Below are 144179 nucleotides of genomic sequence, written 5' to 3'. Positions count from 1 at the left end.
TACCTCTTCCTTAAATTGAAATACCAAGATTTTGTTTTTACAGTGGCGAAAGGTTACGCTCCCAACCAAGATCAGGCTCCATTTCTCCTCTCTAGGCTGTCCGCTTTTGGGGGTCCCTGTTTCATTGTCAGAGGGGACTTCAACGTAGCTCTCTCTCCAGACCTAGACACTTCCGCGGGTAAATCTTCTCTCTCCTTATCGGTCTTATCTCAGATTAAGTCGCGTTTGCATGACTTACATATAGTTGACGTTTGGCGCATCCAATATCCTTCGGACCGAGACTATAATTATTATTCTGCAGCTCATGCGTCATACAGTTTCATAGACTATTTCTTTGTTTCACATTCTTTTCTAGATTGTCCAACTTCATCCACTCTCCATCATTTCTTATGGTCAGACCACGCCCTAATCCATCTTCTGATTCAGGACCGACCATCGTCTTTGCGTCGCTTTTCGTGGTGCTTGAACGATACCCTACTCAAAAATTCTCTATGTATCGCGGAAGTCACGAAGACTATCCAGGACTTTATTCTGGACCATGCATTGGACACTACCAGCCCTCTCACTCAATGGGAGACCCTCAAATGTGTTCTCAGAGGGGTTCTTATTAAAAATAGCTCGTACGATAGAGATGCGTCGATTATTTTCAGTCATTGCACGCCTAGAATCAACCCACAAACATACGTTGGACCTGGTGCTCGCAGTGCACCTATCTAACGCTCATAGAGACTTACTCCAACTTTTAGATTCTTCCTCCCTTGTTGCACGAGACAAAGCACGCAACACTCATTACTCCCAAGCTAACAAATGTGGCCAACACCTGGTGCGTGTACTCCACCCTCGTCCGTCCTGTCGTCCAATCCAGCACATCAAGGCTCCTGACAATACTAAACTCTACCACAATAAGGGAATCTGTTCTGTATTTGAGCATTATTATTCTCAACTTTATAATCTATCCTTTTCGACTCCTGATGCTCTTCCCATTTCCTCCATGCCGGCTATGTCCCAAAATATTGCGGAGAAGGCGTTACCTGTTCTAGATGCCCAAGATGCATTGAATCTAGAAGATCCCTTCTCGATTATAGAAGTTCTTTGAGCAATTCAGGACCTGAAAACTGGTAAATGCCCGGGTCCTGACAGATTTACCCCGTGATTTTACAAAACATTCGCCGCCCAATTGGCCCCGCTTCTAGCCCAAGCTTTTAATGTTATCGATGATCTGAATGTACCTTCATCAGCTTTTTTGTCCGCCACTATTTTGGTTATCCCTAAGCTAGGTAAAGACCCTTCTCTTTGTGGTAGTTATCGCCCAATTTCTCTACCTAATCTGGACGTTAAGCTTTTTGCTAAACTTCTAGCAAACCTCCTTTCCCCTTTTCTACCAACCTTGATCCACCACGATCAGGTCGGCTTTGTTCCATGTCGCAAAGCTAGGGATAATACTTCTAAAATGATCCATCTTATCTCTTATATCAAGCAACATGGCTTAAAGGCTTGCCTACTCTCATTTGACGCAGAGAAGGCGTTTGATTGCATTGACTAGCGTTTTCTCCATCTCACCTTGGAACAGATTGGTTTGGGTTCGCGGTTTCTCGCTCAGATTATGTGCCTCTACTCTCATCTTTCGGCGTCTGTCCTGGTCAATGGTACAGTTCCTTCACCCTTCCCCATATCGAATGGGACCAGACAAGGATATCCCTTCTCGCCTCTTCTCTTTATTTTAGTAATGGAACATCTTGCAAGAGCCATGCGAGCAAATGACTCAATCTTGGGCATCCACACTCCCTCTGCACACCACAAATTATCCTTATACGCCGACGACCTTCTAGTTTATGTTCAACAGCCACTTATTTCCCTCCCCAGTCTTTTCCATGAATTTCATAGATTTGGTTCCTTCAGTAACTTTAAACTTAATATCTCTAAAACGGAGGCCCTAAATATTTCTTTACCTGCCCATGTGCTGGCGAATCTACACTCTAATTTTTCTTTTCAATGGCGACCAAAGGCTATCACGTACCTGGGTGTCATGATTTTGGCTGATCTTAATACTCTATATTCCCTTAATTATTTACTCTTACTTTCATGTATCCGAAAAGATCTGGCTTCATGGGGCGCTTCAGCCCTGCCCTGGTTTGGACGCATCAACACCCTCAAGATGGATACCTTACCTAAGTTACTATACGTTTTTCAGACTGTACCTATCACTGTCCTTAGGAGTTTTTTCCTCTCTCTATGCTCCCTTTCGATTCAATTTAGTTGGCAACGTGGGTTTTCAAGGTTAAAACACAGGTTACTTACTTACCCAAAACTTGGTGGCGAAGTGGGTTTACCGGAGCTTTATTACAGAGCCACGTTACTAGCTCGGATGCTTGATTGGTTTCCCAGACCTTCCGTAAAGCCTCTTGTATGATTGAACAAGATCTTTCTCAGGTTGATCTTCGGGCATTACCATAGGGGTATGACTGGGACTATCAGTGTTTTTCTAGCATGTCCCCTTTGACTTTAGTTGCGGTTGCTCGAGACTTTATCTGCCCCCAATCTGGTTTTCCGCTACTTCAAGGTGGGCCTAAGGATTGGTTGACCACTTTGCACCTATCCTCATTTTGCAAGCACTTACACTCTTCCTCCAACACTCATCGTCCACTCTCTGAGATTGAACGGCTGTGCTCCCTCTCTGAACCACCGAGATACATCCTACCTTCCCTTTATAAAGTGCTCCACAATGCTCTTCATTCTGAACTCCCTCCCTACAATAAGGCGTGGACTCGAGACCTAGGTAAAGACATATCGGCTGAGGATTTGTCCACGTTGTTCCACTTCACTCATAAATCGTCTGTTTCTTGCTATTCACAAGAAAAGAACTTTAAGCTTCTTTCTTGATGGTACAGGGACCCCCTCTCCCTACACAAAAATTTTCCTTCTACACCTGATCTTTGTTGGTGCTGTAATAGAGCTGTTGGTACACAGCTCCACATTTGGTGGGATTGTGATCAAATAAAACCATTCTGGCGACAAGTCTTTGCTGTATATAACAGGATCTTTGGTGAGTCTATATTACCGGACTCACTGGCAGAGCAGAAGAAAAGCCTGTTGCGTTTCTTTCTGTCTGCGAATCGCCAATTGATACCCCTTTTTTGGAAAACGGCCACTCCCCCACTCTTCCCGATGTGGGTTTCTGTGCTTAATGATACCATGTGTATGGAGGAAATGCTGGCACATGCCAATGATACCTATGAAAAACATAAGTTGCTGTGGTCGGTCTGGCTCCATTTCTCTTCCTCTTTGACTCTCCAAGATATGTGTTCTTCTGTTGCGCCCTAGTGGAATTGAGCCTTCCTCCCACGACTCATTTTCATATTGGCTTGTCTGCCAGTTGGGCCCTGTGCTCCATGCCAGGATGCGGGAGGCAGGGTCGCTCCAGTGGGATACAAGGGCGGAGCCACCTTGATTTTTCTGTCTGCTGCTTCCGTCTCCCAATCCCCTCTCTTCTCCTCCTTCGCTATCCTTACCACTGTGATCCCTCCTCTTTCTCAGTTTGGGTTTACACTCTTGGTTGTACGGAGTTCTCTCATCTTGTTACATACATCTCGCCCGGGGATACCCCCCCTGAAACTATGTCTTGTTATATCTCTGTAATATGGGTTATTGTTCCTTCCCTCTTGCTGTTGTATTGCATCATTTTCTTCCATCCACATGGATCATAGCCACACCTGTGATGTGATGTTTTTCTGTTTACTTACTTGTACATGTTCTTTTTACTTCTCGTGCTTTGCCTGTTAAATTTGTGCAAAAATAATAAAGACAAATTTGTCTTTAAAAAAGGCCTGGATTCTTTCCTAGATACACACAATATAACTGGATACTAGCATTTATAGGTAAAGTTGAGCCAGGTAATATCCGATTGCCTATTGGGGCATCAGGAAGGAATTTTTTTCCCTGCAGGAGAAAATTGGATCACGCTTTGCTGGGCTTTTTTTGCCTTCCTCTGGATCAACTGTGGGAATAGGATTATAACTTTTTTTTTTAACCTCCCTGGCGGTATTACCGAGTGTAGCTCGGGGTTAACTTTCAGTACCAAAAGTGGTAACCCCGAGCTATACTCGGGATTACCCTGCAGCATTGCTCAGGGATTCCCTCTTGCACTTACCTTGTCCTTCGCTCCCACGATGTCCCTCCTGTAGCGTCCCCGGCCATGTCCTTCGGCCGATGCCGGCATCTGTCTTCCGGGTTGTATTCCCTGCGAGCATCGGGACGTATGGGGACAGAACTGGTGGAAAAATTCTAAAATTTTAAAAGTGACATTCACTAAATACACTAAAATCACATAGTATAACATTACTGTATCAAACCATTTCACATACATTTTGTCCCGAGTGCTTTGTCCTGTGCTCTACCTACATTTTTACTGTTCTTTCTGCCTGGAAACTGAGAAAAGTCCATGGCGTCCAAAAAGCTTCCCTTTAGGTCAAAAGCAATTTTAGACCAGCTAGAGAACAGTGATAGTAAATTAGAACCACTTTCAGAATTGAGCGATAGTGATTTGTGGGGAAATTCATCATCAGACACTGAAAACGATTTTGCGACTGAGCTCAGTGATGTACGAACTTGGCGCTCTATTTCAAATTTCAGTGTTTTTGGTTTGATTACATTATTGAATTACATTTATTATTATTATTATATTATTATTTTTTATGATTATTTATTATATTATAATTTATGATTTTGTGTTTCAAATTTTATCCTACCCCGGATGTTTACTAGACTCTTGTTCGGACAGATTTCAGTGAGTTATTCCTAAAAATTACAGGCCTACAATAAAAAAAACAACATATTTCCCTGCAAAAAATGTATTGCTTTGAGCACAGAAAAACTGACATAATGAGACCGCTAGGAAGGTTAATGGTTGAACTGGATGGATTTTGTCTTTTTTCAGCCAGACTAACTATGTAACTATGTAACAGTGACAACAGTTATACCAAACACGAAGTGAGAGAAAAGAGATGGGTGCTCCATCCTGCCTCCTCCACCCATGCATTTCTCTAGTTTATGTAAGCTTTTAAATACTAGTGAAGAGCAATTACTCATATTAATAAGAATAAACTTGGAATTTCAGGGAATTAGATTCTGCAGCAAAATAAGTAATTGGATCCTGCAATTTTCACAAACATTGCCAGGTTGGATCCTAACTTTTCCCTGACATCCCCAGCAAGAAAGCTTTGTGCATTGGATAAAGCTTTCTTAAGTTTTCTTGCTCCTTGATGTGCCAGCTTTCTTACAATGAATGGATGTTTATTTTGTAAACATAGCCATGTTGTAGTGAGTCAGAAATGTCCTCAGTTAACTTATTCAGTTAGAATTTGTTAAATGGGGTTTTTTTTGCAATGAAATGGTATTTGTCAGATTTTTACAAATTTAATGAGTGCCACTTCTTTATAAATGAATTCAAAGCCCATTTAATAGATAATGAATGAGAATATAAAGGAAGGCATTGATGACTTACCAATGTATTATGGTAGGCCAAAGAGATCAAAGAAATCTTTAGTGTAATCAGAGGAGAAGTAACGGTATTTAAACACAGTGTTTTTTTTTCTTTATTACATACAGTATATACAGACATTGTTTATATAGTTACATACATAGTCCAGCCGAAAAAAGACAAAAATCCATCCAGTTCAACCAAAAAAAGTTATAATGCTACACCCACAGTTGATCCAAAGGAAGGCAAAAAAAACAACAAAGCATGATCCAATTTGTTCCTGCAGGGGAAAAATTCCTTCCTGATCCCCCCAGAGGCAATTGAATATTCCCTGGCTCAACTTTACCTATAAATGATAGTATCCAGTTATATTGTGTGCATCTAGGAAAGAATCCAGGCCTTTTTTAAAGCAATCCACTGAGCTGGCCAGAACCGACTCTTGAGGGAGTCTATTCCACATTTTCACAGCTCTCACTGTGAAGAAACCTTTCTGGAGATTACATCTCTTTTCTTCCAGATGTAAAGAGTGCCCCTTTGTCCTCTGTGATGACCTCAGGGTGAATAGCTGTACACCGAGTCACTATATGAACCACTGATGTATTTATACATGTTGATCATATCCCCCCTTAATCTCCTCTTCTCAAGAGAGAATAAATTCAGTTCCTCTAATCTTTCCTCATAGCTGAGCTCCTCCATGCCTCTTATCAGTTTGGTTGCCCTTCTCTGTACTTTCTTCAGTTCCCCAATATTCTTTTTGTGAATTGGTGCCCAAAACTGAACTGCATATTCCAGATGAGGTCTTACTAATGATTTGTATAGGAATAATATGATATCTCTCTCTCTGGAGTCTATACCTCTTTTAATACAGTAGAGGATTTTGCTCACTTTAGAAACCGCAGCTTGGCATTGCATGCCATTATTAAGCTTGTGATCTACCAGAACCCCCAGATCCTTCTCCACCATTGATTCCCCCAGTTGTACCCCCCCTAGTATGTATGCGGCATGCATATTCTTAGCCCCCAAGTGCAGAACCTTACATTTATCAACATTAAACCTCATTTACCACATAGTTGCCCAATTACACAGTGCATTGAGGTCGGCTTGTAAGTTGAAGACATCCTGTAAGGACGTTATTCCACTGCACAGCTTGGTGTCATCTTTATGTGTTACTGCTTTGCAATACAAAAAATAAAAATTGCACAAATATCAATGTTCTTTTAATTTAATGTTTTAAAGTTTTTTTAATATTAATTTTAGGTGATAATTACAAATATCTTCACAGTTTTACAAAACATGTGTTACCATTTACATAAATTTTGTTACAAAATCACCCTGGAAGAAAACACAAATACCAGTTACATTTTGATTGCCTATTATCATCCACTAGACAAATAAACAGATTCATTTTAACTTCGCCTTCCCCAGCAGCACATAGTTGCCTTCCTTTCATTCCTCTTTAGCCACCAGGAAAAAAGGAATGTCCTGTGGAAGGTACAAGTTGCTGGAGTCATAGCCTACACAGGGCTATGGATTCCCTGGGTGACATAGCCGATGGGCCCAGTAACATGGACTAAGTCACATGCTCCTTCATACTTGGAAGTACTTGGTATTTTCCTGGTTCTGAATGGAGTGGCAAAAGAGAGGAGTAAAAGTAAGTAAATGCTGGAGATGGGTGAAGGTGTAAAGCCAACCTGTTGATTTGTACTGAATGGGAAAAGCATAGCCTTGCTTTAAGGTTGACATCCTAATAAAAATGGAATTTTCATATTGAGCATTCGGGGCTATATAAACTGTATATAAACACAAAAGTATTATTACAATGTTTACATGTTATTCATGAATACGTAATAAAAACAGGTAAAGTAATTATCCATCATCATGTAATATATGTACACAAACTCTCCTTGTAGGTGTTCCAAATAGGAAGCTCACAAAGCAGATATCTAGTTATTTAGTTATATTGATCTTTCTGAAACCAATGTATACCTGGTGTGCTTTGAAAATGTTGCATTCTGCCAAAATGCTATCTGAGACATGTCTTTGCTAAAAAAACACCCAATATGTGTAAATTAATTGGTTTACGTGAAAGTTATAGCGTTTACAAATGGCGGGAAAGATACTGGGATTTTTAGGTTTTTTTTATACTAATGATGGCGGCGATCAGCGACTTATGGCGGTTATCAGTGACTTATGGTGGCAATCAGCGACTTATGGTGGGACTGCGGGACTGCGGGACTGCGGCGGACATTCTGACATTGGGGGGTACTGACTTGGGGTCACTGACATCCCCAGTGACACCAATACAGTGATCACTGCAAAAAAAAAAACACTGACACTGTACTAATGGCACTGGGGAGGAAGGGGTTAAGTTTATTATTCAGGGAAAGGGTTAACTGTGTGAGGGGAGTGTTTTACTAGGGAGCGGAGGTGTGTACTGCAGGGAACACCGCTGATCGGGAGAGAGAAACTCAGCGTGTCCTGGAGCTGTCAGGGAACTGACAGAAAGCACAGCTACTGCAGCTGTGCTCTCTGTCATCGATTGCCGCCGATCGCCGGGACATAGCCGGTAACGACCGGCTGTGACCCGGCGACTGATATCCGCGGCTGTGATCGGTGGGACAGGTAGGGCGGCGGCGCGCCTCACACGCGCCCCTACCTGTTTTCAAAACACACATTTTAAATTGTGCTTTTGCCCAGCCGTGCCGCCCTGCCGCCGTATTTCTACAGTAGCTGGGCGGCATGTGGTTAGCTGAACAAGCTGAATTTAGAAGCTGATTGGCTACCATGCACAGCTGCACCAGATTCTGAGTTACATATTTACATAGTTTGTCTGGCTGAAACAAGACGAAAGTGCATCCAGTTCAACCATTAAAAAAAAAATTACAATCCTATGAAAAAAAAAAGAAAAAAAAAATATAATTCTAGAATGAACCAGCTTTAGTAAATAAACCCCCAGGTGTCATGAGTGCATCACAGAAAGTCAATTAAACAGTGGGAAAATCAGTTAAAATTATACTATATCATAAATACAGGTTGAACTGCAATGTATTTTTTTTACAGTACATGGTTCTAAAAAGTTGTCCTATATGCATGTAATGCTGTTGCACCATGACATTAACATGCAGTTGGCTATTCCAAACCCTTGATAAATCTTTGATGTATGCTGATTTTTTTTCCCCATTAAAAAATCACTGTATTTTAAACGCTTCCTCACCGTCCTATAGCAGATATACTGCTACAGGGCGGCACAGGTGCGCAAAATCACACATATATAGGTGGTCTTGCATTTCCGGGTACCCACGCCGCCATTCATGGCCGCGGATGTCAATCACTGGGTCCTGGCCGGTGATTACTCGCCAGCACCCGGTGATTGCCGAGCATCTCTAACGGGGAAGAGAACTGTTTGTAAACAATGCAGTTCTCATCCCTGTCAGCTCGTGCACACTGCTTTGGATGGCTGTGCACAGCACAGACATCCAAAGCAGTGTGATTACAGTGAAGCACACACACAGAGCTTACTGTGAAACAGCACACAGTTAACACTTTGATCGTCCCTCATGTTAACCCCTTTCTGCCCAGTGCCATTAGTACAGTATCAGTGCTTTTTTCTAGCACTGATCACTGTATTGGTGTCAATGGAGATGTCAGTGACACCAAGTCATTTCCCCCCAGTGTCAGAATTCCTGACGCAGTCCCACAGTCCTGCTATAAGTAGCTGATCTCCACCATTACTAGTAAAAATAAAATAAAAAAGCCCAGTATCTATACTGCTATTTGTAAACGCTATAACTTTCATGTAAACCAATGAATTTACACGTATTGGGATTTTTTCTCAGCAAAGACATGTAGCAGAATACATTTTGGCCTAAATTTATGACAAAAGTTGATTTTTTAAATTTTTTTACTTGACATGTTTAATAGCAATAGTTTTTTTTTCTCAAAATGTTCGTTCTTTTTTATTTATAGCGCAAAAAATAACAAACACACAGGCAATCAAATACCACCAAAAGAAAGCTCAATTAGTGAGAAAAAAGGCTGTAAATTTCATTTGGGTGCAGCGTTACATGACCGCGCAATTGTCAGTTAAAAGTAATGCAGTGCCATAACACAAAAAATGACCTGGTCAGGAAGGGGGGGGGGGGTAAATCCTCAGGAGGGTAAGTGGTTAAAGAGTATGCAAAAGCAAACAATGAATTTCTCATCTTTTGTCACTTTTTTGTCTTTTAAATATAACACTGAAAGCGTCGTCTTATGTCTGTTCCATAAATGCAGAAATCTAGTGAGCTGATAACATCTTGTACATTCTGCTTCTGCTGTCATCAGTTAGTTGTGATATCAAGGTTACTAGGTGGACTACAGAACGAGGAGATGAAGGGGTCCTGCGCGGGTCTGAAACGTTGCATTTTTTTGCTACGATGTGATCTTTCTTAAATAAAAATTGTTTGAACGTTATCTGAAGATCTGTGGTGTGCTGGTACATACATACACATTTTTGTAGTCCTGACACACTTCCATCTTAGGCTGATAACACTGATCCTCCATAGATACATCACAGTAGGTGGATGAGCGTTTTTACCCCAGGACAGGAAGTATACTGGCTGGATCCCCAGGTAAAAACCAAGAAGGAAAAAAGACATAAAAAGAAAAAAAATGCAGCTACCACATCTAAAGACTGGTAAGCTACAATATATAAACATTTTTCCTTTAGAGATACTTTAAAAAAGAACTCTGGGCATAAGTATTTTATACTTAGTTACATTAGTCCATAGGTACTCAACCTGTGGCCCACCGGTTGTTGTGGAAGTACAAGTCCCATGGGGCATTGCAAAGCTGACAGTTACACTCATGACTCCCAAAGGCAAAGGCATGATGGGACTTGTAGTTCCGCACCAGCTGAAGGACCACAGGTTAAGCACCCATGCATTAGCCCAACTTGAAGCGATGCAACTGTATATGCCATACCTGGCTGATGCCCAAAAAGAAACCACTACGCCAGTGATCTCCACTTGCTTCTGGGTCTCGCTCCGAGTGGCTACTCTGCTGCATTCTGAACACAGGAGGTTGGTCACTCAGCACAGATGCCATTCAGAAAATTCTTTGCATTGTCTGAGTGAACTGAAAGTGTTCTCTGATTGAACGAGGTGGTAACGTATGGTGGAGTGGTCATGTCACAATCTCCACCTCATCCAATCAGAGAACGCTTTTCATTCATTCAGGTTATGGTTTTCTGTTTTCAGTTCCTCCCCTGTCCTTCTTACAGAATAGGAAAATGCTTTATTGTTTTTAGAAAATGACGTGACTTTTTTATGCTGCAGTGCAGAAGATCCATGCAGAACATCCATATTTCACATTCTGTCAATCTCTGAAAGGTCCCAGATGCCAGGAACCAGTGGTATTTGTATGCATGCATGAGAATATTCTCCCACATGCGCAGAAGTACATGCATGCAAAGCAAATCTAAAAATGTTGGTGCAAAAAAGGGGTTACTGGAGTCAAATATTCTAGGGGTTAAGTTCCTCTTTAAGGTTGTGCCAGCACACCAAATTTCACCAGCAGGATGTATTGCAGATGAAACAGTAACTTCCATCTTAAGAAGCCCACGATTTGCAGGGGAGTCAGAAAAAGCCCCAATTGAAATGAAGGCTTCAAGACATCTCAGCATACAATATTATAAATTCAAAGCAATTGGTAGACTGACTGCTCTGAAGTTTAAAGATGAATTATTGCCTACACGACTCCAAAAACAGGGCTTGCTCATCTAAAAGCCAAAAGAGGGTGGATAGCAGAGGAAGCTAATGTCAGGCAAGTAAAGGTCTCTAGGTGGTTAACTGATGGTTTATTGATTAGCAATCAACAAATGTTCTGCAAGGAGCTGACAATCTATAGATTTATTGAACATACACAGCGAGGATGAAGTTCAGCTCTACTCAGCTCAATAAAAGTGGAACCTCCATAGTGTATTGGGGAATTGATGCATGAGTTCCTGATTTCAAAGGCATATAGTATAGTTACACAGCCACATATGTGTTACCAGATGTACATAAATCTCTCAACAATGAGGAAACCGTTACAATTGTTTCCAATTCTCACTCCTTGATCTGTAATTAGTGAATTGGAGGGGATACGGGATAAATCTAGTCTCATGCAGTTAAGACTGTTTTCTGGCTAAAGATAAGCAAATATCTAAATAGTTTGTTCTGTCCTTATGTGAGAGGTCAGGGAAGATTTAAAACTGGTATGAATCGGTTCACATATTTTGGTTATTATTCAGCAAATAAAAAAAGCTAGCCTAGAAATTTACCAAGCTCATTCTGACAAAGAGTTTGTAAAAGTTTAAATAAAGTGTTACTAAACCCTGGACCCTGCATTCACTATATCTGGTCTCCCACACTACACAGAACATGGAAAGGCAATTATTTTAGTAAAATACCTTTTCTCATCAGTAGTTAGAGCAGTCTTGTGACATCTATCAGTGTTCAGCAGAGCACTGGCTAAAGCTTGTAGGAGGAGTTTTCTTTCTGCTCTAGAAGGATACAGAACCCCTGACTCTCTGTCTGGACAGTGTTTATTGGCCCTGTGCTGATCACATACACTCTCCCAAGAAAAAAGAAACTCTCTAGCAATACACACTAAATTGAGCATGTGCAGAGTGTCTCCACATGATGTTTTATCAGGAGATAAGAAAGGGACACTGGAAGAAGGGGAGGATCAGAGAAGTAAATCAATCAATCAATTTTTTTTACACAATGCAGAGGATTAATCTCTTAGGTTGCACAGTGAGTATAACAAGCATATACTGCATATACAGACTGATTTTACTGGTGTGGGTGTAGTAACACTTGAAGGGTAACTATGAGCAAAAAAACAAACATGCTGTATATGATTCAGTTTTCCAGTAGCATTAACATAGCACATTTTCTCTACTTAGTGTTAGTTTAAAAAAGGAGAAAAATAATATAAATGTTATTCTATAATTGTCCCTTTCAAAATGACACTAAAATTATTGTTCTGGGACAAAGCATTACAAAGTTATTGCAAAAAAACAAGAAAAAAACAAAAAGTAAAAATTTTATTGGTAATAAAAAAAAAGAAATAATAAAAACCAGCAGGAGAATAAATACTAGGAGAAAGGGAAAAGGAACTGAGTAGGGTAAACTATGGGTTAAATGGGTTAAAAGGGTTAAATAAGAACATATTTATTTAAAAAAATGTTTTAATTTTTTTTTACTTTATCAGGTTGTTATAACTGACATCATGTGCAGCTAGAGGATCATCCCTTCAATATGCAGCTGAATAATGCTATTTTGTATCTCTATTTGTTGCAATGGCAAGCACTGGAGTTTATTTACTAAAACTGGAGAGTGCAAAATCTGGTGCAGCTGTGTATGGTAGCCAATCGGCTTCCAACTTCAGCTTGTTCAATTAAGATTTGACAAAAAAACTGGAAGCTGATTGGTTCCTATGCAGATTTGCAGCAGATTTAGCACCCTCCAGTTTTACTAAATTAACCCCACTGTGTCAGAAGGTCCTTTTTTGACTGTAGCTATTGCTATAGCTTCTGCCTTTCTACTGCATCTACAGGCTATTATTTTGACTGCCACGAATTGCAGCCAAATGCAGGGAGGGGAACTGTGGCGGTGGAGAAGTACAGGACTAGCTACATATACCCTGTTTACTTTAACCGCTTTTGCACTGCCCTATAGTAAAAATACTGTTACAGGGCGGCACAGGTGCTCAAAATTACATATACTATATATACATGATTCATGCTCCCGTGGTTCCTCCCAGATAGCGTCAGATTGCCCGTTAGCACACCAGTAATCACATTTAACCCCTTGATTGCCAGGAACACACTCATACACAATAAACCTCCATTGCTAGTATAGTGTCTGAACGAATCAATATCTTTGATCAGATCAGCACTATACCAGCATTCACATTAATATAGTGTCCCCAAAAACACAGCCTTAGCGGGATCAACCCTGGCACCTGTCAGCAACCGCTTTTGCACTGCCCTATAGTAGAAATACTGTTACAGGGCGGCACAGGTGCTCAAAATTAGATATATATATATACATGATTCACGCTCCCGCAGTTCCTCCCAGATAGCGTCAGATTGCCTGTTAGCACACCAGTAATTACATTTAACCCCTTGATTGCCAGGAACACACTCATACACAGTAAACCTCCATTGCTAGTATAGTGTGTGAACGGATCAATATCTTTGATCAGATCAGCACTATACCAGCATTCACATTAGTATAGCGTCCCCAAAAACACAGCGTTAGCAGGATCAACCCTGCCACCTGTCAGCACCTGCGTTTAGCCCCTACGCTTACCCCCTCCCTTCTCCCCCAGCAAGTCAGTAGATCACTGTCACTTGATACATCGTACACAAAATCGCAGTGTTTGCAGAATCAGGCCTGATCTCTGTCAGCACTTACCGGTAATTTTTTTTGCAGCGGTTCAAGCAGTCCTTGACAGCCAGGTGCTCTTTTTCCCATAAATCGCACTAGATACCTAAAAATTTAGTAGGGCAAAATGTCAAACAAAAGGTACTCTACAGTAGTGAAGAGGCCTACAGGATTCTGAGCATGTCAGATGACAGCGAAGGGGAAGACTCACTGACACAATCAGCCTCAGAATACGAACCTGTAGACAGCAGCGACACCCTGACAGATAGCTCAGACGATGGAGAAGAGGTCCCTGCTAAGGTCAAGCGTACCTGAGCCCATTCCCATTTTGCTGAGATGGTACAATTGCATGATGACTCTCATATGCAGCAGAGTGCCAGTACTAGTGCCGCTCTACCTTTTGGTGAACTGGCGAGCACCAGTGGCCTAGTACATCCTGGTCTTTCACATACCAGCACTGCAGTATCACTTGGTGACGTGGTGAGTCCCATAAGTGCAGTACAAGCTGGTGCAGTGGCAAGCACAAATAGTGTCCCGCAGCCACCAAGAATTCGCACACAGGCCTGTAGAGCCTCTAGTATCCTTTTGGATGTGCTTGCAAATCCCGATTGGCAGCCCACAAATTCTGCAGCACCTGTACTTCCCCTATTCACTGCCCAACCCGGAATTCAGGTGGAAGCAGCAAATTTAAATACTCCCCTTGGTTTTATGGAGCTGTTTTTTCACAGAAGATCAGTATGCATTGCTTGTGGATCAAAGAAATTTATATGCACAACAGTTTATCGCACAGGCTGCTTAAAAAAAAAGAACAAAGCATACTGTATACACCCAACAAGGACCAGCGACGTACTGGTACATCACTGAACTTTGAGTGGTTATACCAGGATGATGCCTACAGCTGCAGGCATCATCCTGGTATCATTGTTTTCAGCAGGAGATTGGCTTTCATGTACAAGCAATCCTAGTGGCTAAATAGCTGCAGGATTGCTTTTACAAGCAGTGAGAGAAGATGTCCCCCCTTCCCCGCTGCCTTCCATGGCCTTCTCAGGCATTCCTGTGCCATCGGGGAACTTGATAATGCAGCTGGTGTTTCTGCCAGCTGACCACAGAGCTTATTTGAGACCAGAGCGGTGCCAATCATCTCTATAGTCTGAGAATTCGGAAGCTACGAGCCTTTCATCACTTCAGTTTCACAGGATATAAACAGCGCCATTTGTAAATTGGGAAAGCATCTGATCACACCGATTTTGGTGAGATTAGATAATGTAAGGGCAGAGGAGATATCTAGAGTTGAATAGACCCCAGATTTCTCAAAAAAGAATATATGACAATGCCAATTGAATTTATAGCATTAAAAGTGATAAAAAAGAAAAGCACTGTGTATAATCATTTACAAAATCAAAATAACTTTAAAAAAAAGCACCCTCGCCCCCCTGTATGCACACCTGCTTATGCAAGCGTTGATCCAGTGCCAGTATGTAAACAGCGGTTGCACGATGCATGTGAGGTATCGCCGTGAACTTCAGATCAAGGGCAGTAATTCTAGTACTAGACCTCCTCTGTAAATCTAAAATGGTAGCTTGTAAAGGGTTTTAAAGTGTTGCCTATGGATATTAAAAATGTATGCAGTTTGTCATCATTGCACGGGGCATGTGCAGTTTTAACTTCTTGCCGACCGCGCATAGCCGAATGACGGCTTCACCGCGGCCGGCCAGTTCTGAGTGGACGTCATATGACGTCCTCCCAGAACGCGCTCTCCTGCGCGCCCCAGGGGGCGCGCACCCGGCGATCTCCGTGATCGCTGTGTCCTACGGACACAGCTGATCACGTGATGTGGTGAAAGGCCGATCCCACCGGCCTTTTACCACGTGATCAGCGGTGTCCAATGACACGCTGATCACAGGGAAATGCAAGTGCCGGTTCTCGGCTGCACTTTCCTCACGCTGTCAGATCGTGAGGAAAGTACTGCCGAGAACCGGCAGTTGTCAGAGCGGGGATCGGCACCGATCATCAGGGCACTGATGATCAGTGCCCTGATGATCGGTGCCCAGCAGTGACACCCGCATGTTCCGCCCAGCAGTGCGCCCTCTAGCCCCGCCCACCCGTTCCCAGCAGTGCCCCCACCTGTGCCCAGCAGTGCCCCCACCTGTGCCACTCTGCAGTGCCACCTACCTGTGCCCAGAAGTGCCACCTACATGTGCCCAGCAGTGCCACCCACCTGTGCCCACCCACCAGTGCCACCCACCTGTGCCCACCAGTGCCACCCACCTGTGCCCACCCACCAGTGCTGCCCACCAGTGCCACCCACCAGTGCAGCCCAGCAGTGCTGCCAGTCAGTGCCACCAGTCAGTGCCCAGGGGTTGTGCCAGTCAGTGCCGCCAGTCAGTGCCCAAAAGTGATGCCAGTCAGTGCCGTCTATCAGTACCCATCATCAGTGTCACCTATCAGTGCCGCCTATCAGTGCTGCATATCAGTGCCACCTATCCGTGACCCCTAATTAGTGCTGTCTATCAGTGCTGCCTATCCGTGCCACCTCATTAGTACTGCCTATCAGTGCCCTTTAGTGCTGCCTATCAGTGCCCATCAGTGCCGCCTATCAGTGCCCATCAGTGCCGCCTCATCAACGCAAATCAGTGAAGGAGAAAAAATACCTGTTTGAAAAATTTTATAAAAGAAACAAATAAACTTTTTTTTTTTTTCAAATTTTTTGCACATTTTTAATTTATAGCGCAAAAAGTAAAGCGCCCAGTGGCGATTAAATACCACCAAAAGAAAGCTCTATTTGTGAGAAAAAAATGATCAAAATTTCATATGGGTACAATGTTGCATGACCGCGCAATTGTCAATCAAAGTGCGGCAGCGCTGAAAGCTGAAAATTGGCCTGGTAAGGAAGGGGGTATAAGTGCCTGGTAGGCAAGTGGTTAAAGCATGTCATGTTTGGTATCTATTTACTCGACATACCATCATCTTTTATATTTTACCAAATAATTGGCCAATATATTTTTGTGCATTAAAAGTAAAAATATTCATTTTTTTTGCGTGAGTACTATGTGATATAAAAAATTGCAGCATCCACCATTTTATTCACTAGGATATCTGCTTTAAAAAAAATATAATGTTTGGGGGTTCAAAGCAATTTCCTAGCAAAAAACACAAAGTGTCAGAAAAGGCTTTGTTTTCAGGTGGTTAGAAGAGTGAGTGATGCGTGGCATAAATGTCTTATGCTAGGAATAAAATGCCCCCACACCCCAAAATCACACCTTTTTGGAAAGTAGGCACCCCAAACTATTTGCTGAGAGGCATGTCGAGTCAATAGAAGAATTTATTTTTTTACAAGTTTTTGGAAAATGACAAGAAAAGCAACTTTTTTTTACACAAAATTGTCACTTAAATGATTTTTTGCTCACACATGCCATGGTTATATGTGGAATTACTCCTCAAAATACATTCTGCTACTTCTCCCAAGTATGGGGATACCACATGTGAGAGACTTTTTGGCTGTCTAGCCAAGTACAGGACCCCAAAATCCAATAAGCACCTTCAGGCTTTAAAATGGCTTTCCTCATTTCCACATTACACTTCCTGACTACCTATCACAGTTTTGGAGGCCCTGAAATGCCAGGATAGCACCAAACCCCCCCAAATGACCCCTTTTTGGAATGTAGACACCCCAAGAAATTTAAAAAGAGGCATAGTGAGTATTTTGCATATCTCATTTTTCTCACAAGGTTTTGAAATACAAAAGAAAAAATATGTTTTTGTTTTCTTTCTTCATTTTCCAAAAACTTGTGGCAACAAATGAGATCTGAAGAATACTCACCATGCTTCTTGTAAAATTCCTTGGGGTGTCTACATTCCAAAAAGTGGTCATTTGGGGGGGTTTGGTGCTATCCTGGCATTTCAGGGCCTCCAAAACTGTGATAGGTAGTGAGGAAGTGAAATGAGGAAGTTACGCACCTTCAGGCTTTCAAAGTGGTCATTGGATTTCAGGCTCCTGTATGGGGCTAGGCTCCCAAAAAGTCTCACATATGTGGTATCCCCATACTTGGTAGAATTAGCAAAATGTACTTTGGGGTGTAATTCCACATATACCCATGGCTTGTGTGAGCAATATATCATTTAAGTGTCAACTTTGTGTAAAAAAAAAATGTTTTTGTCATTTCCAAAAACTTGTGAAAAAAATAAATCTTCCATGGACTCAATATGCCTCTTAGCAGATAGCTTAGGGTGTCTACTTTATGAAAAGGGGTCACTTGGGGGTGTTTGTGCTGTTCTGGTATTTTAGCACCTCAAGAAATGTGATAGGCAGTCAGAAAGTAAAAGCTGTGTAAATTCCATTATCTATACTATAGTTTGCAGATGCTATAACTTTCACACAAAGCAATCAATATACACTTTTTGGATTTTTTTTTACCAAAAACATGTAGCAGAATACTTTTTGGCCTGAATTTATGATGAAATTTGAGTTTTTTTGGATATTTTTCATGACAGAAATGGGAAAATAAATGTATGACTAACTTTGGGTTTACTATATATTCTTTTATAGCCAAAAGTAAAAACATCTTTTTTTTTTTTACATTTTCAGCCTTTTTTTGTTTATAGCGCAAAAAATAACAAACACACAGGTGATCAAATACCACCAAAAGAAAGCTCTATTTGTGTGAAAAAAATGGACATAAATTTTGTTTGGGTACAGCATTGCATGACTACACAATTACCAGTTGAAATAGTGCAGCACTGTATAGCAAAAAAAGACCTGTCAGGAAGGGGGATAAATCCTCAGGAGAGCAAGTGGTTAATTATGTTTTTCTGAGTATGTTTAGAACACTCAGTGTCCACAACTCATCAAAGTGAAGCCCCAACCTTAGCTTCAGTCTTGCAAAATTGTGCAGGTCATTCTCCTGTACCGTAATTGCTTATTCTTATTTCACTGAACACGGAGCCTTTCACAGTGTGAATTAGGAGCTGCAGCAGGTTAGATAGAGCTCACCTCATTTCCTGGCTGAACGACGTCCAGCATCAACTAGCTCCTTTTTCCCCAACCTGACTGTCCCTGATGCACCCCTTTCATTCACTGGATTTAAGGTTTTTTTCAATAATGGAAAGAACTTTCACACAAAGCAATCAATATACACTTATTGGGATTTTTTTTTACCAAAAACATGTAGAAGAATACATGTTGGCCTAAATTTATGACTAACTTTGCGTTTACTATATATTTTTTATAGCCAAAAGTAAAAAATATCTTTTTTTTTTCAAAATGTTCGGTGGGTGGTCTCAAGCAAATGCAGTCTGCTTCAGGGTTGAGGGCTCTTGAAAGGTATAATGGGACGGGGGGCTGTGATGTTTTCCAGAAGCCAAGTACAGCACCCTGCACCTCCCACCAGCCATGATTTTCCTGTATTGCTTAGAGACAAACGAAACGCGTTGATCCACATAATCTATGCATGTTCTATCATACACTTTGGTGCTGTAATTATAACTGATGACAAACACTTTTTATATTGATTTTTTAATATGGAAATAATAAAAAGACATGTTTTTATTGACATTTTTGTGTTGTATGATATTGTGGCATATAAAACTCCCCACACTTCCGTTGCCCCTATTGGGACAACATGGTAACTTTGTATCCTTTCATTAGTTAACATTGGGGATACTGCCATTTGTTTGGATAACAAAGGATCCCCTTACATCATACAGACCCAATGATGACATCAAAAAGTCTAAAATGAGATATGTAAGGAAAATTTAAAAGTTTTATTAAAAAATATAGAATGTTGAGGGTCGGAGGAGGGGGGGACCACAGAAGAGAAAATATATGCAGATTTGACTTAAGTTACAGCAATGGTTATTTTATTTTTTTAGAAAAGGGTTTAAAGTGTAAATATGGCCCAAATTAAAAATTGCATACTGTATATTATACAGTCTATCATTAACATTACCACAGCAACAAGTATGTTGGTTTTTTTAACCTTCTTTAACAGACCACGCTGTCCAGCAAGGGTGAAAGTTAGAGGGATGAGACAAACCATTTAAAGTGTAACTAAAGTTGAAAAATAATAAAAATGATTAAAAAATTAACTAATTAAATAAATAAAAAATTGCAGATAGGCAGGCTCTTTATAATAGAGGTGTAGAGAGAGAATAGAAGGGATCCAAAGACAGAGCTTTGGGGGACCCCTACGGAAGGAGAAAGTGGAGAGGAGGAGGTAGATTTGTAGGTGACACGAAAGGGTAGGGGGAGAACCAGAAAGGAGAAGAGTCTTGGATGCCAAGGGGATGGAGTTTTTGAGAAGTGGATGGTCATATATATCAGAGGCAGCAGAATGACCCAACAGTACAAGTATGGAGTAATGGCCATTGGATTCAGCATTTAGTAAGTTGTTAGTGAGTTTTAGTAGGGCATTTTCTGTGGAATGTTGTGAGCGAACGCTGTGAGACAACAGGTTCCAAAAGACAGGTAGTTAGGTGGGTGTCTGAAAAGAGGTGACCTTCTCTGTAGTGACAGGGTCAAAAGAGAAAAGTATTGATTGTAACGGTAGACAGGGTATATTAGGTGGGGAAGCTATTCCTACAGTGAAGAAGTATCTAAAAATGACTATTGAAGTTACGCAAAGGTGTTAAAAATTCGATGAGATTTTAGTGATTTTTATTACGTATACTTTATTGTCTAATCAGATATGAATAAAATTATGGTCACACCCATTTGATGTCTCTCGCTCATATGGCGCTGTTAGGGACAGGCAGGCAAAAAGTAAGCAGTCCAGTATGCTCTGTAAATAAGGGATTAATAAAATACCCCATATTAGATTTTTTTTTTTTTTAAATCTTATGAAAAAAATGATAAAACAACATAAAAGATAAGTTTGTATAAGCGCAAACATTAAAAAGCATTTAAAGTGTAACTTCACTCTTTTTGAAAAATAACAAAACAATCCAGCTGGGTAATCTATATAGTACTTTGAAAAGATTTTAACAAATCATGTTGCAGATTCCTACCCTTTTTTCTGTTCTTAAAAATAAAGCTGTTTTACCAGGCCTTTTCCAGGCTGATTCTGAATGAGAGGATCTGGTTCATTATAACCGCATGGTAAAATTTCCATTCTCTGATGAGGAAATCTTCAGTGTCTCCATATTAGATTTTTTTTTTTTTGCAAAGATTTTATGAAAACAATTATAAAACTATATAAACAATCAGCTTGTACAAGTGCAAACAAAAAAGCATTTAAAGTGTAACTCCACTTTTTTTTTTAAACCAAAAAACAATCCCACTGGGTAATCTATATACACTGAAATGATTTTAACAAATCATGCTGCAGATTCTTTTTTTCTGTTCTGAAAAAACAAGCTGTTTGTTCCACCATGTCCTTTCCAAACGTCTGAATGGGGAGATGTGCTTCATTATAACCACCTGGTGAAATCTCAATGTTTTGATTGAGTATAACAGCAGTGTCTGCATCCCCTTAGAAGGAGTATCTCATAAAAAAATGACATTTCTATTGTAGGGGTGCAGAGGCAGGAATAACATTTTTAGCAGGTTTCTGTACAAGAATGGTGAACCAAACACCTCCAGATTGCCCAATTCATGTTTGACAGATTGAGAATATTACATCAATTGCAAATTGGAATTAAAAAGTTAATTTTACAGAAAACTAACCAAAACCAAAATATTTTCCCTTAAAATGGAAGCCAGATCATATACACCAGACAAGTTTTTCTTTTTATACAAATTTAGTATTGCGTACAAAATAAAGTTTCAACAAATGTCTGACTTGCAGGTTTTCTGCATTTAAAAAAAGTAAAAAAGCATAATTTTGGCATTTTTATCAAAACTACACCTTGACTGCAATAATAATGTTGTGCCCACATTTTAAACGTCCAGACAATCCAATTTGCTAAATAGCATATATATAACCGATGCCACGATAGCACCGAAATTATTTATAGCAGACCACAGCCAATCTTCTCAGTGAACATTCAAAATTTCTCGCCCTCAGAAGCCAAAAAATTACAGAAAACATTTATGTTTATCTTGCCATCTGTCAGTGAAACCTCATTTGCATTTGGACTGTAACCAACTTTTAAAACCAGATTTTTCTTGTCTGCTTTCGATCTATACTTTACACACCAAAGAGAACCTAATGCTCCCATGCTTCACTTTATGTTCTTTCCAGGTTTAGGAAAATAACAGAATTTTTTTCTCATATTTTGACATTGAAGAAAGTCAAGATGTGCTGGATAATTCTGAGAAATCATGCTGTTTCCTAAAATATAAACAAATGCAAACAGCCCATCAATATAAAGATGGGTAATAGAAATGGACAGCATGCAACAGGCTGAAAGCTTTATTCCTCCTATTCTTATTAAGTACTGTCCTTGTAAACAGCGTACCATATTTAGAACATTAGTTGCTGCATAAAAAGAATGACAGCAATCATTCAGTTGTATTATAAAATAATTGCCCTAAATTTTAAGACTCTTATTGACGTTTTGGTATTTTGTTAGTAAAATGTATGACATTTAAAGCAGAATGCTCAAAGACAGCTACATTAATTTAAAGGGTGACCAAAAGCAACTAATTGTGAAACTTCTGATTATTTGTAATCTACAGTTGTGTCCAAAATTATTCAACCCCCACTGAAATTGAGTGTTTTGGCCAGTTTGACATTGCTTTTGATCATTCAGTCATCTTGCTTACATTTACATTAAAGAGGCACTTGTAGGTCAGACAAATATAACATAACAGTTATAATGAAATAACCACAAATGTCTTTTCTGTGCTCACAGCATTATCAGTTTTATTCAACCCCCAAGTGACATTCAATCTTAGTACTTAGTACAGCATCCTTTTACAGTTATAACAGCTTTTAAACGTGAAGCATAGCTTGACACAAGTGTCTTGCAGCGATCTACGGGTATCTTCGCCCATTCTTCATGGGCAAAGGCCTCCAGTTCAGTCACATTCTTAGGCTTGCGCACTGCAACTGCTTTCTTTAAGTCCCACCAGAGGTTCTCAATCGGATTTAAGTCTGGTGACTGCGATGGCCACTCCAAAATGTTCCAGCCTTTCCTCTGCAACCATGCTCTAGTGGACTTGGAGGTATGCTTGGGATCATTGTCCTGTTGAAAGGTCCAACGTCTCCCAAGCCTCAGGTGTGTGACGGACTGCATCACGTTTCCATCCAATATCTCCTGGTACTGAAGAGAATTCATGGTACCTTGCACACGCTGAAGCTTCCCTGTACCTGCAGAAGCAAAACAGCCCCAAAGCATGATTGACCCTCCACCATGCTTCACAGTAGGCAAGGTGTTCTTTTCATCATAGGCCTTGTTCTTCCTCCTCCAAACATAGCGTTGATCCATGGGCCCAAACAGTTCTAATTTTGTTTCATCAGTCCACAGAACACTATCCCACAACTTTTGTGGTTTGTCCACATGGCTTTTGGCATACTGCAGTCGACTCTTCTTATTCTTTGGAGACAGCAAGGGGGTACGCCTGGGAGTTCTGGCACGGAGGCCTTCATTACGCAGTGTGCGTCTTATTGTCTGGGCTGAAACTTCTGTACCCACATCTGACAAATCTTTTCTCAGTTCCTCAGCAGTCACACGGGGACTTCTCTCCACTCTACGCTTCAGGTAGCGCACAGCAGTCGAAGTCAGCATCTTCTTTCTGCCACGACCAGGTAGCGTTTCAACAGTGCCCTTTGCCTTGAATTTGCGAATGATGCTTCCTAAGGTGTCTCTTGGTATGTTTAACATCTTTGCAATCTTCTTATAGCCATTGCCCTTCCTGTGAAGAGAAATCACCTCTTCTCTTGTCTTCCTGGACCATTCTCTTGCCTTCACCATGTTTGTAACCACACCAGTAAATGTCTAGAAGGAGCTGAGTATCACAGTCATTTTAAAGCTGCCTAATTGGTGCTTATTATGCTTGATTGCTGCTCGGTGACATCCACAGGTGTTTTCAATACCTGATGGAAAGCACCTGTATGAACCTCTGTTCTTCAGAGTGGTAGTCTTTAAGGGGTTGAATAATTGTGGCAATGAAGAAACCACATAAGAACCATTTACTACTGTATTACATAAACAATTGATGTCATTTTAGTTGCATTTGGGTAGTTACAACGTCCTTGTAGGATTTGATTCTGAATACAATTCCAAATGTACACTATAGTCCCTAAACCCCTTTACAGCATTGGGGGTTGAATAATTTTGGACACAACTGTACTTTAAAGTTTATTTAACTACTTCAAGTCCGGACACTTTCACCCCCTTTCTTTCCAGGCCAATTTACATCTTTCAGCGCTATCACACTTTGAATAATTGTGCGGTCATGCAACACTGTAGACATATGACTTTTTTGACATTTGTTTGAGACAGATAAAACTTTATTTTGGTGGCATTTATTCACCATTGGGATTTTTATTTTTTTGCTATATAAATGAAAAAGTCCAAACATTTTGAAAAAAAGTGTTATTCTTATAAAATTTTGCAAATAAATGATCTTTCTTGGCCAAATCTTGGCCAAAATGTATTCAGCTATCTTTTTAGTAAAAAATAAATATCCCAAATTAGTTTATAACCAAAAATGATAATTTTTCAAAATTTTGTTGTTTTTTTTTTAACATACTGTCACCCTAGCAGTACAGTGTCACCATAGTGACACTGTACTACTTGTGGGGTGTGATAAAGATTTTTATTTTTTTTTACACTGATTGCTTTACACCCACAAAGACTGTAAAAGCAATCATTTATCATTCTCTCTGACTGCATTCTTGTAGCCATTGAGAAATACTGTGAGAGCTGTGATTGGTCATAGCTTGTCACATGGTACAAGGCTGTTGTGCATAGCCTTGTACCATGTGACCTCTGTGATTATTCACAGATTTCAGAAGTAGTAAGCAATAATGTCAGGAAGTGACATCTTGCTTACTACTATTCATGTGATCACTGATTGGCCAATCAGTGATCACATCATCGGGACCTCACACAGAGGTCCTGTACAGCGATCGGTGTTCTGCTCTGTCCGGAGGACACAGTGGGCACCTGTTTTGTACCTGATGGGAGACTGAAATGACGAGGTCGGCCTCACTTGTGTCACTAGCCCTGACCCCACTGGGGTTGGAACAGAGGGATTCTAGGACCAGGGGGACAAGAGCGCCAGTAGTTGTTGTTTGCAGCTCCTGCAGATGATGACCTTGGAAGACTGATGATCTTCTGATTCAGGCACAGTAGTAACAAGCAGAGCAGGTCTTGTAGATTGCCAGGCGTGCACCAGAGCAAGGCAGGTAGTGAGGACAAGAGACAGGAGCAATGTCATAGGAATAGCCAGGGTCATCAACAGTCAGGCAGCACGGTACAGAATCAGAAGGAAAGCCAAAGTCAGGAGCAGAGCCGAAGTCAGGAACCAGTATCAATCAGGAGCGCAATCAGAGTCAGGTGAGGGACAAGCCGGGTTAGCAACAAAGGAATCACACAGGAACAAGCAGGACACGGGGGAGCTGAAGACCAGTCAGCATCTAACATGGGCAGAGGCACTCTTAAAATAGCCCGTCTGGCGCCAATCTTTGCCGTGCGTGTGCACGTGCGCATGTGTGTGCGCGATCACGCATTTCCACGTGCATGCGCACAGCTGACCACTCTTCTACGGACGTTCCTATGCGCATGCGCACTTGTATTCGCAATTCATCTTACCAGAAATCCCTTACAGCACCGGATTGCGGTGCCGCGTGCTCCCAGGGAGCGCACACAGGCAGGGAAGCGGGAGGACATTTATAAACAGCCACCCACTCTTGCACTGCTCCCGTCCAGCCATTTATATACATGGGACGGATGGGAAGTGGTTAAACATGAACACTTAAGCCAAACATGTTTTTGCACACATTCCTGTAATGCTAAAAACTATTGAAAGTGTTTGTTCATATATCTGCTTACAGTTAAATTAGTTATACTTGGTAAGCAAACCAGCAAAGTTGGCCTAAAAGCAGTAAATTTAACGTTCAACGGCTGGCAGATTGTGTACATGTCCATTGAAAGCTTGGATGAACTACATTTTCTTTTACTAGTGAATCCCAAGCTCTTATATGTTTTTTTTACCTGTTTTGTCATTTTATCCAACCTGCTTTTCGGTACTTTTCGGTGAGTACTACCATCTATTAGGGAAGAGATTAGATTAAATACTTCTGTTTTGGGTTGGTGGGGAAAGGTAACAGTAGACAGTAGAGAGTACCATGGGAGCAACAATGATGAACCCGAAAAAATATATCTATTATACAGAAATTTCAAGTCCTTAGCTACTAGCCAGGCCTTAAGAGTTACTCACCACCAGTTGCCCCACCCAACCCTGCCTGCTCCTAATTCCGCCGCTAAACACAGTTTCGTAAATTACCTCACTGATAATGTTACAGGGCACAGAGTAGGGTGCAGCGCACAGCAGGGTACACAGCAGGATACAGGGCACATAGCAGGGCACACAGCAGGGTACACAGCAGGATACAGGGCACATAGCAGGGCACACAGCAGGGTACACAGCAGGATACAGGGCACATAGCAGGGCACACAGCAGGGTACATGGCACATAGCAGGGCACACAGCAGGGTACATGGCACATAGCAGGGTACAGGGCACACAGCAGGGTACAGGGCACACAGAACACACAGCTGGGTACATGGCACACAGGACACACAGCAGGGTACAGGGCACACAGCAGGGTACAGGGCACACAGAACACACAGCAGGGTACAGGGCACACAGGACATACAGCAGGACACAAGGCACACAGCAGGGTACAGGGCACACAGGACACACAGCAGGGTACAAGGCACACTGAACACACAGCAAGGTACAGGGCACACAGGACACACAGCAGGGTACAGGGCACGCAGCAGGGTACAGGGCACACAGGACACACAGCAGGGTACAGGGGACACAGGACACACGGCAGGGTACAGGGCACACAGGACACATAGCAGGGTACAGGGGACACAGGACACACAGCAGGGTACAGGGCACACAGGACACACAGCAGGGTAAAGGGCACACAGCAGGGTACAGGGCACACAGGACACACAGCAGGGTACAGGGCACACAGCAGGGTACAGGGCACACAGGACACACAGCAGGGTACAGGGTACACAGCAGGGTACAGGGCACACAGGACACACAGCAGGGTACAGGGGACACAGGACACACGGCAGGGTACAGGGCACACAGGACACATAGCAGGGTACAGGGGACACAGGACACACAGCAGGGTACAGGGCACACAGGACACACAGCAGGGTACAGGGCACACAGCAGGGTACAGGGCACACAGGACACACAGCAGGGTACAGGGCACACAGCAGGGTACAGGGCACACAGGACACACAGCAGAGTACAGGGTACACAGCAGGGTACAGGGCACACAGAACACACAGCAGGGTACAGGGCACACAGAACACACAGCAGGGTACAGGGCACACAGGACACACAGCAGGGTACAGGGCACACAGCAGGGTACAGGGCACACAGGACACACAGCAGGGTACAGGGCACACAGCAGGGTACAGGGCACACAGGACACACAGCAGGGTACAAGGCACACTGAACACACAGCAAGGTACAGGGCACACAGGACACACAGCAGGGGACAGGACACACAACAGGGTACAGGGCACACAGGACACACAGCAGGGTACAGGGCACACAGGACACACAGCAGGGTACAGGGGGGACAGGACACACAACAGGGTACAGGGCACACAGGACACACAGCAGGGTACAGGGCACACAGCAGGGTACAGGACACACAGCAGGGTACAGGACACACAGCAGGGTACAGGGCACACAGGGCGCACAGCAGGGTACAGGGAAGACAGAACACACAGCAGGGTACAGGGCACACAGGACACACAGCAGGGTACAGGGCACACAGCAAGGTACAGGGCACACTGAACACAGAGCAGGGTACAGGGCACACAGGACACACAGCAAGGTACAGAGCACACAGGACACACAGCAGGGTACAGGGGACGCAGGACACACAGCAGGGTACAGGGCACACAGGACACACAGCAGGGTACAGGGCACACAGCAGGGTACAGGGCACACAGGACACACATCAGGGTATAAGGCACACTGAACACACAGCAAGGTACAGAGCACACAGGGCACACAGCAGGGTACAGGGCACACAGGACACACAGCAGGGTACAGGGGACACAGGACACACAGCAGGGTACAGGGGACACAGGGCACACAGCAGAGTACAGGGCACACAGGACACACAGCAGGGTACAGGGGACACAGGAAACACAGCAGGGTACAGGGGACACAGGAAACACAGCAGGGTGCAGAGGAAACACAGCAGGGTACAGGGCACACAGCAAGGTACAGGGCACACAGTAGGGTACAGAGCACACAGCAAGGTACAGGACACAGCAGGGCACAAAGCATGGTACATGGCACACAGCAGAGTACAGGGCACACAGCAAGGTACAGAGCACACAGCAGGGTACAGCGCACAAAGTATGGTACAGGGCACACAGCAGGGTACAGGGCACACAGCAGGGTACACGGCACACAGTAGGGTACAGGGCACACAGCAGGGTACACGGCACACAGTAGGGTACAGGGCACACAGCAGAGTACAGCACACACAGCAGGATACAGGGCACATAGCAGGGTATACAGCAGGGCACGGGACACAGAGCAGGGTACAGGGTGCACAGCAGGGTATGTGGCACCCTCCAGAGGAGGAGTGACCTCCAGCACTCCTAATACAGAGGGGGTGAGCTGTCCCAGTACTGGCATTAATCAGGTTGCCACATGACCTGTGTTGTGCTTTATGTACAGTGCTGCTATGGACAATATACAGGTCTCTGAGGCTTTGGAGAGCACTGGGGCTTTATTGGAAAAGGTTGTGAAAACCAGTACTGCCATACCTCAGACCCCGCTTCATATCTGACATTTATATCCTGTTATACCGGGAGAAATAAATATTCAGGGTGGGGGTGGGGTTTGGAAGCCCCCTATTTATTTTAGAATTATGTACTATCGGTCCCTAGAATTAGTATATCTAAGCTCTGACAATATTGGCCTTCTTAATGGCATCTTCACAATACGGTCTGCTACGAGCAAGTGTGTTCACTCACTCATCATTCATCAGCACATGCTCAGAACCATAAATTAACCAGCTTTTAGATACTAAACCTTGAGGAGGGCCTTGCCCAACCATATTATTAACCTTATAAATGTATGTTGAACTATATTAGCACACAAATCAACCCATTATCATAATATATACATGTATATGTTGACCCTATCATCATGATATGTTCCTATCAGTACATGACCCACCAAACTGAGCATCCCACGCCTAACCTCCTATAGCCCTGCACTGTATACACGGCTCAGGATTAGACAGGTCTGCTCCGTATGGCCTTCTCTATTGCAATTTCTGCATGCATCTGATAGTTCAGAGCTCCTAATCGGCAGCAAAGTTTCTACTTTGTACGAAGATACTTTACTGTCAATTTTTACCTCAACTCGCATAGACAGATGCGACACTTTCATATATAAATGTTGGGCCAAACAACACATGTAAACCTGAACCAATGACCAGACCACAGCAAAAATAAGCAATACCACAACGGGATGCATAAAACTATAGTAGCATTAGCTCTCTAACGCTTCAGTCTCCTCATAAGGTTTTCCTCCCTATCCCAATCTGTCAACCATTTCCGTATCTTCCTACCCATACCAAGATTCTGGGCTCCCAGATTAACAGGGTGGTTATAGTTCATATTTGCACACAGATTGGCAATATAGGGCTCCACATAATTCCATCCCTTTACCTGGACTTCAGAGACACTGCCCAGGGGACACCATGCACCTCTAGCTATTGTTAGGTTCAAGGAACACCCTAATTCCATGACTAACGTTAAGTTGGTATCCTTTAGGACAAAGAAGCAAACTCTTCTATATCCTAAATAATACACAGGTGCTTCCTTCCTGCCAATGACCTCCCCATCCAGCACATAGAGTGAAGCATTTTCCCAAACTTTCAAACTGTAATCCCTTGCTGAAAAACCCATAGTTCACATTCCTTGTTTTGAAGAATTGGATAGGTTATGTTGCTCTTCTAACCAACAACCCACTTCATTTGTATACATTATACAGTTGAGTACAAAACTGTCTAGAGAGACTCCGACGTGATGTTTTAGAAGTCCTGTTGATGGGCAGTCTTTCTGATGTTGAATTAGAATGAAATTATCCAAAAGGAAAAGAAACCTTTTATTGCCCATTATAATTTTAACTTTCCCTTTTATCCCTCTTTCCCTGAATGTTCATCAGAATAAATTTGTGATGTGGCAGGGCACAGACACACTGCCAACAAGATGACCATCTTTCATCCATGTTCCAGAGGCCTCGCCAATCTCTCGCTCCACTAGGACACCAGGCAGTAAGAATCCATAAATGCCTGATATAAAAACATGTTGCCTTCCAACACCAGGTGACATCCCTCTACTACGAAAGCCCTTGGAAAATTTAGGGTAAATCATCCCCGGCAGGCGTGAGTCTCTGCCCATTTCCTGATTCACAGCCAATAGGCATTGCATTAGGAACAAACCAACATTCTCAGTGCATCAGCTGGTCTGGCTGTTTGAGCCACTGCTGGCTAAGCGGACTGGTGTGATTGATTGTTGTGTAAGGGCCAGGCTGTGATTGGTTGTTCTGTACTGACTGCTGCACCCTCTGAAAGAAGCAGCCAGCCATTTCTGAAGTCAAGGCAAATGACTTGCCCCCTCGTTATGTCCACTCACAAAATGTGAGTGGAAATTTTGAGGCCTGAGGAGCAGTGAGCACAGAGCCCACTAGAGGACGTCGGTCTCTCAGGCCACCCTCATGAAGCCTGTTTCTGATTGTTTGTTCAGAGACATTCACACCAGTGGCCTGCTGGAGGCCATCTTGTAGGGCTCTAGCAGTGCTCATCCTGTTCCTCCTTGCACAAAGGAGCAGATACCGGTCCTGCTGATGGGTTATGGCCCTGTCCAGCTCTTCTATAGTAACTGCCTGTCTCCTGGAATCTTCTCCATGCTCTTGAGACTGTGCTGGGAGACACAGCAAACCTTCTGGTAATGGCAAATATTGATGTGCCATCCTGGAGGAGTTGGACTACCTGTGCAACCTCTGTAGGGTCCAGGTATCGCCTCATGCTACCAGTAGTGACACTGACCCTAGCCAAATGCAAAACTGGTGAAAAACAGAAAAGATGAGTAGGGAAAAAAAATGTCAGTGGCCTCCACCATTACAACCATTCCTGTTGTAGGGGTTGTCTCATTGTTGCCCATATAGTGCACCTGTTGTTAATTTCATTACCACCAAAGCAGCTGAAACTGATTAACAACCCCCCCGCTACTTAACTGATCAGATCAATATCCCAAGAGTTTAATTGACTATGCTCTGATTAAAAAGTGTTCTTTTCATTTTTTTGAGCAGTATATATATATATATATATATATATATATATATATATATATATATATATACGAGCCTTGTAAAAGTAATCATACCCCCTGAAATTTTCCCCTTTTTTGTCGCGTTGCAACCAAAAACGTAAATGTTTTTTATTGCCATTTTATGTGATAGACCAACACAAAGTGGCACATAATTGTGAAATGTACGTAAAATGATAAATGGATATCACCCTGAACTGTGAAACATAGTGGTGGCATCATCATGTTGTGGGAAAGCGTTTCTTCAGCAGGGAGAGGGGAAGCTGGTCAGAGTTTATGGGAAGATGGATGGAGCCAAAAGGGACAAGGGTTCGAATACCAAGAGTTGCCATTTAGTCTCTGGGGAGTCTTCCACCAAACTCAGCTTGGGGAACTACATAACTCCATAATGCAAAAGGTTCTGCTGAAACTTGTGGTCCGCCCTGAGAGACACTGACTAGTGGGACACCATCATCATGGACTCCTGCTATTCTGGACTTATGGACTCTACCTATACAGGTATGATGGGGCAGCCACAGTTAAGGTTAGCTAGGGAAAAGATTATTTGCCTGTTAAACTGTTATGCTGAGTTTTATCAGTAAAGCCTTTGAACCATTGTCATGCCTGGTCTGAAGTTATTCAAAAAGAGTGTATGTAAGTAACCATCACTCTACACATATTTTCCACTGCACATTGGTTGAAAAAGACTGATCAAGACAAACAGCATCATGAAGATGAAGGAGTTATCAGAAGGAAGTCTAGAAGAAAGTTCTTTAGATGCACCATTTGGGGTTGTATTATAAAAAATATAAATGTAAATTAAGTAAACAAACAAAACATTTTGAAGTGTATTTTGATTTTTGGAGTACCTGTGATAGTCCCTGTTTTCTTCTTTTGCTTTTTCTATCTCAGTCTAATCAGCTGGAATTGCTTTTCAGTAGCTCAGTTCTCTCCTACCAACTTTCCTTAAATACATATTTTCTCTGGGGCAATGAGTTATGTTCTCTGCTTGGAGACTAGCCTCAAATTAGTATTGCATACAGAGAACCCCTTTTGGGAAAGTACCAACAAAGTAGAAAGGCCCATCTGAAATCTGCACAGACCATTGACAGGAGATAACACCAGCTTGTTGCACTTTGTATAATTGTGCAGGTTCCTGACACTTTGCCTTTAAGAATCAAATGAAGAATATGTGCAGAGTAGCTAATCATTGCAAAAGAGTGGCAAACTAAACTGACTATAAACAAATAATGGGAAGAAGCATCAAGAAATGTAATAAATGCTGCATTAAACCCTTTGAGGACGAAGGGACGTATTTGTCCCATGTTTTTAATTGCGTGTATCATCTGATTAAGAACTTAAAACTCTTTTTTTTTTTTGGTTTGAGTCAAAATTTTAGTTCTTATCAACAAACAACAAATGGATCTAGCTTTTTGCCAATTATTTCATGAAATGGCTTAGTTACAGCAACTGAAGTGTACGAACGTTAAAAACAAAAAAATTGATTCTTTTGGCGTTCCAAAATCTTACGGTCCTCAAAGGGTTAAGGTGAGACCTCTGACCAGCATGGTTCTCAGCATTCAGGTTAGCACCAGACTTAAAGTGAATGTAATCCCACACCTTTTAAAACAACCCAGTTAGCTTAAAATAGAAAAGAAAGGCAAAACATTTGCAAATAGATATTTAAAAAAAACATTATAAATACCCTTTTCCACTTTTTATATACATGATCACATACCAATGTTGCCAACCAACCAGATTGAAATTTACTGACACAACACCCAAAATTTAATGGTACAGCCAAGGTTTTATTGCCATTTCCAAAAGTAAGATAATTACAGTTGTAAGTACAATAAGCAATTAGGAATGTGATTTAATGTAGATATTAGGGAAAAAAACATTTATTTTATTTTCAATAGAGCAAGTAAGTAGCTCAGGGGTAGGACTCAGGAGGGCAAGATATTAGAATGGGCAGGCACACACATGAAATTGACTCCCACAGTGTGCACCAGCACAGATGATGATGACAGCTCACTGACATGACGTGTCCCCTCCTGAGTCACAGTGGCAGTCTCTCTCCACACCAGGTGGTCCCTTTAGTCCACTCCAGTCCAAACAGCACTGACAGTACTGCTCCCGGCTTGCCTTGCTCCCATTCCGCAGACCCGCACATAAGGCTTTCACCGCTTGGCTCAGCTCCATGACATTACAGGACACACTCAGGCACTGCCTTTGCCAGGCCTGGCCCTCCTGCCAGCACCCCCTGAACGCACTGTAACAGGCACTCCATGACATCACACGACACGCTCAGACACCACTGCCAGGCCTGCTACCCGTTGGCACCCCCACCCCACCGCAAAACACTGTAGCAGGCACTCGGATGGTGGCTCCAGACCAGAACTGTGCATACTCAGTTCTGAGCCAAGCCATACTTTTACCTGGCAACCTCATGTCACTGGCATTTACTTGCAGGAGATAAGTGCCTGTTTTTTACTGGCTGCCAGTAAAAATACTGACAATTGGCAACACTGCTCTGTCCTCAGCTGCACTGAGAGGGGGGGGGAGGAAAACCAGCAGTACACTGATCTTCCCAGTGAAAGGCTGTGCAGGGAGTGGGAGTGTCACGACAAATATGATCATTGGAGGAGAGCAGGCTGCAAGAAAACTGAACATGCTGTGTTCTGCTTAGTGTGGTCAGTTCTTAATAGGAAATCAGAGTGACTGGTAGGAACACCAGGGAGTTCACACACAGGAAGCAATACAAAGAGAACAGGCTTCTTTTTCATACAAGTACTTGCTACAGAAGGCACATATCAGGAATATGAAATGTTGAGTTTACATATTGTTTAACTTTGAAGCCAAACATACTTACATAGGGGGGGATTTACTAAAACCAGTGCACTCAGAAACTGTTGCAGCAGTATATGGTAGCAAATCAGCCTTTAACTTTAGCTAGTTCAATTAAGCTTTGACAATAAAACCTGGAAGCTGATTGGTTTCTATGTGGAGCCCCATCAGGTTTTCACTCTCCAGTTTTAGTAAATAACCCCCATAGTGTCTTAGTTAATAAGGTTGAAAAATGACACAGATCCATCCAACTCAACCTATGTGTGTGTGATTTGTATTCTCTAACAAATCCCATAGCCTTGTTCTGCTTTCCGAAAATCTAAATGTTTTATCGGAGAAGAATGATAATGAAAGCTGCAGAGTTAAAACTATTGAAAATTACCTTTGAAATTACATTAATATTATGTTACAAATAATGACACTAATATTACAGATAAATGAGATTTAGCGATTGGGTTTGCGCTGACTTTAAATACCCGTATGGAAGAAAAATATATTTGAATTACTACAATTTTATATTATATTTCAAAATATATTCCTATATATATATATATATATATATATACTCACCGGCCACTTTCTAAGGTACACCTGTTCAATTGCTTGTAAACTAAACAAAAAAAAAAAATATATATATATATATATATATATATATATATATATACTGCATGTTGAAATGCATTTTTATTACAAAATTTATGAAAAATATTTTTAAAAATACATTTCAAATATACTGTATGTCTTTAAAAATACAAATCTCCATTTTTGTAATGCGTTTACAAATATATGTAAAAATATATGTTAAAAGTACTTTTTTATATGTTCAAAAAATCTGAAGAATATATTTAAACAAAATATTTATTTCATGTAATGTATTTTTTTAATTTTTTTTTCATATATTTTGTAATAAAAATGCATTTCAACATGCAGTATAAATATATATATATATATATTTTTTTTAGTTTACAAGCAATTGAACAGGTGTACCTTATAAAGTGGCCGGTGAATATATATATATATATATTGGAATATATTTTGAAATATAATATAAAGTTGTAGTATTTCAAATATATTTTTCTTCCATAGGGGTATTTAAAGTCAGTGCAAACCCAATCACTAAATCTCATTTATCTGTAATATTAGTGTCATTATTTGTATATGGCCAAAATAGTAGTATTTCAAATATATGGCAATATATTTGGGAAAAATATTTTTAAAATATATTTCAAATATATATTTTCTTCCATGTGGGTATGCACAATAAGAAGATTTTTTTTCTATATGGAAGTTGTTGTGAATGGGTAGGTTGTCCTATTTCAGCTTGCTAGTTTCCTGTGTTACCTGACTGCTTACTTGGCAACGAATCAGAATCATCATGCAGCTGACCTATTTTTCAGTGAGCACACAGGTGACAAAGGATGCTGTAAAGCCCAAAACTAAATATTGCTGTCACCTACCTGTCCATGCTGTACGTAGACGTTTATGAAAAGAATACAAATGCAGTTAATAAACCGCTCCTGTGTGTATTTCCACTGTTTATTTAGCTGTTTGCCTAAAGTTCTGCATTAAGTGGACCTCTGAAGTTGAACTTCACAAAACAGTAAAGAAAAGCAGCAGTTTCCATAGCTGTTTAAACTTTGTTGAACACATAGTGAAATGACTTAGTTATCGCTTGAATATAACAAAAACATTTCAGGTTAAATAAATTTCATACCGCTTAGCATAGGAAACTTACAAATCATGTTATGGGCTAAGCAACAGGATGGAAATCTGTGCCGAAATTGGATCACTTTGAAAGCATCGCAACACCGGAAAAAAACTTAAGGAGTGCTGTTTCCGAATCCGCCACATTTCATTTCTGCACTTTGAAGAATAATATAATTTACTGAACCAATTTATTCTTTCATAAAACGTTACTGATTATTGAAGAATGATGGCTTGCCAAGGCAGACTAGAGTTTAAAAACATAAAAAGAAAATTCCTATTATTTTAAGATCCATCAACCCAGCCAGATGAGCTTCCATGCCTGCAAAAATAAGTGACATTTTACAAGACAAGAAGATGCCTCCCTTATCTATTGCTTTATCTACATATGCTGCCCAGAGGCAGCAGTTATGCCGGTACACACCAATGAACAGTATTACACCTAAAGCACTGCTTGCTAAATCTATGACTTCTGCAAGTTAAACATAAATTATGGCATAGACAGAGATTGTACGGTTCTGTATACATCCCTGGAGAGGGAGGCAATATTTAGGATGTGGAAGCATATGCCTGTTAAAATATCAGTTTTAACATAGTATAACCTGCATACAAAAGTGGATATTACACAGCAAATGTTTAGTGATTTGAGTACATTGTTGTAAAGGTATTTTAGATTAAAGTATTATTAAACGCAAAACGTTTTTTAAATTTTGGCTAGAGTGGCTATGGATTAGAACACCTGCTAGGTTGTTATTGCTGTCTGTACCCTCGTTAGGAAGATTCACCCTCTCTATTTGTTCTGTTTACCTTTATAAGTAAAAGTAAAGAAAACCCCAAATTTTGGGATGTCCCCAGAAAAGTAACAGAGGGGAAATTTTCCAAAGGGGACCATATAGTAATTGTGGTGACCTAGGAGTCCCCAAAGAATTCCATTAATTTGCAGAGATTTCCTCTCACTTCCTGATTGGCTATGGGTCAGGAATTGAAAGTAAATCTCCTCAATAGGACACAGATGGCAAAAAATAAACTGACAGGGGTTATACCCCTCCCTTACTCTATCCAAAATGAGAAAAAAAGTTTTGCTTATAATGCTACTTTAAATCAAAAATCTTATTGTAAGGGTTGGTTGACTTTTACTAAAAAAACGAATTTGTTGGTACACTTCCACAAAAAAAAAAAAAGATCCCACAATTTTCACTGCTGTAATTTGAAACTGACCAAAGTCATTGGCATCCATCATTGTTTATTAAATATGTAAAAAAAAATCAGACAATGCCTATAAGTCAAAAGAGTATTTTAAATAATAAATCAAATTAATATGGCATAGACAAAAAACAAAACTACTGCAAACAAATGATTTCTGTAGCTCTCAATAAGACTTTGCACTTGCCAACAGGTAGGTTTGTTAGGAGATGGTGGGTTGCCTCGCGCATGGCCATAGCAAGCAGCCGGTTCACCCCTAACATAGCTTAATCTCTCGGGCATTTTCCTTATGACTCTCCCTGATGTGTGAGTGGCGGTCAGAGACTGGACCCTTGTCCACCCTCCTGATTGTGTGGCTCTCTACAGGATACAGGACCCCAACTCAGTTGGGGTCAGTATCCAGAGAGGTAGTTAATCTAAGCCCTGTGGGAAGCTGCTCACTCATACATTCAGCAGTGAGCTCACCATTCACTCTGTACAGCTTCCCTGCTCCACACCTTACATCCTGTTATGAGAGGAGGGAATCAAGAGGCACACCAACTTCCAAGACCTTACCTCAGGTCTGCAATACATAGCTTGACTCCCTCTCTCTTCAAGGGTTCTATAAAGGGGCTCCCAAGGCAGGGGTGCCAGCAGCACAGCAGCTTGCTCTTACTCCTTCTTTTTGCTCTCACCTAGATTACTCCTCTTTTCCCCCCTAGTCCTTACAAGAGCTTCCAACCTTCACCCAGGGATAGGAGGCACATTAAAAGGGACGTGCTCTGCCTAACTTGCCTAAATTTTGGCCCACTCATTTAGAGCACTCTGCTTGAGCTGCCGCAGGATGAAGAGTGCCTTCTCCAGACTGCATGTGTCAGCTCTTCATAGATGTTTGATAGGATTCAAATCAGAGCTCACAGAAGGCATCTTTACAATAGTCCAAGGTTTTGTTCTGATCCATTCTTGTAGTTATATGTTTTTGGTCATTATCCTGTTGGAAGACCCATGACCTGAGACAGGGCTCTCTGACACTGGGCAGTTGGTGTTGCTCCAGAATTCCTTGATAGTCGTTAGATTTCATCGTGTCCTGCACAAATTCAGTGTTTTCTGTGCTAGATCCAGCAAGGCAGGTCCAGAACATATCAGCCTCCTCTATGTTTCACAGTAGGTATGGTGTTCTTTTCTTTGAAAGCTTCATTTTTGTCTGTGAACATAGAGCTGATGTGACTTGCCAAAAAACTTGTTTTGTCTCCTCTGTTCAAAGGACATTCTACCAGAGGTGACAAGACAATATATGAATGTACTGTGTGCACAATTATGCTAAAAAATAAATACACAAAATGATAATCAGATCCACTAGCACTAAAATGTGATTTACTAAAACTGGTGCACTCAGAATCTGGTGCAGCTGTGCATGGTAGCCAATCAGATTTAACTTCAGCTTGTTCAATTAAGCTTTGGCAATAAAACCCGGAAGCTGATTGGTTTCTATGCAGAGTTAGCACTCTCCAGTTTTAGTAAATAACCCCCCCCCCCGAATGTCCATGTAATCATAAAGTGTCCATAATGCTTCACAAAACTAAACGACACAAAGGTGATATAATCCATGAAAAAAAGTGCAAAAGCCAACTAGATATTGTACTCCTCAACACTGATATTACGCATGTCCTCTGACTTGATCCTTACAGTGCTAATGCAGAAAATTGTTGCATCCGTTCCACCCAGTACTCCAATCCTGCTCATCTTTGGAAAGGACCTTTTAAACTATAGGAGGTTAAAAAATGCTTGATAGATACCACAAGGTTTGAAATCTCCAGCTCTTCCCCATATGTAACATAGCTCAGAAGAAAGAAGGAATACCATAGTGCTCACTGTATTATAAACATATAACCATATCCACTTTCTGCCCAGTGCTCAAAACTGCTCTCCTTTTTATATAAACCTCTTTGATTATAAGTGTCAATAGATGCTTGCTTAATACAGCAGGGTTAAAACTTCAGCTCCTCCACATACACAGCACAGCTCAAAGAGACAAAAATGCCATAGTGCTCACTGTAATATTTATTCAGCCTCCACACTGATAGAAAGATACTAAAGTTTTAAAGTTTTTCCCTTTGACATGCTGGTCTATCATTTTCTTTCTGATTTCCTTAGACAACACTTTCCTTTGCTTTCTCTCATCTATGTACAGTCGGCCGACTGATCACAAGATTGAAGATACGTGTCATACTAATTACAGAAAGTTGGAAATATCACTATGATCCAACTATTTATGTTCTTTTGTAGGCGGTACCAAAAATCTGTATAGGTAATTTTAGAATATTTTGTGTAGAATAAGAAATAATGTATCTATTTATCTTTTTTTACACTTTCTTTGCCTTATGACATACCACTGACATTTCCTCCCTTTGGGGAGCATAAAGCATTGCTTCAGTGAGCTGTAGGTCTCCTTCCTACCCTATGACTGGACAGTGACAGGAGACACGACAGACTGATAAACTCATCTCTCCTACTCTGCTCTCTCCTCCGATCAACATGCTTCTTGAACTAAAACACATCTAAATGGCTCTTTGTGCTGCACCCCCCCCCCCAATCTGAGCTATGCTGTACAGGGACTGTAAGAGGTCAATTCCAAGTTCAATTACTGTATAACACTGCTTGCATTTAAAAAAAAATACAATAAATGCATTGTGCTCTGGTTTGAGAATGACATAGCAGAGTGAGGGGGAAAGGAAAGTCACAACACCTGAACTAGTGTTGTCTATAGACACCATCCTGATGCGGCAGGGAACAAAAAAGCAGTTCACCACTGTACATATCAGAATCCCTCAGCAATGCACCTAACATAGAAAAAATTTGTGTCAATGCGACCACTAAACAGCAGTGCTGGGAGCTGAGCTTTAATAAATACAGAGCTACATTAGTTTGCGTTTTTGATGCAAACCTGGAGTTCAGAATTCTCTGAAACTCTCACAAATGTAGTATTTGATATATCGGTAGTTTTAGTGGATCTTTAGGTTCAATAGTCAATATGTGAAATGCTTAAAGGTCATAACGCAGGTAGTAAACTAAAACATACTGTACCACCATAGGTATTGGTGCTGTTATGACATCTTCTATTCCTCCTATCAGTTCATACCCCACAGTTATTACCTTTTGCACCACCAGCCCCTCCCTCTTAGATTGTAAGCTCCAAGGAGCAGGGCCCTCCTTTCCCTCTTGTATTAAACTGTATCGTTGCTGTATTGTCTCCCGTTATATTGTAAATCGCTGAGTAAACTGTTGGCGCTACATAAATGCTGTATAATAATAATAATAATAATCACACCAGCCACCATATTGTCAGTAGGATCCAGGCAGATGGAGAAAGTTTCTGGTGACCACATTCATAGCAAGTGTACTGGTCTTGTAACCATAATGTCAGTAGGATCCAGGCAGATGGAGAAAGTTTCTGGTGACCACATTCATAGCAGGTGTCACTGGTTTTGCAACCATATTGTCAGTAGGATCCAGGCAGATGGACAAAGTTTCTGGTGACCACATTCATAGCAGGTGTCACTGGTTTTGCAACCATAATGTCAGTAGGATCCAGGCAGATAGACAAAGTTTCTGGTGACCACATTCATAGCAGGTGTCACTGGTTTTGCAACCATAATGTCAGTAGGATCCAGGCAGATGGAGAAAGTTTCTGGTGACCACAATTATAACAGGTGTCACTGGTTTTGCAACCATAATGTCAGTAGGATCCAGGCAGATGGAGAAAGTTTCTGGTGACCACAATTATAACAGGTGTCACTGGTTTTGCAACCATAATGTCAGTAGGATCCAGGCAGATGGAGAAAGTTTCTGGTGACCACATTCATAGCAGGTGTCACTGGTTTTGCAACCATAATGTCAGTAGGATCCAGGCAGATGGAGAATGTTTCTGGTGACCACAATTATAGCAGGTGTCACTGGTTTTGCAACCATAATGTCAGTAGGATCCAGGTAGATGGAGAAAGTTTCTGGTGACCACATTCATAGCAAGTGTCACTGGTTTTGCAACCAAACTGTCAAGATAGGACTTTTGCATAGCCTAGGGAAGCAGGGTTGTCAAAGGTAGCAAATAGCCACACATAGAGAGTTATTTACTAAAACTGCATGGTGCAAAATCTGGTGCAGCTCTGCACAGAAACCAATCAGCTTCCAGATTTTATTGTCAAAGCCTATTTGAACATGCTGAAGTTAGAAGCTGATTGGCTACCATGCACAACTCCACCAGATTCTGAGTGCTCCAGCTTTAGTAAGTCTCCCTAATGTTGCTGTCAGTAACACATTCCTATGTTTAATAACCAGGTTTTATACTGCTGCTCTGCCTGTCAGTGTGATTTGGTGGGTTTCTCAGTATTAATGCCCCTCACAGTTTGTGTGTTGGTGGAAAAGTGTACGACATACCTACAGTTTACTCCCAGTTTGCCTTCCAAATAACTCAGAGTAGGCAAAGTGTTTCCTAAGCCTCTCTGTCCCCAGCCATGGGGGGGCATTGCCTGAGGTGACAGATTTTGCTACCAGCATTACACAATCCTGCCTGGTCTTCAAGGCAAATTAGAGGTCACCAGCTATGACCCTCTTAGCCACTGTTCAGAATTCAGTCATTTCCCTTTACTCCCAAAGTTGCTCCATTGATAAAATAGATCAACTGCAAATAATTTTGTAAGTATTTTATTTGTTTAGTATGTTTCTTTAAAATTGTTTATACGCTATGAAGGGTCTTACACACCAATATGCATGTAATTTCTCATTCTGTGGCAGTTACTGACAACCTTGCAATAGATAAATTCTGGTGTACTGTACAGTGTTCCCTCGCCACTTCGCGCTTCATGTTTTGCGGCTTCAGTACTTCGCGGGTCAGCAGCCACATTGTGGAAAGGAGCGTTGTTTCATGTTGATGCGCGAGAGAGAAGGATCCCTGCATGTCAACCAAAGAGATGAGTTGACTCAGAGTACTGTACATACCACGGGCTTTCATAAAGGCGCGTGATTGGTTTCCAGTGTGACATCGACCAATAAGAGTACGAGTGGATTTATCCCTGTGAGTTGATTGTCTGTGCATCATTGCAGCCTCACTTAGCATCTTCCCTTGTTGTATCTTGAGTCTCCGAGTCAAGTGAGAGCCTCTCCTCCGCCACCAACACAAGACTCTTCGCCTCTCTCAGAAAGCAATGTTGATTAATGTTTATTACTGTATAAGGTTTTGTAATTAACCCTATTGTAATTAGCACTGACGCGTTTAAGTAAATACGTATACTGTACAGTACTGTTGTAATTTTTGTCTTAAATGAGTAAAGTATGAATACTGTTTACATATTCAAAACATTCTTGTACAGTACCCGCATACACAAAAATTCCTAGGGGCAAATACTACTTCGCGGTTTTTCAGCTTTCGCGGAAGGTTCTGGTCCCCATTAACAGCGAAAAACGAGGGATCACTGTATATGCAAGTCTCTACTGAGTTTGCAAAAGTCACAGAGACCTGCCCCTGGAGCTGCCACTAAAAAAATACAATGTTACAAAGTGATCAAGGAGGAGAGTGGGTGGGAGAATACTTCCTCCAGCCTAATGTTACAGGCAGTGATATCTAAAGCAGGGAAGACTGAGGAGATGCTTCTTATAGCAACAGGATCATGACATCATTCTTTCAGATTTCCCTTTTCAGTATAGGCAGAGTCACTTTACTGGAGCTCATTGACTGCTTTGTAATGGTAAAATGAACATTAAAAAAAACATATATAGTTGCTTTATATCAGGGGTGTTCGACCCGTGACCATTCACATGTGGCCCTCAAGAGGCTTCTAAAGTGGACCTCGACCTCAAACTGAATGCAGAAGTTTAGGTGCGCTTTCAGAAAGTGCACTACACCTGCAAGATATAATAGAAGTCTTTGGCAAAGCGCAGCTAACCGGCAGGAAAGTCACAGAAGCACTGCGCTGCACCCACGGTTCGGGTAAACTGGAGTGCACCAGTATGAAAACAGCCTTTTATTGGGCTCAGGACAGTAAGGGCTCAATTACATTTGCAGTTTGGGGATGGTGCAGGGGCAGACTGACAACTCATGGGGCCCCCGGGCAATAGGGGATCATGGGGCCCCTGTGTCCTCACCCACACTCAAACCACACCCAAAAAAGCCTATAAAAGGTACCAAGGACATTTCATGGGGCCCCATACTGACCCCAGGCCCTCGGGCAGTGCCCGAGTACCCGAATGGTCATTCCACCCCTGGGATGGCGGTAAAACCCATAGTTGAAACGTATTTTTCCACACCCCCCAACCACTGGTGTAGTGTCAAGGCTTGCAACGGCGACCTGCCTCATGCTCCAGGGGGTCCATGCGGCCGCCCTATCACATTTTGTTCTAAACTTGGAAATGAGAGTCGGCAGGGGTGGCATATATAGGAACCGACCCTCTCCATTTTCCACCTACAACTGTTGAAAGCTGGCTTCTCCTCCTCTCCCTCCTGTCAGCATTTAGAGGAAATTGTTCATTATGCTATTCAAAGTAAAAAATCCCAAATTCTGAACATTTAATTTGATTGTGGCCTGTGACTGGTTACCAAATCACTTAAGTAGCAGTCACTCTTCAAAAGCTTGCGCACCCGTTTTATCTTGTGACATGGAGATACTTTATTTAGACTTACAAGTTTCTCCAAAACTTTCAAATTTGCTGCTGGGAGGGATGCCAGGAAAGGCAATGTAACATGAAAGCTGCTAATTAACTACAGTATTGCTTTCTCACTCTGCTCCCTCCATTTGCTTTTTACATTTCAGTGAAAGATGAATTCTCCATCTAAGAAAGACAATGTTGGAGACTCTCGTCTGTGTTCAAATTTCCAGATTCTCCTGAACTTAGCAGCAAGCACTTATTGATCACTCCAGCAGATGTCCCATTTATAAAATTTCTCAAAGTATATTTCTAAACATGTTCTTAAAAGGTAAAATACACTATATATTACAGAACAAATATGCTATCTGCCCAATACCAGAGCACCTTAAGCATCTCAATATGTGCAGAGTCTGTGAATTTGCCACATACTGTGTACTTAAAACTATGTTGGTCTAAATGCTTTCATGTCAGGTTTATCTGCAGCATCACTTGCTGATGAAAGCCCTGATTGCAGATGCATATAGAATATTATATATTCATATTATGTAACATGAGGTTGGACCTTAGTTAACTGAGTCAATGTAAGCAGTGGGACTAAAGCTGGCCATGCATGGATCATAATTTGGCCGGTTCAGCAGGAACCGGCCAAATTGTGATCCATCTGTGACCACTGTAGTTGAACAGAGGTCAATGTACCGATTGACTTCTGTTCAATCACCCTATCAGTATATTCTCACTCAGTTGGCACCACAAGCCATAGACTGCAGTGCTGATCTGTGTATTCTGATGGTAGATGAGTCTCCCCGCTGTCAGAATACAATGACACAGTGGGGAAGATTCCTCCATCCACACTGAATGTGACCTATGTATGGCCAGCTTTATATCTCAGGCAGTAAGTTTTTCCTGAGTGGTCCTGCAACAGAGCGGCGTTTCAGAAAAGCTAAAGATCCTCTAACACTTTAAAGTAAACAAAAAGTAGCTCTATGTCTTATACAGGAAGAAAAACAGGATTTTTGACTTACCATAAAATCTATTTCTTGGAGTGTATTAATGGACACATGGTCAGAAGAAGTTCTGAGATGTATGGGCTATACTGTCACCTACAAGGATATTGAACACTCACAACAAAAAACCTGTTAGCAAGTATAGCCCCTGCCACTCCCATCATGCTTCAGTTTTGTACAAAAGCAAAAGCAGGAGTCATTAAAAAAAGAGGGTGGGAACTGTGTGCCTTAATGAACTCCAAAAAAAGGGTTTTATGGTAAGTTAAAAATCCTGTTTTCATAATATTTCATTAAGGAACATGGGATCAGAAATAGTTCTAAAATGTATGGGGTATGCAAAATCAATCCAAGCAAGGGACTAACATGCCCATGAGCAACAAGGTAAAAACTGGGGCTGCTTGCAGCTCAAAGACCTGCCTGAAAAATCTTATGGCTGGAGTTTGCATCAGCAGATGCCTGAACATCCATCCAGAAAAACTTAGAGAATGTGTGTGCAGCACTACCTCTGAGGAGCCACTTGAGTATTTGGGTCCCTTGTTGCTTTTCCTCAACTCCAAGAACAACCTCTACCCCTCTGGCACACCAGATTAACCACTTGCCCTCCAGAGGATTTACCCCCCTTCCTGACCAGGCCATTTTTTGCATTTTGGTGCTGCGTTACTTTAACTGACAATTGCGAAGTCATGCAACACTCAAAGGGTTAACTGTGTGCTGTGTTCTCTTTTACTGTGGGCTGTATGTGTGCTTTCAACTGTAAGCACACTGCTTTGCATACCTCTGCTATGCAGAGCCATGCAAAGCAGTGTGCAGGAGCTGACAGGGGAGAGAACTGTATTGTCGGTAATGCTCTTCTATCACCAAGTTCTGGCGAGTAATCACCAGCCAGAACCTGGTGATTGACAGCCAAGGCCGTGAATAGCGTGGGTAGGGCGTGTGCAGCTAATGCATGCCCCCTACCCGGAGATGCAAATCACATATATATATATACGTGATTTTGTGCACCCCTGCCACCCTGTAGCAGTATATCTGCTATAGGGTGGCGGGAAAGCGGTTAAATAAGTCACTGCAGACACCAACACAGATACTAGAATTTTAGGAAATACTTTACTGGAAATATTAAGTCAATAAGGAAACAGGCCCTGAATCAACAAATATACTCTCGTGCTACAGAGATCAGTCTCAGATTTATAACAATACGTACTGATGAAGGAGAAGTCATTGCAAGCTTATATAACGATCATACTTAAAGAAGAGAAGGATAGCTCACAGTGTGCCAGTTATAGGCCCATATCCTTAATAAACATTGATACAAAACTGTACGCTAAGGTACTGGCAACTAGATGGAAGGAGCTGATGCCGGAGAGGACACACCTGGATCAGGTAGGATTCATTTCTTGAAAAGAAGGAAGGGACAGTGGCTTGAAATCATTGCTCCTTTTACAAAGAGTAAAAAGAGAGAAATTGCCGATAATATTCCTGTCGATTGACGCCGAAAAGGATTTCAACAGGGTCAACTAGGGATTTATGTTGGACACACTAGAGGCTTTAGGATTAGGACATAAAATGTTATAATGGATAAAAGGGCTTTATAATAGTCCGTCAGCAGCAGTTAAGATCAACGGATCCCTCTCTCAGTTCTTTAAAATGTACAGTATAATGGTACTAGACAAGGTTGTCCACTTTCTCCTTTGTTGTTTGTATTATCCCTGGAACCTGTCCTGGCGAGGGTAAGAAAGTGTGTAGATATAGCAGGAATAAAGATAGGGGAAGTAGAGCATAAGGAGGCAGCATACGCAGATGATATGTTATTCTCTATTAAAACAGTATGGCGAACTATCAAATCTGAAAATAAATCCTGCAAAGTTAAACATTAATATCCCAAAGCAAGAGAAACTGAGTTTACAAAAAGATTTTTCATTTGCTTGGAGGGAAAAAGAAATAGGCTACCTGGGAATAAAAAAAACTCCTTCTATAAAAGGCAAATTATATTCCATTAATAAATGAAGTGAAGGATGAGTTGGGGAGACTTTCTAAGGGAGGAGCCTCCTGGCTAAGTTGTATAAACCTGGTAAAGATGGTGATAGTACCAAAAATTCTTTATAAGTTTCACATGCTCCCAGTACACCTACCAGGGTCTTTCTTTGGGATATTAAAGAAAATTATACTTAGGTTTATATGGGCAAATACGAAACCGAGAATTAGGCATGACGTTTTGTGTAGGGCAAAAGGGAATGGGGGACTGGGTTTGCCTAATGTTAGGAATTGTTATTTATCAGTGATTCTATCACGAGTAGTAGATTGGACATTTAATTCACGAGGGAAAGGCTGGGTAAATATGGAAGGGATTTTAAGTAAGGCACAGTTATGGGAAATTGTTTGGATACCACATACATTTTGCACATTGGATGTGAATACCACTCCATTGACAAAGTTTTAAGTATTTGGGATAGAATGTATAAGCAAAAAGGATGGAAATATAATTCAGTATTGACTCCCTTGGTGGGAACAAAGTAATTCCCCCCAGGGAAGAATAATATCTCTGGGAAATGGATTAAAGATAAAAATGCACATTTGAAGGATATATTGAAAAAAGGGAAATTGCACGTTTCAAGATTTAAAGTAGAAAAAAAGATTTATTTTCACATTAGATGAGTGGCGGTATTGTCAATTAGGTCATTTTGTGTCAATGCTCCCACAACCACTGAGGACATCGGAAGATATGTATCCATTTGAAAATCTGTTGTACATAGTTACGGTTCCAAAACAAGTTACCTGCGGGATTTATAAGATCCTTATAGATATGGAACGAGCTGATACTTCCCAGTTCTGGGAAAAAGAAAAACTAACACATGAGGTATTGAATATGACCACAGTTGAAATGAACTATAAATGTTTGGCAAGATGGTATATTACACCGAGTGTGGCACATAAACAAGTAGATGTTTCACCTCTATGTTGGAGAGGTTGTGGGGAAAAGGGAACAATGGCACATATATGGTGGGATTGCCCGAAAATACAGGATTACTGGAAGGGAATAACCCAATATATTCAGGAAATATGTGGGAACACAGTACAGAAAGACTCAAGGACGTGTTTAATTTATAGCTTTGAGTGTTTAGTGAAACTACATAAAAATAGGGTTCTATATCATTTAACCACTTCCTGTCCGGACACTTTTACCCCTTCCTGTCCAGGGCAATTTTTAGCTTTCAGCGCTATCACACTTTGAATGACAATTGCGCGGTCATGCAATACTGTACCCATATGAATTTTTTACCATTTTTTTGAGACAGATAAAGCTTTATTTTGGTGGTATTTATTCACCGCTGGGATTTTTATTTTTTTTACTATGTAAATGAAAAAGTTCAAAAATTTTGAAAAAAAGTGTTTTTTTAAATAAAATTTTGCAAATAAATATTTCATCATAAATCTTAGCCAAAATTTATTCCGTTATTTTTTTAGTAAAAAAAAAAAAATCCAAATTAGTAATAACCAAAAATTATAATTTTTAAACATTTTTTTTTTACATTTTATTTTTTTATATTATTATTTTTTATTTTTACATACTGTCACCCTAGCAGTACACTGTCACCATGGTGACACTGTACTACTTGTGGAGGGTGATGAAGATTTTTTTTTTTTTTTTTACACTGATTGCTTTTACACCCATATAGGATGTAAAAGCAATCATTTCTCTTTCTCTCTGTCTGCATTCCTGCAGTCATTGAGAATTACTGAGTGAGCTGTGAGTGGTCACAGCTTGTCACATGGTACAAGGCTGTTGTGAATAGCCTTGTACCATGTGACCTCTGTGATCATTCACAGATTTCACACATAGTAAGCAATGATGTCACAAGTGACATCTTGCTTACTACTTTGCATGTGATCACTGATTCGCCAATCAGTGATCACATGATCGGGACCTCGTACAGAGGTCCCGTCCGACGATCGGTGTTTCACTGTGTCCGGAGGACACAGCGGGCACCGGATCGCGGTGGTGCGCGCTCCCAGGGAGCGCGCACAGCTAGAAAAGGCGGGTGCCGTTTATGGACGGCAACCCGACCCTGGACTGCCACCGCCCTGCCGTTTATAAACAGCAGGCGGACGGCAAGAGGTTAACCAGTGCGGCTTGATTCCCAAGCTCTGGCAAGTTCCGGAGCCACCAAGAATAAATGATTGGATAAACAGAGTGGAAAATATTTATAGGATGGAGAAGTTATATCACTTAGAGGATAAAATAGAAAAATTACGGAAAACGTGGAGTAGTTGGTTAAATTTTAAAACATCTAAAAGATATACGTAACTAGTGAGATCTAGGGGGAAAAGTCTAGAAAGAGCTTAACGGAGTACCTGAAAGAGAGAGTAGAGAGTGAGGGAAGGGATACAGATACAGATAGATAACCATGAGAGAGCATAGAGACTAGGCAATAGGATGTGGATAGGGGGTAATTGGATGGGGGGTGTGGGAGGGAGGAGGGGGTAGGGGATAAGGTGATGCAAAATTGAATTATGTACAATATCTCACAGAAGTGAGTACACCCCTCACATTTTTGTAAATATTTTATTATATCTTTTCATGTGACAACGCTGAAGAAATTACACTTTGCTACAATGTAAAGTAGTGTGTACAGCATGTATAACAGTGCAAATTTGCTGTCCCCTCAAAATAACTCAACACACAGATAAATAAATGTCTAAACCGCTGGCAACAAAAGTGAGTACACTCCTAAGTGAAAATGCCCAAAATGGGCCCAAAGTGTCAATATTTTGTGTGGCCACAGTTATTTTCCAGCACTGCCTTAACCCTCTTAAGCATGGAATTCACCAGAGCTTCACAAGTTGCCATTGGAGTACTCTTCCACTCCTCCTTGATGACATCACAGAGCTGGTGGATGTTAGAGACCTTGCGCTCCTCCACCTTCCATTTGAGGATGCCCTACAGATGCTTAATAGGGTTTAGGTATGTAGACATGCTTTGCCAGTCCATCACCTTTACTATCAGCTTTTTTAGCAAGGCAGTGTTCGTCTTGGAGGTGTGTATGGGGTCGTTATGTTGGAATACTGCCCTGCGGCCCAGTCTCCGAAATGAGGGGATCATGCTCTGCTTCAGTATGTCACATTACATGTTGGCATTCATGTTTGCCTCACCTGGTTGCCGCCACACACGCCTGACACCATCTGAACCAAATAAGTTTATCTTGGTCTCATCAGACCACAGGACATGGTTCCAGCAATCCATGTCCTTAGTCTGCTTGTCTTCAGCAAACTGTTTGCGGGCTTTCTTGTGCAACATCGTTAGAAGAGGCTTCCTTCTGGGACGACAGCCATGCAGACCAATTTGATGCAGTGTGCGGCGTATGGTCTGAACGCTGACAGGCTGACCCCGCACCCCTTCAACCTCTGCAGTAATGCTGGCAGCACTCATACGTCTATTTCCCAAAGACAACCTCTGAGCATATGCACTCAACATCTTTGGTGGACCATGGCGAGGCCTGTTCGTGGTGGAACCTGTCCTGTTAAACCGCTGTATAGTCTTGGCCACCGTGCTGCAGCTCAGTTTCAGAGTCTTGGCACTCTTCTTATAGCCTAGGACATCTTTATGTAAAGCAACAATTCTCTTTTTCAGATCCTCAGAGTTCTTTGCCATGAGGTGGCATGTTGAACTTTCAGTGACCAGTATGAGAGAGTGAGAGCGATAACACCAAATTTAACACACCTGCTCCCCATTCACACCTGAGACCTTGCATCACTAATGAGTCACATGACACCGGGGAGGGAAAATGGCTAATTGGGCCCAATTTGGACATTTTCACTTAGGGGTGTACTCACTTTTGTTGCCAACGGTTTAGACAGTAATGGCTGTGTGTTGAGTTATTTTTAGGGGACAGCAAATTTACACTGTTATACAAGCTGTACACTCACTACTTTACATTGTAGCAAAGTGTAATTTCTTCAGTGTTGTCACATGAAAAGATATAATAAAATATTTACAAAAATGTGAGGGGTGTACTCACTTCTGTGAAGTGTTTGTGTATTAGGTTTTCTTTTTGTAATGGAAAATTCAATAAAAGATATAATTAAAAAAATAAATAATACGTACGGAAATAGTAGCACCATTAAACCTTATTTTATAACAATATATATATTTAGACACCATCACATCTTCAGTAGATCTATGATCCCAGGGATAAGAGGGGGAAGAAGAGACCCTTGGTCTGTCAGCTCCCTCTAGATTCTGACTTCACAGGCAATAAACAACACAATATATTAACTGAGTAGGAGTTTCTCCTTTAAATGACTGAGCAGTATTTCAGAAATATTGATATACAGTCAGCAGCCTCCCCACAGATGGAGTCTCTAATTCCAGCCTGCTTGGGATGGAACACAGATTTATCACCGGGCAACAACAACCAGCCGTAGAAAGGGACTTTCTGACAGACAGCATTTCTCCACAGCAGATCCCAATTTGATGCAGGACAGGTTAACGGTGTCTTCATGCAATGTCTATACAAGTAGGATTGTTGGGCATATTCCCGCTCACCAAACTTCTAGAGAGTGGCACAAATGAAATCCACTGCGTGATGTCTTGCGCTTGGCAGTACAGGTTGCTGCTTGATGGCCTCCGGGCAACTGGTAAACCCACTGGTGAAGAGGCCTGCGTAATGTCCAATCTTCAGATAATGCCACGGTCCTTGCTTCTGAATGAAGCAAGGCTACAATGGGAGTGAAAATTTGAGGTGCAGGGGATAAACCAAAGAGAAGGGCATTGAACTGGAAGTGCTGCATGCTCACAGCAAATCACAAGTAGCACTGAAGTGTAAGAAAGATGGGGACATGCAGGCAGCCATCCTTTATGTCCACAGAAACAAGAGAATCTCCCTGGAGGAGGGAAGCAATGGCTGACTGGGTAAATTGCATACATGATGAATATCCCCTTTTGCTTTGGAAACAGTTTTGAGTAGAACCCTTTATAGCAGTACAGGATTCCTTCGGAGAGGAACTGTGCCAGGGCAGCATGGAGGTCTGCCAATTGTTGTGGGGGCATTGGTAAATGAGACAGCATAACATGGGGGAGGCAAAGTTCAAAATTCCAGCTTGTAGCCCCTGGACACTACATCCCTCACCCATGCATCTGATATGCTTTCGGAACAGGTACTTGCAAAAGCTAACCACTGTCCCTTCATTCAAAGGAGAATTTGTTCATAGGTTTGGAAGGGTTGTGGGAGTCACGGTGTTAGACTTAGAGGCCTGGGAGAAACGAAAGGAACTCTTTCTGGTGCCAGAAGTGGAACGTTTGCCAGTTGCCTTAGCTGTTGTTTTTTTTTTCTGGGTTAAGAGGGTACCAGAAAGTGTTTTTACACTGCTGTCCAGCAGCATAACATTTTAGCCGGAGTCCTACTACTTCTAAGTTAAGAGAGGAGACTCATTCTAGGGACTGGTTGCTGTCATGACAGTTCAATCACAGTGTTGGGAATACACAGTGAGTGCACTCTCAGCACAGACACTTACCATGGACGCCTATGTGCAGCATGTGAGTGTTAACTACTTCAAGACCAGACTGTTTCACCCCCTTCCTGCTTAGGCCATTTTTTCAGTTTTCAAAGCGGTCACATTTTGAATGATAATTGCGCGGTCATGCAATACTGTACCCATATGAATTTTTTACCATTTTTTTGAGACAGATAAAGCTTTATTTTGGTGGTATTTATTCACCGCTGGGATTTTTATTTTTTTTACTATGTAAATGAAAAAGTTCAAAAATTTTGAAAAAAAGTGTTTTTTTAAATAAAATTTTGCAAATAAATATTTCATCATAAATCTTAGCCAAAATTTATTCCGTTATTTTTTTAGTAAAAAAAAAAAAATCCAAATTAGTTTATAACCAAAAATTATAATTTTTAAACATTTTTTTTTTACATTTTATTTTTTTATATTATTATTTTTTATTTTTACATACTGTCACCCTAGCAGTACACTGTCACCATGGTGACACTGTACTACTTGTGGAGGGTGATGAAGATTTTTTTTTTTTTTTTTTACACTGATTGCTTTTACACCCATATAGGATGTAAAAGCAATCATTTCTCTTTCTCTCTGTCTGCATTCCTGCAGTCATTGAGAATTACTGAGTGAGCTGTGAGTGGTCACAGCTTGTCACATGGTACAAGGCTGTTGTGAATAGCCTTGTACCATGTGACCTCTGTGATCATTCACAGATTTCACACATAGTAAGCAATGATGTCACAAGTGACATCTTGCTTACTACTTTGCATGTGATCACTGATTCGCCAATCAGTGATCACATGATCGGGACCTCGTACAGAGGTCCCGTCCGACGATCGGTGTTTCACTGTGTCCGGAGGACACAGCGGGCACCGGATCGCGGTGGTGCGCGCTCCCAGGGAGCGCGCACAGCTAGAAAAGGCGGGTGCCGTTTATGGACGGCAACCCGACCCTGGACTGCCACCGCCCTGCCGTTTATAAACAGCAGGCGGACGGCAAGAGGTTAACCAGTGCGGCTTGATTCCCAAGCTCTGGCAAGTTCCGGAGCCACCAAGAATAAATGATTGGATAAACAGAGTGGAAAATATTTATAGGATGGAGAAGTTATATCACTTAGAGGATAAAATAGAAAAATTACGGAAAACGTGGAGTAGTTGGTTAAATTTTAAAACATCTAAAAGATATACGTAACTAGTGAGATCTAGGGGGAAAAGTCTAGAAAGAGCTTAACGGAGTACCTGAAAGAGAGAGTAGAGAGTGAGGGAAGGGATACAGATACAGATAGATAACCATGAGAGAGCATAGAGACTAGGCAATAGGATGTGGATAGGGGGTAATTGGATGGGGGGTGTGGGAGGGAGGAGGGGGTAGGGGATAAGGTGATGCAAAATTGAATTATGTACAATATCTCACAGAAGTGAGTACACCCCTCACATTTTTGTAAATATTTTATTATATCTTTTCATGTGACAACGCTGAAGAAATTACACTTTGCTACAATGTAAAGTAGTGAGTGTACAGCATGTATAACAGTGCAAATTTGCTGTCCCCTCAAAATAACTCAACACACAGATAAATAAATGTCTAAACCGCTGGCAACAAAAGTGAGTACACTCCTAAGTGAAAATGCCCAAAATGGGCACCAAACTTCTAGAGAGTGGCACAAATGAAATCCACTGCGTGATGTCTTGCGCTTGGCAGTACAGGTTGCTGCTTGATGGCCTCCGGGCAACTGGTAAACCCACTGGTGAAGAGGCCTGCGTAATGTCCAATCTTCAGATAATGCCACGGTCCTTGCTTCTGAATGAAGCAAGGCTACAATGGGAGTGAAAATTTGAGGTGCAGGGGATAAACCAAAGAGAAGGGCATTGAACTGGAAGTGCTGCATGCTCACAGCAAATCACAAGTAGCACTGAAGTGTAAGAAAGATGGGGACATGCAGGCAGCCATCCTTTATGTCCACAGAAACAAGAGAATCTCCCTGGAGGAGGGAAGCAATGGCTGACTGGGTAAATTGCATACATGATGAATATCCCCTTTTGCTTTGGAAACAGTTTTGAGTAGAACCCTTTATAGCAGTACAGGATTCCTTCGGAGAGGAACTGTGCCAGGGCAGCATGGAGGTCTGCCAATTGTTGTGGGGGCATTGGTAAATGAGACAGCATAACATGGGGGAGGCAAAGTTCAAAATTCCAGCTTGTAGCCCCTGGACACTACATCCCTCACCCATGCATCTGATATGCTTTCGGAACAGGTACTTGCAAAAGCTAACCACTGTCCCTTCATTCAAAGGAGAATTTGTTCATAGGTTTGGAAGGGTTGTGGGAGTCACGGTGTTAGACTTAGAGGCCTGGGAGAAACGAAAGGAACTCTTTCTGGTGCCAGAAGTGGAACGTTTGCCAGTTGCCTTAGCTGTTGTTTTTTTTTTCTGGGTTAAGAGGGTACCAGAAAGTGTTTTTACACTGCTGTCCAGCAGCATAACATTTTAGCCGGAGTCCTACTACTTCTAAGTTAAGAGAGGAGACTCATTCTAGGGACTGGTTGCTGTCATGACAGTTCAATCACAGTGTTGGGAATACACAGTGAGTGCACTCTCAGCACAGACACTTACCATGGACGCCTATGTGCAGCATGTGAGTGTTAACTACTTCAAGACCAGACTGTTTCACCCCCTTCCTGCTTAGGCCATTTTTTCAGTTTTCAAAGCGGTCACATTTTGAATGATAATTGCTCAGTCATAAAAAACTGTACACAAATGAGTTAATTTTTTTTTTTTTTTTAGACAGAGCTTTCTTTTGGTAGTGTTTATTTACCACTGGGTTTTTCTTTTTATATATATATATATATATATATATATATATATATATATATATATATATATATATATATATATAAGAATGACAAATGTTTGAAAATAAAAATGTTTTTCTTAGTTTTTGTTGTAAAATTTTGGAATAATCTTTCTTCAAAAATTTAGGTCAAATTTATTCTTGTTACATTTCTTTTGTAAAAACAACACAAATCAGTGTATATTATATAGTCTGTTTGAAAGTTATACAAACTATGGTATATTTATATATGAAAAATATATCTTTGAAAATTGATCAGTCCTGATGTCTTGACTGACTATTTCATTTCTTGAGGCCCTAAACTGCCAGGACAATACAAATACCCCCAAATGACCCGTTAGACAGTCCAAGGTATTTATAATGGTGAGGTTTTTTTAGTTATAATTTTTTGCAAAAGAAAAAAAAAAGTTTTTTTCACAAAGTTGTAATTTTAACAAGTTGTTTCTCACAAAGAACATAGGCATACTTACAATTATACTCCAAAACACATTCTGCTACTCCTCCCAAGTATGGGGATACCACATACTGTATGTGGGACTTTTTCACAGCCTAGATGCACAGAGAGGCCCAATATCTAAGGAGCATCTTTGGACTGTCAAGGAGCATAAATTACACGTCTAATTTCCTATCAATTTTCGTAAGTCCCTAAAGTGCCAGGACACGAGAAATACCCACAAAATGACCACATTTTTGAAAGCAAACACCCTAAGGTATTTTCTGAAAGGCATAGTGAGTCTTTTAAAAATGGCATTTAGGGACAGTGTGACTGATGTGGTGGTTATCATGGACACTGTCAGCACTGGTCTGGTGTGCAGGTCATCAGAAACAATGGCTGGGACACTGACATGCAGTGTTATAAGAGCAGTCAGCCATGGTCTCTGATCACTGCCACAGCAGTACTATACCACTAAAATGACACCGCACTTGCTCTGGTGAAAAAATGTGAAAAGAAAAAAAAAATTATTTTTTTTTACATACTGTCACCTGAGCAGTGTAGTGTCACAATAGTGACACTGTATTGCTTTGGGTGGGGTGATCAGGTTTTTTTTTTTACCCCGTGATTGTTTACAGTCATGATCACTGTATAAGCAATCACTTCTAAAACCATTCGGCTGCATTCATGCACTGTAGCATGCATTGGCCATGTACCATGTGATCGCTGTGACCAATACAGTGAACACAGTAGTGAACAACAGCTGCATTTCATCCTTCATTTACAGCTACCTTTTGTGATCTTTGTGATTGGTCAATTAAATTGGCCTTGTACCCTGATCTGTGATCTGCTGTATTCGAGAGACACAGCAATCACCGATCACACCACTGTGCACCCCAAAGGGCGAGTGCGAGGATGTATAGATACTCCCAGAATGGATCTTGTCATGGTAGGAACGTGGTTAAACCTAGGAGTTGTGTCAGCAGAAGTCTCCTCAGGCACCAGATCACCCAAAAGTGATAGTTGCATATGTAGAAGCAGCTGCAGAGATATCAGACACATTCTGGAGAAGACGTGGAAATAGGCTTGCAGCCCCTTCATTTTGAGTCAGCAATCATCAAAATGTTTTACATAAAATCTGATGTGCTTAGAGGGTGTAAGGGAAGACCCAGAGGAATGCTTAGACTTGAGCAGGGCAGAATGATCCAGGTTGTTGGTGTCAGGTCCAAAGGGGGGAACGCAGCCCTAAAGCTGCTCTTGGAACATGAACTGGAAAGGCCCAGATGATCAGCACACTTGTGCTTATGATCTACCACTGTTGTATGGAAAAGTGAGATATTCCCAAAGGGAACTCACAGAAACTGAGATTTCGGTGATCAGTAACTGTTGGTAGCAGCGAAGAGGACTGATCGTTGGAACCTCGGAGGGAGCTGGTGATGCTTCTACTCAGAAAAAATCTTAATGCATGCAGCTAACTCCCACAGGCAAGTAATTCTCAATACAATACTAGGGTATAAAATAAAATAGGTTTTCTTCATATATATTCAAGGGCACCAGGACGTCATGTGATTTATTTTTGATGATCTTATATGTACAGTATGTACTAACAAAAGGATGTATTAAATTTATTAATGTAGTTGTAATGATGTACCTAAAAAGTCCCACATTTTTTCTGCATATCATGAAAATTCCAAATGGGATATTGGCACATTTGATCTGAATTAAATAGTACTACAATTTTATGTAACATAGATCACCAAGTGCCTTGAAAGAGCCTTTAGCAGAGCCTAGTGCCACAACTTAGACCAACCCTGCATCTGGGAAGGGCCACCAAGGCAGTGCTGAGGATAACCTGGTTCGAAAAACTGCAAAGGACAATCTCTTGGCTCTACAATGAATGAAGAGGCTTGACTGAAGAAAGAGGTTGATAAAAGAGGAAAATATGTTTTTTGCTTTTCTCACAGAGGATGTCCCTTCTCTTGGGACACTAGCAAGAAATTAAAGCATGATGGGAGGTGAGTTTATGCTGGCTAAGTTTTTTTCCAGTATCCATTTCTACTGTAGAATTAACTATTTTTGGCACTAATGCGCAAAAGTACCTGTGCACGCATGTGCTTTGCAAAGTGGTCACAGTGGGGATGGCAGCCACTTCAAGCTCAGTGCAGCCACCCTGCCCCACCCCAACTTTTACCTAACTTTACAGTGTACATGTAAGATCTGCTGTTTTGTCCAGGGCAGTACAAAGCAACGCACAATATATGTCTTGTTTAGATGCTTTGAAAAACAGACAAGTACTTGACCAATGTGGATCTGCCACTCAGATTTAAATTAACCCTATAAGCAGTTGGCGGAGGTCTGTTCCAGCTATACTCGGCACAGCCGGACTCAGATGTGATTCAGATGGCCTCTAAAATGGCTGTATACACAAACCCCAATTACCACCTGATAACTGTCACAAAATCAAATGTCCCTTGTCCATGAAGAGAGTAAAAGGAGAAGTTGACTTTTTGAACGTTATGCGTTACACCTGTATTAAGGGTGTAACATGTTCAGCACCTCCCTTTCAGCCCCATGACATCAGGCAGGGGATTCTTCTCTCCTGCTGTCACATTTGAAATCGACGTGGCTGTGCAGGGCTCTGCCCACACAGCTGCTTCATTCATTCACTGTGATCTGTGAATGAAGAACATGTCCTATCTGTCACCAAGACATAGTCTTGCAGTTTCAAAGGACTGCAAGCGTACTGATCAGTTGTAGTCCATTCACACTCCCTCTCGCATTCCAACCTAAAACCTGTACAGAAATCTGGAGAAGTGTACAAGAGCCTGACATTGCATCCACAATCTTTTTTTTTTTATTAAAAGGTGAATTTAGCCTTTGACCTCTTCCATCCTCTGGAACTCCCTACCCCAGTATGTCCGGTCAGCCCCCACCTTGTCCGCTTTTAGCCTACTTCCCACCCTTACATTTAAGTACACATAGTTTTCTATGTTCAGTCACCTGACCAGCAGGTTCCTTTTTTCACAGAACTGTGCAGCAGTACTGTGAGCCCAGGTATGAGGATTCACCCCAGTGAGTAGTTCCATGTTGCCTTGGAATCATAGGAAGTGGCATTAATTATGCGGCCATCATTTAACCAGGAAGGGGACCAATGCTGGATTGAATATTTCAACAAAAGCTGTACCAACAGGCAGAAAGATTAACTACTTTGTCACTGTAGTTGGGTTTTCTGAAGTGGGAGGAAGAACATGAAGCAAAGTAACAATAGCATCAGGAAGGCAAAGATTTTATTTCCTAATCACGTCAAAGGCTGACTGTTTATTCAGTCAGGTTGTGTAGATTTTTACATAAACATACGCTGTAGCCCCATAACAAGGATTGAACATTGTTGAGAAGAAGCAAGTGCAAGACACTGTGAGAGTATCACAAACTTAATCATTTATATGAACTAAGTCCTTAAATAAAGATCTAGACTTCCAACACATATTAAAGGTTTAGGAGGACCCCTGATTCAAAGAGTGAGATGCAGCAATGCTGAGCCTGAGGCCTGACCATAGTGCAGACACATGATTACAGTAGATTACAGGCAGCACAGGAGGTATTTGCATCAGGGATGACAGTGGGACTTGGCTGACACGCTATACTGCTATAGGGAGAAGACCAAGGAAAATGTCCACAGCTAAAAGTGAAAAATGCCTAAACATAGCTCTAATTTTATTGCGATACATTTTTAAAAAAACATTTAAATATTAAAGCATTAATTCAGACCAGACTAGTAACTGGATTTGAGGAAGGAGAATTTATGATATCTTGCTTACTAACTTCTGAAAATGCTAGTTGTTTGACTGTCAAGCTGGTCTATTGGCTACAGTCATCCTTAAGACACAGAGCTGGACAAAACTTTGTAGCTTAGTTGTTGTGCCTTCCTTTTCTGCCAACTTGTTCCAGGTCTGAAACACTAAGGGGGTTATTTACGGAGACTGCACAATCTGGTGCAACTCCGCTTGGAAGCCAATCAGCTTCCAGGTGTTATTGCCCAAGATTAACTGAACAAGCTGAAGTTAGAAGCTGATTGGCTACGATGCACAGATGCACCAGATTCTGAGTGCTCCAGTTTTAGTAACTCTTCCCTTAAGTATTAATGATATAAAAGACAGTAATTTTTTTTAAATAATTGGAAGACTTTGTGTTTCTTTCAGCATGGGCTTCCTTAAACTCTTTTTCCCCATTCCAGTGATCCATTTATCTAACAAATTAGGCACAGAGTGCCCTGTGTCCTTTAGCTGCTTCTTGCTTGTTCCATATACAACAATGTTTAAAGAAAACACTGAAAGACCTGAAGGAGGAAATACTTGGGACAAACTATAAATGATAAATCATTCATTGGAGCGTGGAGATAAATTTGTACTTTTCAGCCCCTTTCACACTCTTCCTAAAAACCCTACTTCTGAATGTTTCATGTTTTCCAAATACAAGGCTATATGAAAAGGTGCATGTCCATTACAACAGCTGTGATGGAATACACAGTAAAATATCTATTAACAACCTCATGCAGTGTTTACCAGAGATTGAGAGGACTGGCATAATAAAGGTGGTTATGTGCTCAAAGGACTTGAGTAGAAAGCCACAGAAAAAGCCTAAGCACTGGCACTAATGGCTTAATTCCTACTGTTTAACTCTCACAAACCAATGTCCCCTCCTTTTGTGTAATAAGATGTTAGAAACCTTTTTTTTAATCTCAAACTAATATCACTGCAGGTAATACGATACATTTGTCCCCTCACTACACCAGTTAGTACACTGCTACATCTTTATAATATAAAGCAATTTATTCTCAACACCCTGAAGCTACAGAACTGGAATCTTAACATGTCCTTGTACTTTTGTGTAAGTTTATGGAATTGCATTCAGTTTCCCAATTGTCAGATAGGACAGTGGAATGGTATCAAGGCATAAAAATGGGGATCTGGAGGGTATTCATGCTTCTAACTTCACAGAGTCCAGCATGGCACGGGCATCTTTGTATTCTTCTGTCTCTTCCAATTCTTTTTCATTGTCCTAAAAACAAAAACAGCAGTACACTAGATCAGATAAAAGGTAATATTAGTACGGAACAGGCAGCACATCTTTTACTGCAAATATAGTTTTATAAACATTTGAGCAAATATTGTGCAACATAAATGAGTGTACCTTTTTATCCCATAGGTCCTCTGAAGTATAGATTTTTGGGGGTTCGTTACTAAAGTCCATAATTTACATTTTAGTACATATGTGGAAAATGAATCCAGCAGTGAAAGAGTCAATCAATCTGCAACACAAGCCCTTTTGATGGCCTTAAGAATAAGAAAAGACAGCAATGACTGTGCCTGTACTGCCAATAGCAATTACATTGCTTCCTTTTATTTTTCTCTTTCACTACAAAAATTACAGTATCCTAACAAAAAGCACAGAGGGGAGTTGAGAGGTGATATAGGACAATGTTCCCATTTAGCTACAGATTCGTGCAAGTTCTCTTTGAAACTTTAACCACTTGCCTACTGCCCCCCTCCTCTCCTGCCCAGGCCAATTTTCAGCTTTCAACGCTGTCACACTTTGAATGCCAATTGCGCGGTCATGCAACACTGTACCCATATGAAATTTTTATAATGTTTTTCACACAAATGAAGCTTTCTTCTAGTGGTATTTAATCATCGCTGGGTGCTTTATTTTTTGCACTGTGAACAAAAAAATAGCAAAAAAATTGGAACAAAAAACGTTTTTCTTTGTTTCTATTATAAAATTTTGCAAACAGGTCATTTTTCTCCTTCACTGATGTGCGTTGATGAGGCTGCACTGATGGGCACTTTTAGGCGCCACTGATGAGGTGGCAAACATAGGCAGCCCTGATGAACACTGATGAGGTGGCACGGATAGGCAGCACTGATGGGCACTGATGAGGTGGCACGGATAGGCAGCACTGATAGGAGGCACTATTAGGCGGCATTGATGAGCTGGCACTGATGATGTTGCACTGATAGGCGGCACTGATAAGCAGCACTGATGGGTGGCACTGACCGCACTGCTGGGCACTGACTGGCAGCAATGATGGGCAGCATGCATTGCTGGGCACAAGTGGGTGGCTCAGGTGGGTGGCACTGCTGGGCACTGATCATTAGTGCCTTGATGATCAGTGCTGATCCCTTTGCTGACAACTGCTGGTTCACAGCAGTGCAGTCGATAACCGGCAACTGTATTTACGTGATTCACGTGATTCGGTAAAAGGCCAATCACAGCAGCCTTTTACCACTTGATCAGCTGTGTCCGTAGCGATAACTGGTGGTGCCGGGTGCGTGAAGCTGGGGGTGTGTTCTGGGAGGATGTCCATGGACGTCCTCCCTGAACTAGACCTGTGCTGTAGCTGTCCTTTGGCTATAGCACGGTTAGGAAGTGGTTAAGAGATACAATCTAAAACAGTGATTCAGGTTTGAATTGTCACCCTAAAAAAGCCACTCCTAAGATCAACACGTTAAGGTAATGCCTGATACATGCTATGAGTTCAGGAGGAGCTTGCTGTACTAACTGCAATGTTAGCACAGCGATCTCCCTGCTGAGCTATTGTGTTCTAATAGGGGGGGACTGCTGATAGGCAGATGTTTTTCCAGCATGCCCATTTTACAGAAGCCAGATGTTCGGCTAGCTTCCGTGGGACAGGCTGCTGTACACATGGGCCAAATGTCATCCCATTTCTGTTGAACTGACCCATACTAGGCCCGAGCTTACCAGGCTTAGATTTTGAACATATGCAAATATGGAATATCATACTGATTGTTCATAGACCCATTTCCTTTTTCTCTGAGAACATAAACAGCTAAAAACTGGCCAAAACATATACTGTGTAAAATTGTAGTTTGCTGTGGCCTCTTACCAATTGTCAGGAGGGACTTTTACTACTTCAGAATATCTTATGCAGCAGGATTTAGGAAGTGACAGGTTCTTATAAATTAATTCAGCCAAAAATTACAAACTACTGTGTAAAATATGGCCCTTATGTACTCTCCAAAAAAACCAGAGGTTATAAGTTACCATTCCCCTAAAGTCACAATTCATGATGAACTTGTTGCCACCAATTAGGGCTCATGCACACTGGTTCCAGCTACATTACATAGGTAAGTAGCTCTAACAGTGTGTGACCCAATTAAAGAAGAAGGTAGGTTGTCGTGCATGGGCTGGAACTTTGTTTCAGGAGACACATTATTGCAGCAGCATTTGTTTATTAGATAATGAAAATCTGTGGACAGCAGCATACATACGCTGACCTAGCTGTAAAATGATAGTATCTTCTATTCCATCTAAATGATAAACCCACAGGTATCTGGTGGGAAGGGTGTAGCCTGACTACACACATGCTGATTATGAGATATTAAAAAAAACAAAAGTGTTCTCTGCAGACAATCTGTACATTGCATTGGTTGCCTTGATAAAGAAAATACATGAAAAGCAAATGTATTAAGGGCAAGCATATCAAAGCTTCATTTAAGGGCAGCACAGTGGCTAAATGGTGAGCACGTCTGGTTCACATCCCAACCATGGTACCACCTGCCTGGAATTTGCATGTTCTCCCTGTGCCTGCGCGTTTTCCTCCGGGTACTCTGGTTTTCCAAAGATGTACATATGCGTATGTATGAATGTGAGTTAGGGACGTCAGATTGTCAGCTATGGTGCTCCACTTCTCATAGTGATAAAATCAAAATGTGAATATAAATACAGTACTGTGCAAACGTTACAGGCAGTTGTAAAAAAAAAAAAAAAAAAGTAAAAGAACAGAACTAAAATCTAAATCTAACCCCCCCCCCCATTTTTTTTCTTTTCTTTCTTTTCATTTCCTTATTCTTTAGATGTGGGTGCTGGTGTTACCCTTCTCATGCCACAGTTGTGGCAGGCTTTCCAATATGCCAAGCCAACTATTCTTCATGTCCTATAGAACGCATAATTTCTACATAGTATAGATATTTTGCCCTTTCTTTCTTTTTTTTTTTCTTATAAGCTCATACTGTTGCTTGGCATCTCTGGATGCCTTGTTATAGACTTAACTTAGAGCTATAGTGCCAGCAATGGTTCCAACCTTCTTCTTTTAGTGACCCTACACTAAGTGCTCTTCATATGTTAGCAAATTACAGATTGTCATACATTGCTGTGCTGTCAGTGAGCAAACAATGCCTACAATGACTATTTCTGAGGGCTGTTAGTCTTTTGTTGCCCACCCGCTCGTTGCCCTCCCTGTGAATTTGATAGACGTTATTAAGTATTATGTGGTACTAGATGGAAATGTCACCACCACCACTCTTTGAATTGTTTTGCTTTTGCTGTTTCTACCCTGTTATTCCCTATGTTTGAAAAACCTTAATAAAAAAGACTGTGGAACTTTAAAAAAAAAAAAAAAAGGAAGGCACAACAATGATTTCTATATTCTCCTGACAATATGCTCACAGCAAGCACATGAAAAATGGATGAAATGGATGCACCTGGATTATCAGTGTAATAAAATCGTATGACTCAAATACCACACCGTGAGAAAGGAAACTTTGGTCTAGAATAACAGAGGCCTTCGTGCAAAAACAGAAAGATCGGCCTTGGTTGGATTCCCCCCTTTATGTTTCTTACAAATAGACAGATGGAACCAATGGAATGCTGTAGAATCTGTCCAGAAAGCCTAGCTCATTATTAACACTTACTAGGATTTGTGCAAGATCTGTGTATGCTGCTTCGAGCCTACGGCAGCAGTCTGGTATCATCATACGAGATTCCTGTAATATTTCAGTCTGAAAAGGAAAAGAAAAAAATCAAATATTCTACAAATACAGGGCATAAAATCCAATATTTGTGGTTGAAGTAGGACCCTAGGTTACATTTTGATAGGTCTACAAATCATGAGCCACTAAGATGATCAAGTCATGACCAATCCTGCAATACTGTAGAGGGGATTTACTAAATTTGGAGCACACAGACTCAGGTGTAGCCAGTCAGCTTCTACGTTTTGTCAAAGCCTAACCAAAATGTTTGTTTAATAAGCCTGTGTGACGGTGATCGTGAATACAATAGTCTTGGAGTACAGGACACAGGACTTGTACTCATAGACCATGAGTTATATGAAGACTACATTCAGTAGATTGGACACTAGCAAAAAGAAAAAGTTTAAGGGCCACCCCTAGAGGGTATCCATATAACACTGTGTTAGACACAATTTTTTTTTAGCAAACAATAAACAGTAATAAAGATACAGAGGGTAAAGGTCCTGTACTCCAAGGTAATGAATTTACAGATAAGTCAAAATTCCTATTATCCCAGTCATACAGAACAGGACACAGGACTTGTAAGACCATGGGATGTACCAAAGCAATAAACTGATGGTGGCCAACAACAAGGCAAACAGAATTCTTAACTGACCTACAAGATCAAAAAGGGTTAGAGATCCCAAACAAAACTCAGAAAACAGCTTTATGCATTTAATAGCCAAAGTTTACATCAGCCGAAGCCTGATTATCCACCTGGTAGAACTTAGAGACTGTGTGAACAAGGAACCAGGTTGTGGCTTTGCAATCTAAGGAGGAGTTGCTTGATGCTGATGCTGAAAAGCCCAAGATATACGAAAAGCCCTGGTGGAATGGGCTCTGATAGGGAAAGGAGGAATTCAGTCCCTAAGGTCGTAGGCCTAAGAAACAGGTTGCCTGGTTCACCTGGCAATGTTGGAATGGGAAAGTAAATTTCCTTTACCAGGGCCCAGAGGCAGAAAAAAAAAATACCCAGTCTTGCAAACAGAAGGTGTGGCTGCCAGGTAGCGCTAACATAGAGGCAATGTAGGGCAATTACCTTGTCCTGTTTTGGGACAGGACAAAAAGGACAGGAGGGCAATGTCCTCAAAGAGGTGTAAAGTAAAGGCCACCTTAGGTAGAAAAGAAGGTTCTGGTCTCAAAACCACCTTATCCTTGTGCAAAAAAAGAAAGGACATTTACCAGAAAGATCTGCCAACTCAGAATTGCAAATAACAGTTTTAATCGTCACCAGAAAGGCAAATGTAAGTGAGGTCTTCCAATGAGGAATATAAAGTCATTGTAAAGGTTGTAATTTTTTTTTTTTGATAGTAAACATGTTATACTTACCTGTTCTGTACAATGGTTTTACAGAGAGCAGCCCCGATCATCTTCATTTTGGGTTCCCCACCGACAGGCCTGGCTCCCCCCCCCAGAGACATGCACCCAATAGCAAGCCTCTTGCTATGTGATCACAAGGCGTGGCCCCGTCCCCTACTCTTTCCTCAATGCCTCACAGGCTGTGCTTGACAGCAGAAGGATCCAATGGCTCTCGCAGCTATGTGAGCCAATGAGAAAATACAGAAACATGGGGCTGAGATGGGGCTCAGATAAGTATAAGTGGGGCTAGGAAAGGAGCTGCACCAATAAAGTTTTTTACCTTTTGTCTGTAGAACCACTTTAAGATCCCAAGTTGAGACGGGGATGAACTGGGGGATTTAAGCCACTACCTAAAGAAAAGTCCTGATTAGGGATTGTGAGGCAATACGTTTCTGGAATACCTGTCCTCGGTCAAGACCAGGATGACAAAAGAACAAAATATGAGCGACAGAGAATTCCCTAGGACTCAATTTCCCGTCTTCACACCAGGAAAGTAAGCTTTTCAAGTGCAATGGCAAATCTTGCAGAAGCTGGATTTTCCTGTAAGGTGGGAAAAAATGGTAGAACGTGCCTCATTATGCTCATGATGGGATCCATAGTGAATACAACCAGGAAAGACAGGTAAACACATACTACTCTCTGCTTCCGCTCTCGCTATTTCTCTCAAAATATCTGAGATAGTTACTTTTTTACTGTTTTTCAGTGCATTCTGGGCATCTTGGAAGGTCTCCTGATGTTATCTTTAAAAAACGCTTCTAAACGCAAACGCGCATAAATGCGGTATGCAAGCGTGCCTCAACAGATGTTTTTTAACCTACGTTTTTCAGCATTCAGAAGTGTTTTCCAAACGTCCCGTGTACATGAGCCCTAAGAGTCTGAAAGGCTTTAGCGCTTAGGTTTCAACAGCAATGTCATTAAAGGCAGTGACTGAGACGCAGGATGAAAAATGTGGCACTGAACCAGTAACTCTAGTCTGTTTGGACCTGGCCAAGTTTCTTCCACTAGAAGTCTGGGTAAGTCTGTGTGCCGATTTTTAGAATGAGAATTACTGGAACCCTTTTCTCCTCTATCGTGTGTAACAGTCCACTGTTCAACAGGTAAAAAGTTTTGGGCATAAAATTAGCTAATCTTACATAATTTTGGGGTGCTGAAAACGAAAATGACCCTAAAAAATGTTGATTGGCTCTAGTTTCCATGATATATTCACCCATCTAATGACGTAAGCCATTCAAAATTATGATGCAACTTCAGCTGCATATTGCGCAATTGATACTGGTGACCAATAGAAAATTGCATGTATACCGAGATGATGCAATATTAGCCTTTAATTGCATCACTTCACTGCATAAAAGCTGCAGTATCTGTAGCTGATTGTAGTTCGACAGCGTCTTTACATTTCGTTTTATGCTTATATAGGCTACTCAGTAATGCCTCGAACTTGTGTGAATAAAGCAGATAATTTCTGCTATATCTGCGGTGAAATAACTTTTATCTCACAAAAAAGGAGGATAACAGGAATGATTAAGAAAGCCTACAACTTGTATTTTGGCTGCAAGATAGGAGACCAGGACAAGAGCTGGGCACCACATATATGCTGCAATTCTTGTGGGACGGCACTGGAGCAATGGTTGAATGGAAAAAAGGCATCTATGGCTTTCGCTGTGCCAATGATTTGGAGAGAGCCAACAGATCATGTTAGTAATTGTTACTTTTGTATGGTGCCTCCAATTGTAAAAGGGCTAAATAAGAAGAAAAAGTTATCTGTGCACTATCCAAATATTCCATCGGCAATACATCCAGTTCCTCATGGAGAGGGGCTACCAATTCCTAAAGCACCAGAATCCTTCGTGGTTGAGTCAAGTGAGGAAGAACCTGAAGCGTGTAGTCACGTGCAGTTGTAAGAGATAGCCCTTTCCTCGAATACAAGAGAAAAGCCAAGAGAAGCAAAACCGACACAAACTGAAGACAAAACTAGTGAGAATCCTAAGTATTAAAATGATTCAACTTAGCTTATGGCTACAATTTTTCTTGGTAATCCTTTGCAATATATTATGCCATTTAGGCTTTGTTATGTAGTCAATATCACTTGCTTTATATTTGTGGAAAGACATCTATCTATATAATTATTATGCATTATGTAGTCATTACGCCTATAGTAGAAAACTTTCCGTTTACAGAAAAACTAGAGCCAATTGACAAATTTCATTGTTATATTTGAACTCAGAATGTGAAATTCATTAAGAAATGGATCCTTTTGTTTCCAAAACTGGCAAAAAATAAAAATTTGTTGAACAGTGAGTCAAGAGAGGATCTTCATTGAAGGGAAGGCATAATTAAGCTTGAATTGCATTGAAGGACTCACCAGAGCAACTACTGTGAAGGCTAGAGGACTGTTGGTCTTGGCCACAAATTTTTTTAGCTTATTGATGTCCTCATCTGGTTTTTCCCACCTTTGACAGATATTTTGAAAGACCTCTGGGTGTAAAGACCCCTCCTTTGGGTCCAGGCATTGATGAGAGGTTCAAAACGCTTTGTGCAAGAGAAACATTTTGGAGCTTTAAGTTGGGCTCTTTATTTCCGGAAGGATTGAATGAGAAACTAGTCCAGTGTTTCACAACCTTTTTTTCAGTCAAGGCAACCTTTGAAAGTATATTCAGTCTTGAGGCACCCCAGTCTAAGACTAGGTTCACACTAATACTGGGTCTACTAAGGGTCCAGGCTTCGTCCGTCACAGTGGGCATACCCCCAAAGGGGTATTCTGGGTCTGGGAACCACAGAAATGGACTACAGCCCTGAACCTGTATAGAACCCTGCAGCTAACATGTTGTGCTCTGTGCCAAGGTGAGAGCCCAACATAGAATCCAGGGCCCAAAGCAAACATTACAGGCTGGCCCCATGTAGTGTAGTCCAGGTATGATCCCAAATGTTTACACAGAGATCAACCAACCTGGAAATTGATAGGTAGCCATAAACAGTCAGATCTTGTTAGAGGTTTTAGAGAAAAAAAGAAAAATACTTCTCCAGAAGAGAACAAGTCCATCAATTAAGGACACTAATAAAAAAGTGAAAGTAGACTGCATATAACCTATTGTCTATTAGTACAAGAAGTCCTGTACTTTACAATTAAGAAATACAGCGTGGGTGTGTACTGTAGTACATACGTACATATGCACACACTTAAGTTTGAACTAAGAGACCATAATGGGACTAGAGGATATGGAGAGGGTAGTAAGCAGCCTATATGACTCAGGGACATAAATGAATTTGCTAGGCAATGCATGAATAACAGCACATACATTTTATAAATTAAAAAAAAAAAAAAAAACTTATTCACCTATTATAAAATAAGCATTGTGTTTTATTACACATACTGCATGTCATTGCAACCACACTTTAAAAGATCTTTTAATGAGAGCACCATTGGGTGGGCTCCCATGGGAACCTATGCACATAGCACTTGTCTTTGTGTCTATCTGTGCAGTGGTTGCTGAGCTGTGGTGTTGAGTAGCTAGCTCCACCCATCTGCCTAGCTATCCAACAACACAGAACGAGAAAGTGACAACATTTTGGTCAAAACTAGCAAAATTTTAGCAGTGACAAGGTTTTTGATCTGCTATAGGTATGTTCAGGTAACTCTGGGTAATGTTTCCACATACCTGTACTGTATACCAGCAGTCCTTTTATTTTTAAGCAACAGGCAGTTAGTTTAAGGGTTAGAACCTGAGCTTTAAAAGTCAAAAAGTAATGCAGTTCTGTAATCATCAATATTAAATGCAAGCAGTATATTGTTTAGATTGGTATCAGCTTTTGCAGCCTTTATATAGCAGCACTAGAGTGTGACAGGAAGAAACAGAACAAAGAACCAATCAGGTCATTTTCTGACAAGAATCATGCTGATAGGAGTGGAGTACAGAGTGACAGAACGATGAACTCATCACCCTGCTGCTTCTCTTTCTTTCGCTGTCCAGTCACAGGCTGGGACAGATCTAAGAAAACCTGGGCTCAGAGGAGGTTGAATGATGCTGGCCATCAGACTGAGGACATTGAGCGGCACTATAAAGTACTATAAAGGAAAATCCCTGGACTGAAGTGGAATATTTCATCAAAAGCTGGTTTCATTATTTTATCTTATTTGGACTATTAATATTTATCATGTTATGAGTTCTGCATTTATTTTTTAAATGTTTTTTTCTTTTTAAACGATTAGAATATATTCAGCACATTGTTAAAAACAGATTTTAGAGCGCACGTGATAAAATCACACAGTAAAGGTGTTCGTTTTGTCAGGCGCCAAAAAATCTGCCTGTGCTCTGAAAAGTTTACTTAAAATAAATGTTTTCCGCTGTTTTACCATGGAGCAGCTCCATCCGGAATGGGATCAGCTGGCTGTATACAAATCACCCGCATCTTTCAGTTAATAAAGAAATACTGTGCTGAGATAATATCACATTGAGATAATTACCGCATGAAAAAAAAATGTTATTGAGTATATTGATCATGTTGTGAGACCCCGGCAGGAGGCTTTAAGCAAAGGAAAAAGAGAAAGAAAATGAAAAGCAGGAAAACAGCGGGTTTGTATTTGGATGCTTATCATGCATAAAAAGTTATTACTTATCACTGCATTTCATTTTAGAAGAGATGATGTTCTCACCATGTGGCTGGGAGAAAAATTACTAAACTGGAACCCCACTGAATGTGAACATTTTTCCTGCCTACATACTCTTAAATGATGTTTTGTGCAAATCCTTATGTAAAGGACAAAAGGAAAAATATGCTTGCTGTTCTCCATCACCTACAACCAGAGATGCCGCAAGCTACATGCACTTGTATCCCTCTACATAAACTTAGGAAAAACCCAGTGTGGATTATATTACCGACAAACATAACGACCATATTATTAACAAGAATGGTTACATTTCTATAGCTCTCAGGAGCCAGCAGATACTTTTAAAGAAGGGTTAAGTACCAATAACATTCAAACAACAATAACCAAATGGACATATAATTCTGTTCTGGAGTGCAGTTTTTTTAAACAGCACTTTAGAAATCACAAACGAATGGTTAGTACACCCTTGAATAGCTGTGATCTGAGTTATCAGATGACTCAGATCACAGACCCAATGTATAGAGCCAATGCAAGTGGCTCTGTACCTCGTAATAGCTGTGATGACCAATCACAACAGTTACAAATGTAAACTAAAATAAAACTAAAAGCAATACTAATTTGCATACAGTGTTGAATTAGCGAGTAACTGTCAGTCAAATTAGCAAAGCGCTGAAAACTGGAAAATGGCCTGGTAATGAAGGGGTATTACAGGCTGGTACTCAACTGGTTAAAACCCTAGTCTGGGCTGCTATAAAAGGCACCCATGGTTTGCCTTTTTACTGCATGGGTTAAATGCTTGTTTAATCTAGGGCAATGGTCTCCAATCAGTGGCCCGCAGGCCAAATGGTTCCCTATGCTTGCCTTTCTCCAGCCCTTGGGGCACTATTCCTCCCACTGATACTAACAATGGAGTACAATTCCTCCCACTGATACTAACAATGGAGTACAATTCCTCCCACTAACACCAACAATGGTGCATAATTCCTCCAACTGAAACCAATCGTGGGACATTATTCCTCCTGCACTAAAGATGGGGTACTGTTCCTCCCACTAATACCAATAATTGAGAACTATTTGCCCCATTAATAGCAATGATGGGGCACTATTTCTCCTTCTACTGACCAAAGGCACTATGTAATTTTTTTTTACTCCCACTGACCACTAATTAGTTTATTATTCTCACTTTAACAGATGCAAATAAATAAGCGAGATAGGAAAATTTTCATTTAGTTGCATAATAATTCTGCACACTAATAGTTGTCCAATAATTGTGCACACATAGATATTCTAAGAAAGCCAAAGCCTCGCTTTTACTTTCTTAAATATTCAGGTTTTATTATTATTATTATTATTATTATTATACAGTATTTATAAAGCACCAATAGTTCACTCAGCGCTGTACATTACAAAGGGGGACAGAACATGTGACAGAACAATACCAATACAATGCAAAACATGAGGGGATGGAGGGCCCTGCTCTTTCGAGCTTACAATCTAGGAGGGAGGGGATAGTGGTACAGGAGGAGATAGCTGTGGGGGATGGAGTGGTAGGAAGAGTGGAGGAGGTCAGCAAGTTAGCAGGGGGTGAGGTAGGCTTCCCTGAAGAGATGGGTTTTCAGGGTGCGCCTAAAGGAGAGGAGAGTAGGTGATAATCTGATGGGTTGGGGAAGGGAGTTCCAGAGGATGGGTGACACCCTGGAGAAGTCCTGGAGGCGGGCATGGGAGGAGGAGACCAGGGAACTAGAGAGAAGGAGGTCTTGTGAGGAGCGGAGTGTGCGTGCTGGGCGGTACTTGGATATTAGGTCAGTGATGTAGTTCGGGGCAGTATGGTGGACAGCTTTGCACGTCAGTGTTAGGATTTTAAATTTGATCCGTTGCGCAATCGGAAGCCAGTGGAGGGATTGGCAGAGGAGGGTGGCGGAAATGGAGCGGTTGGAAAGGTGAATGAGTCTGGCAGCCGTATTCAGGATCGACTGAAGCGGGGATAGCCAGCGGCGAGGCAGGCCAGTGAGGAGGGAGTTGCAGTAATAGAGTCGTGATATGATGAGGGAGTGGATGAGCTGCTTCGTGGTTTCTGGGGTTAGGAACGTGCGAATTTTGGCGATGTTGCGGAGGTGGAGTCTGCACGAGTTTGTTAAAGATTGGACTTGGGGCTGGAAGGATAGGTTGGAGTCCAGAATGACACCAAGTACTCTGGCCTGCAGAGCGGGTTTGATATTGGCGTTGTTGGATGTGATGTAGAAGTCAATGGGGGGTGGGGTTCGGGCTGGGGGGAAGACAAGGAGCTCGGTTTTGGAGAGATTCAGTTTAAGGAAGTGGAGCGACATCCAATCTGATATGTCGCTCAGTAGGTGTGTGATTTGGGCAGAGACCGAGGGGGTGAGGTGGGGGGTTGAGAGATAGATTTGTGTGTCGTCGGCATAGAGGTGGTAGTTGAAGCCGTGAGAGTGTATGAGTTGGCCAAGGGAGGAGGTGTAGATGGAGAAGAGAAGGGGCCCAAGGACAGAGCCTTGAGGGACCCCAACAGAGAGGGGGAGTGAGGGGGAGGTGGTAGCATTATAGGTAACGCTGAAAGAGCGTTGTGACAGGTAGGATGAGAGCCAGGAGAGAGCAGAATCTCTGAGGCCGAGGGAGTGTAGTATTTTGAGGAGGAGGGGGTGGTCAACTGTGTCGAAGGCCGCAGTGAGGTCAAGGAGTAGGAGCACTGAATAGTGGCCATTAGCTTTGGCGGTTAGCAGGTCGTTGGAGAGTTTGAGTAAGGCAGTTTCGGTGGAGTGTAGGGGGCGGAAGCTGGACTGTAGGGGATCGAGGAGGTTGTTGTTGTTGAGGTGAGAGCATAGGCGGGTGTAGACGAGGCGCTCGAGGAGTTTAGATGTAAGTGGGAGCAGGGAGATGGGTCTGAGGTTGTTCGGGTCATTGGGGTCCAGGGAGGGCTTTTTAAGTATGGGGGTGATGTGTGCATGCTTCAGTGGGGAGGGGAAAGTGCCGGAGGAGAGATTAAAGATGTGGGTGAGGGAGCGTAGGATGGAGGGGGAGGGAGGTCGTAGGAATTATGAGGGGATAGGGTCGAGGGGGCAGGTGGTGAGGCGGGCATCAGAGAGGATCTTGGAGACTTCCTCGATGGTAGTAAGGTCAAAGGTGTGGAGTGTTGGGGGAGCTTCAGTATGAGGAATGTAGGGTGGGGTGGGAGTGGAGGTCAGAGCAGTGGTGGGGTCGTGGGAGAGGGGTGATGAGGGGGTAGCTGAGTGAGGGGGAACGGGGTTGGAGGGAGTTTGAGCAGTGACGAAGTCCCTGCGGGTAATGTCGAGGGGGAGGGGGGATGAGGGGGTAGCTGTGTGAGAGGGGACGGGTTGAGAGGGGGGTGTGAGTTGCGGCAATGTCCTTGCGAATTGTGTCAATCTTGTTTTTGAAGTGATTGGCAATCTCAAGGGCGGTGAGTGAGGTGCTGGGTGGAGGTGGGGGTGGAGAGAGTAGAGTTTTGAAGGTGGAGAAGAGTCGGCGAGGATTGGAGGAGAGGGCCTTGATGAGGGTCAGGAAGTAGGCTTGTTTGGCTGCGTGGAGGGAGGAGGTGTAGGTTTGAGGTTTATTAACATTTTGGATTGAGAGAGAGCCTGTAGTTGTTCAATAGTGAAATTAATCCTCAAAAATACAACTTGCCTAATAATTGTGCACACAGTGTAGAGCAGGCACAAGAGTCTGCTGCCCTGGACAGGAAACCAGAACGTGAAAGCCTCTGAAGGATGGCTTCTTTGGATTACAAGAAGAGAACGCAGCTGCTAATAGGGAAATGTAACACAAGAAAAAAAAACACCTATTTGCCTACAAGACTACGAAATAGAGATTTTGCCAAGAGCTGACCTGTAAAGTTTCTAAAGCAAAAACATATTTATTAGTTTTCTTATTGCTGTCTGTGTCCTTACTAGGAAGATTCACTCTAGTTGTGCTGTTGACCCTTTTCACTGGAAGTGAAAGTGAGGGAAAATCCAAAACGTTGAAATGTCACCTCTACAGGACAGGGAGTGAAAGAAACGCTCTGAATGAAACATGGATACCTTATTAACCACTTCCTACGCTAGGCAAAAAACGTTTTGGCTTTAGAAACACTAAGTCTCAGCTAGAAGTTTGAAGACCTGCTGCATCCTCTCAATTACTTTTTGATCATTGTGCACAATTAAACAGACTGTCCCTAGATACAAGTTAAACACTCACCTGCCCATATGGCACCTGAGGACCAACAAGTACCCTTTTCCCTCAGTAAAGAGCTCTGATACAAACTACTGCTATTAGCCTACAGTGTATATGGACTGTGCTCTGGGACCCATTGGAAAGCTCATACAGGTTTAGGGCCATTTCACACTACATGCATTTCAGTTGCTTTTTTTCTGCATCCAAAATGCACATAAAGTAGGTTATATGGTTGTCAATGTCATAGTTCAAATCAGTGCTTGCAGTTCCAGTGCCTTCCAGATGCAGAAAAAAAAAAAAAAAAAAAGAATAGATTGCATTTTTCCTGCACAAAACTGTAACGTGATGTGGTAAAACACATCAAAAAAGCACTGAAACACGCCAAAAATGCACTGGAATGCACATGTCCCTATTTAAATTGAAAAAGAGAGAAGGAAAAAAAATGAACTGGAACGCATCAAAAACACATCGGAACACATCAAAAACACACCGAAACGTGCCAAAAACACGCATTCAGAAATGCAGCCGGAACGCATCTGGACTGCATTTCTATAGTGTGAACCAGCCCTGAAGGTTCATATTTTCTAACAACACAGGAATCTAGTTCTGTCATCTTATGTAAACCTGCCATTACTCACTGTGTGGATGCAAAGGGAACTACCTATTATTCATTAGGCAATGGATGCAGAAGCAGATCTAGCACCTATGTAAAAAAAAAACAAAAAAACCCAACACTGTTAAAGGGGACCTGTCCTTGGAAGCAACCATAATGAACAGCAACTGCAGTGTCAGCACCCACAGACTTTGCAGCCTGCATTTACTGTAACACAGCATGAAGCAAAATTGATGCCTCTGTGATAGCTTGTATGTATTGAGCCATTTGGCAGTGTAAACCCTATCCTAAAAGCAATGTCCTTGCTGCACGTTGCCAAGAACCCCCACACCCCCCTCCTCCCTAGACAAATAATCACACACCTGTATATAGAGAACCTAATAAATATTTTTCTTTTACTAATCTGCTGATGTCCATACAAAATAAATACAAAGGTAGGGCCTTTGTACTGAGAAACTATATATAATTACCAGCATTCAATAGCTTGGTATGATTTAGGATTCATTTTTACTTCTGGGCCTGAAAATACAGGATTAGGGATAAAGTCTACTACAAAAAAGACTGCATACAGTGGGGAAAATAATTATTTGATCTCCTGCAGATTTTGTAAGTTTGCCCAAAGAAATGAAGGGTCTATAATTTTTATCATAGCTGTATTTTAAATGGTAGAGACATAATATCAACCAAAAATCCAGAAAAACCACATGGTACAATGTTATAAATTGAGTTGCAGTTCAGTGAGTAAAATAAGAATTTGATCCCCTACCAACCAAGAATAATTCTGGCTCCCACAGACTGGCTATATGCTCACGTGGTACACTGATTAGTTCTGACAATGTAAGAAGGTGCTCCTAACGACAACTCTTCCAATCAAACCTCACCACCATGGGCAAGACCAAAGAGATGTCAAAAGCCATCAGGGACAAGACTGTAGACCTGCACAAGGCTGGAATGGGCTACTAGACCATCAGCAAGAAGCTTGGTGAGAAGGAGACAACTGTTGGAGCAATTATTCGCAAATGGAAGAAATACAAAATAACCATCAATAGCTCTCGGTCTAGAGCTCCATGCAAGACTTAGCCTCATGTGGCAAGGATGATCATGAAAATAGTGAGGGGTCAGTTCAGAACTACACAGGAGAAGCTTGTTAATGATCTTAAGGCAGTTGGGACCACATTCACCAAACAAACCATTGGTAACACAATACGCTGCCATGGATTGAAATCCTACAGTGCCAGCAAACATCTCCCTCCTCAAGAAGTCACATGTACAGGCCTGTCTGAAGTTTGTCAATGAGCATCTAAATGATTCAGAGAAGGATTGGGAGAAAGTGCTGTGGTCACGAGACCAAATTTGAGCTCTTTGTCATTAACTCGACTCGCCGTGTTTGGAAGAAAAATGCTGACTATGACCCTAAGAACTTCATCCCTACAATCAAGCATGGAGGTGGAAACGTTATGCTTTGAGGCTGCTTCTCTGCTAAAAGTAAAGGTCGACTTTGCCGCATTGAGGAGCCAATGTACAGGGCAATGTACTGTAAAATCTTGGAGGAGAACCTTCTTCCCTCAGCCAGAACACCAAAGATAAATCAGGGATGGGTCTTCCAGCATCACCATGACCACAAACATACCGCCAAGGTAACAAAGGAGTGGCTCAGGAAAAAGCATATTAAGGTCATGGAGAGGCCTAGCTAGTCTCTAGACCTTATTCCTATAGAAAATTTATTGAGCTGAAACTTCAAGTTGCCAAGTGACAGCCAAGAAACCTTAAAGTGGTTGTAAAGGTTGAAGATTTTTTTTACCTTCATGCATGAAGGTAAAAACCTTCTGTGTGCAGCAGATCCCCCAGCCCCCTCAATACTTACCTGAGCCTTATCGCAACCCAGCAATGTGAATGACAGCCTCGGCTGTCCCAGGTCTCTGCCTCCTCTTTGGCTGAGACAGCAAGCGGGGCCAAGCAACAGATCCGTGTGAGAATGGATGCTAGCTGCTTGATGTGGGGGCATCCAACAGACAGGAGGAGTCAGGAGAGACTGCAGGGGACCCGAGAAGAGGAGGATCCAGGCTGCTCTGTGCAAAACCACTGCACACAGTAGGTAAGTATAGCATGTTTTTTTTTAAATAACAAAAGAACCTTTAGAATCACTTTAAGGATTTACAGAAGATCTATAAAGAGTGGACCAAAATCCCTCCTGAGATGTGTGCAAACCTCGTAACCAACTACAAGAAACGTCTTACCTCTGTGCTTTTTAACAAGGGTTTCTCCACCAAGTACTAAGTCATGTTTTGCTTGGGTATCGTATAGTTATTTTACTCACTGAACTGCAACTCAAGTTAAACCATTTGTATCATGTGTTTTTTCTGGATTTTTGGTTGATATTCAGTCTTTATCATTTAAAATACACCTATGATAAAAATTATAGACCCTTGACTTCTTTGTAAGCGGGCAAACTTACAAAATCTGCAGGGGATCAAATAATTATTTTACCCACTGTTCCTGGGAACCCTTTCAGTCTTTTTTTTTATAACAAAACCTCAACATGTAGACAATAAAAAAACTCCATGTCATACTATTGGTTTAGCCACTTAATATGTCATAAATTGTTGTTCTGTCTTGAATAGCTAAGCTTGTATCAATATGAAAAAAGCTGTGAGAGTAAAAGGGCAAATTAATCTCTGTTGCACTGATTTATGCTTTGATGAAACAAGACTCTTTGAAGTTATAATAATAATAATTCAAGTTTTATACACCCAGTATAAAAAAGTGCAAATATGTTTACAATTACAAATCCTATATAAATATGTTCACAATGACATATCCGAGTATGAATAAAATAAAGAACTGAAACAATGACAGTCTCTCGTGTGCTTTTTTTTTTTTACATACATTCTAAAACATTTTGCCAAGAAGTTCACAAATATATTGAGGCAGTTATATCTGCCCACACTGCCCACCGAGAAATTGTAATTGCAGCTGGGAAGCGGTGCCATGCAGTTTTACAACGCAAAGCATTGTATCTTGCTTTTATTTTTCTAAACTTTAATGGAATGTCACAATTTGACATTCCATTAATTTCTATGTACGGCAGCTCAGGGATACAGACAGCCACATGGCAGTGTGGAAAAATGCAACGTGTGTATTTTTCCACATCACTATGCCCCACAGTGTAGAAGCGTGAACAGGGCATAAAGGAAACCATTGTTTTCTACGTGGCCTTGCGGAGAGCTGCGTTTTTCTTCTACAGAAGACCTGCCGTAAGGATGGGGAGGTCATCCCGAACTTAACCTGAGAGTAGAATTATAGGTCCCAAATTTTAGGGGACAATTCCTATTCTTTTATATATACACATTTTTCATAAGGGGTAATCTGGTCAACCATTGATTTACACCGGGCTACAGTAAGGGAGGATGAACTCCTTTATTTAGTAGCAAAGAGCCATGAAGTTTCTCACACTAGTATAGTGTGGCCATATTCTTCATCTAGTATACCGAACACTTGCCTGCTTTTTAATGACATATTCATCTGCTGCTTCAGTCTTCATCCGTTCTATCTTTTGTTCTTGCTCTTTGGCTTCTTTTTCATACATAACTTTTTCTTTGGATAACCTGTAAATGACAGGTGCAGTTATTACATTTTATGTAAAGAACACTGTATGGAGATACATTTGCCCATGTAAGGCCCATCTTTCTCAACACTGAAAATGTAACGGTAAATTTACAAGGTAAGGTTGAAATACTATCTTAGAAGAGCAAATTTAGCAAAAAGTAACAGTAACAAAGAAGGAAAGGCTATCTACTAAGTTATACATGGATGCAACATTTAAAGCCTGTTTAATACACAGCCTTTCCTTCTTGAACTATGAGTCTTGGCTCTCTGTTTCAGGAGCATTTTGCAAAATACCTATTCTGTAGGTTCTGCCAGTAGAACCTTTGAATTGGAACACTTCCTTAGACAAGGTGACAACATTCTTTCTTCTGCAATTAAAGGATAAGTTTACTCTTGTAAAAAATATAAATTGCGTTTTTTTTTGCAGGTAAAAAAAATAAGTTCATTTATAATTTTTTTCCTAGGAGCCTGCAGAGCATTACACCAGAATCATCACGGGTGAAAGGTCAGGCTCCTGCAGACTTCTCAGTACAGCTGTCTGCCTCTACCTCGTACATCCTACAACCTAAAAACAGGTATAACATATTGTCTCTGTAAAATCAATTACTAAATGAAATCAATACATATCCCATCTAAAATCAGATGATGAATATAATCAACAAGTTCCGATGTAAAACATATATAAAATAAAGTGACCCTCGTGCTCTGGTGACTCTGGGCGCGGTATCAGTGCAGTAGTGGTAAAGGTAATGCGCACTCACCAGACGCGCATAATAATTGCGCCTTATGTTATTAATCCAGATGTCATCAGATAGGAAATGGCTGGATGGTCTTTCCTCTCAGGGATGGTGGGTCATCAGATTAGATGCTATGGGGTTGGTACAGGTGGTCCTCATCCTCTAGGGCTCCCCCTTTCCAAACCAAATTCATGGGTATAGTAATCCGTCCTGGAGTGATGGGTCTGTAGGTTTAGAGAGCCCCCCCAGGGGGTAGAAACAAGGATACTCCCATAGTGTAGTAGGTAATTAAACAACTTTATTGTGATGCATCAAAAAGTAAAACAACAGACAGGACTAACCATCTGATTTTAAAGATGGCCGCCGGAGCTCCACGTTGCTCCGGCGGCGTGACGTCACGGCGTGATGTGGCTCCTTCTGACGCATATCGTGCTCAAACACATCCTCAGAGGGGGGTCGCCAATCACACCGCTTTGTCTGCCGTAGGTATTTATAGGAAAATCAGCACATGCGCATTAAGCCGCGGCCATATTGGCGAAGCGCAAAACATACTGCACAGGCGCGAACATTCGGGCGCCATTTTTTGTTAGTTTCCCTAAATGTAAAGACAGGACAGACAAACACCTGAGTGTCTGGAGCCTACATTACTAATGCGCACGCATGGAGGCTTCGGCGCCATTTTCTGTTAGTTTATCTGATATCTATAGACAGAGCAGATGATTGTTGGGCATGTGGGCCTATTACCTCAAACCTCATTACCTAAGTGCACAAGATGTTTTTCACGTCTGTAACATATAATGTCCAGATATCCAGATGTTCGTCTGCTCTGTCTATAGATATCAGATATCTATAGACAGAGCAGAATCAGATGGTTAGTCCTGTCTGTTGTTTTACTTTTTGATGCATCACAATAAAGTTGTTTAATTACCTACTACACTATGGGAGTATCCTTGTTCCTACCCCCTGGGGGAGCTCTCTAAACCTACAGACCCATCACTCCAGGACGGATTACTATACCCATGAGTGGTTATCTGCATACCCAGAGAGTAACCTCAGGTTTGGAAAGGGGGAGCCCTAGAGGATGAGAACCACCTGTACCAACCCCATAGCATCTAATCTGATGACCCACCATCCCTGAGAGGGAAGACCATTCAGCCATTTCCTATCTGATAACATCTGGATTAATAACATAATGCGCAATTATTATGCGCGTCCAGTGAGTGCGCATTACCTTTACCACTACTGCACTGATACCGCGCCCAGAGTCACCAGAGCACGAGGGTCACTTTATTTTATATGTTGTTTACATCGCAACTTGTTGATTATATTCATCATCTGATTTTAGATGGGATATGTATTGATTTCATTTAGTAATTGATTTTACAGAGACATTTGGATATCATATTTATTTCAGAGCTGCACTTTGTATACTATTTATTTTCTAGGGTGATATTGGTTACCTTTTTGTGCTTAGCAGCTTTTCTGGTCTATATTCAAGGCGCTCGCACTTTTTGGGTATAGCATATTGTTAAGGGTGAACTTAGCCTTTAAATTATTATTATTATACAGTATTTATATAGTGCCAAAAGTTTGCTCAGCGCTGTACATTACAATGGGAGACAATACATGAGACAGTACAATAACAATACAATACACGAGGGGTTCGAGGGCCCCTCTCCTTAGAGCTTACAATCTAGGAGGGAAAATCAAAACAGTGGTCACATAACTGGAATGCCTGCCTCCTAGCAGTTTGATTCAGTTTAAGGGCTGGGAGGTGGTGGCTGAGAGCGGTTAAATGGACTTTAAACTACCTGTAAGGGCCCTTCCACAAGAGCTTTCAGTCTGGATCTATCAGTTTTTCAGATGGATGCAGAGTGAAGCACAGTGTATATCTATGGGTGGGCGGACGTAACAACATTCAAAAAACCCAACATGTCAGTCCCCTATGTACTACATAATATAGAACATCTAATCCCTTAAGTATGTGGCATTGTGAGGCCACTCCAGGCCTAATGTTGCAAATCTTTTGGTACCTTCCTAAACTACAACCATCCTGGACAATGATAATAGACACAGTAATGTAGTAATGCCACTTATCATGGTAGATTTGAGTCAGAACCCTGTGGCTTGACATTTAATGAACAGACCCCCCCGCCACCTAAATACAAGGCATAGTTAACTGTCCACCGTAGCAACAGCCTGTATTAATCTCTTAGGCCATGTTTAAACTTGTGGCTGTGCCAACTTTTTACCAACCCACCAATCATCCCCCCCTAAGTGGCAACGACAGCAGATGTGGGTCTTCACCAGACAAAAATGATACCCGCTGTCAACTGAATGGGGCTGTGACATGGTGGTGCAGATACTTAGGGGGTAAAAGAGGCAGTAAAGTGGTGACAACACGGCTCCTCACTGCCTGTCAAATGCCCTCTGATGAGTGATGCACCATGGATAGCTCTTTAGAGGGCCAACACTTGTGTAAATGAGCCCCTACGGAAGCAGAGCTCCTATTCCTCTAATTGGAGAGCATAACCTCAACATTTCACAACACAAAAGAAAAATTAAAAACAATGTGACTGCCCTGATCATAATTTTAAAATCCTCAACCCCTACCTACAAAGAATGTCACAAAGCACCCTTTCTCAGACCCGAGGGACACAGCCCAATAGCTAAGTTAAAATTCCTCAGACCCTCTCACACAGCCTAGCGTCTCTGGAACCATTATAATTTATAGAGGCTTACCCCTTGGGGAGCAGTATATTTCTGGCCCTCTCCCTGGAAGGGATCAACTCACAGGCACTATTCCCTCCCCCCAAGCCTTACCTATATTGAGGCCTTCCTCAACCATTTCTAAGTTTAGGACTTCATCTTCTCTTATACTTAATGGTTGGTCATGCTGGGTCATTATTTGTTTATCTGGATCCCACAATACAAAAATGGATGTATACTGAAGCCTGGATGCACAAATTGATATAAAATTTCCATTTGCATACTATTTTTTTTTCTAATCAGTATTTGTGATGAAACTGACAACACTCATGTGAAAGGATCCTAACTGTTACAAATACAGAGAGGAAAGTTGGATGGAACGAGTATTTTCATCAAGTGATGAAACTCAACTCCGACTATCCAGCCCACTGGCTCAAGCGAAGGCACCCAACCTGAGATGAAGCTCTTTTCTTTCTCACAAGGTCAACATCAAATGAACATGATATGTCTGAATGCACAAAACTAAAGCTGACAAGGCTTCATTGTTATTATCACATCTCTACTCCAAAATAAAACAAATAAGAACAAAAATAAATACAAAACCAGATTATTCCTGCTTATAAGATCACAAAGAAATGATATCTGGCAGACAGAATGACCTGACACAACTGGAAGACCATTTGAGAAAAAATTATTTTACGCCCTGTTAAATCAGTCAAGTTTCTTCCATTAGAGTTCGATCACTGGCAATGGAAGTTTATGCCTCCTCAAATCTGAGAAAGACATGCAGGAGATTGTGGAGAGAATTCACAATGATAGACTGACACTTAACTATTGAAAATCTTTAGGGACCTCTGTCATGTAACCAAAAAGCCCAGCTAAAATACAAAAATTACACACTATGCAAATCATTTTGACCAAAGTTTGTTCTACAATTTTTGTTGTATTTATCACTTTGACTGGAAATTACAGAGACTGAAAATTGACAATGAAGACGTGATCATTAACCCAAAAGTCAATCAGGAAAAAAATGTCAAGGAAATACAAGATAATATTTAATATTTATTGAGTCTACAACTGAATCAGAATTTCAGTAATACAATGAATTAGTCCATGAAAAGATGTAGTAAGAGTAAGCTTCTGGTGCTATACTCACCTTCAGTTCGGAGCTGTCCCCCACAGTACTTCTATTCTGCCACTAGATGCCTGTAACTGGACAGTCAGGAAAAGCAGCCCATTGGTGAGCTTACCTCTCTGTCAATCTGGTCTCTCATCCTATCAGCACATACATATATAGACTCCTTGTGCTGATTGTTCCCCTCCAACTCTGAGCTCTCCTGTACAGGGACTGTAAGAGGCTAATGCCAAAACAATGTCAGATGCGGATTAGGGTTAAGAAAAGGTGTATTAGAAATACCTTTTTTAATAAAAATTAACCTGTGAAGTCTCTTTAAGTGATGCCCTATACCAGTGGTCGGCAAGCCGCGGCTCGCGAGCCACATGCGGCTCTTTACCCACTCGAATGCGGCTCTTCTGTGTGCCGGGCGCCCGCTCCCCTCCCTCCTCTCGGTCGGCCGCTCCCCTGCCTCCTCTCGGTTGGCCGCCCCAAAAGTCCGCGTGGACCTTTTAATCCGGCCCGCGGATGTGGCTGTCAGGATGTGTGTAGGCGGGGCAGCGTGCCGAACGTGAGGGGAGGGGAGCTAGGCTCCTCTCACAGTCCGCCCTGAAGACCCGAACGGCGCGGGAAGACAGCGAGAGGAACGCGCGGAACAAAGGTAAGTGAATTGACACGGGGGACTTGGCTTACTAGAAGGGGGGGGGGGGGGGAATAGTACTGTGGGGGATGAAATACTATATGAGGGATGAAATACTATATGAGGGATGAATTACTATATGAGGGATGAATTACTATATGAGGGATGAATTACTATATGAGGGATGAAATACTATATGAGGGATGAATTACTATATGGGGGGATGAATTACTATATGAGGGATGAATTACTATATGGGGGGATGAATTACTATATGGGGGGATGAATTACTATATGGGGGGATGAAATACTATATGGGGGGATGAAATACTATATGGGGGGATGAAATACTATATGAGGGATGAATTACTATATGAGGGATGAAATACTATATGGGGGGATGAAATACTATATGAGGGATGAAATACTATATGAGGGATGAATTACTATATGAGGGATGAAATACTATATGGGGGGATGAAATACTATATGAGGGATGAAATACCATATGAGGGATGAATTACCATATGAGGGATGAAATACCATATGAGGGATGAATTACTATATGAGGGATGAATTACTATATGAGGGATGAAATACTATATGAGGGATGAAATACTATATGAGGGATGAATTACTATATGAGGGATGAATTACTATATGAGGGATGAAATACTATATGAGGGATGAAATACTATATGAGGGATGAATTACTATATGAGGGATGAATTACTATATGAGGGATGAATTACTATATGAGGGATGAATTACTATATGAGGGATGAAATACTATATGAGGGATGAATTACTATATGAGGGATGAATTACTATATGGGGGGATGAAATACTATATGAGGGATGAAATACTATATGGGGGGATGAAATACTATATGAGGGATGAAATACTATATGAGGGATGAATTACTATATGAGGGATGAATTACTATATGAGGGATGAAATACTATATGGGGGGATGAAATACTATATGAGGGATGAAATACTATATGAGGGATGAAATACTATATGGGGGGATGAAATACTATATGAGGGATGAAATACTATATGAGGGATGAATTACTATATGAGGGATGAATTACTATATGAGGGATGAATTACTATATGGGGGATGAAATACTATACGGGGGATGAAATACTATACGGGGGATGAAATACTATACGGGGGATGAAATACTATACGGGGGATGAATTACTATACGGGGGATGAATTACTATACGGGGGATGAATTACTATACGGGGGATGAATTACTATACGGGGGATGAATTACTATACGGGGGATGAATTACTATATGGGGGATGAATTACTATGGGGGATGAATTACTATATGGGGGATGAATTACTATGGGGGATGAAATACACTATGGGGGATGAATTACTATATGGGGGATGAATTACTATGGGGGATGAATTACTATATGGGAGATGTATTTTCAGTTTTAAAAATGTGGCTCTCAAAATAAATTTCAATCATGGTTTTGGCGAGATTTGGCTCAGTTGAAAAAAAAGGTTGCCCACCACTGAATTACTATATGGGGGATGAATTACTATATGGGGGATGAATTACTATGGGGGATGAATTACGATGGGGGATGAATTACACTATGGGGGATGAATTACTATATGGGGGATGAATTACACTATGGGGGATGAATTACTATATGGGGGATGAATTACTATGGGGGATGAATTACTATATGGGAGATGTATTTTCAGTTTTAAAAATGTGGCTCTCAAAATAAATTTCAATCATGGTTTTGGCGAGATTTGGCTCAGTTGAAAAAAAAGGTTGCCCACCACTGCCCTATACAAATAAAAGGTCACACCTTTGATCTACATATCAACAAAATAATCAATACACGTAAAACCGTCTGGAGCTCAAGCAGTTAAAGAATACATTAATTCACTGCATTTACTCAATGACACTTGCAGACTTTCTGCAAGTGTCATTTTACACACGAAATGCTACATTTTGACAGCAGCTTTAGCTGTGCTCTACAAAGCAATTACTAGATTTTGGTAATAGCGGAGGGAGGGGGTGAGGAGCTGGACACATAAGAGATACCCTTTTAAAAAACAGAAAAAAAAAAGTTTTTTTTAGGCCATCTCTTCAACTGGTTAAATTTAGTGGTGCACCGAAATGAAAATTCTGGTGCCAAAACTGAAAATTCAAAATGCACTTGGCCGAAAACGGAAATGCGCAGTTTTAAAAATGAACATATATTTTGGAAAAAAATACACTTTGATTAATAAAAAAAACCCCCCACAATATATACCCCAATTATTTTTATAAAAAATGAAAGAGGATGTTACGGCGAATAAATAGATACCAAACATGTTACGCTTTCAAATTGCACACGCTCGTGGAATGGCGTGAAACTACGGTACTTAAAAATCTCCATGGGTGATGCTTTAAAAATTTCTACAGGTTAGCAGTGTAAAGTTACAGAGGAGGTCTAGTGCGAGAATTATTGCTCTTGCTCTGACATTTGTGGCGATACCTCACGTGTATGGTTTGAACACAGTTTACATATGTGTGCGTTTACCACTATGCGCGAGCACGGGGGGGACAGGGGCACTTTAAACATTTTATTTATTTATTTAAATTTTTTTTTCTGCACTGTCCCTCCCTTTAAAAAAAATTTGAATCACTTTTACTCTTATCACAAAGAATGCATGCATCCCTTGTGATAGAAATAATTAGTGACAGGTCCTCTTTATGGAGAGATGCATTAGATCAAAAAAGCATTGATCTAGTGCTTTAAAAAAAAAAAAAATGCCCGGAACTGGAAGTGACATCGCTCCAGTCCTCTAAGGGCACAGAGATGAGTGGAGGCCATCTTTTCTTCATTAATCTCTATGCTCAGCGCCGGGATCGTTCTATGGTTTCTCAGGTATGGCTGACCGTTTATTAAAACATATAAAAGAAACGAAGAACACACTTCATCAGGATCACGAGGTTACGTGACGCAACGCGTCGACGGCTTGACGTGGTGACGCACTTCCGGCGTGGCGCCATCTTTGAACACCCTTGAGGTCTATGCCTACACCCAGCATATGGGGAAAACGCTAGATGTTACTCTGCCCATGTGAGTGTGTTCTTCGTTTCTTTTATATGTTTTAATAAACGGTCTGCACTATGGAGGATATTTCTTTTTGTCTTATGGGGATCTGAGCTGGGATTTATCTGGCTCACTGGCCCGCAAGGATATCAGAGGAGAGGTGGAAGCTGTGTCCTGTAGAAACATCTTCAAGTTACACTATCGAGAGGAGCTCATCCTAGGCCTTGTGGTGGCATTTTATAAAAAGCGCTGTGGCCCTGCAGGGTCGCAGGCTGGAGGTGAGAGGCCATTTTAGCCATTCCTGGATCACATTCGAGGGTGTGTGGGTCTATACACATTCCTCTGTCTTGCATGCTTAAGAGGAATGTGACACGGATCACTGGACTTTCCCGTGTGTACTGTTTGCAGGGTTTGTGTGTATAAAGGACTTTATATTTGTTCGTGCACATGCTGATTACTTCACTATTCAAAGGCTTATGCCAGGAATGAGGATTTAGTTACCCCACTTGGTGATCACTTTATTATACTGTGTTTATGCTTAAGCGCTACATCATCTATTTATATGTATGTGATTATCTGCCTGGTATAGGATTGGATGTTAGCAGCTGTAGAATATTTGGTGTACGCCAGATATAATTGTTTCTATCATTGCCTTACATAAGAGCGCAAGAGGATTTTTGTATTACATCGTAGTCAAGTAACTCTGCCATAATGTGATGTGCATATGTCCACATTATGACTAGAAGCTCCAGGGGCTCAGTTTCATTTTTTTTTATTTTTGCGTAGGTTTATTTTCACTTTATGTAGTCCATCAAAAATATATTTTTAGAGGGTCATGACAAAGAAAAAAAAAAAACTTGGGAAAATCTTTTATATTTACAAAACATGTGTCGTCCTAGCTAGCATCTAAAGCACCGGTCCTTAACCCATTGGTGCCGGCACCTCCAGGTCCTTTAAGGGGTTTGTGACACCGGGAAGCGGGGCGGAGTTTAGAGTCATGTGAGCACCATGATTGGCTGTCACATGATCGGAAAGGTCCCAATCGCAAGTAGTGATCGGGACCTTTCTGTGAGGTTTGTTTACTTTTGGTACGCCGTCAAGACCCAACCGCCAAGAGGCCGCATATTTGAGTACTATCGGCGTGAACAAGTTAAAGGATAAGCTCACCTTTAGTAACATGTTACATCCATATTCAGGGTGTAACATGTAATTAAAGCACTTGCCCGCACCCAGACCCCAAACCCCCATTGTGACAGCACGTGGGCAATCCTCTCTCTGCACTCACTGTTACAGTTTAACAATAGCTCAGCTGTGCTGGGCTCCACCCACACAGTCCCATCATACATTCACAGAGTCCTGTGAATGAATGAACTACAAGTAACATCGGTCACTTCGGCAGACAGCTTGTAGTCCTCAATGAACTGCAAGGTTGCTGGTGCCCTCTCTCGTAGTTCACTTCAGGACTTCAGTAACCATCCTTCCATATGGGAAGTATGGGCCATCAGCTCTACTGACAGTCTGCAAAAGTCTCGCATTGCACCCTCTGATCTGCTGATGACAAGAGAAATGCTTTACAGACTCCTAAGGAAAAAAAATAATAAATGCCAATTTTTTTAACCTGCAAAAAATTTTGCATTTATTTTTTTTTTAAAGTGAACTTATCCTTTAACCTAAGACCTCAAGTACCCCTAACAGGTAAAGTTTTCAGCATGTCATCCAATTGCACAGATGCTTTAAATTAATGTCAATGGCTTGGTATTTATGACAGCTATGTTATCTAAGAGGGGTAATTGATGACTGAGGTTGGGGATCACTGATTTAAAATGATAAAAAAGGAGCAAATAAAGTTGCAATACATTTTTCTGGTCCACAGCAGAATATTACCATCCTATCACCATTCATTTTTTTAAACATCACTAGATTATGCTGAATAGTCCTTTTATCTGTTGCACCATTTGAGAAAAGACAGGTAGGGAGCACATACATAGGTTGTCTTGCTTGTGGCCAGCTTTACATTATTAGTACATATTATTATATTGAATGCATACCATTGTATTGAATGCATAAAGTACCAGGCCTACCTTTGCCAAACATACCTATTCATTCCTTGGTTTTAAGCTCGACCTGTGGCTGGAAAGCATGTACTGCATTTTAGGTATATATATTTTTATGTGATATGACAGTAGAACAATATAGCACAATTTTTGCAGGAAAAGACAGAAGAGTAGAATGATAATAACAGCTCAGTCTCCTTTATTACTACAAAGAGATTGCTTGCAGCAATCACAACCTTATATTTAGCATCTGTCATATCTAAAGGCAATCGCAGTTCATTGTAGCTGCTGGGAACCTTTTTCTCGGATGGATCTGGATACTCAATTCTCTTATTTCCAGCAAATGGAGAATAGAATCCATTAGCCTATCACTTTGTCTTATGTGTCAGAGCATTTTCCACAAGAATCAAAACACTAGCACAGTAAGAAGCCTATAAGAAAGGCACATTCACTATGACAGAAGGGAATAAATGAATAGAGTGCTCCATTCAAAACATGACATGATCTTTCATAATAAGGAGATCAGTAATCAACAGTGAGGAAAAGCACAAAAAAGCAAATACAACTTAAACTTCAAAAGGTAGCATCAAGCATAATTGACAGAAATATTTTATATCAGCAATGCAGCATGTAACAAACATGTATGGCAAGGAAGTTTAAATTCCACAATGTCCCTATAGAAAAGTTGTGAACACAGAGAGAAAATTAACACTTTTTATTTTTAGTACACTGCAAAAAAGAAAAAAAATATATATATACCATGCAAACCAGATTTATTGGCACGCGTGGATAAAGTATTTCCACTAGGAATGCCCCAATACTGTTTTTTTTTATTGGCGAGTACCGATACTTTCGGTCAAGTACTCGCCGATACAGAGTACCGATTCTTTGTGGTGCGATTTGCGTCAATGTGATTCCTGTCCAAATCGCACGCGGTTTCCCCACCGCTTCTGTGGGGACCCAGGCTTGGCATAGTCTGAGCTCACACAGGAGTGGTGTGGGAAACCTCCCTGCAGGCATCCCATGCCGAGTGTCAGTGGAAGGAGAGGAGAGAAAGCGGCGGGGATTCTTTGAGAAAGCGGACTGGGGTGCAACACGACCTCATCCCGCTGGGTGAAGCTTAGATGCCATTTTGGAAAGTCAAGTATGCCAACAGCCTGTGACATGCCTCTACAAACTTTTTAACATGTGAGTAGAATTTTAACTTTCTTATGGAAATAAACCAGCAGTCTGCACTATTGGATGTTTTTTTGCTTCCTTTTAATATATCTATTCTTGGGAGATCACTAATGACCAGGTGAATCCTGAAGAACATTGTGGTCTCTAATATAAAATCACAACTGACCCTCCTTTTGCTGTTGGGTCTATGATATAAGGTGAGGAGGGCACGATGGTGTTTTTTTCATGATGAAGTCATATTGTTGTTCTGACAAGAATTAATATATCAATTGAAGATTGCACAAAGATTGGTTGGTGTATGGGATTCTCACATTGGACTATACTCTTTTTTTTTTGCACATTCACAAAAAGATACTGAATACTGGGGGGATCGGTTTATGATACCAGATACTCAGGTGGCCTCATTTCCCCGACTTGCCTTTCCTGTCTACATCCTATTTAGATTGATGCCAGCATAACACACTTTCATCGACTGCTTATGCTGAAAGTGATAATCTGCAATCCGCAAAGAGATTAGGTTTACCAATTATTTTGATACCTACCAGTAAAACACTGTTTCAGCCACTGCTTGGGTTCCAGGTACCATTTTAATTCCTACCCCTTTACTTTATGATACCCTACTTTCTTGGTTCACTCTATCATCCCACAACTACAAGTGCAAATGAAACTAGACCCAGAGATTGAGTTGGAAAGTGATGAGTGGACTCAACTTTGGGATATGAGTAAATCATACTCACATAATGCACTAGCTGCACAGACTAACAACAAAGTATTCAGATGGTACACCATTTAGCCCATGCAAAATCAGCTTGCCCATATACATGTTTTTGCGGCTGTTCAGAACTGAGCACATTCTAGCATTCTTTTCCAATGACCACTCCCTATGAAACAAGCAAGGAACTCTTAGATTTTAAACATGGTATGCCCAAGCCTTAATTTTTGCTCATGGTCCACACTTTGGCAGTCACAAAGCAGACAAACTATGGTTTGCCTCTCTGATTCTCTGTTCCTATTGATGGTTAAAGTTAGGATTCCATGGACCTCGCTTAATGAAAAATTAGCAGCAGAACCACAAAACATTTCAAAAAGTTGGTCTTAAGGATTCCTGTCAAACAGCTTTGACAAATTGGCTATTAGATCTCAGATTAACCATTATAGCCTAAAGGCTACACACAGTCATTGGGAATCCTCTCCAGCAAATGTCCCCCTGCCTTCCCCAGACCCTTGCATGTTCTATGTTCATATCCACTAACTTATCTTTTTTTCTCAATTCACTACACTCTTAGCAATACCATCTTCATTGCCTACTTCACAATGTTTCTAATCCAAGCTACTATGTTACGTGACTTTTGTGCCTAAGATTTTGTAACCATTGTACCTTTGTTAAACTCTGAATAACTGAATTGAGCATAAAAGCCCCATCCTTGAAGCAGAACTTCATCCAAAAAGGAAAGTCCTATTCTTCCCTCCACATCCCCCACTACACTTTATCTTTTGGCAAATTTTTTTTTGGGGGTGGGGGGAGTGGGTACCCAGTTTTGACAGGTACCCGCTCCTTGGCCCTTCCCTGCCTATATTTTACTCTTCTCTTTTCCCCTATTTATTACCTTTATTGCACTGCACCAATGCTATGAGAAAGCATGTTACAGCCCAAATGTGTTAGCTTGTTACCAGTGTGTTTCAGTATGTAGCCAATAAAGATTTGGATTTTACAGGCTATACTGAGTTGCCAGCTTGAATTTACTACATATTCAATATAACTGATTGTTTTGCATCGACTTGCAGCAATGAGATACTTTGCTCTTGAATAAAATCGAAATTTGATTAATCAAATTATGATATTACATAGTAACAACAGAAATACAAATGATAACTTATGATCGAAAGTTATGGTTGTATCGAAATTCACTTCCCTGTGTGTGTCATATTGAATGAATGGGTTGTCGACTATCGATTGATTATTCCTATCAGAAAAGACAGATCGGAAAATAAAGCGATCATTTATCGGAGCGTATATGGCCACTACTGCATGGCAGAAACGTGAGCTATTCGAAGGAAACTTGTGCTGAGATAAGTCAGCATTGCTGATGTTCACTTGTAGAAATGAGTTTTTTTTGTCTTCCATGTTGATATAGTGTTTTCAAAAACTTCTAATTAAAGCATATCTAAATCAAATAACAAAAATGTTATATTGCAGCTTTAAATATGATGGCTGCACTATTTTTTCCCCTTTACATGCTGGCAATTCTGTGAATAACATGTTTCCCATCCCAGAGTGGGTATACGCACTCTCTTGTGTCAACGGAGGCCTTTTTTCAACTCTGTTACATGGGGACAGCTGTGATTTGTATTTTACAAAAAAAAGATGATATCTGCTTTTAGGTCATCTGACAAAAGTGATAAAGAACACTGCTTTTCTGGTAAGGTCAACATGTATTTTCTGTACAAACTGAAAACGTTCTTAGAATGAAAAATTAAAACTAATACAGCCACCACATCAATGGATGGGTAAACCGTAATATATTACATTTTTGTTAATGAGTTTAGTTATCCTTTAACTGAACCACAAGTCTGCAGGCATGCTTTGCTACTTGTCCAAATAGCTTTCTCAGAACAAGTCAAGTTGAATAAACTAACTACTATTACTAGATATACCTAGACCTGGATAAATGAGAATGAAGAGTGCCAATTATCTAGCTGCATGCTTGTTTCATATCAGTGACTTGGAAAGTAAAGAGACCCAAGGCCAGAAAGTCAGCAATTCAGGAGTCTACCTATTACTCTCAACGCAATGCAAAGGCAGGCTACTTATTGCTCTTAATGCAAACCTAATGAAATGTTGTTTTTCTAAGCTTTAAATGGAGGGAAGATATGTTAAAACCTGTCATAGGCCGATTCCCCCTCTAAATTTATTCTGGTGGACATTGGGGACAATGGGGATACCTGTTCAGGGCATAGCATTCCTAGATTGTAAGCTCGAAAGAGTAGGGCCCTCTAACCCCTCGTGTACTGTTGTTGTTGCTGTTCTGTTTCTTGTATTGTCCACCCCCCTCTATTGTACAGCGCTGAGTAAACCCTTTGGCGCTATATAAACTCGATGTAATAATAATAATAATAATAATAATAGCAGTCTAAAAAAATGTTTTACACACACTTTAAAGTGGAAATTTAGGAAGAAAATTAAGTCCCGCAAGATCACTCCAGACTGGCCCTTTTTGCAGGTATAGCTATATAAAAGCTTAAAAATAAGTACCTATGCTGTTTAAGAATCAGTAATACACTGTCTCACCCTGCTTTGCATACAGTGAGGAACAGAAGTATTTGAACACCCTGCGATTTTGCAAGTTCTCCCACTTAGAAGTCATGAAGGGGTCTGAAATTCACATTGTAGGTGCATTCCCACTCTGAGAGACAGAATTAAAAACAAAATTCAGGAAATCACATTGTATGATTTTTAAAGAATTTATTTGTCTTGCACTGCTGAACATAAGTATTCGAACACCTAAGAAACAGCAAGAATTCTGGCTCTCAAAGATCTGTTACTGTGCCTTTAAAAAGTCCACCTCTACTCCACTCAATCTAACTTAGTAGCACCTGTCTGAGCTCTTTAAAGACACCTGTCCACCCCACAGTCAGTCAGACACCAATTATTACCATGGGCAAGACCAAAGAGCTGTCAAAAGACACCAGAGAAAAAATTGTGGACCTCCACAAGACTGGAAAGGGCTACGGGGCAATTGCCAAGCAGCTTGGTGAAAATAGATCAACTGTTGGAGCAATTGTTAGAAAATGGAAGAGGCTAAAGATGACTGTCAGTCTCCCTTGGGCTGGGGCTCCATGCAAGATCTCACCTCGTGGGGTATTACTGATAATAAGAAAGGTAAGGAATCAGCCCAGAACTACAAGGGAGGAGCTAGTCAATGACATGAAGAAAGCTGGGACCACAGTTTCAAAGGTCACTGTCAGTAGAACACTACGCCGTCATGGTTTCAAATCATGCATTGCACGGAAGGTTCCCCTGCTCAAGTCATCACATGTCCAGGCCCGTCTGAAGTTTGCCAAAGACGATCTGGATGATCCAGAGGAGGCATGGGAGAAAGTCATGTGGTCAGATGAGACCAAAGTAGAACTTTTTGGTCTAAACTTCACTCGTCGTGTTTAGAGGAAAAAGGATGAGTTGCATCTCAAGAACACCATCCCTACAGTAAAGCATGGGGGTGGTATCATGCTTTGGGGGTGCTTTTCTGCGAAGGGCACAGGACGACTGCACTGTATTAAGGAGAGGATGAATTGGGCCATTTATTATGAGATTTTGAGCAACAACCTCCTTCCCTCAGTCAGATCATTTAAGATGGGTCGTGGCTGGGTCTTCCAACATGACAACGACCCGAAGCACACAGCCAGGATAACCAAGGAGTGGCTCCGTAAGAAGCATATCAAGGTTCTGGAGTGGCCTAGCCAGTCTCCAGACCTAAATCCAATAGAACATCTTTGGAGGGAGCTGAAACTCCGTGTTGCTCAGCGACAGCCCCGAAACCTGACAGATCTAGAGGAGATCTGTGTGGAGGAGTGGGCCAAAATCCCTGTTGCAGTGTGTGCAAACCTGGACAAGAACTACAGGAAACGTTTGACCTCTGTAATTGCAAACAAAGGCTTCTGTACCAAATATTAACACTGATTTTCTCAGGTGTTCAAATACTTATGTTCAGCAGTGCAAGACAAATAAATTCTTTAAAAATCATACAATGTGATTTCCTGAATTTTTTTTTTAATTCTGTCTCTCAGAGTGGGAATGCACCTACAATGTGAATTTCAGACCCCTCCATGATTTCTAAGTGGGAGAACTTGCAAAATCGCAGGGTGTTCAAATACTTCTGTTCCTCACTGTATGCTCAGTTGCTCTCTATTTTTCAGCACTGTGCCTAAAATCAGTCACTAGAGGCCAATCTGTCAGCCTAAAGATTTACTGCTGCTCAGGGGCTCTGGGCTTCAGCAAAATGGCAGCCTCCAGCAAGAAGAAACAGGAACAATCCAAGGCAACTTACAGCACACACTAATTTTGGTAGCATAATTATTAATGTGGAATGTAGGTTTCTTGCTAAAGAACATTATTTTTTATCAAGTTGTTATGGGTAAAGGTCCACTTTAAAAAACAGCATGGTAATCTTATTGTTTTGGTAGCAATGGACTTAAACTGGGTTCCAGCAACCACTGAACTTGGGAATTAATCCAGCACTTACATTAGCAAACTTTATCTCTGTATTATCAACATACAAACAAGCAAAGATTTTTATTAAATCAGGAGCCATAAAGAAACTATTGTTCTCATCACCAAGCTTGTAAACCTTCTGCAGGGGCAGCTCTGTTCCTTTTGATGTAGGCACACCCTCAGAACTACATCTCCCAAAATCCCTTTCCCTACATACACTATGTAGGCAGGCTCTTGGGCGTCAAGGTAGAAGCACTGCTTTCCTGGGAAATAAATCAATGCATGTTATGTGCAGAGGAAATAGGCAGAATGCACAGGGCTAAAAATGTTGGCTGGTGTTTTAGAGCAGCCAAGGAACTGTATGGTCAGCCGACAAAAGTTAGGAACCCATTGCATTTCTAGCAGATCAGCAGATGTTTCTCTGTACCTGTAGTATATTTAAAGGGATAAACAAATGGTGAATTCCAGATACACACCAACTTTTTTATTTTGTTATTTTCACATAAACTTTGATGGTGATCCAAGAGCAGCATACTATAGGACACTGAGTAGCATGGGGCCAAAAAATATATTTCAAGTGGGAACTCACTTTGAGAGTAAAGGGAATGCCTTGAAAAAAGTCAACAGCATGAAGGCAAGAGGATGCTACTTTAAAACCATCCAATAGGCCAAAAACAACAAATTAGAATTTAAAAAGTGAAACAATACAACTACACTAGGTAATTATAATTTTTGTACAAAATGCAGTGCATACCAAAGCCGAAAACAATGTTTCAATCTGCACACAGTTTTTTTTTTAATTGCATAAAATAACCAAGCTACAAAAAGCCTGCACTGTAAACACTTTATTTTTGAACCAACACTCTAAAAATCAACTATTTGTAATCCAGCTGCGTGCCTATTAGCTGTGAACCATAGCAGCTCGGCTCATTCCACTAATCTTCCGTCTTAACTCCATTTGCTTTTTCTTTTTTTTTTTTTGCCTCTGCTCCTTTACAAAATACAACACTGCCCCTTCTAAGATTAATTGATCATCAATTTAATCCTAATTTGGACCAAGTCAGGTGGTAAATGGACCATTTTTGCTTGATTGTTAGTGAAATGTGTGCAAGCACATTGATAAATTTTGATTATTTATCAATTACCACCAAATGAACTAAATCTATTGCATAAATTCTACACTGATTGCTATAATAGAGTTTGAAAATATTGCTATTGATAATGATTTTCGCTAATAGTCTTTTTCCGGCTGCAGTTCCCGGCTTGTCGGCAAGACAACAAAGAATTCATTTTTCATAACATCAGCGGCGTATGCCTGAGCAATCCTTCATTAATCAGTTACATTATGGGGCTGCTCCTCTGTAATGTGTGTTTCTTTGCTCAGAAAGCCTAAAACACTTTGTCATATTTTATGTCAATTACCAGTAATTTTAATATCCTTCCATCAAGGCATCTTGTAATAGTTAACATATGCTACAGTAAGTGTCTTAAGACTCCTTGAGATGAGTTATACGGCAGCTTTGGTTTGCAAGTCACAATGCCACTGCGTGAATGCAAATAAAAAAAATAAATAAATAAAAAAAGACAGCCTAATGAGAAAAATGTCCCTTGATCTTAATTTCTGACTGCACAGGCTAAGTCACTTAGAGCCAGGGTGGAGCTGAGATGCTCTTAAACGAATCTGCCAGTGTGTTTTCCCAAAGTTAATGGAAAAGCCGCTCTCTGGAAAATGGAAAAAAGAATTAGACCCGACACACATTCAGCAACCCTAATACTGTATTTTTGAGGCATGTAGCCGGTGCCAGTTCAAATGACAAAACCAAATTACTGTTGTCATTTTATTAAGGGTATCCGCTGTGCAAGGAGCTAACTCAAATGTGCAAAACTGTATAAAAGCCATGCACAGTGTTTTTAACTTCCAGAGAGGAGGAAAAGCCTGGGGTATGATGCTTCATTTTCCTTTAGTCTCTGACTGCAGGTCTTGCCCAAGGTCACACTTTGGTAAATGTGCACCCGGTACTGTTGCAGAATTATAAATGATACAGAATGGAGGCCACTGTTCACTGAATTTCTATTTCGGTAACAGAATATGCTGCCACTGACTCAAACGGATTTCTTTATTACAGGAGAGAAATTAATCATAATCTGGCTTTTCAGGTTTGAATAGGCAGGTAGTTAAGCTGTAAACGGATTGTGTAAAACCAAAAGATCAATGTGTAGCATAGGAGTTAATGAAGATTCTCTCATTTTCATTAGATGAAATGACCTCATCTGAGGGCTTGAGAAAAAAAATAAATTTGATTGAAATATCTGGAGCTTTTGTAATAACCTAGGTTCTAAACAGTTTTCAAAAGTTATTTTTTTCATTTTGAAATTCCAACATTAACGTACATGGCCATTTACTAACTTATGCATTTATACCAAAAGAAAACTCTCCAAGAACAGCTTTGGAAATGCACTTACCTTCTTACACTGCATTTTGGAAACTTAAATTAATAGTTTGACAGGTTGTTCTCAGCAACGCATGGCTAATGCATACCTGTGTGCCAATAAGAACAGGTCCTGCTGCTCATAACAACCAATAGGAATCCTGATTTCATTTTCAACTCTCTTTCAAAAGCCATTTGGAAGCTGATTGGGTGCTATGAGCAACAAAGCCCACAGTTCTTATGTTTTTAAGTCCCAGCTATAAGCAGCTTACATTTCAATTTCCATACAAAAGACAAATTCTGAAGTTAGAACTTTACGCATAACAGCTTGATAAAAAATAATGTTCTTTAGCAAGGAACATATAATCCACATTATTATTATGCTACCAAAATCAGCGAGTGCTGTAAATTGCCTCACACTGTTCCAGTTTCTGCTTGCCGGAGGCTGCCATTTTCTGGAAGCCCAAAGCCCCTGAGCAGCAGTAAATCTTTAGGCTGTCAGCAGACTGATCTCTACGTTTTCGTCACAGTGCTGAAAAATAGAGAGCAAATGAGAATGTGCAGAGCAGGGTGTGACAACATATATATTTACATAGCTATACCTGCAAAATAGGCCAACCTGAAGTCATTTCGGAGGACTTAATTTTCTGACTATTGTTCTCAAAGATCTGTTACTGTGCCTCAAAGATCTGTTACTGTGCCTTTAAAAAGTCCACCTCTACTCCACTCATTAATCTAACTTAGTAGCACCTGTTTGAGCTCTTTAAAGACACCTGTCCATTCCACAATCAGTCAGACGCCAATTACTACCATGGGCAAGACAAAAGAGCTGTCAAAAGACACCAGAGACAAAATCGTGGACCTCCACAAGGTTGGAAAGGGCTACGGGGCAATTGCCAAGCAGCTTGGTAAAAATAGATCAACTGTTGGAGCAATTGTTAGAAAATGGAAGAGGCTAAAGAGGACTATCAATCTCCCTCGGACTGGGGCTCCATGCAAGATCTCACCTCGTGGGGTATCACTGATGATAAGAAAGGTGAGGAATCAGCCCAGAACTACAAGGGAGGAGCTGGTCAATGACATGCAGAGAGCTGGGACCACAGTTTCAAAGGTCACTGTCGGTAGAACACTACGCCGTCATGGTTTCAAATCATGCATTGCACAGAAGGTTCCCCTGCTCAAGTCATCACATGTCCAGGCCCGTCTGAAGTTTCCCAATGACCATCTGGATGATCCAGAGGAGGCTTCCAACATGACAACGACCCGAAGCACACAGTCAGGATAACCAAGGAGTGGCTCCGTAAGAAGCATATCAATGTTCTGGAGTGGCCTAGCCAGTCTCCAGATCTAAATCCAATAGAACATCTTTGGAGAGAGCTGAAACTCCGTGTTGCTCAGCGACAGCCCCGAAACCTGACAGATCTAGAGGAGATCTGTGTGGAGGAGTGGGCCAAAATCCCTGTTGCAGTGTGTGCAAACCTGGTCAAGAACTACAGGAAACGTTTGACCTCTGTAATTGCAAACAAAGGCTTCTGTACCAAATATTAACACTGATTTTCTCAGGTGTTCAAATACTTATGTTCAGCAGTGCAAGACAAATACATTCTTTAAAAATCATACAATGTGATTTCCTGAATTTTTTTTTAATTCTGTCTCTCAGAGTGGGAATGCACCTACAATGTGAATTTCAGACCCCTCCATGATTTCTAAGTGGGAGAACTTGCAAAATCGCAGGGTGTTCAAATACTTCTGTTCCTCACTGTATATGTAAAGCGCTGCGTAAATTGAAGACGCTATATAAGTACCTGAAATAAATAAATATCAGGAAAGTTGAGCTACCAAGCAAGTATATTTTTAAACAAACAAGGTTGTATAAGACACTTGCACACCTCAAGACCCCATCAGGCAAATTAAAGAGGAGCTCCACTCAAAAGGGGAAGTTCCGCTTTACGGACTGCTCCCCGCACTCCATTAAGGATTGGCACCTTTGTGGAGCGGGTACCCGAATTTGACAGGTACCCGCTCCCACTTCTGGGGAAGCAGAAGGTGTCCTCCCTCCCTCCCTGTAGTCTTTTGGGACATGCGACAGGTCCCAGAAGACTACAAGACCATTCACGAAGCGCAGCGCTACTCACGCATGCGCAGTGGGTACCCAGCTGTGAAGAGGCAAACTATCACAGCCGGGTGCCCACACTGAACATGCCGGCCTGCTGGAATACAGGATGGCCGGTGAAACGGGCTGCGGGGGACACACCGCGGGACAGAGGGACAGGTAAGTGGCTGTTTTTGTAGCTGCTGACTTTTATTTTTTGAGTGGAACTCCGCTTTAAATAGTTAAGATATGTGACCATTTGACACTGAAGTAACTTAATATACCAACACTTCATACAGGCTGATTTTCATAAAACTATACTAGGGGTTAAAAATAAATAAATAAGAAGGGAACAGATAAAAAGCCTTGTGCAGTTCACTATTCAAACCTAGCATTACTTGACACTTTAAAAAGTAGGTAAATAGGAAAGTGAAGTGCATCCAATTTGCATTTATAGAATCATGGTTTTAAATGTACACTTTACAAGAGTAATTCTTTTTATTTTTCTTACAAAGTTGATGGCATCTTCATCATCGAGAAGCCTGCTGGCTTTCCCAGGTTGAGATGGTGCACCTCCCCATGATGCGGGGCACTAGGCACACCTCCCTCTTCCTTTCTGAATGAAATGCGAGGAAAGTGAATATCATTCACCTAGGTGAATGACGTGCAAGGGAGGGCAGAGCACAACATTATCTTAAAGAAAAAGATAGCCCTATTCATGTAGTGGGAAAAGGGGTGGATAAGAACTCTTTTCAAAGGGAGAAAAGGAAGGACACCAACGCCTTGGCATGAACTAAGTGCAGTCTGTTCTACCTAGTAGGGGGTAGAGGTCCTAAACATCTTCAACAAATGCCAGGGGATCAAACGAAGCCATACTTCAGTTAAAACCAAACCAAAATACTGTTTGGCTAAGAAAACATTGTGGATTGTGAATAAAAATTAAGTGTGATACATAATCTTCAATGTATAGCTCAACCAACAGTGGCAGCACTTATCATACTCTTGGATTCAGTGTTCCTTTCTGGAATTAAAATTGGAATGTTAAGTCACACGGCTACACAAAATAGTCCATAAAGTCAAAGCAGGATAAAATAGTTTTCTAAATTATTTACAAAAAGTTTCAAGCGCATACGTTTTGCTGTGGAATCTGTATACACTCTCTGTTGCAACCAATTCCCTTCATGAGATAGATAATTAGTTGAAAGGAGTCAATCCATGTGCACAAAAACTGTTTCTGGAAATGTCCCACAATTTATTCCACAAACTGCATCAGGAAAACCAAGGAGCTATAAAAACAAAACTGTAATAAAATTCTGAAGATGAAAAATCTAGATTGGGCTATAAAAAGCATCCTAAAACATGATTAGAGAACAATATGGCACCCCTCCTGAGTAAGGAGGCTATTACAGAAGCAACCAAGAAGCCAATAATATCTGTGAATATATGAGAACGGACAGCTACAACCTGACTTTATGGAAATCTAACTGGTAGAAGCCATATTAAATCCTGGTTCGAGCTTTCCAAAATGCACGTAGAAGACACAGCAAACACGTAGTATAAGGCTTCCCGTTCCAATGAAACCAAAATAAAACTTTCTGGCTATGTGTGGTAAAAAGTCAACGTCCATCACTCTGAAAACATCATCCACACGGTGAAGTGCATTAGTGGTGATGCTTTTGCTCAGTGGGACCTTGTAAAATGCTTGCAAATGTGTAAAGATGAATGGAGCCTGACTGATTGTGACCAAAAGACCAAAAACTGGGATAGAAATCTCATCTTATAGCAGGACAACAACCTTCACACAGCCACAACTACAACTGAGGGTTACAAATCCAGATAATGAATGCCTTACAATAGTCCAGTAAAAGCACACACGTCACAACCCCCCCAAAAAAAAACCCATAATAATCTGTGACAAGACTTTAAAAAAAAATTGCAGTTCACCTTCACCAAGCCCCATCTTTAAATACAACATGATAGCCGGGCATTACCGACTCTCAAAAGCAGTGAGGGGAAAGTGGCAGCAGAGGTCAAGGATAGGGCGTGCTGCGTATACCCTGTGCACTTGGAGTTGTTTTTTTGTTTTTGTTTTTTTTAGGTGTACATAGCATACCCAATGTCCACAACTGGTTGAAAACTTTAAGGCTCAGTTTACACTGAGATAGATGGATGGATGGATGGATGGACAGATAGATAGATAGATAAATAGAATCTTCATTATATGGCCATTTGGACACCGTAATCATAAAGATTCAAGTTGTCATTTTGACAGCCAAGTCCCGCTCTGTTTCTCATGAGCTGCTGGTGGTCCCAGGTTGCCATCACTGCACTGGATCAGCGGTCCCCTGCACCAGAATTGGTGGCAGTGAGGGACCTGGGCAGAAGACTCAGCCAAACATATCTGCCCTCGCCATGCAAGAGAAAGAAGGGGGGGGGGGATTTGGGGCAGGGGAGACTAGGAAAGATTAAAGCCCTGGTGCCCAATCTTCAGTCTGAGGGCCACATGTAGCCCTTTTGTATATGATGTGGGGCTCTTGGACCTTAGCAGTCTTTAGTGGGAACACTGTTAAGGGTAATAGCATTGATCTCTGCTAACCTCACAAAAAGTATCCTAGTTTCGCACTGTATTCCGCAACATATCCCCAGCCAAAAATGCAGCATGTCCACACTCTCTGACCCTCATTTCCTCTACTAGATCTGCAGTTTCTGACAGTCGTCTCAAGCATTTCATATATTGAACAATATGTGTGGACCCTATGGTGATGCGGTAACAGCTCATCCCCCACAAGGTCAAGTGTATAGCTTGACCCTCCCCTTTTAGATTGTAAGCTCTAATGAGCAGGGCACTCTGATCCCCCCAGTATTAAATTGTATTGTAACTTTACTGTTTGCCCTCTTGTTGTAAAGCGCTGCCCTAGGGTTTTAAAGCAGCCTCAAAAGTAAAAAAAATAAATATATATATATATATAGATATATATATCTATATATATCCATATAGATATCTATCTATCTATATATATATATCTATATATATCTATATATATATATATATATATATATATATATATATATATATATATTTTCCTTTAGGTAACCTTAACTTTAATCAGCTCTAATTCATTCCTTTCTCTTCTCTACATCTCTACACAAGGGGGGAGATTTACTAAAACTGGTTCACTCAGAATCTGATGCAGCTGTGCACGGTAGCCAATCAGCTTCTAACCTCAGCTTGTTCAGCTTTGGTAATAAAACCTGGAAGCCGACTGGTTTCTATGCAGAAGTGCACCTGATTTTGCACTCTCCAGCTTTAGTAAATACACCAAATGGTGTTCCATGTACAAGGCCAATTGCATGGTGACCATGTGTCTGTCTAGATATGTTTGATAAGATTTTATAAGGTTTGAAAAAGGTTTTGAGTTTATAATTTAGACACAAGCTTTAGAAGAGAGAATAAGTTCAGTAACATGGACCAAGGCTTGCAATACCACTTGCCCTATAAAACACAAATATATTTTCATTAAATCAATAAACAGTACCATTTTCTTCAGTAATACTCTCCCAAGTGTATACAATCCAAACTGACACTGTGTGAAAACGATCCTTATTGGAGCACTAGTGTACTTATAACTCATTGCTCTTGTAAATGTTCAAATCCTAAAACATTAAAACTGCAAAACCTTTATTTTTTTAGTTTGCCAATGGGGTTTCTAACCATCCCTTAGCCATTCTTTTGGTTGCCCGTTTCCAGTTGTGGAGATTACTCTTCATTTCCTGTTGCAGAGACTCAGTAAGAAGAGGTAGTCTTTGAAAGCGAGGGAATAGGAAGAAGGGTCAGCTGCACACCGGAGGATAGATGAATATAGTGTGTATGTGTTGATCCATAGGACACACAAAACACCAGGACATGAATACAGGACTAGTTAACGCGTTTCACACGATCTCATGCTTAATCATGGTTATGATTAAGCACGAGATCGTGTGAAACGCGTTAACTAGTCCTGTATTTATGTTCTGGTGTTTTGTGTGTCCTATGGATCAATAAATACACACTATATTCATCTATCCTCCGGTGTGCAGCTGACCCTTCTTCCTATTGCATCGTGTGTGGTGGCGAGCCAGAGCCTGCACCTGTTGTGGATTGATCTGATTTGTTTGCCTGAGCGGTATATCTTTTGTTCTTTGAAAGCGAGGGGATAGCCCCTCTTAAGACAGTTGTCATGAAAACAGGTTTCTCCATTGGAAGATTTCGCCTCGCCCTCCTTTGACAACTCAAAAATATTGCATTTCCCATATTTCCTATACTACAGACAATGGATAAAAAGAAAGTGAATCTACCTAGCTGAAATACTGACAGCAATAAAACACTAACAGAGGCTTTATTATCCTTGTTCTACTGACCTCACAGTGCACCATAAGTAGCCACCAGTCATATATGCCCCACACACTGGGACTCACTTTTTCCAAAGTGGATTTATAAAAGATGCAAATGTACTTCCATAACAAACAGCGGGCTCGACAAATCCCAGGTGCCAGGTTGCCATGGCGACTATAAACTGAGTTTGGGTGCCTGGCTTTTGTCAGCTCATTCACTGTTGGCATCAGGCACCATTAAGACCCTTCCAAAAGCCTCCTTACTGCCGTCGTCCCCTGTAAACTTATATGTCTTGTGTAACATCATCTGCTGTCGCACCACCACGGTCTCCGGTGTGCCCACTCTTCTCTCATGGCCTCTCTGGAGCCATGAAAGAAGAGTGTTGTCTCTGACTTCCTTCCACTCTCTTTGGAAGCTGTGCCCAGACACCTGTTCCATTCCAGGAAGGGGGGATTTGTGAAAATTAGTGAGAGGGCAATGAGCATAATAAGGAGTTTCCCTCTTCTAAAAGGTTTTTATTGTTATCCTTTCTGACCAGCCTATAACCCTGATGTCAGTGTTGTTGGTTGGCCGCTCTGCTGTAAGTTAGGGTTAGGGGACACCTTAACACAGGCGCTGACAACCTACGCTAAAAAAAATGGCTCCTAACTTTTTTAGCTGGCTCCTAGATTCGAACCAAATTTGTCAAGCCCTGGTGCAAACTATTCATCTATTTGCACATTTATCTATTCAAGGAATAATACAGACTACATGCACACAATAACCTACAGTCCTTTCTCTCAGCTGGCTTATTGATAGAAGAAAAAAACAGTTTTCTAGGCATGTCCAACTTTCTGCACAGTGCCTCTATTTTGTCATTTTTGTTACGGAAAACACATCTGAGTATTCCTGTGCTCAGTTTCTACTTGCTTTCGTATAGATATAATTACACAATTTGGTCCAAATTGGTGATTATGCTAGTTTAAACTCCATAGTTCCTGTGGAGAAATACAGACCGTTAGACGTTTGGGGTTAAAAACAAACACAAACATACTCACTTAGGTGGATGCAGTATCAATCCGAGAACTGAATGATCAAAGACTGATAATCGCTCCGTCTTCAGTGAGCAGAGAGCCAGTGACACTCAGTCACTGACTCTCTGCTCTGCCCCTCCAGAGCTCACTGGAGCACTGGGCTGTGGAGGGGGAGGGAGTGGATAGCTCAGACTCAGAGGCTGAGCCAGCTGCCAGTCAGGAATCTGGGTGGATCCTGACGTTAAAGTTGGAATCACTCCACAGCCTGGACTGGCTAAGTAACGTCAGCTGACAGCGGACTTTAGCCAGCTGTCAGCTGAACACAGGTCATAGGAGTGCAGAAAGAAGTGCACTCCTGTGATCCACAGTAAAAAGTAGGGCCAAAAGAGCTTTGGCCCTACTTCTCCTTTAAATTCATAAGACTACGAGTAAAAGCACTATAAATCCTTCATATTTTACACCCACACTTCAAAGCTGTAGAAATACTGCCACACTTGGAGATTATCAAAACAACATTCTTCAGCGTGGGTTCATGAAAGACAAACAAATCTAATTTCTTTTTATAAGGAGGCAAGCAAAAACTTAGACAAAAGGTGTGGGTGTGGTATATGTGCATTTTACAAAAGAGTTTTACACAGTTCCCAACATATGTCTAATATGTAAGGTAAACCTTGGACAGAGGAGTGGCGGTGGACGTGGTATATTTCGATTTTACAAAAGCGTTTGACACAGTTCCCCACACACAGCTAATGTGTAAGGTAAAGTCTACAGGCTTGGGAAAAATCAGCTTGCAAATGGATAGAAAACTGGCTAAAAGATTGTATTCAGAGAGTAGTGGTTAATGATTCATACTCTGAAAGGTCTAGGGTTGTCAGTAATGTACCCCAAGGTTCAGTGTTGGGACCCTTACTTTTTAATATATTTATAAACAATATAGGGTCTGGGATTAAAAATACTGTCTCAGTCTTTGCAGATGACACCAAGCTGTGCAGTGGAATAACGTCCTTACAGGATGTCTCCAACTTACAAGCCGACCTCAATACACTGTTTAATTGGGCAATTGTGTTTTGCTAAATGAAGTTTAACGTTGATAAATGTAGAATTATGCACTTGGGGGCTAAATCACGCATGCATCATTCATACTAGCAGAAGAACAGCTGGGGGAATCAATGGTGGAGAAGGATCTGGGTGTTCTGGTAGATCACAAGCTTAATAATGGCATGCAATGCCAAGCTGCGGTTTCTAAAGAGAGCAAAATCCTCTCTTGTATTAAAAGAGGTATAGACTCCAGAGAGAGAGAGATCATATTACCCCGGTACAAATCATTAGTAAGACCTCATCTGGAATATGCAGTTCAGTTTTGGGCACCAATTCACAAAAAGGATATTGGGAACCTGGAGAAAGTGCAGAGAAGGGCAACTAAAATTATAAGGGGCATGGAGGAGCTTAGCTATGAGGAAATATTAGAGGAACTGAATTTATTCTTTATTGAGAAGAGATTAGGGGGAGATATGATCAACATGTATAAATACATAGGTGGTCAATATAGTGAGCTTGGTTTAGTTATTGCCTGTAAGGTCATCACAGCGGACAAGGGGACACTCTTTACGGCTGGAGGAAAAGAGATTTAATCTCTGAATACATATAGGCTTTTTCACAGTAAAAATTGAAAATGTGGAATAGACTCCCTCAAGAGTTGGTTCTGGCCAATTCAGTAGATGGTTTTAAAAAAAAGGCCTGGATACTTCCCTAAATGCATATACAGGTGAAACTCGAAAAATTAGAATATCGTGCAAAAGTTCATTTATTTCAGTAATGCAACTTAAAAGGTGAAACTAATATATGAGATAGACTCCTTACATGCAAAGCAAGATAGTTCAAGCCGTGATTTGTCATAATTGTGATGATTATGGCTTACAGCTCATGAAAACCCCAAATCCACAATCTCAGAAAATTAGAATATTGTGAAAAGGTGCAATATTCTAGGCTCAAAGTGTCCAACACTAATCAGCTAATTAAGCCATAACACCTGTAAAGGGTTCCTGAGCCTTTCAATGGTCTCTCAGTCTGGTTCAGTAGGAATCACAATCATGGGAAAGACTGCTGACCTGACAGTTGTGCAGAAAACCATCATTGACACCCTCCATAAGGAGAGAAAGCCTCAAAAGGTAATTGTAAAAGAAGTTGGATGTTCCCAAAGTGCTGTATCAAAGCACATTAATAGAAAGTTATGTGGAAGGGAAAAGTGTGGAAGAAAAAGGTGCACAAGCAGCAGGGATAACTGCAGCCTGGAGAGGATTGTCAGGAAAAGGCCATTCAAAAGTGTTGAGGACTTTCACAAGGAGTGGACTGAGGCTGGAGTCAGTGCATCAAGAGCCACCACACACAGAAGGATCCTGGACATGGGCTTCAAATGTCGTATTCCTCTTGTCAAGCCGCTCCTGAACAACAAACAACGTGAGAAGCGCCTTACCTGGGCTAAAGAAAAACAGACCTGGTCTGTTGCTCAGTGGTCCAAAGTCTTCTTTTCTGATGAGAGGAACTTTTGCATCTCATTTGGAAACCAAGAACCCAGAGTATGGAGGAAGAATGGAGAGGCACACACTGCAAGATGCTTGAAGTCCAGTGTGAAGTTTCCACAGTCTGTGCTGATTTGGGGAGCCATGTCATCTGCTGGTGTTGGTCCACTGTGCTTCATTAAGTCCAGGGTCAATGCAGCCGTCTACCAGGAGATTTTGAAGCACGTCATGCTTCCTTCCGCAGACAAGCTTTATGGGGATGCTGACTTCATTTTCCAGCAGGACTTGGCACCTGCTCACACTGCCAAAAGCACCAAAACCTGGTTCAATGACCGTGGGATTACTGTGCTTGACTGGCCAGCAAACTCGCCTGACCTGAACCCCATAGAGAATCTATGGGGCATTGCCAAGAGAAAGATGAGAGACATGAGACCGAACAATGCAGAAGAGCTGAAGGCCGCTATTGAGGCATCCTGGTCTTCCATAACACCTCAGCAGTGCCACAGGCTGAAAGCTTCCATGCCACGCCGCGTTGAGGCAGTAATTGCTGCAAAAGGGGCCCAAACCAAGTACTGAGCACATATGCATGCCTATACTTTTCAGAGGTCCGATATTGTTCTATGTACAATCCTTGTTTTATTGATTGCATGTAATATTCTAATTTTCTGAGATTGTGGATTTGGGGTTTTCATGAGCTGTAAGCCATAATCATCACAGTTATGACAAATCACAGCTTGAACTATCTTGCTTTGCATGTAATGAGTCTATCTCATATATTAGTTTCACCTTTTACGTTGCTTTACTGAAATAAATGAAATTTTGCACAATATTCTAATTTTTCGAGTTTCACCTGTAATATAACTGGATACTAATATTTATAGGTAAATTTGATCCAGGGAATATCTGATTGACTCTTGGAAGATCAGGAAGGAATCCCCCCCCTACGCTGGAGCAAATTGGATTATGCTTTATTGTTTTTTTTTGCCTTATTCTGGATAAACTGTGGGTATTGAACAGTGTTTATGGAGGTTTTCTATTTCTGTGTGCTGGGTTTTTTTTTAGTTAGTTGAACTGGATGGACTTGTGTCTTTTTTCCCACCAGAAAAACTATGTAACTATGTAAATTAGAGAGCATGATATAAAGGCTTGTTCAATGCCTGAAACAAAGCCATACTGAACGTGACACTTTTAAATATTTGTTTTTTGCCCACTAATGTTGTTAATCCAGCACAAGAATCTGACAAATACATTAAGCATGAGTTTTACCTGATGAACACACGCTGGTTTTCCTTCTCATAATTATACACTTCGAACGATACAAGACGACTTTAGTCATACATATATACGGTCCAGGTTCTATTTGGCACATTTACCAAAGAGATACTAAATAAAAATGTATCAAATAACAGTTTTACAGATCCAAAATATATTATTTTGCTAATACACAAGCAAAACCTTTTGCAGCAGAGTACAAAACACCTGTAGGAATGTATTATCAAAATTAAAAACTCTTTTTTACCATCAGGAATCAATTAAGTATAGTCAGTCAACTGTGGCTTTGCAGCATCATTCATTGGTGACCAAGGTTCAAAAGTTGTTCCAGCAACAAAAGTTTTCAGTCAGTGAAGTTGCTGAAAGTGACTAAATCAAGGGGAAAAAGCCCATCATTTTCAGCTTGCCAGTCCTTCAGTGGCTACATTAGTTTTGTCTTATTTGTCAGGCTAAGTATGTTGTTTTTAGGGATGCGCAGATATATTATCGGCCAAACATAGTGTTATTGGCATTTTGGCAATAGGAAAAAATGTGCCGATAATGGCCGCTGAAAACGCGTGATTTTGCCCATGATTTTCCTGCAATGTTCCTGCTATTTTACAATGTTTAGGGTGCGTTTTTCATAGGTTACGTGACTCACAAAATGCATCAAAAGTGCAACACATGTATGTTTTTAATAAGTTTTCAATGCATTTCAGGTCTGGTTGACACCATTGCAGTTTGCGTTTTGTCTCTTTTGCAGTGCTTTTTGTGTTTTTGCATGCGTGTTTTTGACGCATTTTTTAATGCACTTTTTAATTTTTTTTTTTTTTGCCCAAGTTGTTGCTGGGCAGCTTAAAATTGCAAAACGCATCAAAAACGCAACATGTGCATGTTTTTGATGTGTTTTCAATGCATTTCAGGCCTGGTCCACACCAATGCAGTTTGCGGTTTGTCCGTTTTGCAGTGCTTTCTGCACGCACATTTTTGACGCATTTTGCAATTTTTTTTTTTTTTTGCCCAAGTTGTTGCTGGGCAGCTTAAAATTGCAAAACGCATCAAAAACGCAACATGTGCATGTTTTTGATGCATTTTCAATGCATTTCAGGCCTTGTTCACACCAATGCAATTTGCATTTTGTCCATTTTGCAGTGCTTTTGACGTGTTTTTTGATGCATTTTTGAATGTTGTTGGGTTCTTTTTGCCGACTTGTTTCTGGGCAGATTAAAAACGCATCAAAATGCGGAAAATGCACTACATTCGTTTTCAGCCGTGTCTCCATTGAAGTCTAACAAAAAATGCAACATTTTGCGTTTAAAAAGTCCCTGACTTTTTCCAAAAGAGCACCAGCTCAAAAAAGCATAGATGTGAATGTGTCCCATAGGAAACCATGTTAAATGGACCAAAGTGCGTTTCTGCAAAAAGCCCTAAAAAATGTATCGGTGTGAATAAGGCCTCAACAGTGAGGTGCGTTTTTGGTGCATTTTTTTTTTTAACCCGCCAAATATGCACCAAAAATGTGGCAAGCAGAATTTTTAACACTGCAAGGGAAATGCAATGAACCAGTGTGAAGACATACATTGAATTTAAAGGGATGTAAATTTCTTGAGCTTTTCTTGTGCTTTTTTTTCTTAATGCAAAAGCGCTGCAAAAACTGCTCAGTGTGAACGCAGCCTATTGGCCGAAAATAAATTCATATTCATTTAAATTCATGGTATTAATTAAAAAGTTGAATACAATTATATATATAAAAATATATATATTTTTTAAAAACTGTCCATTTCAGTTTTCAGCCAAATGCATCCCGAGTTTTCAGTTTCGGTCCAAGAATTTTCATTTTGGTGCACCGCTAATGTTTTTTGAAAGTACAGAAAAGTATATATTGATCCCATGTCATCATTCCAGTGTCATTTTTACTTCTGGTCTTTGTGATTTCAGACATAAAAACTTATCAGCCTTCACAGGAGTTTTACAAACTACGACCCCCTCCCCGCTTCCCCAATGTAACAGAGAAGAGGAGGTGTTTATAGTCCAAATCAGAACAGCAGCCTTGGGTGATAATGCTGATTTTCCAGCAATACAGTATTATGAGCAACTGTTATGGCCAAAGGACAGGAAGTGTTTTACTGACAGGATCAGCAAATAAAAATAAAGTCTAATAAAAGGAAACGAACGCAACCAGTAAACCTAAGGACTGGTCAAGCTGCAATATATTGCAAATTGGTATGGGTTTTAATATGACTTAACCACTCCCGAGCAATTTTCTCATTTCTGTTATACATGTTAAAATCAGCATTTTCTTGCAAGAAAAATACTTAGAACCCCCAACACTATACATTTTCTGAAAGCAAAGGCTCTGGAAAATAAAATAGTGGCTTTTGCAATTTTTTATGTCCCATATTTGCAAAGCCATTTATCAAACTGAAATGTTCATGAAAAATACACTTAAATAAATTTTAGTGCACACAAACACAATATAATACCCAATTTTTTTGTAAAATATAAAAGATCATGCGTCAAGTAAATAGATACCAAACATATCAAGATGCAAAATTAGGCACTCCTGTGAAATAGCAACAAAATACGGTACCTAAAATTATCTATAGGAAATGCTTTAAAAGCCTTTACAGGTTACCAGTTTAGAGTTAAACATGAGGCCTGGGAACTGCTGTGGCAGGGGGAGGGGGGGGGGAGCCTTCCAAGCTCTGTTCAAGTGATCAGGTGGCTGTAGAGCAGCTCGATCACTGTTACAAGATATCTGGCTATACAAAAAACAATACTAGGATGCAGCCATAATACTGGTATAACTGTTTGCTCCCGAGGCTGTGTATATAGACTAAGGTTATAGACTAAGTTATAGTGACAATAAACTCCGATTTAAAAAAACAAAAACAAAATTCAGTTACGAATTGTTAAGTAAAAAAATGTACCTTCTATTGCTCCTCCAGATTTCCTTTTCTTTTACTGCTGTGATCCGATTTCCTGTCAGAGGATGGCTATGTTCATTCTCCATGGTCTCACTTTATGTAGGAATGAAGCCAGCATCTTTTGCTCAATCCCAAGATGGACTATGGGATTTGTGGTGTGGGAAGAGCAGTGCACAGGACAACAACTAAACATACACTGCTCGTTCCAAACAAAAGTCAGGGAGTGAAAGAAGAGGTTTGAGAGCTCATGGACAATGTTAAAATAAGGCAGAAAAACACAGAAAGACCACGGCAACCACGAGCAGCACCAATGTACCAGTGCCATTACACCCAAATGGTCAATCGGCAAATGCCAATGAAGCTACACCCCAGGATGAAAGGCCCAGTACCAACAATGGAATATCACGCCAGATCCCAAGAGACAGGGCCCAAACATACCTCCCAGATGCTCTGGCAAACCCTTTATGGCTGACTTCCAACTCAGGATCAGCTACAATCTCCCCCTTCCACCACACAACCAGGCATGCAGCCCACTACAGAAAATGTTTCCCCGATTGATTTTTTAAATTTATTTTTCCCTGATAATTTCCTTCACTTTATTGTGGATCAGACTAACCTTTTTGCCCAACAACCCCAATTCATGCTATGCCCGTCCATTTGAATGGAGACAGCTAACAGTAGGAGGAGTTTAAATTGTTTTTGGGCCTTGCAATCAACATGGGGCTTACAAAACAAAACAATTATATTCATATTAGTCCACCCACCCCATGCATCACATAAGGGGGGAATCTGCAAGTCGGAGGAACGAGAAAGTGTTGGCTGTAAAGTGGAAGGATAGGAGAGATATCCACCATTCACAATGACACCATGGTAGAAATTCACAGAAGAGGAGGTCCCATCCAAAAGCCAGAGTGTATCTACAATTACAATCGATTCCTGGGGAGGGGGGGGGGGAATTTAAATGATCGGATGCTGCAGTCCTATTTATCAACAAGGAAGTCCCTCTTCTGGTATAAAAAAAGTTGCAGTATACTTTTGCCACATGGCCATTTTTAATGCATGCCTCACCTATCAAAAGTCAATGGAAAGACCTACCACCTTCCTCAAATTTACAGATGTCATCACTGCCCTAATCTATCAGCAAGGATCTCCACCACAAAGCATTCGCTCCGACTGTGTCAGCAGACTTCATGAACGCCATTTTCCTGAGAACATTCCACCATCAGAAACAGGAAGAAGACGCCAAAAAGATGTAGGGTATGCAACAGAGGGGGAGTTAGGAGAGACACCAGTTTTCATTGTCCCTCCCAACCAGGCCTATGCATCGGACACTGCTTCCGACATTATCACACGTTAGTAAAATATTAGTTCCCCATATTTTTAACAGCCTGCAACTTCCCCATTTTTATTATCTGTGCTGATCTTTTGCCTGCTGTCTTGATTGACCATGCCTCTGCTTTCCACCATAACTGACCCTGCAATGTTTAACGACAATGCCTCTGCCTGCTGCCAGGATTGTTTCTAAACCACATTTCTGCCTTCCACCTGAACGAACCCTGGCCTGTTTATCGAATATGCTTCTGCCTGCCATCTAGATTATCAACCACATTTATGCCTTCTTCCTGGACGGACCTCGGCCTGTTTAATTGACAGTGTTTTTTGCCTGCCGCTTGGATTGATCTTTTGCCCTGCTACTGTAGTACTGCGATTCAAGATAACACAGGGGTGTCACATATGTGAGGGGCTTCAGAGTAGAGAAAAACGGTTTTTGTTTTTTTTTCCGGGTTTTGTAATTCGCGGAACAGGGTCTGTTTGTCTGGAGGCTTCGAAGAGATTGGGTGGGACGAAGCCTCTACCCCTGTGCCCCAGTCCTACCTGACCAAGGCCCTTAACCTGATGTTCCTGCCTGCTGCCTGGATCAATATTTTGACTGCACTGACCATATCTCTGCCTGCTGCTTGTACGGTCTCAGGACTTTTTATGGACCATGTTCCTGCCTGTTGCCTGGACCAATACTTTGGCTGTGCTGACCATATCTCCTCTTGCTGTCTGTACTGACCCAAAACATTTTATGGAACATGTTTCTGCCTGCTGCCTGGATGTCAGCCTGCTGCCTGTTCTGCCCCTGGCTTGTTTATCCACCATATTCCTGCCTGGGCAATTCCTGTGGCTGTTGCAAGCTTCCTGGTCCAATACTCTCCTCTGTGGACAACTGCTTTACTAAAACCATAGGTAATCTTCTGTTTATTCTTTCTTAAGCTAGGCTGTGAAAACATCTCACATGTGGTATTGTCATGTTCAGGAGTAGCAAAATGTATTTTTGAGTATAGAAGAAATATCCTATAAAATTGACAACATTTGTGTAAAAAATACTTTCATTTTCTTTCCACATTTTCCAAAAACTTGTGATGACATGTTCAAAAGACTCATTATGCCTCAAAGAATATACCTTGGGGTGTTTGCTTTCCAAAATGGGGTCATTCAGTGGGTGTTTCCATTGTCCTGATACTCCAGGGCCTTCAAAACTGTGATAGGTAGTCAGTAAATTAGATGTGTAATTTATGCCCCTTTTATGCTCCTGGAATGTGTGAAGGTGCTACTTGGATGTAGAGTCTCTGTATGTGGCCAGGTTGTGGAAAAGTCTCATACATTTGGTATTCCCATGCTCAGGAGTATCAGAATGCATTTCAGGGCATAATTCTTGGTATGTGCATGCTGTGCGTTAGAAATAACTTATAAATTGCCAAATTTTATGTGGAAAAAAAAGTTTACATTTTTCTTTTCACATTTATAAAAAGCTTTTGGAAAAAAAATAACATGTTCAAAAGACTCATTATGCCTGATAAAATGTACCTGGGGATGTTTGCTTTCCAAAATGGGGTCATTTTGTGGGTGTTTTCACCTTCCTGGTTCTCCAGGGCCTTCAAAACTGTGATACGTAGTCAGGAAATTAGATGTTCAATTTATGCCCCTTTTATGCTCCTGGAACGCGAGAAGGTGGTTCTTAGATGTTGGGTCTCTGTATGTGGCCAGGTATGTCTATGGCAGGTGTGAGAAATAACTTGACAATTTTTTGTGAAAAAAAAAAATAATAATTTCATCATTTTCCAAAGAATTGTGGAAAAAAATTATAACTTCAAAAAACTCACCATTTCTTTTACAAAATACCTTGGGCTGTCTACTTTCCAAACAGGGGTAATTTGGGGGCTGTTTGTACTTTCCTAGCATGTTAGGGCCTCAAGAAATGAAATAGGCCCTCAGCCTGGGTTCACATATATGCGGTGTGGTATATTGCATGTGATTCGCACAGGAACCGCACCACATTCCTGTGCAAATCACATGCAATTTGAGCCATACATTTTGTATGGCTCTAATTGCACAGCACCCGCACCAAAAAGGTGCAGGACCGTTTTTTGGGTCCGCACTAGAATCACACCCATACGATACGATTTTGCACATTGCACCACGTTTTGCGGACCAATTGCGGCGTGGTGTTAACTTAACATATACACCAGCAGCGGTTCGCATGAACGGGGTGCGATTCTGATGCGGTGCGGAATTCACACAGAAAACGCTGCGAATTCCGCACCACATCAGTGTGAACCAGGGCTCAGTGCTTCAGATGTTATCAGGTGTGATCAATTCTCAATGATTGGTGCCACAGCTTGTAGACTTTTGCCTAAATTTATGAAGAAAAATTACTTATTTGCAAAATTTTACAAGGGAAACAAAAGAAAACCTTTTTTTCCCCCAAATTTTCAGTCTTTTTTCATTTATAGTGCAAAAAATAAAAAACCCAGTGGTGATTAATTACCACCAAAAGAAAGCTCTATTTGTGTGAAAAAGATTATAAAAATTTCATATGAGTACAGTGTTGCATGACTGTGCAATTGTCAATCAAAGTGAAACAGCATTGAAAGCTGAAAATTGGCCTGGGCAGGCAGGGGGTAAAAGTGCTCTGTATGGAAGTGGTTAATACTAGTGGTGCACCGAAATGAAAATTCTGGTTCCAAAACAGATACCGAAAATTCAGACTGAATGTGGCCGAAAACCGAACCGAAACGTGTGCATATGTGGGGGTGGGGAGGCTCCAATTTTTAATTTTTTCTACTTTCATGTATATTTTTATTATTTCAAACTTATGATTTTATTGCTTTCACATAGGGGACCAATAATCCCCTATGTGATAGCATATGAGTGACAGGTCCTCTTTGCAGGGGGGAGGGGGTGGGGGACCAGTGTGTGCAAGAAGGGGGCAGGAAAGGAGCAGTTTATACAGTGAGGGAGAGTGTATACAGAGAGGCTCCCTCACTTGCTGTCACTATATGTCAGTGCCAGTTTTTAAATGCAATTGCCGGCTTTTTTTTCCTTCACTATAGCTCACAGCATTAGCTGTCACTTTCCCCGGAGCTAAAGGACACTTTCTTTTATCTCGGGAAAAACTAAAACTAAACTTTGTTTCTTTTAGCTGGGGGGAAAGTGACAGCTGATTCTGTGAGCTATAGTGAAGAAAAAAAAAGCCGGTAATTACATTTAAGAAACAACAATGCCATATAGTGACAGCCAGTATACACTGCTCCTCTCCTGCCTTTCTCAGCCGCCCCCTCACATCTGCAGTACACACAGTCCCCCGTATCGGTGAAATTTTTACCATCGGCATTTCGGCTGGTTTGTTTCGATGGTCGAAATTTTGGAGCATCTCTAGTTAATACTGCAATACTCAATTTAGGACTGAGTCTCTTCAGGGCTGAATGTCTGCTACTACAATTCAACCTACTTTTTCTGACCCCAAGGTATCAAGGACCAAGCATGTACAATCACCCATTCACCCTCCCTGCGATCTCCCTGCTACAGAACCCCTAACTAAACCCACCTATCTAAGCTCTGACAGTGAATGAAGTCATATCATCTCCTATATCAAGCATCACTAAATGGTGGACCAGGGTTCGGATACGGACCGAGTCACTGTCCCATCTGGACCCATGCAGTCCTGCCATTCAAGAGACTTTTCTTTCTCCAGCTGTCTCGCGGTCATCCTCACAGAGCTGACAGCGGGAGGCGGGATAGTTCTGGATCGAGGATGGAAGCTGCCCGAGGTTAATAAGCAGGTGATTGGTTGCTAGGATGAAGGGGAAGTCCTAGCAATCAATCACTGTCTGTGTAAGGTAAGACAGTGGGGGAGGGGCGAAGTTAAAGGGGCTAAGGACATAAGTGTGATGGGGGGCTGAAGACAGTAATGTGGGGGGCTAAGGACTGTGGTGTGTGGGGGCTGAGGACATTAAAGTGGGAGGGGCTGAGGACAGTAAAGTGGGGGGATGATGTAAAAAGGGGCAGAGTACTCTTCAGTGAAGGGGGCAGAGGATAGTACTGTTGGGGGGACGTCGATGTCAAGGAAGTGTGAGATTATTACTGTAAAAGGGTGGAGTGGGGTGATGTAAAGGGGGAGCTGAGGACACTCATCAACAAGGATCTTGCTGTGAATGAGGAGGGGACTGATGTGCAGTGGGGATTGAGGACACTGATGTAAGAGCACGTTCAGATCTGTACATGTGCATTTGGTGCACACGTTGTGGGTAGGTCAGCACTACCTGCTAGAAACCTGAAGAAGTCCCCTACCCTTACTTTTTAACCTCTTGCCGTCCGCCTGCTGTTTATAAACGGCAGGGCGGTGGCAGTCCAAGGTCGGGTTGCCGTTCCTAAACGGCACCCGCCTTTTCTAGCTGTGCGCGCTCCCTAGGAGCGCGCACCACCGCGATCCGGTGTCCGCTGTGTCCTCCGGACACAGTGAAACACCGATCGTCGGACGGGACCTCTGTACGAGGTCCCGGTCATGTGATCACTGATTGGCGAATCAGTGATCACATGCAAAGTAGTGAGCAAGATGTCACTTGTGACATCATTGCTTACTACGTGTGAAATCTGTGAATGATCACAGAGGTCACATGGTACAAGGCTATTCACAACAGCCTTGTACCATGTGACAAGCTGTGACCAATCACAGCTCACTCAGTATTTCTCAATGACTGCAAGAATGCAGACAGAGAGAAAGAGAAATGATTGCTTTTACATCCTATATGGGTGTAAAAGCAATCAGTGTAAAAAAAAAAAAACAAATCTTCATCACCCCCCACAAGTAGTACAGTGTCACCATGGTGACACTGTACTGCTAGGGTGACAGTATGTAAAAATAAAAAATAAAAATAAAAAATAATATAAAAAAAATAAAATAAAAATGTAAAAAAAAATGTTTAAAAATTATAATGTTTGGTTATAAACTAATTTGGATTTTTTTTTTTACTAAAAAAATAACGGAATAAATTTTGGCCAAGATTTAGGATGAAATATTATTTATTTGCAAAATTTTATAAAAAAAAAACACTTTTTTTCAAAATTTTTGGACTTTTTCATTTACATAGTAAAAAAAATAAAAATCCCAGCGGTGAATAAATACCACCAAAATAAAGCTTTATCTGTCTCAAAAAAATGGTAAAAAATTCATATGGGTACAGTATTGCATGACCGCGCAATTGTCATTCAAAGTGTGATAGCGCTGAAAGCTGAAAATTGCCCTGGTCAGGAAGGGGGTAAAAGTGTCCGGACAGGAAGTGGTTAAAAATCGCACCGCAGCAACATGTGATTTGGCACACACGAAAATGCACCACAGGGGGCTACATGGGATTCGGACCTCTGAAGCATGCAAATTTTACTGCTCGCACCTTGGTGAATTTTAATTCAATACCCCTGCCCTATACAATAAGTGTTAAGGCCTAATGATTGGCTGCTTAGGCCTCAGCACTAACACATAGGGGAGGCAATGCACTCTACCCAGAAGCCTCACTAAATTAGTAAGGGCAGCAATGGTCCAGGGAGTTGGCAAAGGGGCATAGTTTGGAAAGTAAACATGACTGGGAAGGGGGGGGGGGGGCGGTAGGGTGTTGTTGGCTGCTGACATGTCATTTTGCCATAAGTGACAATGAGTCTATAAAATGTGTTTTAGGCCAAGTTCACTTTAACCACTTGAGCTCCAGAAGGTTTTACTCCCAATGTTTTGCTATTTGGCACTGTGCTACTTTGATTAGCAATTACGTAGTAATGCAACACTGTACCCAAATTAAATTTGTATAATTTTTTTCACACAAAGAGAGCTTTCCTTTGTGGTATTTGATCACCACTTGGTTATCTATTTTTTGCAATACAAAAAGACAGAAAAATGTTAAAAAAAAACAAAAAACACAATATTTTCTACTTTCTATTATAAAACATATCCAATAAGATCACATTTTTTTCACATTTAGGCTAAAATATATTATGCTACATGTATTTGGTAAAAACTATTTCAGTAAGTGTATATTAATCGGTTTGCATTAAAGTTATAGCATCTACAAAACTATGATATATATATATATATATATATTTGAAAACTGATCAGTTCTGATGTACTGAAGGTCTATCTCATTTATTGATGCAAAGACGGTGCAAACACCCTGCAAATGACCCCTTTTTGGAAAGTAGACAAAGTCTAAAGTATGGGCATGGAGCATGGTGAGGTTTCTGAAGTTGTAATTTTTTTGTCACTTATTTGGAAGATGAAGAAATTTAAAAAAACGTTCAGTTTTTTTTTATATACTGTCGCCAATGCAGTACAGCATCATTATATATACACTCACCAGCCACTTTTTTAGGTACACCTTGCTAGTACTGGGTAGACCCCCTTTTTCCCTCAGAACTGCCTTAATTCTTCATGGCATAGATTCAACAAGGTGCTGGAAACATTCCTCAGAGATTTGGGTCCATATTGACATGATAGCATCACGCAGTTGCTGCAGATTTATTGGCTGCACATCCATGATGCAAATCTCCCGTTCCATCACATCCCACAGGTGCTCTATTGTATTGAGATGTGGTGACTGTGGATGCCATTGGAGTACAGTGACTTCATTGTCCTGTTCAAAAAGCCAGTTTGAGATGATTTGAGCTTTGTGACATGGTGCATTATCCTGCTGGAAGTAGCCATCAGATCGGTACACATTAGCCATAAAGGGATGGACATGGTCGACAACACTACTCAGGTAGGCCGTGGCATTTAAATGATGCTCATTTGGTAGGAAGGGGCCCAAAGTGTACCAAGAAAATATCCCCCACACCATACTCACCAGCCTGAACCGTTGATACAAGGCAGAATGAAACCATACTTTCATGTTGTTTACACCAAATTCTGACCCTACCATCTGAATGTTGCAGCTGAAGTTGAGACCCTCAGATCAGGGAATGTTTTTCCAAATTTCTATTGTCCAATTTTGGTGATCCTGTGTGAAAGGTAGCCTCTGTTTGCTGTTCTTAGTTGACAGGAGTGGCAACTGGTGTGGTCTTCTGCTGCTGTAATCCATCTGCTTCAAGGTTTGATGTGTTGTACGTTCAGAGATGGTATTCTGCATAACATGTTTGTAACGAGTGGTTGAGTTACTGGTTATTTGAGTTACTGTTGCCTTTCTATCATCTTGAACCAGTCTGCCCATTCTCCTCTGACCTTTAACATCAACAAGGCATTTGCGGCCACACAATTGCCACTCGTTGGATATTTTTTCTTTTTCTGACCATTCTCTGTAAACCCTAGAGATGGTTGTATGTGAAATTCCCAGTAGATCAGCATTTTTTTTTAAATACTCAGATTTTAAAAATCACTTAAATCCCCTTTTTTTCTCCATTCTGATGCTCAGTTTGAACTTCGGCAAGTCGTCTTCACCGAGTCTAGATGCCTAAATGCATTGAGTTGCTGCCATGTCAATGGCTGATTAGCAATCTGTGTTACCAAGCAATTGAACAGGTTTACCTAATAAAGTGGCTGGAGAGTGTATATACTGACTGATGAAAGTAAGTAAAAAATTAAAATGGCTGTGGGCCAATCACAGATCACAACAGCAAGAAATCTATTCATGAATGAGAAACCATTCATGACGGGTTCTTTACATATCTTGTGATTGCTGTGACCAATCATAGTGATCACGTGATACCTGGTTTCCGGATGATGGTGATCGAACACAGTGGTCACAGATGGGGTGTGCTGCGTGCTCCTAAACAGGTGCAAGCTCAATCGCGTATATATACATGACTGAGTCTGCATGTGCTGCCCTGCCGCAGTAAATGTACTGTGGCAGGGCTTTCAGAGCACTACACTGCTATCACATTAAACAAATGAAAACAATGGGGCTGATTTACTAAAGGCAAATAGACTGTGCACTTTACAATGTGCAGTTGCACTCTGCAAGAGCAGTTACTCCAGAGCTTGCTAAATGATCAAAAGCTCTACTGACTTCATCCAATCATGTGCAAGGAAAAATGCTGGTTTTTATTTTGCTTGCATGTAATTGGGTATTCTTTGCAAAGTGCAGCTTTACCTCATTTACTAAGTGCTAGAGCAACTGCACTTGCAGAGTGCAACTGCACCTTGCAAAGTGAACAGTCTATTTGCCTTTAGTAAATCAACACCGATATCTTTTTTTTTTTTTTTTTACAGTATATAAAATACACAAGAGCACAAACAAAATCTAGTTACTATGTGATGTATAACACTCACAAAGTAAACAAAAACTTTATCTTCTCTGAGGCAAATCCTCCATTTGTCTTAAATGCCTCTAGTAGCAATAGTGACAGTAATATCGCCTGCAAGATTTTATTTTCATCCCTCTGCAAGCAGAGCCTACACAAGGGAGGCAACTCTGTTCTGAATTCAGGAACAGTGCTGCACTGTTGCCAAACTATCACAAAAAAAAAAAACTGCATTAGGTAGACTTCACTAGCAGGCTCAACAGGTCTCTAAAGTGGCTGTAAAGGCAGAGCATTCTCTGAATTAGGTAAAAAAAAAAAAAAAAAACCCTTCTGTGATCAGCCCCCCTCCCCACATACATACCTGAGCATTGAGGATTCAAGAGCCATTGGCTCCTGCCAATCAAATACAATGAGGAGGGAGCAAGGGGCAGGGCTAAGTCTTGCTGTGAGTGTGTCAACAGCTCAGGATTGAGCCCGGATGAGTGCTCCCATAGCAAACGGCTTGCTATGGGGGCATTTGGTAGTGAGAAGGAGCCAGGAGTGTGGGTGGGGAACCCCAGAAGAGAAAAATCGGGGCTGATCTGTGCAAAACCATTACACAGAGCAACATTGTACCTTTATAATCACTTTAAGGCACAATACAGAGGGACTAAAAGAAAACTAAATGAACATATTAAATATAAATATACTTACCTTTCCCCCAGCGCTTAGGTGAAGGGGATATTCCTCAGGATCTCATCTGGAAGGGTGGCAATGTCACCCCCCTCCCTCCACAGTGTAGAATCTAGGGGAAACCTAAGTATATCTATTCATTCTTTCCCTCACAGGTTTTCTTTGCAGCATTTTAGCATGGGCAGGGGGTGCTTTAGAAAAAACAAAACAGATATTAAACATCAGTTTGAAAACAAGAAAATAAAGCGGTCAACTGACCTAGAAGGCTGGCTTTACACCCCTGTGTTATTGAGCCATTCATTTAGATTGGTACCCCAAGAAAAAAACTGCGTCTGTAATGCAATTGTGCTGCTCTGAAAAACATGCATACCCATTACATACGTAAGGAAAAAAAAAAAGTATGCGGTGCAGGTGCATTTTTTTGGTCTGTTGTAGTACATAGGAAGCCCTTACAAAATAAAATGAGTTGCCATAGTATCTGCATGTTAGGTTGGGGACATGTTATAAGCAAATTGGAAGAAAAATTCTGTACGAGTAACGATCGTAGATTATCCAAAACACAGTGCTTTCAACAGCCGGGAAAAAAAAAAACTAAGGTATAAGCTAGGAATTTTTTATTGTACATGAACACAATGGTGTCCGTTTATGAACCAGGGGTAAATGACCGCTGCTCAGTTCTCCGGCATTCTCGGAGAACACAGTTCTCCTGTGAATGCCTTTTATGAAGCATATGTAGATCAGTTCTCCGAAAGAAGGAAAACGGCTGATTTTACTATAATCTCGCGACATTACAGTAAAAGATCAGTTTACTAAGCAGAGGTAAATTATCGCTGCTTAGTTTGTGGTCCATCCGATTCTCCAGCTCTGGGCTGGAGAATCTGGAGGGAGAACACAGATCTCCAGTTAAGAGCTGAACGTGTTCTCCGCTGATCTCCTGAGTGTCATAAACTGTGAATGACCAGAGAATAGCTGTGATCCTCTGAATCGCAGCTATTCTCTGTGTCATAAAAACGGACACCTATGTGTACAGCAATCATACAGAAATAATCGAATAGAAAAAAAACAAGCATGACCAGAAGCAAAAGAACGACCCAGAAGAAGATAGCAAAGAACATAGAAACTGTACACAAGAACGAACTTTGCCTTAGTCATTCGAGAATTTTCATACCGAGTTAATACCATACCTTACCTTCATGAAACTTGGACAATCATTCATCCACTTTTCTCAGCATGTGTACCCTGCTTTATAGTGCACATAGTAATGTACCACAAAGATGTGAAGGGTCTTTTACAGTTTCTTTCAAAACTACACCAGCCGCTCTCTGCAAATCTGACCCTTCCCTTGTTTACCACTTAAAAAATTAAGGCAGTAAGATAGGCAGTATGTAGGGCTGATTTTAGTATGGGCCCACTTTAATTTGTGCACACCAGCTCTGAGGGAGTACCAATAGTCCAATTACATTATATTCCAATTTGATAAAAGATTTAAATTCTTTGGTTCTGTCATTTTTTAATACTGTATCCTTTAAGGGCTATGAAATGCGTGCAGATAGGCACATTAAATAATGTCCCCAACTTGGAGCAGATGAAAGAATTGCGTCACCTAATCATTGTACCATGCCCTTACAACCGTGCCTATTTTCAGCATGTCTGGTCTAGTGCTTGTATTCCAATCCTTTAGCTGATGGATACTGAATTATTCTGTCTCTCTAAAGCCTTATTCCCTGTAATGAATCAAACTTCTTAACCAAGAATTGAATTTGTTGAGTAGGTTCCAGCTTGCTTATTCCCAATTTATTATCTAGCCATCTCTCTTTGAAACTTAAACAGTGATTGATAGATTTTGATTTAGAATCTGAGCTAATTTTTCAATAATCTATCCCAAGAGAGCAAAATGATGTCTATACCAAAGAGGTAAGGAAAAAATGCTGGATGAAGATATACAACTGTATATTTGTAGGGGTATTTTATTAACACAGGGAAGGAAAGTAAAACATAACAGAATGTATGGAATTTCTACTAATATTATAAGTTTCTATAAGCTATAGGAACATAAAATACCTAATGATGTTTATATATTGGAAAAACATTTCAATGAGATGGTGGATTTTTGATGGAATGACAACTTTAAAGCAGTCAGTCTACTAAAAAGAAAAGCTTAGCTTAATATTGCAGCGTTCACACAGCAGTGGTTTTCAGGGAAATACGAGAGGTCTTCAAAAGGTTTCTGCACTTTTGTAAAATAAATAATAAAAACATTTTATATATATATATATATATATATATACATACACACACACACATACACACACTATATTGCCAAAAGTATTGGGCAAGCCCTCCAAATCATTGGATTCAGGTGTTCCAATCATTTCCATGGCCACAGGTGTATAAAATCAAGCCCCTAGGCATGCAGACTGTTTTTAGAAACATTTGTGAAAGAATGGGTCGCTCTCAGGAGCTCAGTAAATTCAAGCGTGGTACCGTGATAGGTTGCCACCTGTGCAATAAGTCAATCCGTGACATTTCCTTGCTACTAAATATTCCACGGTCAACTGTTAGTGGTATTATAACAAAGTGGAAGCAACTGGGAACAACAGCAATTCAACTATGAAGTGGTAGGCCACGTAAAATGACAGGGGGGGTCAGCGCATGCTGAAGCACACAGTAGTTACCAACTGTCTGCATAGTTAATAACTAAAGACCTTCAAACATCGTGTGGCCTTCAGATTAGCAGAACAGTGCGTAGAGAGCTTCATGGAATGGGTTTCCATGGCCAAGCAGCTTCATTCGAGCCTTACATCACTAAGAGCAATGGAAACCTTTGGATGGAGTGGTGTAAAGCAAGCCACCACTGGACTCTAGAGCAGGGGAGACATGTTCTCTGGAGTGACGAATCACGCTTCTCTGACAACCCAATGGACGTGTCTGGGTTCGGCAGTTGCCAGGAGAATGGTACTTGCCTGACTGCATTGTGCCAAGTGTAAAATTTGGTGAAAGGGGGATTATGGTGTGGGGTTGTTTTTCAGGGGTTGGGCTTGGCCCTTTAGTTCCAGTGAAGGGAACTCTTAGGGTGTCAGCATACCAAGACATTTTGGACAATTTCATGTTCCCAACTTTGTGGGAACAGTTTGGGGATGGCCCCTTCCTGTTCCAACATGACTGCTCACCAGTGCACAAAGCCAGGTCCATAAAAACATGGATGAGCCTGCACTCCAACCCGACTGAACACCTTTGGGATGAATTAGACCTGGTGGAGTTGCACTCAGAAGGTTTTTTTCACTTTCATGAATAGAATGCATGACGGTAAAAACCTTGTGGCTTTACAACCACTTTACGTCTTTAAAATGCATGGGAAAAATGTCAGCTGAAACGCATCAGCTTTTTTCAGACTAGTTTTATAATTCCATCACACTGCCATTAAACAGAGAAAATTTCTTGACAATAACCCTTTGTTTTAATATACAGAATCACCTACAAAAAAGATGTCAATAAAATACAAGAATTGAAATTCCAGATGGATCTGTTTTGGACATGTAGCCCTCAGGACTGGTTCACCAAATGCACAAAAGAAAAATTGGCTTCCTTGAAGATATAAAAAAAAGTCAATACATTCTCTCCATAGGTTCAGATGTAAAATTCTTTAATCAAGGCTTGTAGATTTGTAATTATGGTATGTCAGCTACATTTAAACAAGAGTGTTAAAAGATTGTTAAAGTTAAACTAACACAATTGCAATGCGAATTGTCTTAGTCTCATTCTAATCTACTGGTGTCACTTTCATTTAGCCGGAAGGAAACAACGGGACGGTGTCAGCACTGTTTTTGCATGGCCCCGGCACTCTTTATTCACTTTAAATTGAAAGCCATTATTAGTTTGAAATGGATATAAAAAGACATATTTAAGGATGTTTTATGTAATTAAAGGATAACCTTATGGAACACCACAATAAATGGTCAACATTCTACATATGCTTCCTGAGATAAGATCTGAAAAAAGCAAATCATTAAAGTAATAATAAACCCAATTTTTTTACAATATTCCACATGCTTAAAAACCATTAACAATGGATGCTGCTCCTTCCTGCTGCAAAGCTTTTGTTTCCTGACAAATTAGCAGGAGCTCTGATGCTGCCCCTGATTATCCAGATTCAGGAACTTCTTTCCCTTGCTGGGTCCTATGTGTTTGGGTTTGGAGCTGAACAGATGTGGTGTGCTTGTACACTGTGTACGTCCATACAAAAAACAAAGGCATGAAGCCTAGGATGGCAATCCACACCCCTGTTCCTTCAAGCTAATTAATGGTCAGCTCCTAGAGATTAACCTGTCCCTTCTTGTGAAGTACTCTGACTAATGTCCCTGAAAGGAAGTTCAGGGTAGTAGCAATGAGAGAGCTGGAGTCAGCAGCACTGAGGATTAGTAAATTTAAAAGCAAAGTTCACTGTTGGAACATGTAGTATTTGTATTTAGTTGTTTTACACTTTGTTTTACATTTTCAGTTGTTTCCTGGTTTCTGGCCTTGGCAAATGTTATCATACATTCCAGAAGTCTTCATAGATATTTTTTTCTTTCAGCCGGAGGAGGTGGGAGAAAGGACTTTCTCAGCTAAACACACCCTCCTGCCTGCATGCCTGAGCTAAGAGCAGATGGATTCCATGAAGTAAAATGTTCCATAGATCATCTACCCTTGCTCAAGATGGCCTTGGCTAGTAAGGCTAGGGATTGTTTTTCAACATTATTTCTCACCAAAGCATGGAGACATGGATGGATGGGTGCATTTATTTGAAAATTAAAAATAAATTAAGAGTTGTTTTCAGTTTGTGGTGCCCAGATACAGTTTGGTCCCCCAAATTCACACTATTACGAGAACTGCCGTAGTGCTTTACCGCTGCCAGAGCTCTCCGTTGCCGGCTACACTAGGGGGCAGTCTGGTGCACGATTCAGCACACCACACTGTTCCTTTTTTTTGTTCTACTGGAGCTTTATTTGAAGTGTACAATATGTACACTTCTTTCAAAGCAATGTTGGACAGCGTGGTGCATTGCGCTGCCAGACATTGCAGTGCAATTCAAGCTGGTGCGCTGCAATAAAATGCAGCATGCCTGGCTAGACTGCCTTGCAGTGTGAATAGGACACAAAGGAAATAATTGTTTCTCATGTGTCCCTGCAGTGACAGATGTATTACCATGCGGTAACACGTCTGTCACTGCATATAGTGTGAATTGGTCCTTAAGGGGTCTACCTATATACAGTGCCTTAAAAAAGTATTCATACCCCTTGAAATTTTCCACATTTTGTCATGTTACAACCAAAACGTAAAATGTATTTTATTGGGACTTTATGTGATAGACCAACATAAAGTGGCACATAATTGTGAAGTGGAAGGAAAATGATAAATGGTTTTCAACATTTTTTACAAATAAATATCTGAAAAGTGTGGCATGCATTTGTATTCAGCCCCCTTTACTCTGATACCCCTTACTAAGATCTAGTGGAACCAATTGCCTTCAGAAGTCACCTAATTAGTAAATTAGTGAACTACAGCATCACCAAGGCCTAGAAACACACCAGACAGGTCAGGGATAATGTACTGGGGAAGTTTAAAGCAGGGTTAGGTAATAAAAAAAATCTCAAGCTTTGAACATCTCACAGAGCAGTGTTCAATCCATCATCCGAAAATGGAAAGAGTATGACCCAACCACAAACCTACCAAGACATGGCCGTCCACCTAAACTGACAGGCCGGGCAAGGAGAGCATTAATCAGAGAAGCAGCCAAGAGGCCCATGGGAACTCTGGAGGAGCTGCAGAGATCCACAGCTCAGCTGGAGAATCTATTAGTCGTGCACTCCACAAATCTGGCCTTTATGGAAGAGTGGCAGGAACAAAGCCATTGTAGAAAGAAAGCCATAAGCATAAGGACACAGCAAACAAATGGAAGAAGGTGCTCCGGGTCAGATGAGACAAAAATGTAAAAGCTAAACACTATGTGTGGCGGAAAACGATCACTGCACATCACCCTAAACACACCATCCCCACCGTGAAACATGGTGGGGGCAGCATCATGTTGTGGGGATGCTTTTCTTCAGCAGGGACAGTGAAGCTAAGCAGAGTTGATGGGAAGATGAATGAAGCCAAATACAGGGCAGTCTTAGAAGAAAACCTGTTAAATATCTGCCAAAGACTTGAGACTGGGGTGGAGGTTCACCTTCCAGCAGGACAACGACCCTAAACATACAGCCAGAGCTACAAGGAATGCCTTAGATCAAAGCATATTCATGTGTTAGAATGACCCAGTTAAAGACCAGACCTAAATCCAATTGAGAATCTGTGGAAAGACTTGAAAATTGCTGTTCACAGATGCTCTCCATCCAATCTGACAGAGTTTGAGCTATTTTGCAAAGAAGAATGGGCAAAAATTGCACTGTTTAGATGTGCAAAGCTGGCTGAGACATCCCCAAAAAGACTTGCAGCTGTAATTGCAGCAAAAGGTGGTTCTACAAAGTATTGACTCAGGGGGGCTGAATACTAATGCACACCACACTTTTTAGATATTTGTAAAACATGTTGAAAAAAAACATTTATGTTCCTTCCACTTCACAATTCTGTGCCACTTTGTGTTGGTCTCTCACATAAAATCCCAATAAAATATATTGATGTTGTTTGGTTGTAACATGACAAAATGGGGAAAATTTCAAGGGATATGAATACTTGAAAAATGTGACTGGCACTTTCAAGGCACCGTATTTTTTACACAAGAGTCAAATTTTTTCAAAGTTAACTCAATTGGAAAAATATATAAAAGGTTATGTGAATCTTGTGTGAAAACCATTTATAAATAAACCTTGAAATGTTCATTAGAAAGGTTCAACGAGGGAAGAATAAAGTTGCAATATTTAACCAGTTCAACTATTTGAATGTACTACGTACGTCCAAAGAAAGAACTGTTAATCACAAACTGATGGCCACAGTAGCAGCCATCAGCTTGTGATCCATTTGCTCAGCAGGCTGTGGGCTAGAAAGTGAAAGTGATGTGTTTTCTCCCTAGCTGCCAATCACTTTCACGCAGGAGGCGGCAGGGTCCCTCCTCTCCCTCTCCCCAGTCTATTAGACCCCTAATGTCTCCAAGAATACTACCTGTCACCTGCCCAATGCTTTCACATAGGGGTTTATTAACCCCTTGAGATAGCAATTAAGTAAAAATAAATAAAAAATAAAAATTACAATAAAATGTGTAAAACATTAAAAAAAAAAAAAAAAGTATTGCCATAACCCACATTGCCCCGCAAACGTAAATGCAGCTCAGGGTGCACACGCATATGTAAACCGCACCACACATGACACATTGGCATGAACGTCAGAGTGAGAACAATAATTCCAGCACAAGGGCTCCTGTTTACCTCTAAACTGATGATCTGTAAAAGCTCTTAAAGCATTACCTATGGAGATTGTTGATTACTGTAGTTTTTTGCAACATCATGGACACACGCAACTTTAAGACTTGGCATGTTTGGTATCTATTTACTCGGCGCAACCTTATCTTTTATACTTTACCAATTGGCTAGTATATTGTGTGTGCTTGCACTAAAATTCATTGTATTATATTTTTTTCTTAAAATTAGTGTTTAATAAACAACTGCACAAATTTTTTTTTTTCTATTCTACAGGGCCTCTGCTTTCAGAAAATATACTATGTTCTAGGGGTTTAAGTAATTCTATTGCCAAAAATGAAGATTTTCACACATGTGCAAAAAATGCAAAAAGAAAAAATATTTTTTGAGCCAATACTGACATAGAAAAGAAAATGTACAAAACCATTATATATTCAAAATTCAATTTATTAAACAAGAAAAGAAAAATTTTTTTAACCATTTAACCTTCTATAAGGTGGCGAGCTGCAATTTGGATGGAGGAACGTCTGCGGGCATAGAGTAAAATAGATTTTGCTAAGGCATTTGATACCCTGCAAACAATTCATTTACAAATTAAGGTCTTTTGGCATTGATGACATGGTATGTACCTACATAGAAAACTGGCTGCAAGAACACCTCCAGAATGTAGCAAACTGTTGATTTGGCCACTCCAAATGTTGCTGCTATCTCTCTGATGGAGTTTAGTTTTAGCCTTACAATGGCCTGTTTCACTTGCATGGACAGCTCCTTTAAACGCATGATGTAGGTTCACAGCAATAGATTCCAAATGCAAATACCACACTTAGAATCAACTCCAGACCTTTTACCTGCTTAACTGATGAAGAAATAACAAAGGAGTAGCCCACACCTGGCCATGAAATAGCTTTTGATTCAATTGTCCAATTGCTTTTGGTCCCTTGAAAAAGGGGGGATGGCTACTCTTTAGAGCTGCAATTCCTAAACCCTTCCTGAAATTTGGATGTACATACCCTCAAATTCAACCTGAATGTGCACTTTCAGCTCATATCCATGATATAACTATAGCTTGAATACGTTTTGGTAAATACCTAAAAATAACCTAAACTTGTGCCTGTGTCCAAATATACAGTCAGGTCCATAAATATTGGGACATCGACACAATTCTAACATTTTTGGCTCTATACACCACCACAATGGATTTGAAATGAAACAAACAAGATGTGCTTTAACTGCAGACTGTCAGCTTTAATTTAAGGGTATTTACATCCAAATCAGGTGAACGGTGTAGGAATTACAACAGTTTGCATAGGTGCCTCCCACTTGATAAGGGACCAAAAGTAATGGGACAATTGGCTTCTCAGCTGTTCCATGGCCAGGTGTGTGTTATTCCCTCATTATCCCAATTACAACGAGCAGATAAAAAGGTCCAGAGTTCATTTCAAGTGTGCTATTTGCAATTTGAATCTGTTGCTGTCAACTGTCAAGATGAGATCCAAAGAGCTGTCACTATCAGTGAAACAAGCCATCATTAGGCTTAAAAAACAAAACAAACCCATCAGAGAGATAGCAAAAACATTAGGCGTGGCCAAAACAACTGTTTGGAACATTCTTAAAAAGAAGGAACGCACCGGTGAGCTCAGCAACACCAAAAGACCTGGAAGACCACGGAAAACAACTGTGGTGGATGACCGAAGAATTCTTTCCCTGGTGAAGAAAACACCCTTCACAACAGTTGGCCAGATCAAGAACACTCTCCAGGAGGTAGGTGTATGTGTGTCAAAGTCAACAATCAAGAGAAGACTTTACCAAAGTGAATACAGAGGGTTCACCACAAGATGTAAACCATTGGTGAGCCTCAAAAACAGGAAGGCCAGATTAGAGTTTGCCAAACGACATCTAAAAAAGCCTTCACAGTTCTGGAACAACATCCTATGGACAGATGAGACCAAGATCAACTTGTACCAGAGTGATGGGAAGAGAAGAGTATGGAGAAGGAAAGGAACTGCTCATGATCCTAAGCATACCACCTCATCAGTGAAGCATGGTGGTGGTAGTGTCATGGCGTGGGCATGTATGGCTGCCAATGGAACTGGTTCTCTTGTATTTATTGATGATGTGACTGCTGACAAAAGCAGCAGGATGAACTTTGAAGTGTTTCGGGCAATATTATCTGCTCATATTCAGCCAAATGCTTCAGAACTCATTGGACGCCGCTTCACAGTGCAGATGGACAATGACCCAAAGCATACTGCAAAAGCAACCAAAGAGTTTTTTAAGGGAAAGAAGTGGAATGTTATGCAACGGCCAAGTCAATCACCTGACCTGAATCCGATTGAGCATGCATTTCACTTGCTGAAGACAAAACTGAAGGGAAAATGCCCCAAGAACAAGCAGGAACTGAAGACAGTTGCAGTAGAGGCCTGGCAGAACATCACCAGGGATGAAACCCAGCATCTGGTGATGTCTATGTGTTCCAGACTTCAGGCTGTAATTGACTGCAAAGGATTTGCAACCAAGTATTAAAAAGTGAAAGTTTGATTTATAATTATTATTCTGTCCATGGAACAGCTGAGAAGCCAATTGTCCCATTACTTTTGGTCTCTTAACAAGTGGGAGGCACATATGCAAACTGTTGTAATTAATACACTGTTCACCTGATTTGGATGTAAATACCCTCAAATTAAAGCTGACAGTCTGCAGTTAAAGCCCATCTTGTTTGTTTTATTTCAAATCCATTGTGGTGGTGTATAGAGCCAAAAATGTTAGAATTGTGTTGATGTCCCAATATTTATGGACCTGACTGTATATGGACCTAACTGTACAGTTGCAATAAAAAGTATGTGAACCCCTTGGGATTACGTGGAGTTTTGCATGAATTGGGCATAAAATGTGCTCTGAACGTCATCTAAGTCACAACAATAGAAGAACACAGTCTGCTGAACATAATACTACACAAACATTAGATGTTGCCATAGCTTAATTGCACATAACATGTAAACATTCACAGTGCAGGGAGGAAAAAGTATGTGAGGCCCTAGCTTAATGACTTCTCCCAGAGCTAATTGGAGCCAGGAGTGAGCCAACCTTGACTCCAATCAGCGTGATGATATTGGATGTGTTGCTGACAGCTGTCCTGCCCTTAAAAAACACACACCTGTTTTGGGTTTACTGGTTTCAAGAAGCACTGTCTGATGTGAACCATGCCTCGCAGAAAAGAGCTCTCAGAAGACCTACGATCAAGAATTGTTGACTTGCATGAAGCTGGGAAGGGTTACAAAAGTATCTCCAAAAGCCTTGATGTTCATGTGTCCACGGTAAGACAGACTGTCTACAAATGGAGAAAGTTTAGCACTGTTGCTACTCTCCCTAGGCGTGGTCGTCCTGTAAAAATGACTGCAAGAGCACAGCGAAGAATGTTGCATGAGGTAAAGAAGAATCCCAGAGTGGCAGCTAAAGACCTACAGAAATTTCTGGCACATGCTAACATTTTTGTTGACACATCTACAATAAGGAAAACCTTCCTTATTGTGATTCTTTCCTTTTACAGAGTAGATAGAATAGATTTAGAAAGGGTTGGGAGCAGGTTTAGGCTTAGTTAGGGTTTGACTGAATTACACTTTAACTACTTCCTGCTTGTAGGATATACCTGTAGGTCCTCAGGCTGAAGTGGTTATACTGGGGCCATTGCTGCAGCTGCCGTCATGACCCTGGTATCTTTTTTTTTTTTTCAGCAAGCGATTATGAAAAATGTAAAACTAATCCAAGTGGTAATAGAGCCACTGAATCTCTTTTACATGGATTGTAAGGGGTCCACCCTCCCTTGCTGCCTTTGTGGGCTCTCCTGTTCTAGAGCAGAGGACAGAAGGCAGAGGTTCCACTGGCTTACCATAGAGATGAAGGAATGGAAGTTCCCCGATCATCCCTATGGTCTATGAAATCGGAAGCAACGGGTATTTTGTCACTTCAGATTTCGGTTAGTTGTTTACATGATGTTACTGGCTTGTAACAACATGTAATCAAACCAATCTCAGTTAAATCTGATGATATTAAGGGTAGAGGAGAGATCTGAGGTCTAATAGACCTCCCATGTCTAAGTAAAGAGAACCCATCACTGCCCCAGCGATCAGAAGGGAGGATGTTCATACTTTGTGATTGCAATAAAAGTAATAAAAAAATGTAAAGAAACAGTGTAAAAACAAATTTAACATGCACCCACCCTCCTGTGCTCATATGCAAAGGTGAAAGCATATGTAGGTCCCATTTGTAAAACGGTAATTGCACCACATATGGTATTGCTGCAAATGAGCAATAATTCCAGCACCAGACCTCATATGTAACTCTAAACTGGTAACCTGTAAAGACTTTTAACCTCCCTGGCGGTTTTCCCGAGTGTAGCTCGGGGTAGAATTTCTATACCACAAGCGGTAACCCCGAGCTACACTCGGGCTTACCATGCGGCGCTGCTCTGGGGGTCCCTGCAGCACTTACCTTGTCCTTCGTTCCCACGATGTGTCCCCTGCAGCGTCCCCGGCCATCTACTCCGGCCGATGCCGGCATCCGGCTTCTGTGTTCCGGTCCCCGTGACGTCGGGACGTACGGGCGCCGCCGGGAAATTAAAAAAATTTAAAAAATGTCATTTTTTTTTTTCAATTTTAAATAGTAAAACATTGCTGTTTCATCCCATTTCACATACATATTGTCCCTAGTGCTTTGCCCTGTGCCCTGCCTGCATTTTGTCTGTTTTTTCTGCCTGGAAACTTAGAAAAGTCCATGGCGTCCAAAAAGCGTCCCTTTACGTCAAAAGCGGTTTTAGACCGGCTAGAGAACAGCGATAGTAAATCAGAACCACTTACAGAATTGAGTGATAATGATTTGTGGGGAAATTTTTCTAAAAATTACAGCCTACAATAAAAAACTATTTCCATGCGAAAAAATGGTACCGCTTTCAGCACAAAAAATCAGAAGGAATCATACCGCCAAGGAGGTTAAAGCAACACCTATGGACATTTTTGAAGTGTTACTAAACCCAGGACTGTGCATTCACTATATCTGGTCTCCCACAGTACACAGAACAAGAAAATTCAATTATTTTAGTAAATATAAACTGCTAAATACCATCAGCAGTTAGAGCAGTCTTGTGACTTCTATCAGTGTCCAGCAGGGCACTGGTTAAATCTTGTAGGAGTTTCATACTCTCCTGATTGTCCTATGAGGCTGCAGGACCCCAGACCCTCTGTCTGGACAGCTCTGATTGGCCCTGTGCTGATCATATGCATCCTCCTAAGAGAAAAAAACTCTCTAGCAATACACACCAAACTGAGAATGTGCAGTTTGCCCCCAAAGCTCTGTTCTATCAAGAAATGGATTGGGGACAGTAGAAGAAGGGGGAGGTTCAGAGAAGACAGGATCAAATGGCCTCTTTACACAATGGGGAGGATTAATCCTTTAGGTTTCACAGTGAGTATAACAAGCATGCTTTACTGCATATACAGACTGATTTTACTGTTGTGGGTTTAATATCACTTTAGGTACCGCAGTTTGGCGCCATCCCATGAGCGTACACAATTTTAAAGGCAAGTTTGCCTTTATTACATTTTCAGCAAATTAACAAAACAAGGCATGAGAAATAATGAAAACAAGAACAAAGTAGAAGAACATAAACAAAAAAAAAAAACAACAAATGTGGTGATAATCCATGTGGATGGGCAAAAATAATTCCATATAACAGAAAGATGGAAGGATCAATAACACAGTAACACGTTACAGAGATATGAATAAACAGAGTTTCAAGGGGGGCATCACCAGTAAGATGTATGAAACAAAAAGAGATAGCTTCGTATAACCAAGAGTATAAACCCAAACTGAGAAAAAAAGAGATGAAAATATAAAAAAAAGAGAAAAAAATAGAAATCAGTTGTAGAGATGGAGAAACATGAGAAGAGAGAGGGTTGGGAGACGAGAACAGCAAAAGCAGGACCAAGGCGGCCCTCAACCAGTATCCCACCGAGGTGATCCAGCTAACCACACTCGGCGGCGTACACAATTTTAAATGTTTGGTATCTATTTATTCGACGTGACATCATCTTTTAGACTTTTACCAAACAACTGGGCATTACATTGTATTTTTGTGCATTAACATCTTGGCGCTGGCCAAATGCAAATGTGCAGCCTCCTGGCGTCTGGTCCTAGATGCCGTGCTGCCGCACATTTGTGTTCTATAATAAAAAAAAACGTGATGAGAGCGCGCACCCTCGCTCCCAGCACACGTCCGGTACTCACGGAAAGGTCCCGATCTCCTCTTTCGATTGGGACCTTTCCCGATCATGTGACCGCCGTGATGGTTTGTCACAGCGGTCACATGACCCTAAACCCCGCCCCCTGAAACCTTTAAAGGGTAGGGAGGCGCCGGCGCCAAGGGGTTAAAACTTAATAACCAGTTTGTGTCAAGAGTACGCATATATGCGGCCTGTTGGTGGGTGGAGCTCGATGCAGAGAGGCCGTGTATATGCATGCCTAAATGTAAACAAACCTGTGCCGAGACTGTTCGCCCTGCGTGCTCCTGGCACCTAACGGAGATTTCCAATCATATGAGCACCAATCAAGGCAGTCAAATAATCAGAAACCCCTTAAAGGGCCGGGAGGCACCGACGTTACGGGATTAAAGTGTTGGTTTTTTTTTCAAACCATTTACGTTTGAAAAACCGCTGCGCAAATAATGTGTGCCATATAAAACTGCAACACCCACCATTTTATTCTCTAGCAGCTATGCTAAAAATATATATAATGTTTAGGGGTTTTAAGTACGTTTCTAGCAAAAGAATGCAGATCTTTACGTCGGAGAGAAGTGTCAGAATGAACATTTATAGGTAGTAACACCAGAGACTGCAGATCCAGGGAACATCTGAATGCTACCTGGGGATTCAGGAAGGTATCCCCCCAAAACATTGGATCAAGCTTCTTCCGGGTTATAGTTTCGCCTTCCCCTGGATTGACTATGGGTAAAGGATTGTGTATGTGGGGGTTTTATTAGTTGAACTAGATGGACTTAAGTCTTTTTTTCAACCTATGTACTGTATGTGATAATATAAAGTCCTCCTGCGCTTATATGGATTCTCCCTATCCCTAAGCTGCTGGCACTAGTACCTCAACCCCACGGTGTATATGAATTCAAAAGTATATATGATAGTGCAGCGCTATGAATATCCATCCAAGACAGTGATAAGATCCTATATGGATCTATACATGTGAAAAGTGAACCACACTTGACAACATAAATAATCTACACTAAAATGCAAATACAAATCATGCATTTATGTGGGGGGGTCCTTATTTGTATTTGCATTTTAGTGTGGATTTTTTATGTTGTCAAGTGTGGTTCACTTATCACGTTGTAGTAATTTATCCCTGTACAGGGATACACATATAGTTTTGCACCATTCATCTGTAATTAAGTGATCCCTCAAGTGTGGAGTGTACAGGCCTATCAGGCGGCTCCCTCCTATACAGGGCTGTCAGGCGGCTCCCCTCCTATACAGGGCTGTCAGGCGGCTCCCCTCCTATACAGGGCTGTCAGGCGGCTCCCCTCCTATACCGGGCTGTCAGGCGGCTCCCCTCCTATACCGGGCTGTCAGGCGGCTCCCCTCCTATACCGGGCTGTCAGGCGGCTCCCCTCCTATACCGGGCTGTCAGGCGGCTCCCCTCCTATACCGGGCTGTCAGGCGGCTCCCCTCCTATACCGGGCTGTCAGGCGGCTCCCCTCCTATACCGGGCTGTCAGGCGGCTCCCCTCCTATACCGGGCTGTCAGGCGGCTCCCCTCCTATACCGGGCTGTCAGGCGGCTCCCCTCCTATACCGGGCTGTCAGGCGGCTCCCCTCCTATACCGGGCTGTCAGGCGGCTCCCCTCCTATACCGGGCTGTCAGGCGGCTCCCCTCCTATACCGGGCTGTCAGGCGGCTCCCCTCCTATACCGGGCTGTCAGGCGGCTCCCCTCCTATACCGGGCTGTCAGGCGGCTCCCCTCCTATACAGGGCTGTCAGGCGGCTCCCCTCCTATACAGGGCTGTCAGGCGGCTCCCCTCCTATACAGGGCTGTCAGGCGGCTCCCCTCCTATACAGGGCTGTCAGGCGGCTCCCCTCCTATACCGGGCTGTCAGGCGGCTCCCCTCCTATACAGGGCTGTCAGGCGGCTCCCCTCCTATACAGGGCTGTCAGGCGGCTCCCCTCCTATACAGGGCTGTCAGGCGGCTTCCCCTCCTATACAGGGCTGTCAGGCGGCTCCCCTCCTATACCGGGCTGTCAGGCGGCTCCCCTCCTATACCGGGCTGTCAGGCGGCTCCCCTCCTATACCGGGCTGTCAGGCGGCTCCCCTCCTATACCGGGCTGTCAGGCGGCTCCCCTCCTATACCGGGCTGTCAGGCGGCTCCCCTCCTATACCGGGCTGTCAGGCGGCTCCCCTCCTATACCGGGCTGTCAGGCGGCTCCCCTCCTATACCGGGCTGTCAGGCGGCTCCCCTCCTATACCGGGCTGTCAGGCGGCTCCCCTCCTATACCGGGCTGTCAGGCGGCTCCCCTCCTATACCGGGCTGTCAGGCGGCTCCCCTCCTATACCGGGCTGTCAGGCGGCTCCCCTCCTATACCGGGCTGTCAGGCGGCTCCCCTCCTATACCGGGCTGTCAGGCGGCTCCCCTCCTATACCGGGCTGTCAGGCGGCTCCCCTCCTATACAGGGCTGTCAGGCGGCTCCCCTCCTATACAGGGCTGTCAGGCGGCTCCCCTCCTATACAGGGCTGTCAGGCGGCTCCCCTCCTATACAGGGCTGTCAGGCGGCTCCCCTCCTATACAGGGCTGTCAGGCGGCTCCCCTCCTATACAGGGCTGTCAGGCGGCTCCCCTCCTATACAGGGCTGTCAGGCGGCTCCCCTCCTATACAGGGCTGTCAGGCGGCTCCCCTCCTATACAGGGCTGTCAGGCGGCTCCCCTCCTATACAGGGCTGTCAGGCGGCTCCCCTCCTATACAGGGCTGTCAGGCGGCTCCCCTCCTATACCGGGCTGTCAGGCGGCTCCCCTCCTATACCGGGCTGTCAGGCGGCTCCCCTCCTATACCGGGCTGTCAGGCGGCTCCCCTCCTATACCGGGCTGTCAGGCGGCTCCCCTCCTATACCGGGCTGTCAGGCGGCTCCCCTCCTATACCGGGCTGTCAGGCGGCTCCCCTCCTATACCGGGCTGTCAGGCGGCTCCCCTCCTATACCGGGCTGTCAGGCGGCTCCCCTCCTATACCGGGCTGTCAGGCGGCTCCCCTCCTATACCGGGCTGTCAGGCGGCTCCCCTCCTATACCGGGCTGTCAGGCGGCTCCCCTCCTATACCGGGCTGTCAGGCGGCTCCCCTCCTATACCGGGCTGTCAGGCGGCTCCCCTCCTATACCGGGCTGTCAGGCGGCTCCCCTCCTATACCGGGCTGTCAGGCGGCTCCCCTCCTATACCGGGCTGTCAGGCGGCTCCCCTCCTATACCGGGCTGTCAGGCGGCTCCCCTCCTATACCGGGCTGTCAGGCGGCTCCCCTCCTATACCGGGCTGTCAGGCGGCTCCCCTCCTATACCGGGCTGTCAGGCGGCTCCCCTCCTATACCGGGCTGTCAGGCGGCTCCCCTCCTATACCGGGCTGTCAGGCGGCTCCCCTCCTATACCGGGCTGTCAGGCGGCTCCCCTCCTATACCGGGCTGTCAGGCGGCTCCCCTCCTATACCGGGCTGTCAGGCGGCTCCCCTCCTATACCGGGCTGTCAGGCGGCTCCCCTCCTATACCGGGCTGTCAGGCGGCTCCCCTCCTATACCGGGCTGTCAGGCGGCTCCCCTCCTATACCGGGCTGTCAGGCGGCTCCCCTCCTATACCGGGCTGTCAGGCGGCTCCCCTCCTATACCGGGCTGTCAGGCGGCTCCCCTCCTATACCGGGCTGTCAGGCGGCTCCCCTCCTATACCGGGCTGTCAGGCGGCTCCCCTCCTATACCGGGCTGTCAGGCGGCTCCCCTCCTATACCGGGCTGTCAGGCGGCTCCCCTCCTATACCGGGCTGTCAGGCGGCTCCCCTCCTATACCGGGCTGTCAGGCGGCTCCCCTCCTATACCGGGCTGTCAGGCGGCTCCCCTCCTATACCGGGCTGTCAGGCGGCTCCCCTCCTATACCGGGCTGTCAGGCGGCTCCCCTCCTATACCGGGCTGTCAGGCGGCTCCCCTCCTATACCGGGCTGTCAGGCGGCTCCCCTCCTATACCGGGCTGTCAGGCGGCTCCCCTCCTATACCGGGCTGTCAGGCGGCTCCCCTCCTATACCGGGCTGTCAGGCGGCTCCCCTCCTATACCGGGCTGTCAGGCGGCTCCCCTCCTATACCGGGCTGTCAGGCGGCTCCCCTCCTATACAGGGCTGTCAGGCGGCTCCCCTCCTATACAGGGCTGTCAGGCGGCTCCCCTCCTATACAGGGCTGTCAGGCGGCTCCCCTCCTATACAGGGCTGTCAGGCGGCTCCCCTCCTATACAGGGCTGTCAGGCGGCTCCCCTCCTATACAGGGCTGTCAGGCGGCTCCCCTCCTATACAGGGCTGTCAGGCGGCTCCCCTCCTATACAGGGCTGTCAGGCGGCTCCCCTCCTATACAGGGCTGTCAGGCGGCTCCCCTCCTATACAGGGCTGTCAGGCGGCTCCCCTCCTATACAGGGCTGTCAGGCGGCTCCCCTCCTATACAGGGCTGTCAGGCGGCTCCCCTCCTATACAGGGCTGTCAGGCGGCTCCCCTCCTATACAGGGCTGTCAGGCGGCTCCCCTCCTATACAGGGCTGTCAGGCGGCTCCCCTCCTATACAGGGCTGTCAGGCGGCTCCCTCCTATACAGGGCTGTCAGGCGGCTCCCCTCCTATACAGGGCTGTCAGGCGGCTCCCTCCTATACAGGGCTGTCAGGCGGCTCCCTCCTATACAGGGCTGTCAGGCGGCTCCCCCCTATACAGGGCTGTCAGGCGGCTCCCCCCTATACAGGGCTGTCAGGCGGCTCCCTCCTATACATTGCTGTCAGGCGGCTCCCCCCTATATATTGCTGTCAGGTGGCTCCCCCCTATACAGGGCTGTCAGGCGGCTCCCCCCTATACATTGCTGTCAGGCCTAGGTGGGAGGAGATTATCCTAGAGGCGGTCGGGCACAGTACACAGCACACCTTCATGTCTCCGCCCGCCTGATCCACTCACCGCTTCACCACGCCGGTCTTTATCTTCATTTGCCTCAGCCGCGGGTCCGCCATCTTACCGGAGAAAGGTACACAAAGACAGCACGCCGTCACCAGAGACCACGGAGAGTGCGCAGTTCAGGCACAGTCACTGCAAGGCGGAAGAAGGCGTTAGTACAGGAGAGTGCGCGTACGTTCCACGCATGTGCTGCCTCTTGGATACGGCGTGTGTATGGAGGAGGGAAAGGAGACCGGCGTACGCATGCGCGACATGTGCCCTGTGTTTCTAATGCCATGTCTTACATTCCTCTGCCCCATGGATACAGTGTGTATGTGGAGGTGGATGTACACTATTACTGGCAGAGCTCTACGGTGCTGCTGGTTAACTTGCAAGGTATAGGGGCTCTCAGCTGTGGGCCCTGGTAGCTTTTAAAGTGTTACTAAACCCACAACAGTAAAATCAGTCTGTATATGCAGTAAAGCATGCTTGTTATACTCACTGTGGAACATAAGGGGTTAATCCTCTGCATTGTGTAAAAAGGCTGTTTGATCCTTTCTTCTCTGCCCCTCTTGTTGAAATGACCACCTGATACAGACTGAATCCATAGTCACATGCACATGCTCAATTTGGTGTGTATTGCTAGAGAGGTGTTTTTTTTTCTTGGGAGAGTATATGTGATCAGCACAGGGCCAATCAGCACTGTCTAGACAGAGGGTCAGGGGTTTCACATCCTCCTAGAGCAGAAAGATAGCTACCTAGAAGCGTTAACCAGTGCTCTGCTGGAGTCACAAGACTACTCTAACTGCTGATGAGACCAGGTATTTAGCAGGTTATATTTACTAAAATAATTGCATTTCCATGTTGTGTGTACTGTGGGAGACCAGATATAATGAATGCAGGGTCCGGGGAGACCAGATATAGTGAATGCAGGGACCGGGGGTACCAGATATAGTGAATGCAGGGTCCGGGGAGACCAGATATAGTGAATGCAGGGTCCGGGGGGACCAGATATAGTGAATGCAGGGACCGGGGGTACCAGATATAGTGAATGCAGGGTCCGAGGAGACCAGATATAGTGAATGCAGGGTCCGGGGAGACCAGATATAGTGAATGCAGGGTCCGGGGAGACCAGATATAGTGAATGCAGGGTCCGGGGGGACCAGATATAGTGAATGCAGGGTCCGGGGAGACCAGATATAGTGAATGCAGGGTCCGGGGAGACCAGATATAGTGAATGAAGGGTCCGGGGGGACCAGATATAGTGAATGCAGGGTCCGGGGGGACCAGGTATAGTGAATGCAGGGTCCGGGGAGACCAGATATAGTGAATGCAGGGTCCGGGGGGACCAGATATAGTGAATGCATAGTCCTGGGTTTAGTATCACTTTACTTTTGATTAGCCAGAATAATAATTTATTCTGTCCTTGAAATGAATTAACGCTCAAGGGCTAAACGCACCTAGCATTAAGGTACATTTAGATGCTTTAACATGTATTTACATGCTTAAAGCTTTTTTTGTTCCAAAATGCTGCTGCTCCTGGACATGCTGGCTGTGGTTTTTTTTCCAGCCTCTAAATGCCTATATGTGGTTTTTTTTTCCAGCCTCTAAATGCCTATATGTGCATGGACACATATACTAACATGCAGGTATGTTTATCCTAAGAGGTTAATCCTCTGCATTGTGTAAAAAGGCTCTTTGATCCTTTCTTCTCTGCCCCTTCTCTTGTTCAAATACCCATGCTGATAAGACAGACTGAACCCTTCTGCACATGCTCAGTTTAGTGTGTATCACTAGAGGTTTGTTTTTTTTTGCTTGGGAGAGTGCATGTGATCAGCACAGGGCCAATCAGCACTGTCCTGAAAGAGGTCAGGGGTTTTGCATCCTAGAGCAGAAAGAAAACTACAAGCTTTAACCAGTGCTCTGCTGAAGTCACAAGACTGCTCTAACTGCTGATGAGAAAAAGTATTTAGTAGTTTATATTTACTAAAATAATTGCAACTCCACATTGTGTGGACTGTGGGTGACCAGATATAGTGAATGCAGGGTTTAGTAACACTGTAGCCTCCCTAGCAGTCTGATTATGTCCATATTTCTGTGCTCAAAGTGGTACATTTTTTTGCATGGAAATATGTAGTTTTTATTGTAGGCCTGTAATTTTTAGGAATAACTCACTGAAATCTGTCCGAACAAGAGTCTTGTAAACATCCCGGGTATGTTAAAATTTGAAACACGAAATCATAAATTATAATTTAATAAATAATCATAAAAAAAATATAATAATAATAATAATACATTTAATTCAATAATATAATCAAACCAAAAACACTGAAATTTGAAATATAGCGCCAAGTTCACACATCACTGATCTTAGTTGCAAAATTGTTTTCAGTGTCTGATGAATTTCCCCACAAATCACCATCACTCAATTCTGCAAGTGGTTCTAATTTACTATCGCTGTTCTCTAGCTGGTCTAAAACCGATTTTGACCTAAAGGGACGCTTTTTGGATGCCATGGACGTTTCTCAGTTTCCAGGCAGAAAGAACAGTAAAAATGCAGGCAGGGCACAGGACAAAGCACTCGGGACAAAATGTATGTGAAATGGTTTGATACAGTAATGTTTTACTATGTGATTTTAGTGAATGTCACTTCTACAATTTTCAAATTTCCCGCCGTTCTGTCCCCGTACGTCCGGACGTCGCAGGGAACGGAAGCCAGAAGACAGATGCCGGCATAGGCCGGAGGACATTACAGGGGACACTACAAGGGACATCGTGGGAGCGCAGGACAAGGTAAGTGAAGAAGAGATCCCGGAGCAATGCTGTAGGGTATTTCCGAGTGTAGCTCGGGGTTTCCGCTTGTGGTGCTGAAACTTTACCCCGAGCTACACTCGGGAATACCTCCAGGGAGGTTAAGGGTCCTAGAATATATTTTTAGTACACAGAAGGAGCTTGTTTGGGAGTGCAGGCATGTTGAAGGGAATTGTCAGAGACTGCAGATGTGGAACAGGAGTGGTCAGAGGGCTAGTTCACATTCGATGCAGTCCAGTGCACTTTTTTTCGGCATCAAAATTGCATGCACAGTGTTTTCCACGTATTCCAATGGCCCTGGTTCACACTGGTGCAGTCAGTTCTGGTCAGTTTCCGGTGCAGAAAAAAAAAGTAGAACATGCTGCATTTTTTTCTGCAGAGAACTGTACTGGAACATTGTAAACTGCATCAAAACTGCACCGGAATGGAGTGTGGTGTGAACTGAATTCAAAAACGTATCTGGAATGCATCCAGAGTGTTTTTTTTGTGGTGTGAACTGGCCCAGAGTCTGAAGACTCTGTGTAAGAGACAGTCAG

General features: G+C 41.9%; 1 protein-coding gene across 1 annotated transcript; it reads right to left on the bottom strand.

The window, feature by feature from the left end:
• Positions 1-58801: 58801 nt before the first annotated feature.
• Positions 58802-141034, bottom strand: TBCA (tubulin folding cofactor A). The gene is made up of 4 exons (XM_089694210.1): positions 140857-141034; positions 78601-78706; positions 64243-64329; positions 58802-60589 (listed from the first exon to the last, which is right to left on the bottom strand). The coding sequence occupies exons 1-4, from the start codon at positions 140907-140909 to the stop codon at positions 60509-60511; spliced, it is 327 nt and encodes a 108-aa protein (XP_089550336.1). The 5' UTR covers positions 140910-141034; the 3' UTR covers positions 58802-60508.
• Positions 141035-144179: the final 3145 nt, after the last annotated feature.

The sequence above is a fragment of the Staurois parvus genome, unplaced genomic scaffold (assembly GCF_062004578.1).
Source record: "Staurois parvus isolate SC_StPar_1 unplaced genomic scaffold, SC_StPar_1.0 ptg000656l, whole genome shotgun sequence".
Lineage (NCBI taxonomy): Eukaryota > Metazoa > Chordata > Amphibia > Anura > Ranidae > Staurois > Staurois parvus.
Note: the sequence above shows the minus strand (reverse complement) of the source record. Positions and strands in the feature narration are given on the sequence as shown.

Coding starts and splice junctions, on each gene's coding strand:
- TBCA (XM_089694210.1), bottom strand. CDS start 140,909: ATGGCGGACCCGCGGCTGAGGCAAATGAAGATAAAGACCGGCGTGGTG. Junction 64,330..78,600: donor AATATGTCATTAAAAAGCAG/GCAAGTGTTCGG, acceptor TTTCCTTTTCAG/ACTGAAATATTACAGGAATC. Junction 60,590..64,242: donor CAGATCTTGCACAAATCCTA/GTAAGTGTTAAT, acceptor TTTTGTTTTTAG/GACAATGAAAAAGAATTGGA.